We start from the raw sequence: 144,179 nt of genomic DNA, 5'->3' as shown, positions 1-144,179 counted from the left end.
CTCCTTCACTTCTTGGATTGTTCCTCCTGGGGATATTCACTTCTGAGGTATGCACATCTTTATGTCACCTTTATGCCCTATGCTGTGAATAGGGAGCATACATGTGGCGTACAACATCTATAAAATCCTATGGCTTTGGTAGGGTCTATATTAGATCATCGAAACAGCTGAATTTTGAATGATCTAATATCGAACCCAATATCTGGAATGCTGAAAACAGTGAAGCAGCACAAAACTGAATTCTTTCCTAGGGAAAGAATTCGGTTGACCATTGTTGTGGCTTCGCTGTTTTCAGCTATGCGGAGGAAAGTTACGGGTTGGGTTAAGGTAAGTGTGTGATTGTGCGGACATTCAGGTTAGGGCGTGGGTTGGGTGAGTTAGGGTTAGGGCGCGGGTCAGGTAAGTGTGCGATTGTGACGGACGTTAGGGGTGGGTTAAGTGAGTTAGGGTTAGGGCGCAGGTAAGGTGAGTGTACGATAGTGACAGAATTTGGGGTTAGGGGCAGGTTAAGTGAGTCAGGGTTAGGATGCGGATGAGGTGAGTGTGCAATAGTGAGAATTTGGGGTTAGGGGTGGGTTAAGTGAGTTAGGGTTAGGGCGCGGGTGAGGTGAGTGTGCAATAGTGACGGACCTTAGGGTTAGGGTCTGGGTTAAGGTAAGTGGATAGATAGTAGTGTATGTGCAGTGTAGTGTAGGGTTAAATGTAGCTTTTAAGTGTATGCATGTGGATTGCTGCTTTTTCGTGTGCTTGTGGTGTGTGTTTCTCGGAACAGTGAATTTTTTCCCTGGGAAAAAATTCGCTGTTTTCAGGTTTCGATATTGTTAGGGTTCGGGTTTTGCAGTCTGACGTTACGGCATTCGATAATGAGCCGTTTCGATGATCTGATATAAACCCACTTTGGTATACTAGCCGGACATTGGGCTACCATTGGCAGGGGATCCCTTTAGTGAAGAATACTACAACAGTGAAGCGAAGGACATCTACTGTTATAGTAAGATTTTAAACAAGTGTACTTTCTCCTGTCTTCCTCCAATAAATCTGTTAGTGTGAGTAGTTGGCTCATTGCCATGAGCTCTCCTGCAACTGTGGACCCTGGGAGGCTGCCTGAATCATCCCTATTACTATGCACCATTGGTCATACAGTACAGCACCTGTATTATTCACTAATTTCTTTTTTTTACCAAAGTTTGTGCCAGTGTTTATAGCTCACACTAAGCAGAGATGGTTGTCATTAGAATCCACATAAAACTGTAAAGGCTATTGTTAATGAAAGAAGGTGGGGCATGCTAAGTGTATCAGAGGAATCCATAAACAGCAAGCAGTACCTTATTTAAAAAATAAATGATTTATGACAATAAGAGAACACAAATTCAGTGTACAAGATGAGTGCTGAAGGGAGACATGTTGATGACATGTTGAAGTATTATTTCACATAAAAGGAGGTATGTGATCAAATTACTTTTCCTTAAGAGTTATACAGTTACTTCATTTACAAACGTAAGAGACAAACACAACACTCTCACAAAAGACTGGAGAGAGGTAGAGTACTGCTGCATAACTGTGTACCTTACCCTAAAAACTCCCAAAACATTGGGCAGATTAGGTGGGTCATGTGATCCTTATCTGCTGTAATCATGCATGACTCGGTGGAATCTTGCTGATGGGTGTCCTTCCTATGTGCTGCCAGAAGTACTGTTCATAAAGCAAAGTGAAGCAAGAGGTTGTTTATTTGTTTATTCGTTTGTTGACTGAGGTAGAGAACTAGCCTAAGTGGACCATTTACAGGATCAACTTGGGGTCTGCAACAAAAAGTGCAAAATACAAAATTATAAGCGCATGTATTTACGTAGGCATTTATACAGGCAGTTATAAAAAAAGTGTATACACACAGTGTAAGTAAACTGAGGAAATAAATTATTTATCTAGGAAGCCTTGTCGGCAGTTGACGCTGTTAAGTAACCATTTGTGTTGAGCTGAAAGAGAGTAGTTGTAAGGAACATAATGAAGAAGGAAGAAAATGAGGCATGGAGATACTGTAAGGGAGAAAAGGTGATGGGTTTCAGAAAAAGAAGCTGTAGTAGAGGGAGATGAGATTTTAAGGAAATGCTGGTGTCAGTGATGTGTGGAGTTAGGTGATAGGGGCTATTGTGGAAGCATTTGCAAGGTGTCTGAGTAACAAGGTACAGTAAACTCCCTCTTATCCTGTCTCACTTTAAACGGATTGCTTTAACCAACTGTAGCAACAGACAGAGAAGAACAACATTTCCACGTCCTCTGTGCACTTCAGAATGTCTCAGGTTATTGTTTTACTCTTAAAATGTTAAAATATTGAAACAAAAATAAACCTGCAAGTTCATTTTTGTTTCAATATTTTAACATTTTATGAGTAAAACAATAAGCCGAGATGTTCTGAGGTGCCAGGTTGATAAGAGTAACTTATTGTAAAGTTTTTCTGATTAACCGGCCATTAATTTATCCAGCCTAAGGTCCAGTCACAGCGAGACTGGATAAGAGGGAGTCTACTGTAAAGCTTTAGTTCTTTCTGGAAATTGCTGAATGAAGAAATGGATTTTATGTCTTCTGGAATGGATTCTCATATGTTTGATGAGACTAGTAAGAAGGTGCACCCTGTGCTTTTTATGATGGTAAAAGGAGTTAAGTTTGTAGTGGGGACGGACAGGGATTTGAGTTCATTTGATGATAGAAGTCTCTCTGGGATCATAACTGTAAAGTAAGGGTGGCTTTATTAGGTGATGAGACTGAATAAAACAAGACCCTAATAAAATGGCAGTTCTTTGAGGGATTGGGAGTAATTTAGCTTTAGAGAGAGAAATGCAGTGGCGTCATCTTTTGGGAGACAGGCTGCTGAACTGGCAGATGTTGTTAGCACTATTTGTAGAATGGATCGACTTTTTATTGTGGCTGTAAGAATAGGGTTCACGTAAAAATAGTTTTGCCAGAATAAATTCTACATAAATACAGTATTTTCTTTGCATAGGCCTAGAATGCAGGCCTATATCATCATTTTATCTTTCACATTTTACATGAAGTTTCAGTTAAGTGCAGTTTCAATAGAAAGGAATGTTTCAGTGAAGGATACAAATGAGCTCATTGAAATAACCTTTAGGCCAACACACTGATAACGATGAAATGTGCTAAAAGAGTGTACGGAACAACTGGTAAAAAAACTGATCTTGTTTAGATGGTTCAAAGCTTGGGAATGAAGGTTAAAAAGGTATGTAGAACCTGTAGGAAATGTACAGGGCTTTAGCATTATGAGAGATACTTTCTAGGCAGAAGTCAGTCCAGTTTGGATATTCAGGTGAATTAGTACAGAAGTCAGTTTAAAACCAGCAGTTCAAATATACAGAAATGAGTTGAGATATTCAGAAGACTGATTACAGAAGTCAGGTCAAATGTCCATCAGTTCAAATATTGAGATACTATAGAAAACAGTGCAGTTTGTCTTAATTCTGCTACTACAGAGGAATGAAACAATTCAAAGTTACAAAGGACAATATAATTAATTCTTCAGAACTACAGAAGTCTGAGTAATCTTTAGCTATCGTTCGGTTCAGTTCATCAGCACCATTATTTGAGACAGTTAAGTTTTGTTCAATCTTGTTGGATTACTACATCTGCTTGCACTGTATGCTGCTACTACATAACAAACCACCTTTGTCAAAGCTTTAAATGAGTAAATACTTGTATTCTGAAAGGCACAAGAAGATTTGATACATAAGAGAAAATGAGATATTTGACATTTGTCGAGCACAACATTGGGTAATTAAAAGATAAAGAAATTTATTTCAGTTCTTACAGTGACAGTTGAGGTGAGATGGAATCTGTACTTCAGCTGGGGAAGAAGGACCCCTTTCTAGATTGATGCTGTCTCAGCAGGTCTGAAGAAATGGGATATTTTCCTTGCCCAGAACAGACATTTGTTATCTCTGACTTTACATATTATGCCGGAAACCAAGGGCCAGGTCTAACCACATGCCTAGATATCTATAGTGAGACACTGTTTTAGGTGTCATGTTTAGCCCATGTTGAGGTGAGATTTTGGAGCACTTTTGTAGTGTAAACCACACAAAATAAGAAACTGAAATAACTAAAATTAGTAAAAACCGACAAAGCAGCTACAGCACGGACTGTTTAATGTTAGCGCTTTCGGTTAAGGATATTCCTCCACCTTCTTCAGACATATACAATACCAAACACACAGCACTACTTTTTATACATGACAAGCAACTAATTAAAAACAATTAAAATAATTAAGTTAAACACTTAATTACTACAACGCAATAATTTAAAGGACTAGTACCTTTAACCAAGTACATGATTGTTTTGAAAATATAATAGTACAATTAACTAAACTATATTCTCTACATGAATTTCTTATTAATAAAAAATCTATAATAGTGAAATGTTTATATTATTAAAATATTTGCATTAAAGTTAATGAAAACAGGACAATAACATCAAACTACTGTCAACTGTCATAAGACCTCCTGTTCTTCAAGCCACAGTTGCCATGGGACCCCCTGAGGTGTGTTTTTACCTGCTGTACAACAGAAAACTGAAAAGAGTGCTCAGGATATTCACAATTATGCTTGGCAAGTGCATTGATCATGTCCCTTCTCCCTATAGCATATAAGTGTTCATAGACTCTTTTTCTTTAATGGCAAATTAGAACACTTGCCCATTTACCCCCAGGGTTGAATGAGTATGCATCTATTAAATGCATTCTCAAATTAAAAGCACTGAAGAGATGAGGTTGTTATTATACTTTCTCACTACTGTGACAACATCTTTATGGTTTATGCATTAATTGAGAGTTAGACAAACTCATGTAACAAACATTTGGTTTCTTCCAATAGTGATAATGTTATTAACAAAAAGTAGTTATTACTATTGTTGTTATTATTATTTTTCATTATTGGTTTATTTTTACTTCCATTTTTATAGAGATTACATGTAGATGCATTTATAAAGTTGTTTGGTCTATTCATACAGGATGTAGTGCTATTTAATGGCACAGAACGTTTATATAATAACATATTTACAAGTACGCTGGAGGGTTGACAGTAGTTGGATCATGTACTTGGTTAAAGGTACTAGTCCTTTAAATTATTGCGTTGTAGTAATTAAGTGTTTAACTTAATTAATTATTTTAATTGTTTTTAATTAGTTGCTTGTCATGTATAAAAAGTAGTGCTGTGTGTTTGGTATTGTATATGTCTGAAGAAGGTGGAGGAATATCCTTAACCGAAAGCGCTAACATTAAACAGTCCGTGCTGTAGCTGCTTTGTCCATTTTTACTAATTTTAGTTATTTCACTTTTGTAGTGTCAAAGAGCACATCTTTTTCTTGCTTGTTTGTTTTTTTTGTTGATTTTGTTTGTTACAGTTCAGAGTTAGGTTACATGAGTCTTTCAAGTTTTTTAGAGTTCATTTGCAGCTTAATGGTGAGTGCTGAGAGGGCAGACCTGTAAACAGCCATGTTGTGTGTATAATATTATGGGGAGGATAAGATGGATCCTTTAGGCATACCCCGGGTAATGTCTATTTTGGGAGAAAAACAGGAGACAATCTGCACCATAAAGGATCTATTGTGAAGAAGTCTTTAAACTATAATGCTGTTTGGGGGCTCATTTTGACTGTAGGCAAGGAGTGCAGGAGTAGAATGTGATCAACTTAGGGTGCTGCATGCAATCCAGAATCCATGTTATTGAGGTGTGACCATCCTATATGTTTTAGGTGACTGTAAATTAAGTTTTCAACAATTTTACCAAAGGTGGGAAGGACTGAGATGGTTCTGAAGTAATTTGGGGTTGTCTCTGTCTATTTTATATTGTGAGGACATTACACTTTTCGAAATGCATAGGTTGTACAGATGCTTTAGTGTGATCCAGGTATGAAATCCTTCTCCGCCTGGGCTACATAATCCGAGAGCTCCTCCATGCCTCTTTTCATGTAGTCCAGGGAAGTATGTCGCAGGTCATTCACACCCAGATGTACAATGACAAGTCATATTTGTACCTGTTGCTGAGAGACCTGAGTGCGTGCATTACATGGTGGATCCTGGCAGCTGACTGCTACTTTCACCTTATCCAACCTAGTGAGTGGGGCATCAGTGTGCCTCACTGTTGAGTCACCTATGACTAGTATGTTGGGCATGCTATTTTGCCTTAGGAGCTTTGGTTGAGTGGCACACTGTTTAGGAGAGTTATGTGTCTCATGATTAGTTGTGTTGTGGTGGTCAAGTGCATTTCTGCCTGGGAGATCTCTCCTGCTTGGGTAGATTTTTATTGAGAGCCTCCTCGAAGGTAAGTGTGTGGTTTGTGTTTTTATGTGAATGCAGTGCTGGTGTGTGTTCTGGAGGGCTATGTGTTCCATGTGGTGTAAGTGTTGACCTTCTCCTCTTGACCAGCTATCCGGTCTTGGCTGGAGAGTACGTGGCTTCCAATTTGGATATATAAGTGTATCTCTCGCAAGTCTGATTGTTGGAAGGTAAGAGGATAAGGTTGTCAGTGTACATGAGGCAGTTGCTACATTGCCTCAGGATGCTCAAGTTCACCAGGTTAATAGGAGAAAGCACAGGGAACTAACCTTTAGACATGCTTGGAGGGGTGGGCATTGATAATAAGTACTGGATCTGTTTCCTTGTGGAACGTTTAGTGCTGGTAACACTTTTGTGTGCTACAATAATTGCTACAAGAAGTCTGGTAAAGTGCTAAACTAATAAGCTAGTATAAGTGCAGGAGAGGAGAGAACTAGTAGATCTAAGGGAAAAATTGAAGAGCAGACTCTGGCACCACTCCGAAGCTTACAAACAGTCCTGGCTACAGCGAGTCTGTATCTGGACTAGACAAGTTACAGGAAAGGCGGGAAACAAATGCAAACGCGGGCTTTTAAACCGGAAAGTTGAGAGAGATGGAAAAACTGCCCAAACGGCCAATAAATACAATTTCTGGGACAGAAACCACTCCTTATGTGGTAGATAGGCTACCTAGTGCTTACCACTCCCACTGATAAGCTAGAAGGCTTCCCTCCAAAACAGAAAGGCTTGGGGCTCAGGAAGCTTACAAACAGTCTTGGACACAGCAAATCTGTATCTGGACTAGACTAGTTACAGGAAAGGGGGGAAAACAAGTGCAAACGCAGCTTTTAAGCCAGAAAGTTGAAAGAGATGGAAGAAACTGCCCAAAAGGCCAGAAACCCACAATATCTGGGCCAGAAACCACTCCTTTTGTTTTAGATAGGCTACCTAGTGCTTACCACTCCCACTGATAAGGAAAAAGGCTTCCCTCCAACACAGAAAGGCTTGGGGGGGCTCAGAAGCTTACAAACAGTCCTGGATACAGCAAATCTGTATCTGGACTAGACTAGTTACAGGAAAGGAGGGAAACAAGTGCAAATGTGGGCTTTTAAATCAGAAAGTTGAGAGATATGGAAAAACTGCCCAAACGGCCAATAAATACAATTTCTGGGCCAGAAACCACTCATTATGTGATAGGCTACCTAGTGCTTACCACTCCCACTGATAAGCTAGAAGGCTTCCCTCCAATACAGAAAGGCTTGGGAGGCTCATGAACTGTACAATTTTAGATCATCCACAAAAAACAGATGAGATATCCTTTGAATTTATGATTTCCTTGGAGTTAGGCAGAATCTGTGACTTAAGCTGTTGAGTAAACAGCTTAACAGATTGAAAGCAAGACAAAACAATAATGTGACACAGAATCCCCATGAAATATTCCACTCTTGATTTTCACTCCCTGAGTAGTAGCATGTCTATTTTCACCTGCAAAATGGTTTGGAATTTTGTCACAGTATCTGCAGTAAAATTTACCAATGTGTGATGGATCTTGAACATTTGTAAGATTTATTTAATCCAGGGGTAAAGAATACAGTTGGATGATTATCCATGCTATACGGAGATTTCTGTTCTTTTTACAGGTTTCCACTATGGTTTTAACAAAAGGTTATTTTTTGTTTCATATAAATCTCTTTTATTCCTCTTCTGTTCTATGGCCATGACTGAATTGTTATCTAGATGACTGTATACTCTATATCAATTCCTGTATATAATTTATATGTTGTTGGAAGACAGGTTATTGGCCGATAGCTATTAGAGTGATTTGCAGGGTCTTTTTAAGTATGAGTACGTTTTCTCCATTGTTAGCCAGTCCTGTATCATTTCAGGGTGTATGTATAAGTACTTTTTATTCAAAGTTAAATCATGGTGCAAAGATGGCAATACCTTTAACCAAAAGTGAGACTGACTAGAACGGAAGAGACTTTCTTTAGGAAAGGAAAGGTTGTGTAACACAGCAGTGTGTACATGCACAGTCCATTATGGGATCTCACTGATTTCTACACATTCTCCTGGTAAGCGATTTCCACTTAAACAGCAGAGCTTTGCTGTGGCAATAAATTAATAAACCAGCACTTCTAATTGGAATGAAAGCAACATGTCTATCACTTGTGTGAGGCAAAATTCCCCATTTTTATCATGTACAGGCCGAACACAGTTCCCACTTCGTGCAGTGAGACAGACTAGGGAGGAAGACACCTTCTTTGGGGAAGGAAGGGTCAGCCCCAAAGTACTCTGTATTTAGCTATTTTCTTCGTCTTCTTTTGGCTTTTCCCGGTTAGGGGTCACCACAGAGGATCATCTGTCCGCTCATGATTGGCAGTGGAGTTTTACGGTGTCAAGTAGCCAGCCCGGCACCCAATCTTCCACAGATGGCACACACTCACACCTAGGGCCAATTTAGAGTGTCCAATCCACCTACTGCATGTCTTTGGGATGTGGGAGGAAACCGGAGCACCCGGAGGAAACCCACGCGACCATAGGGAGGACATGCAGACTCTGCACAGAAGGCACCCCAGCCAAGAATCGAACCAGAGAACCTCTTGTTGTGAGGTGACAATGCTAACCACTGCACCACCGTGGCCACCCTTACTCTGTATTTAGCTATAAACTTTTTATTTACAGTAATGAGCTTTATATTTGCTAAATAACTACCATGCCTTGCTTTGCTGTCATCTGCTGTGTTTCGTTTTCTTTACAGTCGCTTGGAAGAAGTGAATCAACAGTTGTGAATCAGATGGCAGCGGTTTGCATCTGCAACATACACACAAACTTCCCAGTAATAAATGTCAGCATTTTAGGGAGCCTTGTCAGTACAGGAGGTGCTAGAAGAACAAGGAAAGCAAACAAGAGAGATACTGAATAACAAAGAAGAACAAAGCAGTGGTAGGGAAGGATAGTGAAGAGTTGAAAGTATCTAAAGTAAGTAGGTGAGACTACAGTGGAAAGGACTAAATAAAGGGTAGGGAAGGATGGAGGGCAGTGAGTAGGACATGGATAAAGGCAAAATCAGAGAGATGCAGCAGGAGCAACAGTTAGTTATGGCAGGGACATTTTGTAATGTACACTTTACAAAATTCAGTTACTACTTATAATGCAGCTTTTATAATGTAGGACTAATATGAATGCAGTACTACTTAAACAAAGATTGTCAGCTTTAACATGCCTAGCAACTAACAGCAAAACATACGAAAATTCATAAAAGATAACACTTTAAACAAATACACACACTAAGTAATCATAAAACTGTACATGACAAATGTTAAGCTCATAAATATGGCAGGAAAAACAGAAGTGTTTCGCGTACTGTAATGCAGAGTAAGTTGGTGCTATCATGTAGCCTGGAAAAAGAGCATGACATAAAGAGGGGGCATGGGGGTATAAAGAGCTTGGTCAAGAGGAGTGGGGGGTATAATATGGGAAAAGAGAATTTTGTGTGTGTCTCAGATTGTAAAGTAAAGAATATTGCCCGAAGGTGAAGTGGACCACACTACCCTTAAGTAAACTGATTAGATCAAAGGGGATGAAACTTGGCTTAATGAGAATCCCTTACTAGTGGGAGCCAACGAGTGTATGCAGGAACACTACACACAGGGAGCTCACTGAAGTCTGCATGGCACAAACTCATGTTAAGCAATTTCCATCCAGACAGCGGAGCTTTGCTGACAGCAATGAATTAATACAACAACACTTCTAATTGGAATGAAACCTGTGTGCCTGTCACTTGTGGAAAGTGAATTTCCCCATTTTTATCATGTACAGACTCAACATGGTTCTCGATTGATGCAGGGAGATAAACCAAAGGGAAGAGATCATCTTGGGGAAAGGGAGATTCAGCACTCGTTCCCTGCACTGCTAAAAATGCTTTATTTGTATAAGTAACAAGTGTTGGTATATAACTAGAATGCCTTGCTTTGCTGCCAGCTGCTGGTCAAGTATCTTTCTCTCTATAACTGCTGGGAAAATCGTCTCAACAGTTATGAGAGCAGCGTGATTCAGCTGGCAGCAGTTTAAGTTAGTGCTGGCATGAGGCTTGGGAGAGCATACAACTAAGTTAAAGTCCTGATGTCATTTGGTCCATGCCTTGGACAAATACTGGTCTAAATCTCTCTGTTGATAGCAGTGCTAGACATAATGATCTCAAATCTGTGAACAACAGGCCACAACCAACGGTATACTACCCATACTGCAGTCATTTGTCATCATGAGTATACTATGCATGTATCCACATGTTGTGTTCTACCTCCATTGTCATGGCACTATTTATTACCCCTTAGTGCAACACTTACCCATTGTGTCTCTTCAGGGGTTCAGTTTGTAACACGACTGGAAATATGACTATCTGTCATGGTTACCTTTGTTGGCAGTTTGAATATGTACTTAATATGGCACAAACATTAATCTTGTTTTAACATGGGCTGTGAAATCCCACTGCATTTAGACCAAGGCGCATTGTATCAGTAGCTGTGTGTCATGTACTGAGGAGAGCATGACCCTGCGTAGAAAAAATGATTGCAAGTGCCTATGCAACTGTTATGTCTGAACTGATGATCTGAATGCATGCTGTCATTGTGCAACTCAGGATGAGGGTACAGAATGCACTGAGACCAAAGCAGTCTGTGGTTACAAACTAAGCTAGCAGAGGATTGTTGTTGATGCCATAAGTGGAAAATCCTGAGTCTACCAACTACATTTGTCAAACGTGTAAGCCAGGTACCACTACATTTCAATAATCGTGCCTCTGCCAAGAACATAGAAAGGGATCACACAGGCTATTGTGTACTGAAACAGTAAAGGAGGCATATACAACTCTGCATCCAGCCATATGCACAATACACGTAGTGCATAGTATACAATTCTGCTAAGCAGAGTTAATGGCACTGAGGATGAATACTGGATAAAATGCAAAACAGATCAGTGACGTCTTCATACATTGGCATTGCTGTTGTCTAGAGCCCCTTGTCTGATTCTATTCTCTTCTGACAACTTAATTGTTTTATTTATTTACTGTTTTTTTTTTCCCTGGGTAACTGGTCCAATCTATTGACTCTTTTCAGCCACGACTTGAGCTCAAAAGGCAGAAAATACATCACTGTTTTTCAATCAACAATTTTATATACAAAATGAGTACATAGCAAACTTCACAATATATAAGACTGAATACAGATAGGGTAACAAAATATCCAGTCAGAGTACATTGAAAGCAAATCAAAATATAAGCTAAGATGTGCATAAAATATAGTGTAAATCATACATACAATTCATAAACTCCTATATACATATGAATCATTTGCGTATAAGATGCCACATTAAGAGGCCGAGAAAAGGTTATTAAATGTATTCCTTTATTCATGATATGGGATGGTCATTGATGGAACCTGTGTCTAACAGAACTCTTTTCAAACTATCTGGAAATGTACTGAGCTAAGTGAATTTTTTAGTTCTTCAGAATTGTGTACTCTAAATTGTGTCATCTGACTATCTGAAGGATTACTTGCATAATAATAGACCCTGTTAGTTAACAGCCTGCATATCATTGCTGGAACCTGTGTCTAACAGAACTCTTTTCAAACTGTCTGGAAATATACAGAGCTAAGTGTATTTTTCGGTTCTTCAGAATTGTGTACTGTAAATTGTTGCTGGACTAATTTTATTCACAGTTGTGCACTGTTATTTGTGATTCACTGAATAGTTTTTCAGATCTCTGCTGAAAGTGTTTTGTCCCACCCAGCCTCCCTATCTCTGGTTTGTTGTTTAAATGCGGTGGCTTTTGCAGTTGCCCGCCCCACTGTAGATTTGATCTGGGACACTCCCCCCAGTCCCATCTCTTTACCACATTGTACCTAATACACTCCTTCTGCACTTGTTTTTAGTAATTTTTAATTTAATTGCATTTTTTTAAACTGTGTTTGGTCTAATATTGCTACATACTCAAGTGTGCTAGCTTGGACTGCATTTGAATTGTTTTTACTGCTGTTTTAGCTACTTGTCTGTAAAAAAAAAATGTAAGCTTGTTTCCTGCCTTTCCTGTAACTAGTGTAGTCCAGTTACAGATTTGTTGTATCCAGGACTGTATGTAAGCTTCTGAGCACCCCAAGCCTTTCTGTGTTGAAGGGAAGCCTTCTAACTTGTTAGTGGGAGTGGTAAGTACTAGGTAACCTGTCTTACCACATAAGGAGTGGTTCTGGCCCAGAATTTGTAGTTACTGGCCGTCTGGGCAATCTTTTCCATCTCTCTCAACTTTCTGATTTGAAAGCCTGCATTTGCACTTGTTTCTTTCCTGTAACTAGTCTAGTGCAGATACAGATTCTTAGTTTTAGCACTTGAATTTGCTTATTCATGCTCAGCACTTGTTCAGAACTTGTTGAAAGCACTAAATAAGCTACTAATTGCTGGAACACTAAGCCTTCCTCATTACCTAGAGGAAACAGTTTTTGCACTTACTTTTCTCACTTGCTTAGAGAAAAACAGCTCTTGTACTCACATTCCTCACTTATCTAGAGGAAAATAGTTTTTTATTCAGGCATGTCCAAGGGTCAGCTCCCAGTGTTCTCTCCTGTATATCTGATGAATCTGAGCATCTTGGGGCAATGTAGAAATTGCCTCATGTACACAGACAACCCTCTCCTCCTGCCACCCAACACTACAACCTGTGAGAGATACACTTATCTAACCAAACTGGAGGTAAAGCTCTCTCCAACCAAGACCGAACTTGACATTCAAGAGGAGAACGTAAACACTTGCACCACACCACACTTATCACATAGTCTCACTAAATCTACACCGTCAAAATCCACACATAGAAACACAAAAACATTCGTGGAGGCTCTCAAAAATCTGCCCAAGCAACAGAGACCTCCAAAGCAGAAACTCAAGCAACTTCCACCCCCCAACACAACCCAAATGACACATAGCCCACAGACTCAGTGTGCCACTCAACCACAGCCAATAAGGCAAAACAATGTAATGTATCCAACACACTAGTCATAGGTGACTCTATAGTCAGACACACTGATGTCCCACTCACCAGGCTAAACAAGGAGAAGGTTACTGTCAGCTGCCTGTTGGGTGCCAGGATCCGCCACATAACCCACGCACTCAGGTCACTCCACAACAAGTACAAATATGACTCTGTCATTGTCCATGTTGGTGTGAATGACCTGAGATGTACCTCCCTGGACTACATGAAAAGAGACATGGAAGAGCTCTCCGATCTTGTAGCCCAGGCAGGTATTCCCTAGCCCTGAGTAGCATTCTGCCATTACCCAGAATGATACCGCAGTACAAGGACAAAATGATTGACTTCAACAACTGGCTGAGCTTCTGGTGTCATTCTAGTGGGATCCAGTTTCTGTCTGCTTGGGATGACATGGTCAACAGGCCATGATGCTTTGCCAGAGATGGCCTGCACCTGTCGTCCCTGGGATTCCGGATACTGGCTAAGGCTCTTGCCACCCCTATAGCGCATTTTTTAGGCATGGTTCAAATAACAAATTCACCACCGTAACAGGAGCAGATCAGCAAAAACTGTGGGTAATGCTACTCAATGCTAGAAGTCTAAATCTCAAAATGCACTCACTCGAGGCACTCTTTAAAATGGAGAACATTGATATTTGTGCAGTGACTGAGACCTGGTTCAAGGCTCCAGAGAGCACCCCTGCACTACCAGGCTATAACTCATACCACACTTTTCGGCCATGTAACCTGGACCGGAATACCAAAGGCGGAGGTGTGTCCATATTCATTAAGGATATCCACACCTCCAGGCTAGTTGCTCAGCATAATGCATCTGAGGTTATCCAAGTGCGCAACTAACTCTGGGTAAAACTGCAATCCTAATTGTAGCTTGCTACAGATGCCACACCATGCCCCAAGATTCCCACTCCTCTTTTCTTGTACTGGAAAATATTAGGGTTCAATGAAGCACTCTAATAATGGGTGATTTCAACTACGCCACCATTAACTGGGAAAATCGTGTACCAACTCCTTCACACAATGCTTTCTGGAATTCCTAAACTTCAATGCCCTGGATCAACTTATTCACACCCCCACCAGGGGCAACAATATCCTAGACGTAGTCATTAACAACATGAGTGACCGGTGTTCCACACCTGAAGACAACTCCTTGTTGGCCTGATCCGACCATAAGCTAATCACTCTTGATGTCCACATCACGTCCCCACCCCCCATTAAGGAAACCACAGTAAAGAATTTCTCCAAAGCCAATTTCATGCTTCTTAAGACAAAAGTGGTGAACTTCATGACACCCATGCAGATGGACAATACAGTTACGACTGCTGAATCCTACACAAATGCACTCTATAAGCACTTACACGAGTGCATGGATTGTGCTATCCCAAACAGAACCAAGACGCTATCCTCCAAAAAAAGGAAGCCAATCTGGTAGTCCCCTGCCATAAACAAACTGTACAACAGAAGGAAGCAATTGTTACAAAAGAGAGTAAAATCCCATGAATGGAGGAGCTCCCTGGTCAGTCTCAGTAAGAAGCTGAGATCCCTTTTAAGATCCTCCAAAGCTAGCTACAAAAACAAAATCACCACTGATTCTAAGGAAAACCACAAAGCATTCTATAGCTATGTCAAGAATATCAATGGCAACACCCAGATCTGCTCTGAGTTACAGCACAACGGCACTAAAATTACAGAACCAACTGCTATTGCCAACATCCTGGCAGATAGGTTCAGTGCTAACTTTACCCCCTCACCCCCTAAAGGGCTCATATTTGTACAGGAAGAATGCAGAGTCCCTGTAATCACAACTATGCAGGTAAAAGCTGCACTCTCTAAAGCCAAAAACACAGTATCCATGGGAACGGACAACATCCCAGGCTACATTTTACACGAACTTCAGAATTAACTGGCTCCCCACCTAAGCACCATGTTTAATCATAGCCTCACATCAGACTTTGTGCCCACTGAATGGCATACAGCAACAGTTATCTCACTCCACAAAGGGGGAGCCACCACTGATCCCGGGAACTATCACCCTATTAGCCTGATGAGCCTGGTCTGCAAGGCCATGGAACGTATCATCATGGAACTCATAAACAAAGACAGTGGTAACCTCCAAACTCTGGATCCCACCCAGTTCGGGTTTGTGAAAGGCAGATCATGCCTCCTGAACTTGATCGACTTCTTTGAGGCAGTCACCAAAGCCGTAGATGAGGGTAAGGTGGTTCATACAGCCTATCCTGACCTCGCCAAGGCTTTCGACACCATCCTCCATTCTGAAATTATAGCTAAACTCGCTAAACTAGGTATAAATCCCTATGTCACAAGATGGGATGCCCACTGGCTCACTGACAGAACCCACACTGTAAAAGTTGCACACTCCAAATCTGACCTCAAACCAGTGACAAGTGGAGTACCACAGCGTTCAGTCCTGGGACCTCTCCTGTTTGGTACCTACTTCTCTGAAGTACAGGCTAACGAAGTTCGCAGATGACTACAAACTAGGAACCATAGTAGAGTCCCCAAATGATGTGGAAATCCTACAAAAGGGCCTTGCTGAGACAGATGCCTGGTGTCAGAGCCATGGTCTCAAGCTCAATGCCAAAAAGTGCGCTGTCATCCCCTTTGGTAAAAACTCTGCACCCATGAACTACTACATAGACAGCAGTCTGCTTAACACCGAATGTGTGATAAGAGACTTTGGGACCCAGGCGGACAGTAGTCTGTCCTTTGATAGTCACATTGCCACAGTAATCAGGAAGTCCTTCTACATGGCACACCTCATCATAAAAGGGTTCTCATCCAGGGAAAAAAGAGGTCATTGTTCCCCTCTACTCGACACTCATTAGACCCATTAAAGAGTACAATGCCCCTTTTGGAATGTATCTCACAAGACATCTGCAGCAGCTGGAAAGGCCACAGAAGTACTTCACAAAGAAGATTACTGGCCTCAAACAGATGCCCTACACTGACCTTCTCAAAAAACTCCAGCTTTACTCCATAGCATATCGCTTACTCAGAGGTGATCTCTGCCTAACATAAAGCTATGTCAAACCCAGAGCTGTTGGACATGCTACACCTAAAGAAATCCCAATCCGTCCGAGCTACATGGTCTAGGGAACTAAACCTTGTCACCACAACAAACAGGACATGCTGGAGGGATAGATTCCTGTCCCAGAGACTTCCCATACTCTAGAACAGGCTACCCATTTATGTCAAGCAAAGTTCTTCATTAGCACTCTTCAAGAAAAATCTTGATGAGTGCATGGGTCATAGGAAATACACCCCATTGATCACTTCTGTGTTGCTGCTCGACAGTGGCACAGGAAAATAACTTTCTTGGGTGGTGTAAGCCAGAGAACCTTGTTGGCTAGGCTTACGTAGGCCCTTGGGCCTGTAGCCTACTATCTAACTATGAACCTATATGGTAAGTTACCTAACCATTGTCATGGCATCAGTTGTAGTTAGATTAAGTAAAGAAATGCTGTTTAAATGCATCTTTGAATCTATTAGTGTTTTTTAGATTTTTGATGTCTTCAGGCAGATGGCTCCAGGTAGCAAGACTCAGTCTACAGAAGGCTCTCACTTACTGCACTTTTAAATTGAGAATGTACTAGAGTGAAACTGTTGTCCTGTGTACTTATGTACATAAGGGTGGTCATATAAGGTTAGTTTCAATCTTAAAAGGGGGCAGCGGCCCTGATTTAGTATCGTGTAAATTAGAAGAAAAGTGGCAGTATGAGGCACTGAAAGCCATTTGGAATCTTTTAGCAAATTCCAAATGTATATCAGTGTATCTGCTAGTAGAATGAATCTGCAGATTTTATTCTCAGTAGTCTGTATTATGTGAGAATTGTGGGCTGAATGCATAATGAGAAAAAAAAGGCCATATTCAAGTTTGGGTATTAAAATATTTTTAGCAATGGCCCTCCAAGCAGCAAGTGAAAAAAGGTGATTGATCTTATAGTCTTAATTGACAATGGATTTTTTTAGTAACAAAATCTGTGTGTGGTCAGAGCCAGATCCAGCACTTGGTGACCTAGGCAGTTGCCTAGGACCTGCTGGCTGGGAGGGGGCCCCACTTGCTGGAAAGAGCACCCACTTGCTGGGAGGGGGCCCACTGGCCAGGGAGACTGGCATAACATTTATTTTTTTAATAAAAAAAAAATATGTCTTCTTTAAGGGCATTCGTCTTTAAGAATGCCATCTGTGTCACAGATGTACATCCATGAATGTGTGCTTCAACACACGCACACCAGCTATTACTTGCTTATTCTTTTCTTTTCTGTGTTCACATGCATAATTTAAATAGACAACATTCCTGCTGCTTCTGCCCATGGAATGATGACTATATCAGTAAGGTACTTACAACAAAAGGTTGTATGAGTATGTGTGTGAGAAATGCCAGGTTAGTTAATTTACCAGGCTTGAAACCTATACCTTGGTTAGAAGAGACAAGAGCCTGAATCCTCTACACCACACCAACTACCTCGGTGCATTTTCAAGGAATAGCGAGCTTCAAGGAAGAGAAGTTTATTGCTGTTCATGCTAAGACTGTTTTCAATCTGCAACTGTTTTGTTTAACAGATGGTTGTCACTGTGGTATAGAATTTGAAAGCATTGTTAGTAGCACAACAGGTAACATATTTGCTTTCGATGCAGAAAGCCGTGGGTTCTACTCCCACACTATGTAGATGTACTGCTGATACAGTGTTGTACTTTAAGGAGCTGTGGAGCTGCTGCAGTCCTCCTTTGGATGACATGCCTAATAACTATGAACCTGTTGTCAGTTTGCCATCCATTCCCTATTACAGTATTACCAGCTTAACATTTTTTTCATAGGCAGTTTGTTCTTCATGAGCAACAGGCACTGAATTTGTACATGAAACACAAGTTGTTAGCTAACAGCAACCACTTTATTAGTTACAGATCTCTTTAATGTGGAATTATTCAGATGACTTTTACTTCTGCAGAGATTGTGCATATTGACTGGTATTGATGGAGTGTACAGAAGTTTGAGTGGCCTTTTATGGTTGAAATGTTCTGAAATGGGCAGTATTGTCATTATTGGCTCATGCATTTTATTTAATTGCTTACTGGAAAAATGTTCAAAACTACAAATTTAAAACACACTCCAACAAGTGGTGCTGTATTATACATGGAATATAATTTAATACTTTCAGGAAGGTGAATCAAAGAACACATACATGTATGCATGGTCCTAAGCGTGTGCAAGAGGCCTGTGGATTGAAAACAGCCCAAAGGTAAATTTAATCTGCCACTGGCCAGATGCATTTTCTTTGAATGTGATTTTCAATGCCATTTCGATGAATGTGAGTTTCAAGGGCAGAGAAGTTTACTGTTACTGCTAAGTCTGTTTTCATTGTGAGACTGTATTATTTTGTTTAGCAAATGTCTGTTAGTGTTTGTGCTATAAAATTTGAAATAAAAGTTTTAAATTAAATCCAACTATCTGTACTCATTGCAGAAGTAAAGAAGAAAATAGTATAAATATAATATAATAATAATATAAATATAATATAGGATAAATAGTATGCACACTTGACAGGTTTGAACAGTGTTTATGGACGCTGGGTTGGCTGCTGTGGGAGTGGTGGAATGAGGCAGGGGGGCTGGGCAGCTGCTGGGGGGCAGACCCATTACCCTGCCTAGGGCCGCATTTGACCATAATACTGCTCTGTGTGATAAAGGAAAGGGTAGGGTCTAGCACTAGATCTAGGTACCTCGTTTCTGTGATACTAGGTATGCTGTTCACATTAAGAATGGTTAAGAGATTAGGAGGAATAGTGTGTAATTTCTTTGCTGAGACAAAGACCACAATATTAATTTGTTAGTAGTGGACCAGGTGCACAACTGAGTGAAACTGTCCTGTAATTTGGTTGGTAGGTCAGAGTGGTTAGTACTGGGATGCAGGAGCAGCATATCATCTGCATACATTAGTAATTTAAGATTTTGCAATGCGTGGGAAAATCATTAACAAAGAGACAGAAGAGAAGACAAGATAGCACAGACCCTTATGATACACCTGTATTAAGTTTGACAGCACTAGATGAGGAGTCATTACTATGGACTTTGAAGATTCTGTCTTTTAGATAGCTGCAAAACCAGCAGATAGTGTTATCTCCAGAGCTGAATCTTTTGGGTTTGTGAAGAATAAGGGTAAAGTTGACCATGTCAAAAGTCTTCTTCACATCAGCTAAGAGACCTGCAGTAATAAGTCCCTCATTCAGGTTGCAATAAATAGTATCAGTGGCCATTACCAGTGCAGTAAAAGTAATGAAAGCATTGTAAAAGTCATGCTGTGCATCCCTTAACAGGCCATAGCTGTTAATGTGCGTAAGTAGTTGCTTGTATACACATTTTTCAAATATTTTGGTAATAGGACACATGGTAGAAATAGGTCTATAATCCGTCAACCCATTAGGAGAAGTGACTTTAGGCAGATGGATTATAACTGAATGTTGGTAAAGCAGTGCCTTATGTGAGAGAGAGGATAAAGATATGAGTAAGTGATTTAGCAATTTTTTCAGCTGCAAATCTTAGCAAGGTAGGATGAAGATTCCTGGATTTAGATCCTGAACTGTTGAGTTTGAGAAGTAGGAACTTGGTTTGTTTTACTGAAATTTCACGGAAGTGAAAGGTTGATGCATAAGAGGCTACAGGGTATAGATCAGGGGATGAAAGTTCTTGTTCTTTGTTCATAGGTAGGTACTAGGCTATCTGCCCGAGGGCATTTATAAACCTAGCCAGAGTGTGTCGGCTTTCACCGTCACACCGATTAATTAACTTATCCTCTGTCAAGCAGAGCCAATGAAGTGATCCCAGGGGGTGTATTTTCTGTTACCTATCCACTTGTCAAGGTTTCTCTTGAAGAGTGTTAGTGAGGGGCTCTGCCTAATGTAGTTTGTTATTTTGTTCCAAAGCATGGGGAGTCTCTGTGACAGGAACCTATCCCTCCAGCATGTTCTATTTATTGTTGTGGCGAGGTTTAGCTCACTAGAGCACGTGGCGCGCAGTGACTTGGATTTCTTTAGGTGGAGCATGTCCATCAATTCTGAGTTGGACATGGCTTTGTAAGTCAGGCAGATATCACCTCTGAGTAAGCGATATGCCACCGAATACAGCCAGAGTTTTTTTCAGTTGGGCTGCATAGGACATATGTTTGAGGCCAGTAATCCTCTTGGTGAGGTACTTTTGCTGTCTTTCCAGCTATTGGAAGTGTCTTGTGAGGTACATCCCAAATGGGGCATTGTACTCTGTGATAGGTCTAATGAGTGATGAGTAGAGGGGCACTATAACATCTTTATTTCTAGATGCGAACCCTTTATTAATTAGATGGGCCACATAGAAGGATTTCCTAACTACTTTGGCAATATGATAGTCAAAGGAGAGATTACTATGTACCTGGGACCCCAGATCTCTTATTACCTCTTCTGTATTAAGGGGGCTGCCACCTATGTGGTAATTCGTGGGTGTTTTGTTTTTCCCAAATGGGATGACTATGCATTTTTTGGCATTTAGCTTGAGGCCATGACTTTGACACCAGGTGTCCGTCTCAGTAAGGCCCTTTTGGAGGATGTCCATGTCAGCTGGAGAATCAATTATGGCTCCCAGTTTGCAGTCATTGGCGAACTTGGTTAGCCATAGTCCTCCTGTGTTTGCCTGTACTTCTGAGAAGTATATGCTGAACAGTAGGGGTCCCAGGACCGTGCCTTGCAGGACATCACTTGTGACTGGTTTAGAGTCAGACCTGGAGCCCGCTATTCTTACCGTGTGAGTTCTGTCTGTAAGCCAGTTGGCAACCCATCTTATGACGTAGGGGTTTGTGCTCAGGCTGGTGAGTTTTTCTGTAGTACCCGAGTGGGGAATGGTGTTGAAAGCCTTGGTGAGGTCAAGGTAGGCTGTGTGAACCACCTTTCCCTCGTCTATGGCCTTGGTGACTGTCTCAAAGAAGTCAACCATGTTTAGTAGGCATGATCTGCCCTTAACAAAGCCGAACTGTGTTGGGTCAAGTGTTTGGAGGTTCCCAATGTCTTTGTTAATGAGTTCCATGATGATGCACTCCACAGCCTTGCAGATCAGGCTAGTCAGGCTTATGGGGCGATAGTTACCAGGGTCAGTTGTGGCCCCTCCTTTGTGAAGAGGAATAAGCCTTGCTGTGCGCCATTCTATGGGCACGTAGCCTGTGGAGAGGCTGAGGCTGAACAGTGTGTTTAGGTGGGGGGTTAGTTCATTCTGTAGTTCATGCAAGACGCAGCCTGGGACACCTTCTGGTCCCATTGATGCTATGTTTTTGGCTTTTGAAAGGGCTGTTTTCACCTGTGCGTCTGTGATTTTTGGAACACTACACTTTTCCTGTATTTTTGTTGTCCCTTTTGGAGGGAGAGGGGGGTGAAGTTTGAACTGAATCTATCTGCCAGGATGTTGGCAATATCAGTAGGTTCAGTATATTTTGTGCTATTTTGCACTAGTTCAGTGCATATGTGCGAATTGCCGCTTAGATTCTTAACATAGCTAAAGAAGGCTTTGTGATTATCTTTTGAATCCTTGGCTATTTTTCTTTTGAAGTTATCCCTGGATGATTTCATGACGGACCTTAGTTTCTTACTGATACTGATCAGGGATATCTTTCCTTCTTGGGATTTGATTTTTTTCTGAACTAGTTTCCTCCTATTGTATAGCCTGTTTATGGCAGGGGTCCACCAAACTGGTTTCCTTCTCTTAGAGGAGTGAGTCTTGGTTTTGCTAGGGATGGTGCGATCCATGCATCCTTATAGGTGCTCATACAGTGCATTTGTAAAGGTTTCTGCATCTTGGGCAGCATTATCCTTTAGCATGGGGCTGTGAAACTTACCATCTCTGTCTTAAGTAAGGTGAAGTTTGCTTTAGAAAAGTTTTTTACTGTGGTTTCCTTAGATGGGGGTGGTGGTGGGGTGTGGACATCCAGAGTGATTAGTTTATGGTCTGATCTAACCAGTGATGGGTTGACCTCCGGTTTGGAACACCTGTCGCCCATGTTGGTGATGACCAGGTCCAATATGTATTCACCTCTGATAGGGGAGTTTACCAGCTGATCCAGGGCATTTGAGTTGATGAATTCCAGGAAGCACTGGGCCTGGGAATTTGTACTCGAGTAGTTTTCCCAGTGAATGGTAGGGTAATTGAAATTGCCCGATATCATGGTGTTCGGTAGGTCCTTCATGTTTTCCAGTGTCTCCAGAAAGGTGGAATGGTGGTCCTGGGTCATGGAGGGTGATCTGTAGCAGGCCACAATTTGCATTGCAGATTTGCCCGATGTTAGTTGCACATGGATGATCTCAGAGGTATCATGCTGCGCCACTAACCTGGAGGTGTAGGTATCCTTGATGAATATGGATACACTCCCCCTCCTTTTGTGTTTCGTTCCGTGTTCTGTGGCCAAAACGTGTGGTATGAGTTGTAGCCCGGTAGTGCTGGGCTGCTCTCTGGAGCCTTGAACCAGGTTTCAGTTACTGCACAGATGTCGACGTTCTCCATAGTGAGGAGTGCTTCGAGCGTGTGCATTTTGAGATTTAAACTCCTGGCACTGAGTAGCATATCCCTTAGTTTTATGTTAATTGTGCTGTTTATGGAGGAGGGTTTGACTTTTGAGCCTTGCCTAAAAAAGGCACTATGGGGGCAGCAAGAGCACTGACCAGTATTCAAAAGCCTAGGGTGACAGGTGCAAGCCGTCTCTTGTGAAGCAACGCGGCTTGTCGAGCATGTCGTCCCAGGCTGACAGACACTGGTTCCCCTTTGAATGACACCAGTAGCTTAGCCAATTGTTGAAATTGATCATTTTTTCTTTATACTGAGGTATCATTCTTGGTGGAAGCAGGATGCTACTCAGGGTCAGGGTCATACCAGCCTGGGTTACATGATCAGAGAGCTCTTCCATGTCTCTTTTCATGTAGTCCAGGGAGGTACGTGTCAGGTCATTCACACCAACATGAACAATGACAGAGTCATATTTGTACTTGTTCTGGAGTGACCCGAGTGCTTGTGTTATGTGGTGGATTCTGGCTCCTGACAGGCAGCTAACAGTAACCTTCTGCTTGTCCAGCCTAGTGAGTGGGACGTCAGTGTGCCTGACTATAGAGTCACCTATTATAGGTTCATAGGTTCATACTAGGCTATCTGCCCTGGGGCATTTATAAGCCTAGCCCGATTGTGTTTGGCTTACCCCACCCCTTGATTTGAGTATACTGTGCCCTTTTCAAAGTTTAGTTTACTGTGCCTCTGTCTAATAGTGACACGGAAGTAATCCCCAGGACAAACCTATGATCCCCCATCCACTCATCAAGATTCTTCTTGAAGAGAGTCAGTGAGGTGCTCTGCCTAACATGAATTGGAATTCTATTCCAGAGCGAAGGGAGCCTCTGGGTTATGAATCTGTCCCTCCAGCATGTTCTATTTATTTCTGTGCTGAGGTTCAAGTTCCTCGAGCATGTGGCTCTAAGGGATTTAGATTTACTGAGGTGGAGCATGTCCATTAATTCTGGTTTGGACATAGCTTTATATGTCAGGCATAGATCGCCTCGAAGTAGGCGGTATGCAACTGAGTAGAGCTGGAGTTTTTTTAACCGAGAAGCATATGGCATCTGTTTGTGTCCCTTGATCCTCCTGGTGAGGTACTTTTGGGGTCTTTCTAATTGCTGCAGGTGTCGGGTAAGGTACATCCCAAAGGGGGCATTGTATTCTATGATGGGCCTGATGAGGGATGAATAAAGGGGCACGATTACCTCTCTTGATCTAGATGTGAATCCTTTCATGAAGAGGTGGGCTATGTAGAAGGTCTTTCTAACCACTTTGGCAATGTGGTTGTCAAAGGAGAGATTGCTATCAACTTGGGTCCCCAGATCCCTAATTACTTTCTCTGTACTTAATGGGTTACCACCTATGTGGTAATTTGTGGGCACATTGTTTTTGCCAAAGGGTATGACAATACACTTTTTGGCATTTAGCTTTAGACCATGGCTCTGGCACCAGTTATCCATCTCTGCGAGACCTTTTTGAAGGATGTTTGTGTCAGCTGGAGAGTTGATTATGGCGCCCAGTTTGCAGTCATCTGTGAACTTGGTGAGCCATAGTCCTCCCACATTGTCCTGTACCTCAGAAAAGTAAATACCGAACAAGAGAGGTCCCAGGACAGAACCTTGTGGGACACCACTTGTGACCGGTTTCGAGTCTGACATGGCTCCAGCAACTCTGACTCTGTGGGTTCTGTCTTTGAGCCAGTTTACTACCCATCTTGTGACATAGGGGTTTATATTTAGGCTGGATAGCTTATCTATGATGCCCGAGTGGGGTATTGTGTCAAATGCCTTTGCGAGGTCCAGATAGGCTGTGTGGACTACCTTCCCTTCATCTATGGCCTTGGTGACTGTTTCGAAGAAGTCGACCAGGTTCAAAAGGCAGGATCTGCCCTTGAAGCCAAATTGGATAGGATCTAGTGTCTGTAGGTCCCCAATGTCTTTGTTTATGAGTTCCATGATGATCCTCTCCATAGCCTTGCAGACTAGGCTAGTCAGGCTTATGGGGCGATAGTTTCCAAGGTCAGCAGAGGCGCCACCTTTGTGGAGTGGGACCATTGTTGCTATACGCCATTCTTTGGGCACATATCCTGTAGTGAGCCTGAGATTGTACAGCAGTTTTACTTGAGGGATTAGTTCTTCTTGGAGTTCATGTAGGACACAACCCGGGATGCCATCTGGTCCCATGGAAGCAGTGTTTTTTGCTTTGGAGAGGGCGGCCTTCACCTGAGCATCACAGATGTTTGGAAGGCTGCACTCTGCCGGGATAGATACTTGCTCTTTTGGGGGGGAGGGGGGGGAGAAGTTTGCACTGAACCTGTCTGCCGGGATATTGGCGATGTCTGTGGGTTCAGTGTATTTTTTGTTGTTTAGTATCAACTCAGAACAAGTCTGGGAGTTGCATCCCAGGTTCCTAACATAACTGAAAAAAGCCTTATGATTGTCTTTAGTGTCCTGTGCAATTTTTCTCTCGAAGCTGGCCTTGGAGGATTTTATGAGGGATCGTAATTTTTTTGCTAGTACTGATCAGAGATGCCTTCCCTTTTAGGGATTTTGCTCTGTCATGTAGTAGCTTCTTCCTTCTGTTGTACAGTTTATTTATGGCTGGGGTCCACCAGAATGGACGCCTGCCTTTGGATGATTGGGTCTTGATTTTGTTTGGGATAGCATGATCCATGCATTCCTGGAGATGTCCGTAGAATGCGTTTATATAGGATTCTGCTGTTTGGGCCATAGTTTCCACTGGCTCTGGGGCCTTGAAGGATTCCACTTCGGTTTTGAGAAGTGTGAAGTTCGCTTTTGAGAAGTTTTTCACTGTAGTTTTCTGGGCTGGGGGTGGGGTCGGGATGTGGATATCCAGTGAAATTAATTTATGGTCTGATCTTACCAATGAGGAATATACTTCTGGTATGGAGCATAGAGTCCCCATGTTGGTAATGATCAGGTCTAGTATGTTTTCCCCTCTTGTGGGGTGGTGACTAGTTGTTCCATAGCATTTGAGTTTATAAATTCCAGGAACCTTTGGGCTAAGGTGCTGGGGCTTGAGTAATGCTCCCAGTCTATGTTTGGGTAGTTGAAGTCGCCCAATATAATGGTGTTCGGAGAGATCTTCATGTTCTCCAATGTTTTCAGGAAAGCCGAGTGGGATTCCTGACTTTGAGAGGGTGGTCTGTAGGATGCTATAAACTGAAAAGCAGTCTTGCCCACTGTCAGTTGCACATGGATGGTCTCCGATACTTCGTGCAATGCCACTAACCTGGAGGTTTGGATATCCTTGATAAATATGGAAACTCCCCCCCCCCTTTTGTGGTTCGGTCCGGGTTTTGGGGCCGAAAAGCATGATATGAGGTATAACCTGGTAGTGCTGGGGTGCTCTCTGGAGCCTTGAACCAGGTTTCTGTCACTGCACAGATATCAATTTTCTCCATACTGAGGAGAGCTTTGAGTGCATGCATCTTGAGGTTAAGACTTCTGGCATTTAGCAGCATTACCCTTAGTTTCTTGTTCCTTGTGCTGTCTATAGAGGTGGGTTTGACTTTTGAGCCTTGCCTAAAAAAGGCACTATGGGGGTGGCAAGAGCCTTTGCCAATATCCGAAAGCCCAGGGGTGACAGGTGCAAGCCGTCCCTAGCGAAGCAACATGGCTTGTCAAGCATGTCATCCCAGGCTGACAGACATTGGATCCCCTTTGAATGACAACAAAATTTTAGCCAATTGTTAAAATCGATCATTTTGTCTTTATACTGTGGCATCATTCTAGGTGAGGGTAAGATGCTGCTCAAGGTCAGGGTCATACCGGCCTGGGCTACATGATCAGAGAGCTCCTCTATGTCTCTTTTCATGTAGTCGAGGGAGGTACGTCTCAGGTCATTCACGCTAGCATCTACAATGACTGAGTCATATTTGTATTTGCTTTGGAGTGACCTGAGTGCTTGCGTTATGTGGCTGATCCTAGCGCCCGACAGGCAGCTCACTGTGACCTTCTTTTTATTCAGCCTGGTGAGCGGGACGTCAGTGTGTCTGACAATAGAGTCACCTATTACAAGAGTATCAGGTGTGTTATTCAGCCTTAAGGGCTGTGACTGCTTGGCACACTGACTTTGTGTGCTATGTGTTGTACGTGTTTTGTTTTGGGGTAGCGTTTGCTTGGATGTCTGCTTTGGAGGTCTCTGTTGCTTAGGTAGATTTTTATTTAGAGCCTCTGAGTATTTTTTTGTGTTTTTATGTGTTTGGTTCGCTGTTGTGGTGGGACTATGTGATACTGGAATTGTGTTGTGTGAGGTTACCTTCTCCTCCTGACTGGTTACACCAGTTTTGAGATGAGAGAGCTCAGCCTCCAGTTTGGCTATATGGTTGCATCTCTCACATATATTTGAACCTGTTTGGAGGAGGAGAGGGTTGTCCGTGTACATGAGACAGTTGTAACATTGCCTCAAAATTCCCAGATTCACCAGCTGGACTGGAGAGGAAACCATTGACTGACCTTTGGACATGCTAGAGTAATATAGGGAACTGAATTAAAATGGACCAGTAGGGGACAAGGTAATTGTAGAGAGTCTAAGAGTAAGTAGTGCTTATGGTTTATTAGTGCTAACTTGTACAATTACTTATTTGGACCAGTGAGGGGCCTTAGAATGAGAATATGGTGTTTAATTTGAGAGATAGAGCAGTTCTAAGGGAAAAAGTGAAGAGCAGACTTCGTGGAGCCAGGAATAGTTTAAACCCAATTAGGCGGCGCTGCCCGCAAAAACGCGCAAAAGAGGATTTTAAGAGAGGGGGATCAAGGAGTTAGGAATTGACCCAAAATGGCCAATAAAACTACAGTTTCAAGGCAGTAACCACTCCCACAGGGGCAGGCAGACTGCTCAATGTTTATCACTGCCACTGATGAAGAGACTTCCCTTTAGCCCAAGCAAACAATGGCCTCCAAGAAACTTACAAACAGTTCGGAACAGCAAATCTGTAACTGAACTTTTTTAAATCTCAGAAATATGGGAAAAAAGCAAGATTTTTTTTGTTTTTTTGTTTTTTTTTAAGGAAAGCAGAGGTTCACAAGTATCAACAAGTTAGAACAGTGCAGTAAATGACCCCACACTTGAGTGCTAGGCCAGAGACAGATACAATGCAAGTTTTAAGGAAAAAAACGATTTTAAAAATAAGTGCAGGCAGGAAATTCAGTAATCAGCTCTAGGCTGTGTTCTAAATAAAGTTACCAACACAGAAATCAAATTTAACAAGCCAGAAAATGCTCAAAAGTAGGCGGCAATGCAGAAAAACTTAACAAATAATCTGAAGCAAAATACTTAAAATCTCAAAAGTGGCTCCTTTCTTCTCTCAGCGTTTTCTCCTCTTGGTGGGTGCTTCACCAACAGCCAACAAGTCCGAAAAGACGCCAAAACCACGAGGTATGTTATTTCGGCTTAAGGGCTGTGATTGTGCGGCACACTGATTTTGTGTGTTGTCTGGTTTGTGATGGGAGGTGCAGGTTGTTTTGGATGTCTGCTTTGGAGGTCTCTGATGCTTTTGCAGGTTTTTATTTAGAGCCTCCGAGTATGATTTTATGTATTTGTGTATTTTTTGCCAGTGCTGTTTTAGTAGGTCTGTGTGCTGCTGGAGGTGTGGTGCAAGTGTTACCCTTCTCCTCTTGACTGTCTGTTCCAGTCTTGGGTGGAGACAGCTTAGCTTCCAGTTTGGCTATATAATTGCATCTCTCGCATATGTTAGTGTTTTGTGGTAGGAGGAGAGGGTTGTCTGTGTACATGAGGCAGTTGTAACATTGCCTCAGGATACCCAGATTCACTAGCTGGTTTGGAGAGTACACCTGAAATTGCCCTTTGGTCATGCCTGAATAGTAGGGTGAGCAGCTAAGTCACTTGGTTGGTGAGGGGTGAATAAAGAGCCTTGCTCTGCTGGGCAATCGGCGTCAGGGTATATTAGTGCTTGCTGTTAGGTCTGAGCAAGTGTTGGGCTGTGGGATGCTTTTTGAGTGCTTAGGCTGAGAGACTAGTTTCAAGGGAAAAACTGAAGAGGAGACTTAGTGGAGCCGGGAATCATTTAACCATAGCTAACCAGCACTGCCTGGTGTGCAAAATCATGCAAACGTGGTTTTTATAGTAGGGAAATGAAAGAGATAGAAATTTGCCAAAAATGGCCAATAAACTACTAACTTCTGGGCTGAAACCACTCCTCCAGGGACAGACAGGTTGCGCAAAGCTCCCCTCTCTCACAGGTGAACAGAGAAACTTCATTCTATCCAAGTAAGGTATGGGCAACTCAGAAACTAGTATCACAGCCCTGAATTCAGCACTAGCCTGAAAACTGAACTATACTAGCTTAGAAAGGTGGGAAACAATGAATGTTTTTGTTTTTTTTTTTTTTTGTTTTTTTGAAAAGATAAGGCAAAAACAGTAAATACACTTAAAACAGTGGTGGGGAGTAAATTGTTCGAAAGGCTTTAGTTATGTCAGTTATGGTGGATTGTGCAAAGTGAGCATAATCATTAGCAAAGGTGGAGTGATTCAATATCATTGGTTCATTCTTGGTAGCTGAGTAGTTATTTAATGTCCCTGTTAAGCATTTTCTTTCTTTTCAAAACTGACTGGGTCTAGACCAGCTTGCTTACTGTTTATGTCTGAGGCATAGGGCTTTTGAAGTATTTGTTGCAATTCTTTTTCTTTCCTTAAACTCAGTAAAGGTTTGTGTAGCTCTGTATTGTTGGTGTCCCTTTTGAAGTTCTTACAGACTGAATTTATGGCTTTAATTTTGTTTTTAATATCCACTGAACACCTGTTTTTAATATCCACTGAACACCATTGGCAATACTGTGATATAAACCTTCTTTCTGTAATGGCATTCAATATATCCTGAATTGTGGTCAGTTTTTGTTTTGAAAAATTAAAGCTCAGAGTTGGGTTCAGACATGGCATAAAGGGGAGTCCAATCTACAACACTGAGCAGGGTGCTGAGATTTGGTAGCTTATTACAAGAGAAATATCTTCCTTCAATTATTTGAGGAAGTTTTTTAAATGTTCAGAATTACCAAATGGATGTAATGGGTGAATGGTCATTCAGAGTATTGGGACATACTTTAGTGTGAAGGCACATATTTTGTATGTTGGTAATTAAGTCCAGTATGGAGCTAGAAACAGTTCTTATATTGGTTCGAGGAAGGGACTTGTATTATTCCAGCCAGGCTAAATTGCTGCACACACAGAAGTGAGGAGGATGTAAGGGTCTTCAACTGGCAGTATGCAAATTATAAGTGCACTCAGTACATTTGTCTGTGGTGGGTGTAAGTGCATGCGCATTTTATTTATTTATTTACTCTTTTGATTTAGTTACTCCCATGAGGCCAGTATACTCTTTTCAGGGGAGACTGGAGGTGGTATTCACACTAATTAGGAGACATTTGGTCGGGGCACTGGCTAACTTCCCTTACTCTTTTAATGTAGAGGAAGTAGAGCACTGCTAAGTGGTACCAGTGGTCTGCTACTACAGTTCCAGGAATTCCAAGATGGAGGACAGTGCATAACAGACAGAGAGAGAAGTAAGAGAAAATTTACTGAAGTAAGGAGAAACAGACAAAATAATTGTTAAACACTTGGAAATCAGAGGAGTGGAGGCACCAGCGTTGGTAAATTTGATGAAGCAGGCAGAGCCAAAGGAAGGGAGGAAGCATAATGGAATGACATTGGTAGATTATTACAGAAGAAACAAGTTGGAAACCCAAGTAGCAGCAAGTGAAGAAAAAACACAGATGTTCCTGGTTGGTGGAGTAGCCAGCATTAAGAGATTACCTCTGCAATAGTTTTTTTTTTTTTTTTTTTGTTAAGAAAGTAGAACTTATGCAGATGCATCAAAGCAAGAAAAATGGAAGAAAGAACTGAGAGGGGACAAAGATTTCCAGTTTTTCAATAGCTACGGAGAACAAATGCAGCAGCGGTAAGACTAAAAATAAAAACAATGACATTGCGAACAGGTAAGACATTATGGACAATATTATTTTGCCACTGATGTTTGACATTAAAGACAACATCACCATCATTAACACATTTTTTTCTGTTTTCTGCATGGGGTCAGGGTGTCGTATCAACTGTCACCATCTCTCTCTTGACTCAGTGTCACTCACTTACCCTCTTCAGCAGTCATGCCTGACTGTTTCAGGTCTTCCCTCACACAATCCATCCATTTGCTGGATGCCCCTGTTTCTTCTTGCCTTCTTCCTGTCAAAAATCTGGCTCACCAGATTTATTTATTTTATTTATTGACATTTGTTAGCCGGGTGGATCTAGCTGGGCTTGGGGCCCATTTTCAGTGGAGATCCAAGGAGAAAAGCTCCAGTATACAAATACTTTCCAATAAAATCAAAAAAACAGTTGAATAAAAAGTATTTATACAATGATGTTTAAGACATAAGCAAGAAAATAGAGACACAAAGAAAAAAATGCATACATAGCAAAAAGTAAATTAAGTAGCAATAATATTTACAACCACTAGTTTTAGGTCAACCATATTGAATTTTACAGTTTAGAAAGTATCCAGTGAGGAGGTGTACTAACAGTATGGGGACAGACTGAAGCGGCTGTATAAGAGGGGTAAGGGAGGTTAGAGTGGGGCTTGACAAGGGCAGAGTTTAGAGTTTAGTAGATGGAGTTTGAGTTTTTCCTTAAAGTGGGATGGGTGAATGATGGAACAAACTTCTCTTAGTAGTTTGTTCCAAGCTTGGGCAATGGAGTGTTTATATAGTAGTTTGCCTACTGTTGTTTTGGGTTGGTAAATGTGTAATAGTTGTTCATTGGAGGTAGGGAGAGTTCGAGGAGGAGTATAGATAGCGATAAGGGAAGACAGAGCAGGACAGGATGAAGGTTTATAGAGAATGGAGTGTAACATTTGAAGTTGTGATAGAAGTAGAAGGTGAGGGAATTCACGCTAGTGGAGGGAGTTTAGTGCTAGGCAGTGATGAGTATTGTATGAAGAGTTTGTGGTAAATCTAGCTATCTTGTGGTATGTTTGTTGGAATTTATTCAGGGTTGTGGTTTGGATGTTGGCAAGTACTGGGACAGCATATAGAAGGGAGGTGAGAAGAAGAGCTTGAGTGAGGGAGAGTCTAGAATTTGCAGTTAGAAACTTTTTATTACGATACAATAAACCAAGTTTCCGGTGTGTCTTTTTTTATGCATTGGAGAATGTGCGAATTGAATTTGAGTTCACCATCAATGATGACGACAAGGAATTTAGTGTGAGTTTCTGGTTTGATAATGGTGTTATTTGAGGAGGTAATAGTAAAGGTAGTTCTGTCATAATTAAGAGCTCGGGGAAGAAATAGTAAGAGTTTGGTCTTTTTGGGGTTAAGGATGAGTAGATTACTGGACAATCATTGTTCTGTGGATAGAAAGGCTTGTTGGGAAAGTGCGTGAAGTTCAGAGATATTATCAGAGATGACAGTCGAGTCATCCACATATTGGATTTCACAGATTGCTGTCTGCTAGACAGGCAACTGGAGAACCAGGCAAGAGAGGAAGGGGACAGGTTAAGATTTGAAAGTTTAGAAACCAGAAGATGATGGGAGACTGTATCGAAGGCTTTGGAAAGATCGAGGAAAAGACAAGATATGAGTTTATTGTTGTCTAGGGCCTCAGCAATGGTATGAGTAAAGGATAAGAGGGCAGTAGTAGTACTGTGGTCGGGATGGAATCCATGGTGAGTGGAAGTGAGAAGATTTTTCTGAAGGAGGTATTTGAGTAGTTGTGTGTGGATGCATTTTTCAAGAATCTTAGAGAGGGGGGTATAGGATCACTATTGGTCAGTAGCTGGATGGGTATGTGGAATTGCCATCTTTGTGCAGGGGAATAGTGAAAAGGGATTTCCATAGGGTAGGAACTGTGGATTCAAGAATAGATCTATTAATAAGTCAGTATGGTCTTCTGCTTTGCTGTATGTGTTCCTGAACCACCATAATTTATTCTCTTTGACCTTCTCTGTAATTGTATTTACTTGGGCTTCTGCTCTGATGTCTTCAATTTTTGTCTGTCCCACAGAGTGCATCCTACCCACCCATCTCAGCTACTTCATCTCCATCATCTCTAGCTTCTTCAGCTGCTATGCCTTCACTGCCCATGTTTATGTACCATACAGTAATTCTGATTACCACAAAGTTTTGGATGCTTTACTTTTCTGTCTTCTGTCACACGCTAATTTTAACCTCTGTGATAGTTTGCCGATTCTAGCTTTGATCTCCTCATTCAGGCTTCCCCTCTCCTCAACCACCCCTTCCAGATACTTGAAGCTGTTACCTGTTGCACTATTTCCAGGAATAGTTGGCATAATGATTAAGATCTTCACCTCGCACTTACAAGGTACAGGGGGTGATCCTGACCTCCGGCCAGTGCCTATGTGAAGTTTGCATGCTCTTCTGGTGTCTCTGAGTGGTTTCTCTCACCTCACAAAAACATCTTGGATGTTTCCACCTCAAAATTCTTCCAAGAATGGAGCTATGGGCAGAGGCACAGACTGTAGATGGTGCCTATTTGAGAAGAGTTGTGTAGACCAAACACTTTAGGCATTAACTGTGGTGACTAGTATCCTCTTGATTGGACAACTTGGATCACAGACTGCATGTCATATCAGGGCAAGCCACTCAATGGTATAAAAATTGTCTCCAGGTGATTTGGTCGTGTTGACTAAAAATGGGCACACATGGGAGTTTACTGGTAATAAGTAGGCTGAAGACCCAGCCTACTCTGCTCTATGCCATAGACCCATGCAAATGGTTGAAGGAGTTCATGTGCCTCTACTGGCCAGTGTATGCCCACCTTAAAGCCCAGCAGCTCTAAGTCAATAAGCTACTTTTGATACTATTTGACATTGAAGACATGAGAGGATTACTTCATTTAGGAGTTGAACATTTCTTTGAAGTAACATTTGAAAACATTAATTTGCTGGAAAAATTCATGACTGAGACTGAAGAAAGAAATACATTAGCAGTGTGGAAAGAATATTTCAGAGCTTGGGACTGCAACAAAAAACTAAATGTGCAAGTCATGACTTCAGATATGGATGAGCATAAGTTAAAGACATTTTTTCTTTCACTATGTAGTAAAGTACATGAAGTTAAAAAATGTTATAAAAGAAATGTATGGACTTGGGGGGGTGCTGGGAAGTCTGGTTAGCAATGGATGTTAAGGAATAGAAAATTCAACAGATTTCATAAACAATAATTGTGAATAGTAAGAAAGGATTTGTTTGGTACTGGAGACACTGTAAAGCATGTTATTTCTTTGAGGATGAAACTCATTTAGTACAAGACTATAACAAACAAAGGAGTGGCCACTGTGGAGAGTGGGGACATGCAGCAAAAAACTTTAGTCTGCAGAAAATGTACAAAACTTGGGCACTTCTGGTCTAACAATCCCATGTTAGAAAAGGAAAGAACATATGAAGAAGGCTCAGAAAAAAACAGTTGAAAATATTACTACAAAAGATGTTAAAATAGAAGGTAGTATGGGTGAAGGGGATACTAATGAAATGCTAGAGAATAAAGAGGTAATCAGAGAAGAAGTGACACTTCAAATTGAAGTTATACAGGAAGGAAAAGGATATGCACTTTTAGAAAGTGAAGCGGAGGGCGAGAAAAAAACAGAAACAGGAGAAGAAAAAGATAATGAAAAAAATCAACTGGTAGGAGACTTAATAGGAAAAGAAAATAAGACATGGAAGTAAAACATACAAAAAATGAAAAATATGATATAGGAAGTGTAGCATTAAATGTGAATAGCATTAAAATGATATAACAGGTTTGACAGTGGTGGAATGGTGTAAATAAAAAAAAATGATTTTTTTTTTACTTGCTTCATACCGGATGTAACAAAGAAGAAAAGGAAAATATAGGCAGTAAACTGTTTAGTCAGTAGGAAATGAAACATGTTCTAGAAAAGGTATGAATAAATATGAATTCTAGATGAAACAACAGTCGTACCAGGAAAAGTGGTGATATGTGATATCAGAACAAGACAAAAATATATAAACTTCCAAGATGGCTGCACACTGAGTAACAGCTTAATATCATCTCTCCCAGTGTGAGAACAAAAACTCAGAAAAGACAGCCAGTGAACTAATTTTTTCGGTAAATTTCAGTAACTAGCTAGTAAGTGCACTGCCTGGATGCCAGCAAAAAGAAATTCAGAGAACCTAAAAGAAAATCAACCACAAAAGGTGAAGAAAAACTCTGGGATGAATTCTGCAACTGTTCAGCAAAAAGCAGTGCAATGAAACACTCGTGGACTACATTGACTCAAATAACAAAAGGCTGAATAAAATGGCAGAATATTTAAAAAGATATTCAGATGAGATGATAAAACTGCAAAAATTGGAGGTTGAAATGAAGAAAAGTCTGGCTGAACATGAGACTGCTCAAGAAGAGATGTTTCAAAAAATAACAGAATTAGAGGACAGAGCACACAGGAAAAACCTGAGATTTTCTGCTTTACCAGAGAAACTGGAAGGAACAGACTATTAATTTTATGAAAGAACAAATAAGCAATGGGATTGGTATTCCACAGCAGGAGTTGTTAATTGATGGGGCACATTGTGAGTGCTAGAAAACCTGGTCATGAAAAAGCAACCGACAGTCTTTAATAGTAAAGATGCAATCCTACCAGCAGAAGGTGTTGATTCTGACAAAACTGTGGCAGAATGTCAAAATACTAAAACTGGGAGACAGTTGTGCGTTTGTGGAAAATGATTACTCACTGTACACCAGGCAGAAGAGGAGTACATTTTCTTCAGCAATCAGGAAATGGCGAGAAGCAGACATGGGATTCAAACTGCTATATCCAGCTGTCTTCAGAATATTCTTTCCTGGTGGGACAAAATCATTTTTGATGTAGAATATGCTAAGGAGTAAATACAAAAGTTTCTCTAAACAAAAAGTGAGCTGTGAAACAGATGGGGATTCTGCTTCTTATTCTTCTGGTTATAAAGACCACAGAGAGACTATGCCAGTGAAACCTTTTCCAGTGTTTTAATGGAAAATGCTTGAGAGACAGAAAAAAACACAAGAGCTGACAGGAAGAACCGATAGTACGTTGGAAAGGAAGCACAGATTGGGTTTGGGAGATGGAGATAAACAGGAATAAAACCAGAAACTCAGAAACTGACAAATACATGTGGGATTATAAAGCATTAATTATATTTGTGAAACATGACAGAACAAGAAAACCTGGAAATATTGGACTTTTTTTGACTTTGCCATATGTGTAGGGGGCTCTAAAGCATATGCCCTACTTCATGTCATTAATGTTTGGAGAAACACTTACGAGAGGGGAAGAGGAAGAAAAGAGTTAACTGTAAGTAAAGCAAACCCTTGTTCTTAACAGTAATATTTGTATAGTGTATGATTTCTGCATGCTATAAAGTTTCCCAGTTATTTTTCAAGTGTAATAGGGATATTAAACGAAACAGGTGCCCCTGTTTTTTTCCTTCTTTTCTCTTTCTCCTTGCTCAGTTTTAAGAAATGTAGGCACGGCAATGTAAAAAAAGAAGAAAAGTCTATTCAAAAGAGTATGATACAAGAAAAAATGATGTGCACTTTCTCATTTGTTCATAGGGGAATGAATAGATTAAGGCTCTTACAGGTTCATAGGTTGGTACTAGGCTATCGGCCCTAGGGCCAATACAAGCCTAGTCATAACAATTCCCTGACTATTTCTTCCCACACTATTTACTTCCCTGGACCCCTGTCTAGGAGGGTGGGGTCCAGTATTTGAAGGTTGCCAATGTCTTTGTTTATAAGTTCCATGATAATACGTTCCATGGCCTTGCAGATCAGACTCGTCAGACTAATGGGGCAGTAGTTCCCTGTGGAGTGGGATAACTGTAGCTTTGCGCTACTCAGTGGGCACGAAGCCTGAGGTGATGGTATGATTAAACATGACACTTAGGTGAGGTGCTTTATGTAGTAACAAGCTTTTAAGAGAAAGCAAATAAATAAAATAGAACATTAAATATAATAAAGCTCCTCTAGCAAATAAATAAATATTCATAGAGGCAACTCTTATCTGGTTCTCATGTCTCCATGGAGACAATCTGATAAAGAGCAATAAAAACAGAATACTTCTTTATTGTAATGACTTTCTTTCAATGGCCATGAGATAATGTTTTCTGAAAGCATTCAAGTGTTTTTTTTTTCATTCTGGGAGAGCAACAAAGATGAGACAAAACCAAAGAGCACTTAGTAGAAGCACAGGCTGTACACATCTTAATATGGATAACATTCCTTTTAGGTTAACCCAAGTCTGACAGTGTTCCTATTAGGAAGGTAAAACTTCAATATTTGAAGCTGTACATAGTTTTGTGTGTTAGTACTAAGCTGGGGTGTATTTTTTCTTTTTTAGTTTGAGGGCTTTCAATAAAACAAAACGTTTTGTAAAATGTGACATAGGCTCAAATGGATATGACAAGAGACAATTGTATAAAAGGTCAACCTGCCAGACATTACTGTGTGCATTTAACACAAAATATGGAACTAGATACTTAACAAAAAATCCATTACAAATTAAAGGTGGGAATAATAACTTTTCAACATAATAAGCCATTTTGATACTACCTTTAAATGTTAATGGTCTCGATATATCCAAAAAAGAAAGAGTAGTGAACTATATTAAAAATGTGAACTATGTTATAAAATGTAGAATGCTAATAGTTGTTACAGGAGACACATTTGGAAAGAAGTGAATTTGATAAAGAAAGGTTTCCAGATGGTTATTCAGCATAATACCCAGGACAAAGGAAAAGAGGACTACTTATATTAATAGCAAGAGAAGCTCCAATAGTGATAGAAGAGGATACAAAAAAGATAATGGTAGATATGAAGTACTAAGGGGCTGCTGGCAAGGAGGGGGGGGGGGGATTACACTGGCATGTATTTATATTCCACCTAAAACTGCTATAATGGAGCTTGAGAAAAATTCTGAGAGAACTAATCAGTTTTTAGTAGGGAATATTACTTACAGGTGGGGAATGGAATTTGATTTGCAGCAGAGAAAATGTGTCTGGGGGGCCCAGAAGTGAAAATAATAACAAAGGAGGGCAGACTTTTAAAGTAGTTCATGAAAACATTTGGCATGGAAGATGTGAATTCAGTAGTACGAGTTTGGAGTGAATTTACATAGTGTTCCCCAAGATACAAAAACCGGGCTAGGCTGGACAGAACTTACATTTCACTGGAACACGTGTATTTAATTGAAAGTTTTGATATGCATCCAGCAACTATCTCAGAACATGTGCCAATAATAACTAAAATTAAAATGAGACAGCAGTGCTTTCTCACCTGTTGAAAAGAGAAATTTAAGGAATGAGTAGTGGAAATTATTTGGGAGTTATTAGAGAATACAGAAATTTCTTCAGACAATATAGCTAGGGAGTAGAATAAAATTAGAGTAGAGTTTAAAAATAGAATTGAAATAAAAGAAAGAGATATGGTTAAGAAGCAGAAAATAAAAGATTACCTTACTAATCTGCATGAGTTTAGAAAGACTGCTAAGTAACTTTTTTTTTATAATAATACCAGAGCACAAAACTTTTAGCACAACAACTCAGGCAACAGAAAGTAAAAAGGGATGTCACCAAGCTTAGAGAGCATATAAAAAGACGTTATGTACTCACCATAACGTTCCATTTTAGTAGTTATACTTCATTTGTCTTCAACCTGTGGGTCTTCAGATCCACATTGGATCCGACATGGCCACATTTTCCAGTTATGGCTCCGAGCTCCATGCTCCTCCCCTTACCCATAATGCCTCGTCTCCCTTCTCCCCTCAGATCGAGTTTGCTGCCTAACATGTATCAGACACCTGACCTAATGACACCTTATCACCAGGATAACCAAAAGGAAACTCCCTTAGCCTGGACAGAACCAAGGATTCCAACAATAACCATCTAATAAGATAATAAAAAAATATATCATCATCTGAATTATAAGGTTAGTGGGGAAGGGGGAGATGGTTGAAGAAAAATGAAGTATAACTACTCAGATGGAATGTTATGGTGAGTGAATAACTTCGTTATCTGAAGTAGTTTACTTCATTTGATCTTCATCCTGTGGGACGGAGTTCCCAGCTACCAAACTCTTGGGTGCCCCTCATGGAAGGATGTTCCAGAGAACTGCAGAGCCAAAGGATGGTCTACTCCTAGAGAAAATGTATAATTTATAATGCAAAATAAAGGTATGATGTGAGGCCCAAGTGGCAGCCAAACAAATATCATCCAAAGATACCCTGGACCAAATGGCAACTGACGTTGTCATAGATCGGGTCGAATGAGCTTTCACTTTCCCTGGCAGAGACAGACTTCTCTCCAAATACGCTCAGCCAATGCATAGTGAGATCCAGCGAGCAATTGTCACTTTCAAAACTGGTTTACCGAAGAAGGGGTTGGCATAAGACACAAAATGTTGATCATATTTGCGGAAGGGTTTAGTCCTGTGTAGGTAAAACCTCAATTGTCTATGCACATCCAATAAATGTAGCCTATATTCCCCTTTGTTCTGGTAGTTAGGAAAAAAGACTGGCAAGTTAATGGTCTGATTAATATTGGCTTCAGAAGCTACCTTAGAGAGGAAAGACGGGCTTGTATGTAGCGACACCCTATCTTTATGAAAGATCATGTAGGGCATTTTGATAGAAAGAGCCTGAAGCTCCGACACCCTTCTGGCAGAAGTGATGGCACCCAAAAGGCAGTTTTCCAAGTCAGAAATTGCAAATTCACTGAAGTCACAGGCTCAAAGGGGGGTGAAACCAATGCTTACAACAGTAAGGTAAAATCCCACTGTGGGATAGGATCTTTTATGGGGGTCTAAGAAGAAAAGCACCTTTAAGAAAGGTCTTACAAAGTTTAGAGGAAGCCAATGAAGACATATTTACCCCCACGTGGAAATTAGAAATGGCTGCCAGCTGGACTTTAACCATAGAGGAACTGGCGCCCTGTTGAAAATTGCTATCCAGAAAATCTAAGACTGCCAAAACAGGAGTGGTAAAGGGGTCCAGGGACCCCTGAGAGGCCCATATCGAGAACTGTTTCCATTTACTACTTTACACTTTTCTGGTAGAAGATTTGTGAGCCACTACTAGAATAGACTTAACAGGGGATGACAAACCGGGAGTCCTAATAATCATTGGAACCGGAGCAGCCAAGCAGTGAGCTTCAAACTGTCCAGATCTGAGTGCGGGATCCCCCAGGGATGCGAGAGAAGATCCGGAACCAGATCCAAAGTCCATGGTGGAACAACTAGATGACACCCGAGTAAGGAAACCAAACCTGTCGAGGCCAGAATGAAACATTGAGGATCACAGTGCTCCCCAGCCTTCAGGCTTTCTGCAGAAACTTCAACATCAGGGGAAGAGGAGGCTATGCATAAAGAAGACCGGGAGGCCAAGCATGAATCAGAGCATCTATGGGGATTCCCATAGATGGGAAAAAAAACTTGCTGCATTTCGCGTTGGAAGGAGATGCAAAGAGATCACAGCAAGGATAACCCCACTCTAGAAAGATCTGTTCAGCTACTCAAGGGTTCAGAGACCACTTGTTAGGCATCAGGATACATCAGCTGAGCCTGTCCGCTAGAATATTAGACCATCCCGGAATGTGCATTGCCACCAGAAAACGGCAGATGGAGATCACCCATTCCCATACTTTCATGGCTTCTCGACACAGGGGATAAGATCTGGTTTCCCCTTGTTTGTTGATATACCAGACCACTGACATATTGTCCGTCAGAATAGCAATCATTCCTAGAGGAAGATGAGCATGAAGGGCCTGCAGCACAAGGAGAACCACTCTCATCTCTAGAACACTGATGTCCAGAAAGGTCTCGGAAGGGGACCACGTACCTTGGACTGTCCTTCCTGAGCAGTACCCCCCCACCCTAATAGGGGGGCATCTCCATGGTCATCGTGGTCTTGTGAAAGGCAGGTTGAAATGGACGTTCCTTGAGGGGATCTGGAGACTGAATCCACCAAAGGGAGTCCCTGCACACTCTCGAGAGTCTCACCAGAAAGGACAAGGGGAGATCTAACAGGGACCACTGAACCACAAGCGTCCACTGCAACACTCTCATATGAAGGCTTGCCATTGGAAGAATATTTATCATGGCCGCCATAGACACCAACGCTCTTAACACTGCCTTGGCTGTTGGTAAATGGGTCTGAAGAATGTGTAAGACGTGTAACCTCAGATTGTGTATCCTAACGTAAGGAACACCCTCATTTGTAATATGTCCAGCCATGCCCCGATGATATCCAAAACCTAAACTGGGAGTGGAGCAGATCTGTTCATGTTGCTTGTGATGCCCAACTTGTTGGCTAGCCAAAGGAAGGAGTCCCTGGCCTGCCAAAGCAGATGCACTGAAGGGGCAGTAAAGAGCCAATCGTCCAAGTATGGAAAGACCTGAATACCTTGAATACCTTGGTGAACACCCGAGGGGCTGTGGTGAGACCAAAGTGAAGGGCTTGAAATTGGTAATGATTGGCTCCCAGCCAGAAGAAAAGGAACCTCTGGGAGCACCTGTCCATCTTGATGTGATAGTACGTGTCCCAGAGATCAATTGAGCACATACAGTCTCTGGTTTGCAGATATGGCAGGATAGATTGATTCATGACCATCTGGATTTTTGTCTTGGTTACAGACAGGTTCAATTTGGACAGATCCAAGACTGGTCTAAGGTCCCCCATCTTTTTCGGCACTAAAAAGAACCTGGAATAAACTCCGGATCTGGACTGGTCTAGGGGCACCAGTTGCATGACTCTTTTTTCCTTAGCAGTGAATCTATTTGTACTGCTGCCTCCTCCTGCTACGTGGGTGGGACATCTGGGAGTGCTTTGTTGGATGGGGGAGGTTCCTGAAATGGAACGGAATATCCTCTGGATATGATGGGCAACCCCCATTGATCTGTTGTTATGGACTCCTACACTAAAGGGTGTAGTGACAAATGACCTCCGACTGCCTCCAGAGAAGAACAGTCGGGCAACTCCTCAGGACTGCTGCCCAGGTTTATCCGAGGAAGGGTTCTCGGGACCCAAAATTCTTAGGACCCCCTCTGCCTCTAGGGTGGGGTCTGTCAAATCCTCCCCTTGCCTCTGGGGGAAGGCGAGTCGTGAGCATTCCGGGAAAACGCCTGAGACTTGCGGAACCACATCTTCTTTGGGCCTCACTGGTTCCTGGAAAAGGATCTTTGAGGCAGAGAGAAGTGGATCTCGACAGCAGAGGGACACCCAAGAGGTAGATGGGCCCATGCCGAATGTCTCTAGAAACACATACTTGTCCAAGGTTGGTTTTGGGGCAGACCACCCCCCCCCCCCTCTGGTGCAGGAGCTCCATGATGTCCCCAAAAGAGACATCCTTAGGGAGTAACCTTGGGGAGCCTTCCCCTTCATCCAAATCCATGTCTTCCATGAGTGACTCTGGTGGAGAGTCCAAGTGCCTCCTTTTACATGTATGTTTGCGAGGGGCCTTCTCAGGGCGACTGTCTGGGGAGGCTTCGCAAACAGGCTGTTCTGAAATATAATAAATAGAGAAGGTAATAAGGGTAAGAATAAATCAGAAGTTGGATTGAATGGTAAAAGCTATGAGTATTATAAGGAAGTTAATGAAAATAAAATAGATTTTTTTTAAATAGTAAATGAATGGATAAAGGATGGTATAATGGAAGAAGGCATACGTAGTAGAGTGATTAAATGCATATTGAAAAAGGATGAAAGAGAAGATAGAAAAACTGTAGGGCTATAACGCTAGGGAATGTAGACTATAAAATATGTATGAAAATGCTATAAAAAGGATGGAGAAAGCATTGTATGAGGTAGTAGGAGAAGGAGTCTATTGTATAAAAGGAACAGAGCTTAAATAAATGTTAATTATAGTGAAAGTAGTATTAGAGGTAATATTGAAAGAAAAAAGTACACTTGATAGTAGATAGTCTTTGATAACTTGACAATATTTTGGGAAGTTTACAAGTTTACAAAGGAATATAGATGGGAAGGATATATATATATATATATATATATATATATGAATATGATATTATATGGCAAGTATGATAAAGTAAAGAAATATGAAACTGATAAATGTGATAAAGTATCACTTATGGTAATATGTGTGATAAGGAAAGAAATGTGAAGATTTGTTATATAACAAGAAAAGGGAACAGGATCATTATTAGCTGAAATAAGAAAATGGTCAAGGAAGTAAGGGTGGGTGATAATGGGAAAATATAAAAGAAATAAAATTTAGTTAAATTCTTTTGTGTTAATAATTTGTAAATAGTTTTAAATATGAAGGCAAAAATAAGAGTATAAATAATTGTTTAAAAGTTTTGTATTGGTATAAATGAAAGAAAAAATGAATAAAGGAACTCCTTACTCTTCTTTCAATCAGGGCTACCACCAATCCAAGCAAATGGGATCTCAGTTTAATGTCTCATCTGAAAGACAACACACTCAGGTGTGCAACATCTCCCTTGTGTCTGCTCTTCCAGCACATGACTGTGTGTGTATGCGTACTGAAGAGTACTAGTTCACTTCCTGAATTTGTGAATCTCAAATTGTGAGAAACACAAATTCACAAAGTGGCACTGCCTTGTTAGTTTCTTCCCTTTTACAGTGTCTTCTCAGAGTATAATTAGACTGTGCAACAAGCTCATCTCAGTCTTTTCTTTATGTAACTTTTCACTAAGTTACTAGAAAGCAGATTTAGTTTGTCTTTTCAAATTTTATTTTTACATTCCACTTGACTGTTGAATGAAAAAAATCAATACAATATTCTGTTTTAATAAACTGAATCTGTATTAATTTTGTAATAATGCTTATTTTTGGAACAGATGTTTAATTGTGACTTTCTTTTAACAGATCATGCCAGCCAAAAACTCATGTAATGTTCCTGAAGACTCACAAAACAGGCAGCAGCACAGTCCAGAACATTATTTTCAGATATGCAGAACGGGAGAACCTCAGTTTAGCACTCCCAAAGAATAGGTTTACTCATCTTCTGAACTATCCCAGAAATTTCTCAGCAGATTTTGTAAAGCAGACAGCCACTGGGCAGAAGTTTGATATTTTAGCCAATCACATGAGGTTCAACTTCCCAGAAGTAAGTGGTATATTGCTACTTATTTCTCCTTTGTGTGGCCTACTGTCATGGTGTGTCGTGGCATGCTGTGCTCAGGTGATAGCTTATTTACTGAGGTATTTTACAAAATGTATCACAGAGAGGAGCGTCTGAGAAAATAGCCATAGCACTGTTTGTGTCTATGTTGGTTTATGCAAAGAACATAACTTACACTTACAAAAGATATTACTAAAATGTCAGCATTTTGTTTTGGAATATTTCATTCTGTAGTCGTTTAGCTTTCTTGTACTATTTGGAGTAATTCATTGATCAAATACTCAAGGTTTAGAGGAAGCTGCAAGAGCACAGCTTAAAAAATACATTAGCAATGGGGCTTAATGCTCACATCATTTTCCAACCATGTATTACCATTCCAGTCTTCTAGATTTTTAGCCATCTGTTTGTATTTATTTGGCTGATTAAGAAGTCACCTGACAGAAGTTCTCCTCATAACACTTGAATTCTTAATTGTTTATATTGTTCCTTCCACTCCATAGTAAGACCTTCCTTGGATCTTTAATCCCAGTCAGGTAGTCTGATTCATTAGTTAGGGTAACACCATGGGTTTTGGGAGAAATTTTAATGTTCTACAGAAGGACCAGAGTAGATTCAGTGCCACAATGCAAAGGAAATGCTATAACTTGTGAAGTTATCCCCCCTGAATGAGCTTGTCTGTAGTATGGTAAAATATTCTGTTAACTGCACTCTAAACAGTGACATACATTTCATCTTACTGGGATACTAATTTTGCAGAAAGAAACAAAAATAAAAACATCAGCATGCAAACCCTCACCATTGGAACTTATCCATGTGCATTTCCAGCAATGCGATCTCTCCTTTTGTTGCACCATTGAGTAGCTTACTATACCTTCCTAATTATTCTTATGGAAATTGCATTGTGGTCTGAAATAGTCTTTCAGCCTGAGTTATATTCCTTTAGCTCACTTAAGCCTTTAACATCATTTTTGTATACTTCCAGTTCACACCCATACCTCCTTATGGCATCCAGAACTTTTTTTGGGTCTGGCTTCTTTAACTAAGTGACTTACCAGCTAATACTTAAGAAATAACCCATTACTAGTTGTGGCTAATGCTGGATCTACCTACAGTTGGTGTGGTTTGATCATAAGGGTAAAGCCCAAGTGATCAAACAAAGGCAATTGTGGGTAAATCCAGCATTACCCACACCCAGGAGTGGGTTATTGCTATTATACTGTAAGATAAGATGTGAAGGTACTTCACCATAGTTACCTGGAAACACTGTATGCCATGAGACTGAGAAACAAAAGTCTTAATTACCCAAGCTCGTGCTTCAGTAGGTGTCAGTGTCTCCCTTATGAACCAAGTCTTGTGCACTGTTTAGCATGAATTCTCCAAACACTGTAGTTCATTTAATAAGGTTTTATTAGATGTTTACAGTATCTGAATACTGTCTTCATTAACAGTTCTGATAAACAGTTCAAGTTGCTGTACATCATTCTGATTGTCCTGAACAACATAAACTGACACAGTCTCTAGATGACCTGTTTTCTGTACTCATGCTTGAGTGTTAGACATCATCTCTGAAGTAACAGGTCAAACAAACTTACTAACCTTAACTGCCCTGCTATCCTGAAGACAGCATATTATATTCTCTTTTTCAGTAATTTTCCTCTGTTGACTATATCCACCCCCTAATCCTTGATCCTTAGACTACGTCTTGTTTTTAGCTTAACTTATCTCTTGATTCTTTCCTTGAGAAAAGAACATAAGTACTCTCTGCAATCTTCCCCTCACAAACTTTTATTTCAACAAGGTCAACATTCAGTGGAAGATTCTTTGTTTCTGCTTTCTAAAATGTATGCATAAATAAAACACCATTTCCTAGCCAGCAAGGTCAACATTCAGTGAAAGATTCTTTGCTTCTCCTTTCTAAAATGTATGCATAAATGAAACATCATTTCTTGGCCTGTTTTAATCTTTATGCCCTAATAACTGTTGTACAATGAAAAATCCTGATCTAACATATACAATGACAATATTTAAGAAAGTGCTTACCTTTCTTAAATAATGTCTTAGTATAATAGCACTGTAGTGTTCTCCATGTTGTTTCCCCATTCTTTTGCATTTCCTGATGTACTGCACATGCAAATAGGACTTGCATTCCCACACTTGCACAGCACATCAGTGGTGATCATCAGAAGCAATGGAAAAAGAAGAATCTCCATTGCTTTTTTTTTCTTAGTATGAGGCAAAAAAACTCCTACCCTTGTACAGCTTACTGGAAACTACTGCTAGCCCCTTCAGCATTTCTAGTTTAGGACCTGACAGAAATGCTAAGCAGCTAAACCTCTTAGAGTGAGCTTTACTTTTCAAACAATCAGACCTGTAAGTCACTAACCTGACTCTGACTGACTGTTTCCTGTCAGAAAGACATCCATGGTTCTTCCCGCTCCGTTCACCCTGCGGGCTCACTAAAATGCAAATAAATCAAAAATTCTACTATTCCCTCCCACAAAAACTTACTCTTATGACAAAAATGCATTTGAAGTCCTTAGTCAAACCAACTCACCTATAGAAGTGGTTCCTTTTGCTAAACTTCTTGGCATTACTATAGACAAACACCTCAAGTTTGATATCCATATTCAACAAAATAAAAAGAAAACCACCAAAAGTTAGGTATGCTGTACAGGAACAATCTCTTTCTCTCCAACTCTACTAGGTATACTCTGGCCACTACTTATCTTCTTCCTTCCTTATTATATGGAGCCCCTCTTCTAACTAACATGACCTCCTCCATCACCTCCAAACTTGAAAACTGCTATAATAAAATCTCTAAATTTGCCACCAAATCCAAAAATTCCACCCATCACTGCCTTACCCTTCAATCTCTGAATTGGCTAGAACTCACAAACTACCTAGACTACCTCCAACTTACCACTGCACACAGACTTGTATTTCACCCAACAAAATGTCCTGCTCTAACAAACATTCTTCTCCCTTACACCCCCAACAGAACTCTCAGATCTGAACACCAAAACTTAATTACTATCCACAAACCTAAACGACCTGTTGGCCAACTTCTCTCTTTTTCACTAGGCAAGAAATGGAATTCTCTTCCCACCACTCTAAGGACAATATCAAACTCAGAAAACTTCAAAACCCAGCTTTTCACATACCTGTCCACTAAATGGAAATGTATCTGCTTTCACCCTACCTAATTCTGTTTAAGTATATGCCCCCAGGAGGTTTTCTCCCAGGTTCCTAAGCTCTCTATAACTCTCATAGTTATTTCATAATGAGTGGATCTAAGCTCTCTGCAACTCCTATAGCTACTCATCTCACGATTCCAACTTTGTAAATAGCATCTTACTTTAAATGAGTGCATGTAAAGTGTTTGTATACTTACTTCAAATGTGTGTATGTAAAGTGTTTCCACACTTTAAAACATAAGAATGTATGCTCAAATGAATCTGTACAGTACAACCCTTAAGATCTATCACAATGAACTTTGTTGCTCATGCTTGACATTGAGTGTACATATTTGTAAACTGTTCTATATATTGTACCTTTTATACCTTTGTATCTTTACTGCATTATGTATTTCGGAGATTTTCTCCCCGGGCCTCCACTGAAAACGGGCACATTTGGGCCCAGTGGACTTCCCCGGTAATCAAACTGGAAATAAATAAATAAATGTAGACATCCTCCAAAAATCTGGACAGTTCAGAGATATGACAGTCTGCCAAGACTGGACAGCAGTACAAAGAAAATCAGGTGCATTTCTGTTTCTTTAGTTTTGCAGAATGCACCAGATCTTTCTTGTATTTGGTCTGCCATTGTAGCATATATTAATTGAAATGTCTGGACCTTCAATGGTACTTCAGCAGCCGGACTTTTTTTCTGTTGGTATATGCTTGATTTACAATGAGTTGACCAATCAGTGTGCACATTTTTTTTTAATACTAATGAAAAGTCAATGTATAATAGGCAGTGTTAGAAAGGGTTAGGTGTTGTTAAAAAAATGACACTAAGATTGTTAGTCTAGGATGTCCTAGAGTGGAGAAATTAATCTTTGTTTACCACTTATTATTCATATTTTCATACTTATGTTCATATTTTCATAACTTAGAGACCTACATTTTATCGAGGTATATGTGTAAAACACCAAGGTGGGAGACAGGACAGTTCACTGAAAATGCTGGTTTATATCTCACTATACTGGAAATATTGCTAGTTGCTTATCTGTAATTATGAATATAAGCAATATTTCCATATGTACTTAATACTTCAAAAAACAAGTGACTTACAATCTGTTGCATGGCATTAGTTGAAACATTAGATGTTACTGAAATAAACTGTCTTTGATATTTGAACTGTAATTTGCACATCTTTACAGACATTCAGAATTATTTATTTTGCTTAAGTACCATTAAATATATGTTTTCATATTTTTGTAAATACTGTATCTCAATAAACATATACGTAGAGGAATTTCTTATTGTCATATAAAAGCTTGTATCTGAATCAAAAAAGTTTTATAGCACTATATGTCTAAGTTGTATAGTTTTCAAGATATGAACATTTGTTTGCGAATATTTAGAAAAAATATAATTTGAGGTTTGTATGCATTATAAAATATTATGCTATTTATTGAAAAGTGGATGACTACACTGACTTTTCATCGGAAAGAGTACTTCTTACTGATAATATTGCTATTTGTACAGTCCTAATATATTTCACTATTCACAAAATATTTACATTTCTTTTTCTTGTGTTCTTTAACTTTATTTTTCAGAAAATGCTCTGGAATGCAAGACGTGTGTAGGCTGCTAGAGGTGTGACATGAGTTTCACACTAAATAGTTCTTTGTTTTATACTTCATGTTGTTGTTCGTCTTTCAGCTTTTCCCAGTTAGGGGTCGCCACAGCGGAACTCCAGTCCTCTAATGATTGGCAGTTGGTTTTTCTGGTGTCGAGTTGCCAGCCCGACGCCCAACCTTCAACAGCAATTGACAACAATGCATGCTCATGTCTTAAAACAGATTTTATGGTATGTATATATATATATATATGTGTCATTAAATTTTCTTTTTCACAGCAGTTTTTTTATATTCACTTTATCATAATGATTTCTTCTTTAATCTTTATAGCTCTTCCTAAACAAACCTTCCATTCTTTAGAACACAGCCAGCTCATATTTCTGCAACAGAGAATGAATGAACGTACACACACTTCTTAGCTACACTTTAGTCCTGCTGTCATTTCAGTTTTAGTCTGTCACGTTACCCAATAAATATATCTAATCAATCTCCCATTTAGTCCAATTATGTCAGTACTGTGACCTTCTTTGCTGTGCTGCAAAGCTAATTTTCTCCATTTTAAGAAAGTGTGAGGCCAAATGGGCTAGGCTTATATAGGCTCCAGGGCTGTTAGCCTAGTACACACCTATGAACCTATGTAATCGGTGTTCTGCTCCTTACTTGCAATATTTGGGCCAGCTCCACAACATATGTGCATGTCTAGCTATGTACTCCTCACAATCCTTTCATTAATATACAAACATACGAGATGACAGAAGACCTGCAATCTGTCAAGTCCTTTCAAAAGTTGCAGCAAGCTCCTATGTAGCTGTCCCTCCCATATCCCTGTCTTTTCTTCAACTTGCCATGTTCCAAGCACCTCTGAATCCCACTCATGACTTATACTGTACCTCTGCTGTAGAAAGTATAGTTCATGGCTCAATCACATTTTCCACAAAGTATTATTTCTCATGTGCAACTGGATCTGTCCTTCTTTCTGTTGACCAATGTTCCTGTCTCCTCCACTTCTGTCCTTTTTCATATACTTGACTGTACTTGTCCCAAACAACATAGTATATCCAAGTTCTATCCCCTTTTTCTCCTGTTTTACTATATACACACACAGCTTTCCAACTTCATACCCCAGCCTATCAATCCCCCTCACCATTTTGATAAAAGCATTGCATGTCTTCCACTAGTTTAAAGCAGCCTTTGCTCTCAACGGCACCAACATTTTTTGATACTTTTCTCAGCGGCAGGTTCAAAGTCATAAAACACAAATTGTAGGCTAGATGGTAGCTACATACTGTCGAATAAGTCAAATACACCCTGCCATAACAAGTTGTACATCTGTGTGCAACAAACTGGAGATCATCTCTGAGATGCTGTTGAAAACTGACTTGGCCTTCTGAATGAAGCTGTGGCTAGTTGACAACTTTAGTCCCCATTTGGCAACACTCGTTCATCTTTGGGTCTCTATTACATAATGTGCTTGGGGTGAGAAGGCAATTTGTTTTAAATCTGAACATTGTCAACACTTTCAAACAGGTCCTGACTGCAGGAGTAAACTGCAGGTTTCTCCTGATCTACTCTCTAACCAGTTGTGTGAGGATATTTCTACAATAGTTTACCAACCAGAATATTTACCAAGTACTTTTACAGAAAATGGACTATGACTTCACCACTCTTTATAGCAATCTTATAGGAAGGGAAAGCACTTGATGGCATTTAAAGCTAGTGCTTTTGTATAACTTCTCACTGATCTTGTGATTTCCTTTTACATAAAGTTTTATTAAGAATCTCAAACAAACTCGACTGAGCTCTATACAGAAATGAGAAAAGACCTGGCGTCTTTTTCTTCCTGTAGAGTTTGGATAATTTTGCATTCCACCACATGGGCCGTAATATGATTCTGTTTAGATTTTAAGGTAATACATGCTTGCATATCACAACAGTTGGTATTCATATATTCATGGCCTTCTTGTGTACTACACAAAGCTGAACAAGTAGCTTTGTGAGTTGCATAATGGGACAGAGATTCTGAGACCCTGTATGCTTCAGCAGATGTTGCAATTGAGAATCATATATTTTTTGGGACTGCACGCAAATTGAACTCTGTAGGAGCTGTGGTCTGTATAAATTTGTTTACTCTCCTTTAGAGACCAGTTCCCCAGTTTAAAAATTTCGTAGGCATTGGTACTACAAAAGTTTAATGAATGTGCAGTGGGGCTACTAGCCCTATTGCACCAAATGCTGTTAATGACAGAAAAGCGAACCAAAGCAGAGCTCTGTATAACAGCACAAATCACAGTGGCTCCATTTGTGTGAGTGTAAATGCAAGTTTATGTCAATATGTGTATTTCTGAAGTTACCTGTGGTTGTTAATCAGATGGAAAGATGCAACACAGTCTACTGGTCCCTGGTGTCTGTGTGTGCACTTGCGTGAGTGCATGCACTGTATATAAAACTATCCCACATGGTTACACAGGTTTGCAGAGTGCCCATCTGAATAGTTAATTAAAATGCTTAACTGACTAAAGAAGTGCTTCAACTACTTTTTGATGCCATGTAGACCATGCACAACTCTGAATCACATTACTGCTGAGTAGACCACCCGCAGCCTATTTCAGCAGTTCAAGTAAACATCTAACTTTGAATATGACTCAAGAAATAAAAATAACACTGTGGAGAATATCATGTAATATGCTACAGGCTTTTCAGTTAACAGCTTTTCAAGGACAATTTCCCAGCTATTGGTCTCTAAATCCTTATTAATATAATAATTTGTTTAATAAAAGTACTATTGAATTTTCTGTATACTTATTCTTGTATTCATGTATAGATTATATCTGACCTTATTTTGGTCAGAGTTCATCAAAGGCTCACACATTTCATTGCTATATCTATAATTCATAAAGATGTTGACCAATATTTTGTTGTCCTGTGTGGAGGAGTTGACAATCTACTTTATATTATGTCATTTTTGAATTCTAGTAAAGAGTTTATAAACTATTTTCCACTACATTTGTAGATGAGTATGGCTTGCTGATAGTGTTTGAGAAGTTCAAATTTCTTAATTAAACCACATATGGTGTTTACATAATAGTCATCATTTTTAAATAAATAATAGGTTTCCTTCACTAGTTAGTTTGGGATGATAAATATTAAATTTCTAGTCTTAAAGAAACAACAATGATTTTATATTTACTTAATTTTTCTGTCTTAGAATTATTTAGGGACTGGGCACAGTGTACAGAAATACCATATCCTATCATTATGATTTTGCAGCTGCGAAAACCAGTGTATGTTTTGAAATACGCACAGCCAACAGGAAAATCTAAAATATGATTTATTGTGTTCTTTGCTACTTTAACACCCATGTAGTGCATGCAATGCTAGTTAAATGGATAGGAGCACGTTAAGGGTACAGACAGCAGGCAGAAACAAATATTTTGTTCTGCCACTGTCATCTGCTAGAAAGTATAGGCAGATTTTACTGCCTAGTATGGGATCTGACCTTAACAGCTTTCATAGGGGGGTGCTTAACATTTGTTAAGATTGGGTCCCACGCCATTCTGATTTGTCTTTTTCCAAATATCAGAGCTAGTAAGTAATCATCTGAACTTATATACTTATATTACATAAGTTATTACAGATCTGAGAAGCCTTCCACGAAACAGCACTTAGAATAAAAATATGCTTTAGATGAAAGCTTACCGACCTAACAAAATCTGTATCTATGTACAGAATATATAACTCTTAAAACTGTGATTTCTTGAGACCTGTGTATTTCCATCTAATTTAAATGTGTGCTTCCAAAGTGTAAGAGGTTATGTCACTTCAGACTACAGTGTTCAAGCTCTGAATATCTAATTTAGCAGGGTGGATGGTCAAGTGAGGAGAGTCCCTTACTGATACTATAAGAATGCACAACAGGAAATGATCTAGAGAGTAAAAGTACAGCCATAGCCATAACAAATTGTGAGCAACTTCCAGAATTTTCCTACTCTAGCCAACTCCTTGCCTGTTAGCATCTTTCCATTTTCAAAAGAAAGAATAATCCTTTCATTCACAGTAAAAGATTGTTCCCAAGTGAGGCAGTAGTGTTTGTGCAGTCTTAAGAATAGCTGCACATAAAGGCAAACTTTTTATTGGCAGTTATAATGAAATGAGAAAAGGTCCACTAGATTAATTTTCCTAGGTCCTGGATGATTTGCTAACATGTTAGTCAGGAGAGGTCTGTTGTAAAATTTATCTGCATCTAGTCTCTGATACCACTTTAGTTATTAACACAGGCATCCCTTGTAACCTACAGGCTCAGTAATCTTTTTGTTCATGTATGTACTTAGGCAAGCACACTTAATTATTAAGGCCAATTTTTTTTCTCTAATGGAGAAATTAGTATTAATACAGATGCTTATACACCTCATAGATTCATTAAATTCTTTGCCAAGGGATGAGTATAATCTGTATTAATAAATGTATTTCACTTGCAGAATGTCCTTTGGGATTTTTTTCTTCTCATCTCCCATCAGATAAAACCCAGTAAGTTACAGTATCCTGGGTACAAAATCTTCCTGATGTCCTACAGAAATTATCAAAGGAAGGGTTCCTAACAGGCAGGACTAAACAGATGGTAGAAGCAGCAGAGAATGTTTTGTACTGTGAAGGTAATATAAATTAATTATTAGGATCATTGCACCACAGAGCAGATCGGGGAAAACAGAGTCTGGATATATTCTGAACTATGTGAGGAGTGAAATGGCACTCTTAGTGATACTCAATCAGCAAAAAGATTGTCTGGATTAGCTGTTATTGGCTACGGTTTGGAACTGAGTGTTAGTAGGTTTAGGACTTCTCAAAACCAGACGTACAATTGTTACTCTTGTATAAGAGGAATTGAGTGGTATGAAGGAGGACTTTCTTAAAGCTCAGAATACCTTGCTTGCCATCCTGAATATAAAATCCCCAAATGGACTAAATCCATTGATGTTACTGATTTGTACCAACATATGACGATTCCAGATTAGGTGTATATATAGGACTGCTATCACATTTTATATTAATTCATTGGTTAAATTCCAGTAATGTAATGATTTGAATAATTTTGTCTAAATCAGAGTAGTTTAATGCTTACTCTTCTACTGCTTATTTCATTCATGTTCTTAGAATACTAGGGATAACATCATTTCCAATACTAGGGATAACATCATTTCCAAAGATAAACTATATCAAGACAATTTTCACCTCGCATTGGTCATCTAATATTTCAGAACTGCTAATGGTCTGAGGTCTAGACGGTAAATGTGCCAACATGTGCCATTCAATATCATCCAACTAGCCAGTAATCTGTTATTTTTAGGTTAAGGAAGATCAGGATTACAATCTCAACTCAGTAGAGGAGATTTGAGAAATCTCCCTCACTAAGATTGCCGACACCTACAGAAGCAAAAAAAAAAGGCAGTACAATTGTAAACCAGTGCTTAGCTTGAAAAGTAAGGAAAAAAGGGAAATGTGGAATGAAGGCCCAGAGGTGTTAACAAATGTTAATACCCACATTTCCGTAATAATTATAACAATTTATATTGTTTAGCTCACTACCAGTTTGATTTAGATCATTAAGTTTCTTTGGATTCCTCTACATTAGGAGAGAGTTGTGATGAGGATGGCCCTGGAATTTCCTTCTAGGTTTGCATGGTCTAGGCTACAGTAAACAGTGGGTTCTTTCAATTAACTGTGAAAGGACTTCTGGGATGTTTAAAACATTCAGAATTCAAATTATTGGGAAGTGATTAATGAGCTGTCTTAATTCCAGTATATAAACACGAACTGAGTTCTTAGTGCAGTGATTTTCATGATTGCTTCCCAATGTTCCTTCTGTTAAACTACAAATATGAATCCTTTTCCTAATGGAATGTTTATCTTTATGCTTTTGTAGATCAGAGGTTTTATTCTACTATACAAATCTCAACTGAAGGTCTGATTCCTAGGGGAGTGAGACTATAACTGATATGGAAGTTTCAATGGCCACAGTTTTTAGGTGGTGATAGCTAAGGTTGCATTCCTCATGCAGTACTGTGGAGGTAGCATGAAGTGGTTTAACCTGCTACGTTACTTTAAAGATGTCTTGCACAAAACATTAATATTATTTGGTAGCGTCTGTATTATGGCCTTGGGCACTAACTCATACTCTGCCATCGTGTTATTCCATTCTCTCTATGTAGATACAAAACTTCTACCTTTACAAACAATAACTTGTTAAATTTCTTGAAACAGTAACTGAACTACGTTTCATATGACTCTGTTAAGAAAACAGCCTTTAATCAGACTGGTAGACTATTTAGGCATTGACTAGATGCCCTCTGCCATGGCCATCCCAATGAACTTTGCTGCTTTTGTCTGACCTCATAAGGTTTTTCTTCTTCCTTTCCAATTTTTCATTCCCTATAGGACATTCTGTTTTAAAGTGCAGTGCCATTATGTCTCCCATCTTCCTGGCTGATCCTATACAACCATCTTCTCCTCATACAGGATATTATTCCTTTCCTTGTGGCCTTCTTGATACAATCACCAGAGATCAGACACTACTGTCATTTACTAATACTCTCCAATGTTGATTCTTCCTGTGGTTCTTACTACACTTTACTGTTCTATAATCCTAAGTCTGCTTCCTTGCTGCCTTTTCCAGTCTTGTTGTAGGAATCCTGCTTCACACTGTGGCATGGAATTAACTGTTAAGTGCTTTCTTCACCACTATTTGTCAGAACTTCTCTTGAGTTGTGAACATTGCACCAAAAATACTTCTTTTCCTTGATAGCATCTCTAGCTTCCGTTCAGGTACAACTTCTAAAAACTTATATAATGTATTTCTTCCTTTTTTCTGCATGATGTAACCAGTGAAAAACTAAGGCCACTCATAACTGCAATACTTTCTTCTCTTAGTACATCATTTTTAACTTTGCTTCAGAATCTGTCATCATCCTCTGTAGCTATACCCAAAGATCTGTATGTCACTGTCAACCAGTTATGGTACCGTTCCCACCATTCAAGCTCGGGCAACATTTCAGTGTTATTTTCATTTTTACATCACTAGTAGTCTTTTCCACTTTTCAGTGAACCCCTTAAAGAATGCACACTGACACTCCTTCACCTCCTTTAATTCTTTGTCTTTTCCACTCAACCTGAATTCAGTCCCCATATATAGTGTAGCCTGTATTTTGTTATATAGAAAATGGCAGTACCCCTTCTATAAGAATAGAATGCAGCAGAGTTTTGTTTCCCATGCTCCTGGCATTGCACAGCAACACATTCTCCTTAGGTTTACTTAATTTTCCCCTTATTACATCCTGTTTTATTAGCCTTTATTTGCACTCTTTGTATACCTATTACATCATCAGTAGTGATGCTTCTCTGTAGTGTAGATGCAAAAAAAAAGAATAAGCACAACTTTTAATATGTATAGGATTAAGTTTCAGTGCATCACAAGGAAAGACCACCAAGTAATGCATATGTTGAACTGCATGGAATAGTTAAGCAATAACCCATGTCTGGGTGTGGGTAATGCTAGATTTACCCGCAGTTGGTGTGGTTTGGTCATGAGGGTGAAGCCCGAGTGGCCAAATACAGACAACCGTGGGTAAATCTAGCATTACCCACATCCAGACATGGGTTATTGCTATTATACCATGACATTATTTAAGAAAAAAAAAACTTACTTTTCTTAAATAATGCCTTTGTATAATACCTGTGTGCTGCCCTTCCATGGCTTTCCACTATCCTGGGGCTTTTTCTGATGTACTGTGCATGCGTATGCTTATGCAGTACATCAGAGCTGTGTTGAAAAAGCAACGGAAAGGAAGATCTCCATTGCTTTTTTAAAGCTGTCTGGCTATGTTAAACGAGTTTAACATATCGAGATATCTTTAAAAAAAGCTACCGGACCTTTTTCCATTAGTATAAGTCTGATTTACAACAGGCACGCTGGTTGGGCTGGCCAGTCAGCGTGCGGGTTTTGGAATACTAATTGTTAGTCATTGTATAATTTAATAGAATACATATCTCGCTTGTATAGTTTGTCACATAAAAAAAAAAAAACAAGGCAGTGTGACATTTGTAATACTTCAGATTGTAATGATTCATTTATTCAATGTTTCTGCAGCAAAACTGTGACAATAAAGTACTTTTTTAGCTTAGTGCAAGTTGTGGCTACGTGTTAGCTATGTGTTTAGTTACATGCTGTCCAGTATATTTGTTGTAATACAAAAAATAGCCCAGTATTGTATTTCCTCTCTTCTGTGTCTTCTGCTGCATAGAACTCAATAAGGGAGAGACAGAGATTTGTTAAACATCACTGATTATATCATTAATAATTATTTCAAGTTATATGGTTAGCAGGCATATAACAATAATGAGCCTATTACATTACTAACTTTGAAAAAGATAAATAAAACAATGAATGCTATTAGTTGTGCTTGGATAGTGTATAACAATCTAATAGTGACTTGTTTTCTTATGAAATGGTCAAACATCATTTATGTCTCAAGAAGCAGGTGTTAGCACTTCAATTTTATGGCTCTTTCTAAAAGTGAATTCCAGAGAACAATATACATTATTTTATCTCAGTCTTCACTGTAAAACTAAATATGATATTCTGAAGTAATGTTTACCTTCAACTAAAATTAACTCAAAAAGCAATGTAAAGAAGGCTCAACAGAGACACCTAATTTGTTTGTTTTTCTTTTGGCTTTTCCCAGTTAGGGGTCACCACAGTGGAACTCCGGTCCGCTAATGATTGGCAGTCGATTTTTATGGTGCCGAGGTGCCAGCCCGATGCCCAACCTTCAACAAAGGCACGCCCATTCACGCATGTCTTTCAAACGCCACTCGACTGCAGGGAGGACATGCAGACTCCACACAGAAGGCGCTCCAGCCGAGAATTAAATGGGAGAACCTCATGCTGTGAGGCGACAATGCTACCGCTGCACCACCGCGGCTTCAACAGAAACACCTAATAAGACTTGTAATACAACAACCAGACAGCAAATTGACACAAATTAATATACTATAATAGCAGTAAATCACTCTAAGAGAGTAACTTACAAAAATGTTTCAAAGCATTACTTTAGTGCGACTTAAATGAACGTGTATTCCAATTAATTCAAGATGGAAAATGGCAGTGATTCTTAAGTCTGCATAAAACTGTTGGTTTTGTAATGCCTACAGACTGAGGTGGCTGGGCAATGTTGGTGTACTCAAGTGAGTACATTTTTTTCTGAGTTTCTCTCAGAAACTTTGATTCAATGCGCACAGAATGCTTAGAGACTGTCTAAACTAGTGTATCTCATGCAGAGATATACAAAATATGCTTACCTGACAGAGTGTACCTCAAAAAAGGAGGGTTAAACTTCATTATTGGAAGATGTATATAGTTTTATGTGCTTGTTTTAAGTTAATTTGGTTATGGGGGTATTCTGGGGCTGTGTTTGTTTTTTTTTGTTTGAGGGTTTTCATTAAAACAAACAGTTTTGTAAAATGTGACATATGTTCAAATGGAGATGACAAGAAACAACTGTATAAAGGACCAACACAGCAAATATTAAGGGGGGCATGTAACACAAAAGCTGAAAACAGGCTTTTAAAAAGTCTGGCATATATACGGTAGGTGGGTATACTAACCTTCTATAAGCTACACTATCCATATTGTTTTGGAAAATGAATGGCCTCACAGGTGCAGACAAAAAGGTAGGAGTACTGAATTTTATTAATAAATGAAGAGTGTAAATAGTAATGCTACAGCAGAAGCATTTGGAAAGACATAAGCATGTGAATTTGATAAAGAAAGGATTTTAGGACGGATATTCAGCAGAATATTAGAGACAAAGGAAAAATAGAGTACTTATAGTAATTGCTAGAGGAGCTCAAGTAGTGATAGAAAAGGGGAGAAAAGATAATGGTAAATTGTGGCAGTAAGAGACTACTGGCAAGGGAGGAGTTTAATGCTGGCATGGGTTTATATTCCACCTAAAACTGCTATTATGGAGCTTTTGAAAATTTTGGGACAAATAATCAGTTTTCAGCAGGGAATATTACTTATAGGTGGAGACTGATTTGCAACACTGGGGACCTAGCAGGGAAAATATAACAAAAGAAGGAATATTCCTGAAGAAATGTATGAAAATATTTAATATAGAAGATGTGAATTCAGTAGCAGTAACTTTGAGAAAATGTACATATTATTCCCAAAGGTACAATAACTGGGTAGACTAGACAGAAATTATATCTCACAGTAACATGTGCATTTAATTGAAAGCTTCAACACACATCCAATAATTATTTCAGATCATACGCCAATAACGAAGATAAAATTACAGGGTAATGAAATGAAAATAAGACACTGGCACTTCCCACCTATTTGTTAAAAAGAGAATAATTTAAGGAATGGGTAGTAGAAATCATGTGAGAGTTCTTAGAAAAGACCGAAATTTCTTCAGGCGTTACAGCTAGTGACTGGGTAAAAATGAAAGTGAAATTTAAAAAGCAGGTAGAAATACATGAAAAAAGATATGGTTGAGAAGAAACAAGTATTACTTAGAGGGGTTGACAAAGGTTAAAGTATTGCTGAATAAGGGGAATCTCAGAACAAAAAGAGGTGCAACTGCAGAGTATTAAAGAGGAAATAAGGAAATACCTGGATAATATGCATGAGTTTAGAAAAACTGCTAATAAGCAACTGTTTTTTGACAACTCCAAAAGCACAAAAACTTTTAGCACAATGAAAAAGTCAACAGAAAGTAGAAGCGGTCATCACCAAACTTAGGGAGCCTATAAACAAGAAAGATAACCAGAGATCCTGCAGAGGTATTAGAAATAGTTCAGAAATTTTATGAAAATTTGTATAACAGACTGTGGAAATCAAGAAGGAGCACAAATGGAAGTATTTATGGAAGACTTAAATATGCCATGGTTAGAGGTAGGTGAGGCTCAAGAACTAACAGTTAAGAGGAGGAGATGAGATAAAAACATCTGCAGGAAAGTCCCAGGAGTACATGGTATTCATATACAAGTTTGGAAGCCAGGAAGGAAAAAAGAGATACAGATATGGAAGGTTTTGTTTAACAGTATTTTAAAAGGAGAGGCAGCACTAACATCCTGGAATAATGCTATGGTACCTGTAGTACCTAAATATGGTAATACCCATCAGATCCAGCTAAATACAGGCCAATTTCAGTTTTAAAGCATGATTATAAAGTAAAGAAAAAGAAACAGGGACTGAACTGTCTAAAATTTATTAAACATGGCACAGACAAAAATAAAAAAAGCAAAGCTTTCAAGTATAAATTACTCTTTCTCAATGCTAAAACTATGTAAGTGCTATTAGCATTCAGTTTATATATAAAAAGCCAGCATCTCAATTGAATCACATGATCTAAGGAATGATTAACTCATTAATCACATATTATAATGCCCAGTAATCCTTTAATTCATAATGAATGTAAGAAACTACTTAATTTGTTGGTGGGTCTTTATGTAGAGAAAACATCTAACAGAGTAAGCTGGGATTTTATGAGTAGGGCAGTGGAAGCACTTGCATTCCCTGATACAATAATAAATTAATTAAAAGGCTACTGAGGGATTGGAGGCAAAAATTAAAATGGAAGGGTTTTCTCTAAGTTGTGTCTGAACAGAGCAATCAGGAAGGGGAGTCGTCTTTCGCCTTTGTTATTTATGTCAGATTTAGATTTAGAATTGGCAAAGAAAATAAAGGACTCATAAATTCAAGGATGTAATTGGTATGGTAACCAAGAAAAGTTGGCTTTTGAAGATAAAACAAAGGCTACAGCTGTAAACTGTGTACCCACACATGGATTGTATCAGCAATACATATATCTATGGGGATCACAATAAAATGAAGTATTTAGGAGCAAGGATTAAAAAGGATTCTGTTTTGGCAGCTAAGGATATGTGGGAAGAGACTAAACAAAAGATAATACAAAAACTGAGAATCTGGAAGTGCTTGTTTTTGGATATGGATATCAAGATAGAAGTAGTCAAATGTTTCTAGTCCATTTAGTTTTACATACAGGTGTTGCATATTTTTATTAACCAGAGGAGAAGTTGTGGACAGCCATTAATAAAGAGTTGCAGGATTTTATCAGACAGGGGAAAGGGCAAGGGTCAAGTGGGATAAGTTGCTCTTTCCAAGAGAACAAAGTGTTTAGGTTTACCTGATTTGAAGGGATATTTTAGAGCTACACAGTTAAGGTGCATAAACATAAAACAAGCAAAAGGTTATAAGTCAAAGTGGAAAGCAATGATTATAAAGCAAGGAGAAGTTCAAAAAATGCAGAGAGAGTAGGAGTTTGGATGCAAATCCTTAAAGAAAATAACATCCATACAGAATATTGTATTCATAAAGTAGCAGAAAGCATTCTATGAACCCAACCAAGTAGGGGGTACAGAAAATAGGCAAGAGGGAGATGGAATTTACTGGAGAAACTTGGCAAAGGAACCAATATATTGGGAGCAAATAACTCCTGCAGGAAAAGTAATAGAGTGGGATGAGGCCAAGAAAACATTTGGATTGCAGGCTGCAGACTGCCTTCCCTACCAGGGCTTGATCTGAGATTACAAAGAAAAATGGAAAGGAAAATTTAAAGTGAAAGACCCGCTCTAGTAGAGTTTTTAGCTGAATCAAGAACAGAAGCTGCTGCTTAAAAAGTAATCCTGCAATTAGTAAGGCACACAAAATGTTGCAGAATAACTATAGGAAGCAATCAGAGGAGGTTAGAAAATATAGGGAAGAGAGATTAGATAAGCAATTCACAAGGAAAAAATGGGAGGATATATGTATGGCTCTCAAATATGCACATTTGCTTGGAGATGTTTCAATAAATATTTTTATACCACAAGCAGACTCCAAAGATTTTTTTTCCTCAGGTAGATTGCAAATGTTGGAGATGTGATAGGGAAGAAAGAGGTAATCGGAAACAAATTTTTGGGATTGTAATGAGTTGACAGACTTTAAAAATTCCCTGCAGACTACTCTATCAGAAATACTGGGTGAGCAAATTGGTGTAACTTAGGAAATGATTTTTTGAGTAGTGATACAGAATCAGAATTGTCTAGACATAGTAAGGCCTTGCTGAGTTTAATTCTAGTGGCTACCAAAACAGTAATTACTAGAAATCAAAGTCTAAACCAACTGTACTAAAATAGGTGAATATAGTAATAGAGGTAAAACAACTGGAAGTAGGATCTTCTGAAAAGGGTAGGAGCAATTTACATACAAAAAAAACCTGGGAACTATGGGATTAATACATGCATAATAATGTTTTGGAGGAGGAGGACTGAGGTTTAAAGGAAGGTAAGAATTGAATGAGCTTGGTAATGTTTTATTGACAATGACTGTATAGATTATAAGTGATGTATGATATTTAAATATGTCAGTATGGTTTGTTTTTATTTACATAAATGTACCTGTGTCATAAATGATAATTTAATAAATATGTTTCTTGTTTAAAAAACAAAAAAAAAAAAACAGGAGGCCAAAATACAGTGCTGGTTATCATTCTAAAGAAAATCACATGGAAAGATAAATAAGGGAGTGTAAGCAACATGAAAATGAGCATGTAGCTGAATCTGGCACAGTCTTAACTAAGGAGGGCAAAATCATCAAAATCTCATATTGCTGAGTTTGCAAAGTTAATTAGAAATGGTGTTACCCCAAGGAAGTTTATATTCGTTTGCCTGGTGTGGAGGTCAAAGTTTCCCATAATACTAGATCAAAAGGCCACAAAAAATTCTGAGAGGTACAATTTCTGCAAAGAACAAATTCAACACAGCAACATTTGATAGATTTTGCCCTCAACATTTAAGGACAAAATCCTGTTAGATTTTTTTTTTTGTGTAGTGCAAGCATGAAAAAAGAAACCTCCTGCACGGCAGCAATTGCAAGGCTCGAGAAACACCAACACTCAGGAACAAGAAATCAGAGCCAGCAAACGGTGACTAAATAAAAAGTTGTATTGAACAAAATCACAGCATATTGTAACAAAAACAAACCGGTTTCGGCTGGCAAAGCTTTGCCAGCCGAAACCGGTTTGTTTTTGTTACAATATGCTGTGATTTTGTTCAATACAACTTTTTATTTAGTCACCGTTTGCTGGCTCTGATTTCTTGTTTCGTAGTGCAAGCATGCCAAAGCCCTGGAAAATTTTATTTGCAAGAATATCCAAGAGGTGTTTTAAAAAATGGTAGTGGGGGTAACTGTGAAATATTTTAATATACTTTTGTTGGTTCCTTCATTATAAAAGTTTAGAAATTCTTCAAATGCATACAATTCTTTTAACCAATTATACACCTTCCAGTTACATCACTTGCAACCATTCATCTAGTTAAAATGCTGACAAATACCATCATAAAATGACTTTCAGTTACAATGGCAATAGGATAACATCTGGCTTTTACCTTGACCCTCACCATCAGTGAGTTTATTGGAATTTAAGCCACTCTAAATAACTGGATTGTGATCAATGAACCATTTTCAACTCAATTTACCATATGATGAAGAGTAACAGGAAAACAAAGCTTAATACAAAAGAAAAAATGCACATGTGACCATTGAACTAGAAAAATGAACAGCTGCTAGACACAGTACAAAGCTAATATGGTGGTTTCAGATATTTTAAGCATGGCAAAAATACAACAAAAGCTAGACAAAGTTTATGCTGAGGTTAAAAAATGAGTGTGTGACAATGTTAAGGTATTGCCAGCTGTACCAGGAAAAAGTAAGGCAGTGCATGTGTGGCATATGCTAGCATGGCTGGCTGACATTTTACAAATAATCTTATGTCATATGACTGTCACATTAATTTGTACAGATGCTTATATTAAAAATGTATTTGTAAAAGTTGCTGATGTTAAAAATGCTGCAACAGAATCCTAACAGAGTTCTAAATGTGAACTGTACCAGATTCAGGTGAGTAGAAGTGATGTAATTCTATAATCAGCTGAAGGACAGAACTCTGGCAGCAGCAGTTTGTTTTTCTTTGGAATCTGATATAAAAAGAACTGTGTCAGTTATCACAGTTCAGTAATAGTTATTAGTTGTACAGTCCATAACTCAACCTGGAAACATCAAAAATCTGGAAAAGGCCCATGAAAAATAGGTACAAATCTGTACACTGATTAGCATAAAATTACATACATAATATGTAACCCCACCCACTCCAATAGAATTGTGGGATACCAGCTTTCAAACGCAAACTGAAGAACAGGCAACCAAAAATATGGCACCAGAGTCCCCCTACAGCCATTCCAATGTCCCATGACCTGGCTCTATCACCTCATTTACCATAAACACCAATGTGCATACTGCTTTGTCTACAATGATTATTTGGATTTTATATTTACATTTTGTAGCACAATGCACAAACACTAATAGACATCTGTTAAACAAAGCAATACTGTCTCACAGTGAAAATAGACTTGCCATATACCATGAGTCCTTCAAAAGCTCTCTCTTACAGAGGTAAAAGAAAGGTTTGTAGGGACAGAAAGTAGCCTGATAAGAATGGAATCTTGACTGAAAAAAGAAAAGCCATCATCAAGGAAGATTTGAGATGACAACCGAGAAAACCCAGAGAATGTGTAGCAATAAAGTTGGACTAGTTGAAAGTCAGACTGAGTCCTAGATTTTGAGACAGACTGATATGCAGTCAATTTCCAGTCTTGAATTTAATGAAGAGATGTAGCTTGGATCAGAAAACTGACTAATGGCAAATGCAGACACCTTGCAGTATGCAGAATGATGCAACAAGAGCTATACAACTTTGTTAACACTCTCGAAGCAGTGGAAAGCCCAAATCACAAAGCAGTACGCAGAAAGGACAGGATCATAACAATTTACTGTGAAGGGGATGGATTGGAATGTATAAATAAATATTCTTGAGATCTACAGAACTTTGTCAGAAAGAAATTAAGTTAAATGAAAGGACCAGGCAACATCATGTCATGCTACAGAATCACTTCAATAGACAGTGCTTAATAAAACAGAAAACATGAGCACAGTTGACCATACCTCTGAACGTCTACCTTCAAGGATTCCAGACAAACCCAAAAATATTGGGGAGGCAAAGACCTAAAATCAAGGACAGTTTTTAAATATTACTCTAATTGTCTCAACAAGTTATTAGAACAGGCAGTTTCAAAACAAGTATGAAACTCTAATACCAGGCATTACTGACCATAATTCTCAGTGGTTAACCAAAAAGCTTATGACAGAAAAAGCAAAAATAATAAGATTTTGCAAACTCAGAGACAGTTGAGGGGTATGCAGCCAACCCAGTCTCAAGCCAATCAGATTTTTAACTGAATAGTACAGTTTATACCTTACAGAAGAAGTTTCAAGACATTTTGATGTTTATTTTAAAATACTTCTCAAAACTACAGGTTCAGGTCAGCACAGAAAATAATTCTGGTAAAAAAAATAAGAAATACATTTTCAAAGGTGCATTTCTGTAAAACCAAATTTGATGATGGCTTCTTTGCTGAGCTACCGTCTTACACATTCTTATGATTAACTGCAGCTAATTTGTTAAGGAAGTTACAGTCAGTTTCTTTGGCACCATTTATAGACTTTTCTTAGAAGTTAATGCATGTCTTTCATGTGGTTTACAACTGAAACTCACTTATGTACTTGCACAGACTATAAGAGTGAATCACTTGCAGGAGGTAAATTGTTTTAATCATGTTTCAGATTTACAAGATAACTTGCTTTACTTTTGCTTCTTAGAAATATAAGACAAGAAAGATTAAGATACACACTGTTTTGCACACAGTGTTCTCTTTGCATTTGTGTGTGGTAAGAAAATATCCCTTTCACAAGCGCGCGTGCACACACACACACACACACACACACACACACACACACACACACACACACACACACAAACACACGAGTCCAAAGATTTCCCCAATGATAAATCCACTTCACTTGGTTCCCCAAAACCCGATATGAAATGAGTGTTGCATGCTGTAAATCCAAAATGCTGCATTCCCTGATGAAATGAGTGCTGCACGCTGTAAATCCAAAATGCTGCATTCCCTGATGAAATGAGTGCTGCATGCTATAAATCAAAAATGCTGCATTCCCTGGCCCAAAACCCAATGAAATGAGTAAGTCCTGCATTCCCCGGCCTGCTGTACATCCAAAACGAGTGCTGATAAACCACATTTGCTCTTGATAAATGCCACCACTGCTGTAAATCCAAATAAGTGCTGTGCTGCTGTTTCCTGCTCGCATTTGCAGCCGGAAATGATGATGTGAGCTCAATTCCGACTGGCTGATAGCCCTGATGGAGCAGACGTCATTGCGCACGTGATGACGTCAGCTCCGACAGCATGATATTTGAAATACTCAAGAAACCAAAAGAAAAAAATCAGAAATGAAGGGGTACCCCTTGGGAATCTTGGCACCCCTTCATTTGGACCCCAAAACTTGGTAAAAAATGAGTAATTCGGTATGGTTGAGAGGTATGGTACAGTCCAGTGTGTGGAGTATCTCATCTTGCCTTGTGGATGTGAGGATCTCAGCAATACATCTTGCCTTGTGATATTAAGTGAGTTAACTAGGGACAGATTATCTTTAGTTTAGTTATAAAAGTACTGTGAGATTAGTTTAGTATTATTTATCTGCATGTGACATTCTATCCAACTGTGTTATTTTATATTTCCTGTGACTGAAAACTCTGATGTTTATTGTAACTAAATATTAAGTATTATCCTGTTTTCTATTTTTATCATCAATTAAATATTTTGTACCTTTCATTGCAGCTGGTCTTTTAGTGAATACTTTTAATATCTGGTGAGCAACCTGTGCTTATTTCAGTGTCACTGTGGCCACTCCAAAAAGCCTTACTGCTTCAGTCACACTCTACCATTCATATCAGTATTCATTTGACACAGTATAATTGGTTACCCCTTGTAAGAGCTTTAGAGTATTTGGCTAACATGTAATCTGGAGAGGGGGACACAGCTGGTGAATCTGTGTCATCCTTTCCCAGGTGTGTGTGTGTGTGTGTGTGTGTGTGTGTGTGTGTGTGTGTGTGTGAGTGAAAAATCAGATATTCAAGTATGTGTGCCAGATACTTGGAAGTGGGACACAGTGCTCCAAGGTGGGTCTTGTTTGGGATCTGGAGAAACAAAGTCCAGTCCCAGTGGAGCATGTTCCTTGTGTGCCCTTGGGAGAAAGTGTGTTGTATGCAGAGTCCTGCATTTGAAATACTGTGTAAATCCATTATTCCTGTTTTTCACAACCACCTCTCACGCGTGTCTGTGGTGAGGATTAAGGCTCCTTGATCGTCGACCCGGACTAAATAGAGGCACGTTATCACAGTGTGTTTCTGGGTAGATTACATGAAAAAAAGACCAGAGGCTAGAAGATATGGAGGCAGCACTATCTGATCACTCAGTCCATGTGGACAGGCTGTTGAAAAAGAGGGTGAGTATACATTGCAAATGGTAGAATTAGAAGCAACTCAAGAACTTAAGGAAAACCTCATTTGAGATTGAGGATCGTCATAAAAGAGAAAACTTGCACTTTGCAATTAATCTGAAGAGATTGGAAGGGAAAGACTGCCTGACAGTCATGACACAGCAACTCCACAAATGGACATCTATCCCCACTGACTAGATTAAACTAGACAGACCTCTCAGAGTTCTCATGCTAGTGGAGTCAACTACCTCTTGTCCATGACCTATACTCATTAAAATGTAAACTTTTATCTAAGGAAAAATTGTTGTCAACCTGATGGAGGAAAGAAACTGTCCTTAAAATTGGCATCATGAGGATATATGCCAATCAGGACTACCTTCTTGTCACAAGATTAAGAAGAAACACATTTCTGGCCCATATTAAGTTTTGCCAATAATTGTTAGACTCAAGTTGCTCTATTCAGTGAAGATTTTCCTTCCTTCTGGAGTGAAAACCTTTATAGGTTCATAGATGAGTACCAGACTAACTGCCCCTGTGTGCCATTTTAAGCCCAGCCATTTCTCCCAAAGGTGAGAACCAAGCCCTGTACCTTGTGACTGTATGGTAAACACCTTAACCATTATGTCAACCCCACCCCCTTTAAATAAAGGACTCTAACTAATTTTATTAAGTGCCGTGGGATTCTTTACATGTACCTGAGTTACCACCAACTGTAGAAGATGGGACCTTTCTTTAATATCTCATCCAGTCATCCAAAGGATGACACACTAAGGAGTGTAGCCACTCCTCCCACCTTTAGATCCTCAGAAGAAGCAATGGCTGAAATTCATTGACTTAGAGAATTACAGTAGAAGTGGAGCACAATAAGTGAAGGGGCCCAAGTGCAGGAGAATGTAAATCATACAGCTAAATTGCCTAAGGAAAGCTGTCTGGTGAAGCCATTCCCCTTGTTTAGGAAAAAATGTCAAACAAGCCAACACAAAGAAGAACTCTGAAAAGTTAAGAGAGGTTATTTTAGCCTCCTTATTAGCTTGACATTTGTTTGTAGTGGTGGAAGAGGAAAATAACATTATTGGGACCATATGCAAACCACAAAAGAAGATGGGACTCTTGAATTAGGATATATTTTTCTTTAATCTTGTACTGTTAAACCATTTGGTTTTCCCTTAAGTTACTTAATGTAATGTAGACTTTACAGCTGTGTAGTTTGGAGGGAATGCAGACAACTGTTTTTGTAACCTCACCATAAACTGAATTAATATTAGAAGAGACTATGACATATTCAATGATTGTTGTTGTTGCAACAAAACATTTTGGTACAGTAACTTTGATGTGCAACGGTGATGATATTACATTTCTTGCATACCCAACAGATTTCCTTTTTTTTTGGTTTTCCACCATCTTTTGAGATGGAGGAGAAGGCATGCAGTAAGGGAGTGGAGCTGACAGTGGTGTGGATGAAATCTCAGCCAGGGCATAGGTGGTTTACAGTCTACTGTACCTTGGTTATGCTAAGAAATGATTGCACACATTCAAAAAGCTGTCATCACAAGAAACTTGATTTAGTAGCAGCCAAAGGATCATTCACTCAGCAACCCAATTGAATATAAAATGAAGTACGTATTCTAAGAGTAAGAGTAAGCTAAGTTAAGGTTAACTTTATGGAGCAAATCTTAATTGTCTTGTGAGATGTTATTTTTTTGCTAGAAATTGTATTTTTTTCAATCTTCTTTTGAAGCTACACATGATCAGTTAGCCTGTAGGGTGATCACATTAAGAAATTAGAATTCATGGAGGAAGGGATCAGGGAGACAGACAAAACAGCTTCTTACTAAGCACCAAAAGGAGCAACTGCTCTTTATAATGCAGGGGAAGCTAAACTTTTAACACAAATGTTTGTAAATAGTGTTGTTATACCTTTAAGTTGTTACACTGTGTTGTTTATTCTGTTTGGCAGAGTTTTTTTGGTAGGAGTGTTGTGTTTTAGTTCTTGGTTACCAATCCATTGAATATCAAGAGCCAGTTAGTAGTGTAATCAATCAAAATGAGAGAAGTGAGATCCTTGCTCTGAACTTTAATCATTATAACAGGATTAATAGCAGTTCAATTAAGGAAATGCCATGTATATAACTATTTGGATGTCAACTTGAAACTTTAATCATCTCAGGGCTGAAAGAGTGGTGTAATTGCATTACTGTCAAGGGGCACGGTAATTAACACTGAAGAATTAAAAGTAAACCGACAAGTCAGATACATTCTACTTAGAGGCGATTTAAAGAGCCAACAGATTACACTGGGTGTTCTTCGGCTACCCCATAAAATGCCCTTGAACTAGATAAAGGGGATCCTAGTCAGGAGTTATTGTTGCACGTGACAGGAATATGGTAAAAATAAGGCAGGTGCAATTGGGGGACCAAGAAAGGAGAAAATACCTAAAGAAGGAAGAGTATTGTACCTCAGAGTTTTAGAAAGTTTGGTTTAAAAATTGTAGGGTAAAATATACTTGGGGATAAGAAATTTACTTTTATCTTGGGCCCATTTGAAGCAAAAGCCAGGCTTGATAGAATATATATGTCAGAAGAAGATATATATTTATTAAGAAGCATGCATACAGATGCAGTAATACTCTATAACCATGCCTTCATTAAAACTGGACTGAAGGAGACTGCCTGTTTTGTTGTACTCAAACACTGGAGGCCAAACTTAAGTTGGTTACAACAAAAAGATGAGCTGCAGTATTTAAAAAAAAAATTGTAATAGGAAGGGCTGTGGAAGGTCAATCCAGAAAGACAGATACAATAGAGTAATGTAATATAAAGGATTACCTTAAAAATGGAAACTCAACAAAATGAAAGTGAATATTGCATCTCTGTGCAGAACAGATAAATGGATAAATTGAATTTACTAAGAGAACTTCAAGTTAAGGAAAGATACATTGGATAATGGAGAGTGACATGAACTAGAAGATACGGAACAGTCAAGGAAGGAGCATTCCCAAAATAGGACAGAGAGGCAGATGACAGTACTGAAAATAATGTATTTTGAAAATGCTCCGAGATTACAGAGATACTCAGCAGCAGAGAGGAGGCAACAAAAGGTCCACATAAATCAGACAGTTCTCTGGGACCTGATAGTAAGTTGAATAGTTAAGGGTCCTTTTGAAGTACAAAAGGTATTTAGAAGTTATTATACTGCACTGTATAGGGAACAAAAGATGAGGAAAGGCTGGATATGGGAGGTGGAAACATTTGTTTCAGGATTTAATTTACCTAGCTTACCACCAACAGAGGCCCAACAATTAACAAATAGGATCTCATTCCAAGAAATAGAAGCACAAATAATGACGCAAGTTAATGGGAAAACTCCAGGCTGGAATGACCTGCCAATTGAACTCTAAAAGGAACTCAGTGATGAGGTTATACCAGTATGGCTAAGTCTATTTAATAATATTTTAGAATCCAAGCAAGTGCCAAAGTCATGGCAAACAGTGGTGATATAAGTAATTTGTAAAGAAGGTAAAGACCCTAGTTAGCCAGGCTCATACAGGCCTATTTCAGTATTAAACCACGACTATAAGGTATTTGTATCCATACTAGCAGACAGACTGGCCCAGTTCCTCCCTAGCTTGATTCATTCAAATCAATGTAGCTTCCTAAAAGGAAGGCAACTGTTTGATAATATTATAAGAATGTGCTTAATACAGCAGCAAACACAGGTAAGGCAAGCCCAATTACTTCTGTTCTCTTTAGATGCAGGAAAAGCATTTGACAGTAGCACTTTGGATGTTGGTTTCCTGCAATTTACAACAAAGGGTACAATTGGTCAAGATGTTTGTGGTCCCTCGGATACTGTATCTAGATCAAACTTTTGACAGGAGACACCGGGTTAAAATACTGGGAATTGCAGAGAAGGGAAATAATGAATTACATATGGAGAAACAAACTTCCCTGAGTGGGATGCTAGAAACTCCTCTTACCTGTAGAGGACAGGGACCTAGCAGTCCCAGAGCTCCATGAATACTAAGAAGCCTACTCAATTGAAAATTACATCCTATTTATAAAATCTGAAATATGAAGTAACCTGGAAATGGATGATGCTTTGTCACAGGAGGAAAATGGATATTACCAGAAAAAATAGTATTTGCTCACATAGGATAAAAAATTACACAGAGTTACAGCTGATATTCCGGTCCATAAGCCATTTAAACATAAATATGGATATTATTAAACATTGATGGTAAGGATCAAGAATGTTGTATTTTGGTAACAATTAAGGAATACTGAGGGAAGTATAGGACTGTGTCAGAAATTCTATATAACAAGACGTGAAGTTATGACATACATAGAACGGTTAAACATATTGGGGAAATATGATGATGAAATAAGAAGAAATATTGAAAAAACAAAACTGAATTATTAGAGATAAGAAGCGCAGACACAAATAACAAAAGCTTAACAAGTAAGCTATACAAAGCATTGTTGAAAGATAGATGGGGAAAGTCTTCCAGAAGAAGAATAATTGGATTATAGCAACAGATAGAAAGAGAGGGAAGGGAAGGAAAGTTGTCTGGCCCCCAGATATGCTACAAAGTCTAGGAAGTTTAGAGTATTCTGGTGTCACTATAAATATTTTTATGCCCTTGAAAAGTTTAGTAAAATATTCCCAGGAGCCACTTATGAACACTGGAGGCACAAGGAGAAGGTTACAGGATACTGGACCCATATTTTGTGGTCACGCCCAAAGTTGAGTACACTTTAAATGGGTTTTCAAAGATTATTGTAACAGATTATTTGCAGGAATTTACTTGACAATATTTCAACTGAGTTGGGTGGAAGAGAAATGGAGAAAACCTTATATTAGAGCCCTAGCACAACTTGGATAATTGTTAGTTGAAAAAGCCATCACTAGGTTTATACTAGGGTAACAACCACCAAGTCTTTACAACCCTAGCAGAAATTACCAGCTATAATGAAAGTGAAAACCGGATAGAAGAGAATAAAGAGATACAGCTACAGATAATAAAAAATTAAAATGCCTCAACAGGATGTAGAATTATCGGGAGATGATTAGAAAAAGCAAAGTTAGGGGAGCATTGTTCAATAAGGAAAAGTAACTTTTCTTTATTTGAAAATTTTACCATGTCTAAGCTTGCTGCGTACTGAGAGAACAAAGCTAAGGATCATAGAAACGGGTGATAAAACTACACTAACATATGATCATTGTAATTATTCCATGCTCTGGTTGGTCCGTTGTATAATGTTATGGACTTTGTTACACTAACTTAAAATCTGTAGCCCAACCACCTAAAGAACATGGATTGTCGGTTTAACTGGTCATTAATTGTAATTATTAAAGCAAATGCTTTTATTGAATGAAACAATCATCATCGTATAAAAACAATTATAAAGCATATAAATATTAAGTAAAACAACCTTAATATAACAGTGCTCTATTTTTAAAAAGTTTAATTTACTGGATTCATTTAAAGCTGAACTACAAACTGCACTGATATAATACACATTGTTCCAACAGAGTATTGGTATCTCACAATCTAATATCTATATTAATACGTTCTAATATAAAAAAGCAAATCCCTTGATTTAATGTTGGATTAAACACCTCACTTCATGGCAATTACAACTTACATTTTTTACATAACAATATCAAGACTCAATACTCTTATACATTTACATAATACGCGTACACCTTTTTTACCTCTGTTGTCTCTCTATCTCCACTACTAACTTACCCTCTCCTCCCTTCCTCTACACATATCCCCCTGAGGTTACACTCATACCTTTTCCACATCTTTTCCTACTATCTCATCTATCTCACTCTACCCTTCTCTACTTGTACTATCCTATTCCTTCACCAATATAATATGTTACCATATTTCATGACCTCTAGAAAATTAATAACCATTATGATAATCATCTATTATGTAAATACTGCTGCATTTTCCTGCTATCAGGCTTTCCATGTAATTTATGCGTGAACACTTGGACTTTATCTCTGTTGAGTTTATATTCTGACAAACTAATGTGTAGTTTTTCAAATTTTATGCATGAATGTTACTTTATTATGTGTGTTAAGTTCTCATTCTGACAAATTAATGTGTTGTTTTCATATTTGTGCTTGAATGTTATGTCTTTAATTTTTCACTCTGCTAACCATATGTATCTTGAACTTTTCTTCCCGGGCCTCCTCTGAAAATGGGTATCTCATAACTCAGTCAGACTTTCCCAAATGCCAAATAAATAAATTATATTAGATAAAAAAACTATGTAAATACTGTTTGCTTACTTAGGACAAGCAATACTCTCAACACTTTTTCTCAGAAAATAGTCCTTAATGGACTTAGAGTCTCCAGATTTCTAAATGTGGCAAAACACAACAATGATCATATAAAGATTTGTGAAATTCTGATAGTGGAATATGAGCTTATAACTATATTAATCAGGCATAATGAGCACAGCTTGATGCATTACAAAAACATATTAACTGACCTCAGCAGCATTTTTAAAGACAAAACCTTTCCACCCTTTTGGACATTACATACAAGTCTCATAAATGTAAAACAAACAAAAAAGACTATACAGAGACATTTTAGATTATTGTGAAGGGACAGCATATCAACTCCCTGAAAAGAATAAATTTGTAAAAGTTACTTGTCCATCGTCAGCCAATAGTGGTAGACAAGCAAATGAGGGAGGTGGGGCTGAGTGAAACAGTAGTTCTGTTGTTTAAGGAGCCATTGGAGAACATCAGAGACTGAGATGCTCCAACCGCATTGCAAAGAGAACCCACAGAGTTTCTCAAACAGGTCCAATCACAGGTAAGACCAATTGTATCCACATCAGAACTTACCTATTCACCACCAATATGTGCCTGTTCAGACATACAGCAGTGTCATGAGGCAATGCAAGCTGCAATAGGCTCAACAGTAGAGAACTGAAAAAGAACTAAACAAAAATCTGCAGAGGACTTTCAGCCATGACAGCGGTCACAGATGAAACTAAATTTAAATATTTCTAATCAAAATTTGTTACCTGTAACACATTGCACTTAAGTTACCTGGCACTTGCTCACTAAAGCAATTATAAGTCAGCACTAAAAATTAAAAGCACTACACCCTCACTCCCCACTGGCCCTTGTTTTCAATTAAGGAATTCCCAATATTATTCTAGCATGTCCAAAGGTCAGTTGTCAATCTCCTCTCCGGTCCAGCTGGTGAATCTGGGAATCTTGAGGCAATGTTACAACTGCCTCATGTACACAGACAACCCTCTCCTCCTCCCAACAAATTCCAACACATGTAAGAGATGCAACCATATAGCCAAACTGGAGGCTAAGCTCTCTCAACTCAGTACTGGCATAACCAGTCAGGAGGAGAAGGAAACCACACTCACTACAATTCCAGTCTCACATAGACCTACCACGACAGCAAACCAAACACATAATCACACAAAAACATACTCGGAGGCTCTAAATAAAGATCTGCCTAAGCAGCAGAGACCTCCAAGGCAGACACCCAAGCAACCGCTACCCCAAAACAAAACACGTGCAACACATATCTCACAAACCCAGTGTGTCGAACAGTCACAGCCCTTAAGACTAAACAACACACCTGATACACTTGCAATAGGTGACTCTATCATCAGGCACACTGACGTCCCACTCACCAGGCTGAACAAGGAGAGGGTCACGGTGAGCAGCATGTCGGGTGCTAGGATCTGCCACATAACACAAGCACTCAGGTCACTCCAAGGCAAGTACAAATATGACTCAGTCATTGTCCATGCTGGTGTGAATGACCTGAGACGTACCTCCCTGGACTACATGAAAAGAGACATAAAGGAGCTCTCTGAGCATGTAGCCCAGGCTGGTATGACCCTGACCTTGAGTAGCATCTTACCCTCACCAAGAATGATGCCACAATATGAAGACAAGATGATCAATTTCAACAATTGGCTTAAGTACTGGTGTCATTCAAAGGGGATCCAATGCCTGTCAGCTTGGGATGATATGCTCAACAAGCCACGATGCTTCGCTAGGGACGGCTTGCACCTGTCACCCCTGGGCTTTTGGATATTGGCAAAGGCTCTTGCTACCCCCATAGTGCCTTTTTAGGCAAGGCTCAAAAGACAAACTCACCTCCATAGGTATCACAAGGGATAAGAAACTAAGAGTAATGCTACTCAACGCCAGAAGTCTAAACCTCAAGATGCACGCACTCGAAACTCTCCTTAGCATGGAGAACATCGATATCTGTGCAGTAACAGAAACCTGGTTCAGGGCTCCCGAGAGCACCCCAGCACTACCAGGTTATACCTCATACCATGCTTTTCGGCCCCAAAACTTGGACCAAACCACAAAAGGAGGGGGAGTATCAATATTCATCAAAGATGCCCACACCTCCAGGTTGGTGGCAAAGCACGAAGCATCAGAGATTATCCATGTGCAACTAACAGTGGGTAAAACTGCCTTCCAGTTTATAGCCTGCTACAGACCACCCTCCCAAACCCAGGAACCCCACTCGGCCTTCCTGAGAACACTGGAAAATATGAAGGCCTCTCCAAACACCATTATATTGGGCGACTTCAACTACCCAAACATAGACTGGGAGCATTACTCTAGCTCCAACACCCTAGCCCAAAGGTTCCTAGAATTTATAAACTCAAATGCTATGGAACAACTTGTTACCACTCCCACAAGAGGGAAAACATACTGGACCTGATCATCACCAACATGGGGACTCTATGCTCCAGACCAGAAGTGTATCCCTCACTGGTAAGATCAGACCATAAACTAATCTCACTGGATATTCACATCCTGACCCCACCCCCTGCCCAGAAAACCACAGTGAAAAACTTCTCTAAAGCAAATTTCACACTCCTGAAAACCGAGGTGGAATCCTTCAAAGCCCCAGGGCCTGTGGAAAATATGGCCCAGACCGCAGAATCCTTTATAAACGCATTCTATGAACACCTTCAGGAATGCATGGATCATGCGATCCCAAATAAAACCAAGACCCAATCCTCCAAAGGCAGACGTCCTGTCTGGTGGACCCCAGCCATAAACAAACTATACAATAGAAGGAGGAAGCTACTAAATGATAGAGCAAAATCCCAAAAAGGGAAGGCATCACTGATCAGTATTAGCAAAAATCTACGGGCACTCATAAAATTGTCTAAGGCCAGCTTCGAGCGAAAAATTGCACAGGACACTAAGGATAATCACAAGGCTTTCTTTAGTTATGTTAGAAACCTGGGTGGTAATTCCCAGATATGCTCAGAATTAGTCCAAAATGACAAAAAATACACTGAACCCACAGACATTGCCAACATCCTAGCTGACAGGTTCAGCGCAAACTTCTCCCCCCCTCCTCACCAAAAGGGCAAATATCTATCCCAGCAGAGTGCTGCCCCATTGACATCTCAGATGCTCAGGTAAGAGCCGCCCTCTCCAAAGCAAAAAACACAGCATCAATGGGGCCAGACGGTGTTCCAGGCTGCGTCCTACATGAACTCCAAGAAGAGCTAAACCCAAACATAAAACTACTGTTCAATCTCAGCCTTACTACAGGATATGTGCCCAAAGAGTGGCGTACAGCAACAGTGGTCCCTCTCCATAAAGGTGGTGCCTCAACGGATCCTGGAAACTATCGCCCCATAAGCCTGACTAGCTTGGTCTGCAAAGCTATGGAAAGGATCATCATGGACCTCATAAATAAAGATATTGGGGACCTACAGACACTGGATCCTACCCAGTTCGGCTTTGTTAAGGGCAGATCCTGCCTCTTAAACCTGGTTGATTTCTTGAAACAGTCACCAAGGCGATTGACGAGGGGAAGGTGGTCCACACAGCCTACCTGGACCTCGCAAAAGCCTTCAATACAATACCCCACTCGGGCATTATAGATAAGCTCACCAGCTTAAATATAAACCCCTATGTCACTAGATGGATTGCAAACTGGCTCAAGGACAGAACCCACATGGTTAGAATTGCTGGAGCCATGTCAGACTCCAAACCAGTTACAAGTGGTGTCCCACAAGGCTCAGTCCTGGGACCTCTCTTGTTCAGTATATATTCTCGGAGGTACAGGCCAACACAGAAGGACTGTGGCTGACCAAGTTCACAGAGGACTGCAAACTGGGTGCCATAATCGACTCTCCAGCCGACACAAGCATCCTCCAAAAGGGCCTCATAGAAACAGACAACTGGTGCCAGAGCCATGGCCTCAAGCTAAATGCCAAAAAGTGTATAGTCATCCCCTTTGGCAAAAACAAAGTGCCCACAAATTACCACATAGGTGGTAATCCATTAAGTACAGAAGAAGTAATTAGGGACCTGGGGACCCAAGTTGATAGCAATCTCTCATTTGACAACCACGTAGCCAAAGTGGTTAGAAAAACATTTTATATAGCCCACCTAATCATGAAGAGATTCACATCTAGATCAGGGGAGGTCATCGTGCCTCTTTACTCATCCCTCATCAGGCCCATAATCGAGTACAATGCCCCTTTTGGGATGTACCTTACCAGACACCTGCAGCAACTGGAAAGACCCCAAAAGTACCTCACCAAGAGGATCAAAGGACTCAAACAGATGCCATATGCTGCCCGGTTAAAGAAACTCCAGCTCTACTCAGTGGCATACCGCCTGTTCAGAGGCGATCTGTGCCTGACGTATAAAGCCATGTCCAACTCGGAATTAGTGGACATGCTGCACCTCAGAAAATCCAAATCCCATCGAGCTACGCGCTCGAGAGACTTGAACCTCAGCACTGAAATAAATAGGACATGCTGGAGGGACAGATTGATAACCCAGAGGCTCCCTTCACTCTGGAATAAAATCCCAGTCCAGGTTAGGCAGAGTCCCTCATTGACTCTCTTCAAGAGGAATCTTGATGAGTGGATGGGAGATCGTAGGTTTACCCCGGATATCACTTCTGTGTCACTGTTAGACAGAGGCACAGTATACTAACCTTGAAAAAGGGCATAGCAAAATAAATTTAAAATAGGTGGCAAAAGCCAAACACATTCTGGCTAGGCTTATAAATGCCCTAGGGCAGATAGCCTAGTATGAACCTATGAACCTAAAACAGGAAGAAATAGTAAGTTCACATATCTTTGTATCTGTTGAAATGAAAGTTTTACATACAGGTTTATTATTTGGACCCACAAACAGAGAATACATGACTATAACTATTACTGGTTTAAAATTATATATGAGAAAGCTTAACTTACAATGTTTGTTGAGTAACAGTATTTCTAGTGGAGTAAGTAGCCATTCATATGGACATATTTTTAGAATAAGTACCTTTAATCAACTTCTTCTTCTTCTACCCTTTTCAGCTTTTGAAAGACCTTGTGAATATGTGCCACCTATGAAACATGCCCATATGGTAAGGCCAGGAGAAAGGAGGGAGGGATGGTTGAAAACAAATGAAGTAGAACTACTCAGATGGAATGTTATGGTGAGTACATAACGTCTTTATCAGAAGTAGTTTACTTCATTTGATCTTCAACCTGTGGGACAGAGTCCCCAGCTACTTAACACCTGGGTGGCCCCCATGGAAGGATATTCCGGAGCACTGCGGAACCAAAGGATGATCTCCTTCAAGAAGTCAAATCGAATTTATAGTGAGAAATAAAAGTATGAGATGAGGACCAAGTAGCCACAGAACAAATGTTGTTTAAGGATACTCTATTCCAAAAGGCTGCAGAAGTAGCCATGGACTTTGTCGCATGAGCTCTAATCTGACCCATAGGAGACAAACATTTATCCTTGTAGATCTGAAGAATGCATAGAGAAATCCACCTAGCAATGGTCAGCTTGGAAATAGGTTTACCCAAAATTGGTTTAGAAAAGGACACAAACAACTAGTCAGATTTACGAAAAGATTTGGTCCTGTGCAAATAGAAACATAGCTGTCTATGAACATCCAACAAATGCAACTTGTATTCAGCTTTGTTTGTGAAATTTGGAAAGAAAACAGGTAAATTGATAGTCTGATATTGACCTTGGATGCCACTTTTGGAAGAAAGGAGGGATTGGTGCGAAGAGAAACCCTGTCCTTGTGGAAAACCATGTATGGAACCTTGACAGACAATGCCTGAAGTTCTGAGACCCTCCTAGCCAACCTGATAGCCACTAGGAAGGCTGTCTTCCAAGACAGAAACTACAATTCTACAATATATATATATATATATATATATATATATATATATATATATATATATATATACATTTATATTTGATGTAGAATCTACAGTAGCTGCAGTTTCAAAGGGAGGGGCAACCAGCACTTGTAGTACCATAGTAAGGTCCAACGGGAGATAGGATCTTTGACCGGAGGATGTAAGAGGAAGGTACCTTTGATAAAGGTTTTACACAATCTGGAAGAGGCCAAAGAAACCGAGTTCTCACCAATGTGAAAATGAGAAATGGCGGCTAGTTGAACCTTCACTGTAGAGCTAGCCCCCTGTTGAAAAATGTTTGCCAAAAAAAATCAAGGATAGCTGGAATGGGAGCCGTGAAAGGATCTAAATTCCTTTAAAAAGCCCAAAAGGAAATAAGCTTCCATTTGCTGCGATAAATCTTCCTGGTGGATGACTTATGAGCTGCCACCAGAATAGTCCTAACCAATGAAGACAACCCGGGAGTCCTAGCAATTAAGGGAACTGGCACAGCTAAGCTGTGAGCTTCAGGATGTCCAGATTCAGATAAGGGTTCCTCGAAGGGTGAGAGATGAGATCCAGAAGGGGATCCAAGATCCGAGGAGGAGCTAGGGGATGAGACCAGAGGAGGGGAAACCATACCTGGCTAGGCCAAAATGGAGCAATGAGGATCACTTTGCTCCCCGGTCGACGAGCCTTCTGGAGGAACTTTGAAATAAGGGGTACAGGAGGGTAAGCATAAGGAAGACCGGGAGGACAAGCATGGACTAGAGCATCTCTGAGGGATTCCCCCGGCAGGAGGTTCACAGCAAAGAACTTGTTGGACTTCAAGTTGGAAAGAGATGTGAAGAGATCACAGCAAGGCCGATCCCACTCTAGAAAGATCTGCTGTGCTACTGAAGGATTCAGAGACCACTCATAAGGCATCAGGATACTCCAGTTTAGTTTGTCCGCCAGAATGTTGGGCCGTCCCAGAATGTGCATTGCTACCAGAAAACGACCAGTGGAGATTGCCCATTCCCAAACTCTCATGGCCTCATGACAAAGGGGGTAAGATCTGGTCCCTCCCTGTTTGTTGATATTCCAGACCACCGACATGTCTGACTGAATCGCAGTGGTTCCCAGAGGTAGAAAGGCATGAAGGGCCTGCAATGCTAAAAGGGCCACCCTCATCTCAGAACGTTTATATTCAAATTGGTATTGATCGGGGACCAAATGCCTTAGACTGTCCTTCCCAAGCAATGCCCTCCACCCACCCTAGCTGGGAGGCATCCGTGGTCATTGTGGCTTGGGCAGGGGCTGTGACAAAAGGTCATCCTTCCAAGATTTCCAAAGAATGCATCCACCACAAAAGGGACAACCTGCAGACTTTGCTTATGTATATCGGGTATGACAACGGTAGATCCAACACAGACCATTGCACCACTAGAGTCCACTGAAGTACTCGCATGTGTAAGCGAGCACACAGTAGAAGTGTGATCATTGCTGTCATAGAGCCTAGTGCCCTTAAAACCGACTCTGCTGAGGGGAGATGAGATTGATAAATGAAAGCGATATGCATCCGTAAGCTTCGAATTCTCCCCGAGGTCAGGAAGACTTTTGCCTGTAACGTGTCTATCCATGCACCTATGTATTCTATAACCTGGACAGGGTTCAGAAGATATTTGGCTGTGTTTACTGTGATTCCTAGATGGTTTGCAAGGCGTAGGAAATAGTCTCTGGTCTGGCAAAGTAGACGCTTGGTGGGAGCAGTAAGGAGCCAATCGTCCAGGTAAGGGTAGACCTGAATTCCCCTGAAGCCTCAGGTGAGCCACTACTACTGCCATCACTTTGGTGAACACCCTGGGGGTTGTGGTGAGACCAAAGGGGGGGGGCTTGAAACTGATAATGATTGGCCCCTAGCCGGAAGTGGAGAAACCTCCTGGAGCTTCTGTGCAACTTTAAGTGATATTAAGCGTCCTAGAGGTCAAACGAGCACATCCAGTCACTCTCTTGCAGGTACGGCAAGATGGACTGTAAGGTAACCATCTGGAACTTCTCTTTGGCAACTGACAGGTTCAGAGTAGACAGGTCCAGAATAGGCCTTAAGTCCCTCGTCTTTTTTGGCACCAAAAAGAACCTGGAGTAGATGCCAGATCTGGACTGATCTAGGGGGACGGGTCCAATGGCTCATTTCTTTAGCAGCTTGGAAACCTCTAGTGCTGCTGCCTCCCTTTGCATGGGTGGTACATCTGGGAGGTGTTTGGAAGGGGTAGGAAGAACCACAAACAGGATTGAATAGCCTCTGGAAATTATCTGAAGCATCCAATGGTCTGATGACATGCACTCCCATGCCGTCAGGTGAAATGACAGGTGACCCCCAACTGCCTCCAGAGCAGAGCAGTCGGACAACCCCTCAGGTCTGCTGCATGGGGCTGTCCAAGAACGGTTCTTGAGACCCAACATTCCTCAGACCCCTTCTGCCTCTGGGCCGGTGTCTGTCCTGTCCCCCTCTCCCTCTAGGGGAAGAAGAGCCCTGAGTGTCCCAGGGATAATAAGACTTCTGGAACCACATCTTCTTTTGCCCTTGCTGATTCCGGGAAAAGGATTTTTCAGGGTTCAAGAAAGGGATTCCAGCGGCAGACAGTGTCTTACTATCTTTCTCACTCTGGACCAAGGTGTCACGGATGGTCTTTCCAAACAGGGAAGAACCGTCATAAGGGGCATTCGCAAAAGACACCTTGAAGGGTTCCATGAACTGACACAACCTGAGCCAGGCATGACACCTCATGGAAACGCCGGACCCAGCCACCCTAGCCGCTCCTTCGGTAGCCTGTGAGAGGAGTCACATGGATGTATTAGAAATTGCTGTCAAGGTAGCCAACCTCACGGAGAACATACGCCTGTCCTCCTGTGACATGGACTGTAGGGCCAACTTAGCCAATTCCTTAATCAGGTCGCACTATACTAGATTAATGTGGGCTAGATAGTTCAGCGCCCTTAGAGAAAACATTGCTGATGCATACAGCCACTTCCCTAGATGATCCATCGTCCTAGACTCATGGTCAGGAGGATGGACCGAGGAACTCTCCTGGGCTAGTTCCCTCTTGCTGGTGGCTGCTACCACCACAGCATCTACCGGGGACCCTTTATTCCAAGCAGGTCTGTCTGCAAGGGAGCTTAAGATTTTATCCATGCCCTTTGGGATTGGTTCCACAGTGTCTGGTTCCTTCCAAGCCCACAAAGTGACCAAGTCCACTAATGGATCTGCGAGGGGGGGACACCCAGGAAGTAGATGGAACTGTGCCAAAAGCCTCCAGGAACACCAATTCATCAGAGGAAGGTTTTGGGGCAGACCAACCTCCCCGCTGGTGCAATATTTCCATGATGTCTCTGAAGGAGACATCCTTGGGAGGTGATCTGGGGGAACCTTCCCCATTATCCAAATCAGTGTCCTCAGTTAGGGACTCTGGAGAGGAGTCCAAGTGCCTCCTCTTCCACGTATGCTTGCGAGGAACCTCTCTGGTGGGGCTCTCCAGAGCGGGCTCGCAGACCACCTGTTGTTCCTCAAGGGAAACCACCTGGGGCTCCCTGAGCATGGACTGTACCTGTGCTAAAATGACGGGAGTCACACCAAAAGCAGTGGGAGTCGGGGTGGAGTCTGAAGATATAGTCAGGGGCTTCGACCCATTGGAGAGGACCCTTTCCACAACGTCAAACACCAAAGGAGAGCGACCTTCCTGGGGCAGTAGTAAGGGAGCCTCTCTTCCCAGATCCGACACGGGGATCGGAGCCGGGCCCAAAGTGGATGGAGTGCCGAGGAGGTGGCCATGACCCGACAAGGTCAGTGCCAATTGGAAAAACTCCACACCTTCAGATCCAACACCCAGACTACGTCTCTGAGAGCCACTCTGATCTGAGCTAATCAGATCTGACACGCTCCGGGCAGCTGCCGACATCGAGGAAACAGGTACCATCGGCGCCGACCCCTGACTAGGGAACCTCTCGGATCCATGTACTCTGAAACCGGGGGTCGGATCAGAGAAGGAGATATAGGTGTAAAGAAGGGAAGCCAGCTCCCCCCTCCAGAGGAAGAGGGGGCCGGCAAGACTCCCATCTGAATTTGTGTGCAAATAAGTCTCCGCATCATTTTATCCATGTCAGCTTCTGATAGACTGCAGGTAGACTGTGACAAAGCTACAGACTCCGACCTGGGGGGTTGGAGAACCAAAGCCCTAGAAGATGGCCTGGGCTCATCCGGTTCCAGTGAAAACCTAGGAGATCAGAGCCGAGGGGTGTCAGGTCAGTGCCTATTCTGAAGTTTAGGGGGAGGCCCGGCCAGAACTGAACAGTCCAGGGACCTCTTCCTCTTGTCAACCTTGTGCTCTCTCTCCATCTCTCTGCCTTCCTAGTGGTAGGAGGATGATTCCCAGCCTGGGAGGGGAAGCGGGGGCAGGAGCCAAAGGAGATGCAGTCACAGACGTGATCGAAGCAGAACTGGAGGCAGCCGCCTCCGAAGGGAGAAGGCCCTTCATCATAAGTTCAGCCCTATGGTCTTTAACGGCTCGCGGGTTGAAACCAGCGCAAATACTGCAGTCAGTGGAGAGATGGGCAGCACCCAAAGAACACACAGAGTGTGGCCGTCGGCATGCAACAGTTTGCGGCCACACTCTGTGCATCTTTTAAAAACTTGTTTTGGCTGATCAGCCATAATCACAGCCAAAGAAATTACAAAAGATCCTCACTACCCACCACACACTCAGAAGCACAAGCACACAGAAAGTTGATGGGGGGGGGGGGATTCTAAACTACAGAATACCTACCTAGAACTAGAAAAAACTATTTGCACTCGACGCACCAGCAAGGGGGAGGAAGGGAGAAGACCTACTCTTCCAACAGACACACTGAAACTATCAAAAAAGGAATCAGAAACTTCAAAAACTCTACTCACGACCTAGAGCTCAGGGATCACGATTCATTGTGAAGCCGCGGCACATGAGATCTGGGGGTTGGAAGGTAGTTGTGGTATATTATGGGTAGAGGAGGAGCTTGGAGCAGATACTTGTGAAGTTGTCGGCTTGGATCCGGTACCCACAGGTTGAAGATCAAATGAAGTAAACTACTTCAGATCAGATACTTTATTATGGAAGTTTCTACTTACAAACAAAAAATGACTGATCTTTTAAATTCTATTAACTATTATCAGAAGGTTAGCAAATTGGAAATTAGTTTATCAGCAAGTAGATTTGCCTTCATTATATTTGCCTCACAATAGTTGTACAGATGTGACTACTTATGATATATTGAATGCTCTGCATCCAAGGGTATCTGTCTTGTTTGGTATTCTAAAATTAGATAAATGTCCCAACGGCTCACCCTTTCATCCAACACTTATCTGCATGTTGGTCGAAGAAAGAAGGAATTATGTTGTATTTAGACAGTGTTTTAAGCAGAGTCACAAAGAGTGTGACTTCAAATATCAATGAGTCATGGGATCTTTTAAATTAAGTAAGACTTTAACATTGTACTTTCAGAAGTCATTACAGCTGATATAACATTTCTATACACAGTTATACATCAATAAGAAGGATTGGAGACAAGTTTTTTTTTGTGTAGTAACACTGTTTACCAATACTGAATTCACAACATTTTGTTATGTTTTAGAATTAGTTTTACATACGAAATGTTTTAAAATGAAATGTGAATAGTATCACAATTCATTGGAGAAGCAATAAGGGACAAGGTTGCCCCTACAACTGTCAATTTCATCATAAACTACTGGTGAAAAGAATGGCTTATTTTCTTTGCCCCTGTTTTGTTTTGTTTATTAGTGTTGTTTTAGGGGCACTTTATTGATGATTTAATAGTTATTTATTTTTAGAAGAGGAAGATCAACTGACATTTTTTTAGTAAAACAAGAAACATTTCAGTTATAATATTGATAAAAGAGTTGTACAGTTTTTTGAACATAGAATTGTATTTTCATCCTGATAATCCTGTTCTTTGCTCCAATGTGTCAAGTAAACCTATTGTGAGTAATAATCATATACATACAAAAGTAATAATTATATACATACAAAAGTATTCTGAAAAAGAATGTGATTTTTCATGTTTGATTTCTAATGATAAATCTGATTTTTTTTTTTTATAAAATGTGCAGAAGGAGGGTTGAGGGCAAGGCACAGAAATTGGACCTGAATGGCTGAGGTGTTGGGGGGGGGGGGGTGCATTTTTTTTGAACAATAGAAGATCTTGGGGTGGAATCACGGATCTGACTGTAGGGCATTTTTTTTAACAATGGAAGATCTTGGGGTGGAATTACGGATCTGACTGTAATAAACAAATCGGTACAGTAAAGCATTGTTTAAATTTATTTATTATAGTAAAGTGTATTCTAACTGTAGTAAGCTAATTACGGTGAAGCGCTTTTGCTCTCCACTTGAAGAGCTGAGGGGGTAGGGAATTAGTATATGGTACCGGCACAGGATGCTGGTTGCGCCAGTGTCATATCTGCCTGATAATATCACAAGATGCCTCCTTAAAGCATGGAACATAACCTATTGGGTCTATTAGAAGCACTACTCAGTTACAGACTCCTAACAGGTTTTATGCCAAGCAAAGGCAGGACTGCAACTGTTATCCATCTGCCCAAAGACAGGCCATCCATGAAACTACTGACCATAAGCCTGACTTGTCTCATGTAAGGCATGGAAAAAATAGAGAGAGACATGATAAATAATGGCATAGGAAATATTTAGACATTGGATCCAACTCAGTTTGCCTTTGAGAAGAGCAAATCATACCTACTCAACCTGGTGGAGTTCTAGGAGGAGGCCACCAAAGCAACGGATGAGGGTAAAACAGTGCATACTGCCTACCTCAATGTGGCCAAAGCATTCAACACAATACCCCACCCACACATTATAGACAAACTCACAAAATCAGGTATAAACCACTACATCACCCGCTGGATAGCCAGCTGGCATACAAATAGAACACAATAAGTCATGACATGTGAGTCTATCTCCACAAAAAGACCAGTTACTAGCAGCGTCCCCTAGGGCTTAATTCTGGGGTCACTCCTTTTTCTACTTCTCTGTAGTCAAGGCCCACATCAAAGGCCTCTGGCTGACTAAGTTCACAGATGATGGCAAACAGGCACAGTCATAGAATCCCCCAAAGACACAAACATTCTCCAGGGAGGTCCAACACAGACTAACAACTGTTGCCAGAATCACCATCAAAAACTCTGCCAAAAATGCATGAAAGTATCTTTCAGAAAGAAGGCCATCCCTGGAAATTACTGCACTGATAATACATCCATAAGAGTTGACCCAGTGGCCAGACATTTGGGAGTGCATGTAGACACTGACTTGGCCTTTGACCATCATGTGTCTGCTGAAGTAAGGAAATCATTCTATGTCATGCAACTTCTAAACAAGGGTATGGCATCTAGGCCCAAAGATGTCATTATTCTGTTGTATTTGGCCCTCATTAGACCAGTCATTGTGTACAATGGACCTTTGGTATGTACCTGACCAGGCATATGTAACAACTGGTGTGTTCACAGAACAAAAAGAATACGTGATGTAGACAACATGCCCTGCATAGGCTTCCCCTAAGCCTTACCCTTATAATTAGTCTCCTACAGACTGCTGAGAGGTGATCTATTCCTGGCCTTCAGAGGTTCCTCTGATCCAGACCTTGTGAATCTACAAAACAAATTGCATCAGACACACCTGATATAGGGACCTAAACCTCATCTACAACATCCCCTATTTGGAATGGGCTTCTCATCTATGTAAAGCAGAGTTTCTCCCTGCAGCTATTGAAGCGCAAGTTGGACCAGTAGATAGGTATTTGTAAATTTACTCCCGTCAGCCACCTGTGTCCCTATTAGAAAGAGGAAGCTTGTAAATGCTAGACCACTTATTCCCAAGTTATAACCCTATAAAATGAGGGGCATCAAAACCTTCCAGATAAACTTTGGATACAAGGCTATGCTTAAAAATGCCCTTTAAGGTCATCAGCCTAGTAATCAGCTAGGAACATACTAGTATATTTGTATTCCAGTTAATGCAGTATCTGTTATTCATTTCCTTATTCCTCACCACTGGATCCTTGGATCCGATATCAGATCTGAAAGACAGATGCTACCAATCTCAAGCTCCTCCCACTCCCACAATTCCCTGCATCTCCCCCAACTCCTCAGATCTCATTTACTGCCTTCCTGGCTAGATGTGATTGTGCTGATCTTGAGCTACTTCTCCAGATAAGTGTTATTTTTCCATGTCTATTTGCTACTTTTTGTCCTTCTTTTCTAAGTCTGTTGTAATCCTTTTCTATTCCTCCCCTCTCATTTTTCAGACTTCGTTGGCATTAGGGCTGTGTTTTTTCTGCCTTCCCTCACTTTTCCCTTCCATGCAGCCTTTGGCCTATGTCCCTTCCTCCTCACTAACTCCTTCCTTTTCTTTACAAAAAAAAAAAATGTCCCATTATTTTTTAGTTGTTAAATACTGTTTCTCAGTAGTTACAGTTGTTGTGGTGTGGTTTTTGCTGTTCCATTGTGTCTGTTTGTGCTGTGGTGTGCCCATTGGTGGGCAATCCCACCAGTGTTAAAAGGTGTCTCTCTTGTGGGCACAAAATCACACATTCAAACTCTCATGATAAAGGCGTATACTGCTTGGGTGCTGCTCATTTTGAGCAAGAATGAGAAATGTGGGTGGCCTTTAACCCCTGCACTTTAGCAGATCACCACAATAAGTTAATTTTGAAAGGGCTTTTGCCCTCATCTAGCCAAGATTCAATGAAGCCTGGAGTCTCAAAGGAATCAAAGAGAAGGGCCCCTCCAGCCTCCTCTGGGGCTTCTACTCCAGTTCCTGAGAAAAAGAAAAAAATTGATAGATCCATTACCATCAGATCCGAGGAAGGTCAGGTCTCCTTTGGACTAGAGGAGTACCTTGGAGCTGGCGTTATTTACTCCTGATGGTACGCCTTCTCAGAAACTACCTATTTTGGATTCGATAACCATGGCTCCTAGGGTTTCTTCAGATTCATCCAAGGTTGTTTTCATTTGGAATTCGACTTCTCTGAACAGGTCTTCTTTGAGTCCAAAGGCTTTGGATCCAAGGTCTCTGAGCCATACGCATCCCCTGTGAGGTCTACCCACTCTTCAGTATCTTCTAGTTCCTCTAGGATCTGCTGCTCCAATATGGACAGGATGATGTAGAGCTTACTCAAGGCTTAGATCAAGATGGGCTATTAAGCTCTCTGTCCCATCTTGGATCTGCAAGAGCTCCATCTCCATTTGTTGCAATTCCTCATCTGATCCGACAGTCCACTTTAGAACCTCAGGATCCAGATGCCCCAAGAGAGAGGTTATCAGAGCCAAGGACAGTGCTTTCCTCAACTCCGGCAGTGTCCCAGACTGGCTCAAATACTCACAAATCAGAGTGGGTCCCAGACCCAAGCTGTTGGTGCCAGCTCTGGGGTGTGGATTTGGCTGTGACCTGATCGGTTCCGTCTCTATTGACAGTTTGGGTCTGGTGTTGTCTGGAGGCCGTGAATCCAGAGTGGTGTCTTCCTTTTCTTTTCCTGCTTTGGCTTTGAGGAGACGGGGGGGTATGGATTTCTGGGTTTGTTGGCTTTCCAGGTGGCAGAGGGGCCATTCTCTAAACCCAGAAATGGCTCTCCTGTCCCCCTTGAACTTTTGCAGTACTTATCCAGTCCAAGCCTTGGTCCCATTCATCCTGCACACAGTCAGTCCATCCAGGATGTCCTCCAACCCCCCACTGTGTCAGGGCCCCTTCCTCTTCTGAGTCCTCCCCTGACTTTCTCATGTAGGAAGTGCTTCAATAGAGGATGTGTAAGAGGAAGCACCTAGACTCCCTTTTGGAGTCTTTGACAGAGGACAGCGATGTTGATGAGGGAGAAGGGTCCCCTTGATCTCCTTCGGAGATATCCTAGAGATCCGGAAGCAGAAGGGTGGATGGTCTGCCCAACCCCCTTCTTCTGAGGAATCAATGTTTCTGGAGACATTCGGGATGGGCCCATCTACATCCTAGATGTCCCCACTGGTGGATGAGCTTATTGATTTAGCCTCCCAATGGACATGGAATGAACATGATGTGATGGAGCCTATCCCGAACCATGCTGACAATTTCATGAGCCACCTGTTGGATCATCCCCACTGGAGTAAAGGTATTCAGGTTGAGGACATCATAGTGTCAGTGACCACAAAGAAGGAGCTGGCAGAGCAAAGCTCCTCTGTCCATCCTCTGAACAAGGAGTCCCAGGTCTTGGACAGACATTGGAAGCACATATGCTTCTCAACTTCGTCACTGAGTGTGCTGAACTATTTGGTACATCAATGAGGTTGATTTCCAGTGGTGCAGAAGGTACCTCTCGATCAGACAGATCAGGCATAGCCCTAAGGAGACATGCCTGGTTGAGGCTTTGCTGGTTTGCAGAACCCTTTAAGGTGCATTTTACCAATGCCCCCCTTTGAGTATTCATTGTTTGCACCATCGGTAAAGGATACACTTACCCGCAGTTAGCAAGAGGGCAAGACTCTGTCTGCTGTAGGGATCAAGTTTTCTCCCCCTCAGAGGCCTTTTTCAAGGAACTAGCACAGGGATACACTGGTTCAAAAAGTCTCAGGGCTCTTTCCCAAATTCTCATGATAAATCCTCATCCAGAGGCAGAGGGCGAGGGTTCAATGGAAGATGCTGCCCAAGGGGAAGAGGAGGTCCACAGAATCAGGGCTTCAGAGAACCCTTTCTCTGACAGGCCCTATCAGCACCCCTGAAGTGTTTCCCGACTGTTGTACTCCGGAGGCAGTCAGGGACAGATTGTCATTGCACCCTAGATGCCTGGACAAAGCTAACAAACAGTATCTGGGTGCTAAACATAATTTTCAGAGGTTATTACATTCCCTTTTCCCTCCCGACATTCCATCCAGTCAAAGAGAGTACATCATGAACAAAGTTCAAAAACTTCTAGAAAAAAAAAAAAAAAAAAAAAGGAGTCATCCAAACAGTCCCAACTGAGCAACAAGGATGCAGAACTTATTAATGCTTCTTTTTGGTGCCAAAAACAACAGGGGACCTGTGGCCTATATTGAATCTGAGCAGTCTAAATCTGTTTGTCAAAAAGTCAAAGTTTTGCTGGTCACAGTTCAGTCCATTCTGCCTATACTAGGCAAGGATGATTGGATGTGCTCAGTAGACCTCCAGGATGCATACAATCACATAAAGATCGACAGACGCTCCAGGAGACACCTGTGCTTCCAGCTGGGAGTCAATTATTATCAATTCAGAGCACTGCCCATTGGACTCACCATGGCTCCCAGGGTGTTTACCAAATGCATGTCAGTAGTGGCAGCTCACCTGAGACTGCAGGGACTCCAGGTGTCACCATACTTTGATGACGGTACCATCAAGCCATCAACTGGAACTGGCGATGCAGCACCTCTTGCATATCTTCCATCGGCTGGGGATCGCAATATATTTGGCAAAAGCTAATCTTGGAGTGGGTGTCATCTCTGAGATAAAGTTCATCTACTAGATATGCCCTCTCCCCCAGCAAGACATATTCTAAGAGTTCTAGCTTCCATGTCGGCTGCCATACTTCTAGTACTGTTATCAAGTTTCTATATGCGAGTACTTCAATGGACACTAGCAGTCCAATGGTCCATCCTGTATCATCCCGTAACTGTTCCCATCAAACACACTCCAATCTGCAGACAGCATCTTCAATGGTGGATGGTATCGGATGATCTCCACCTAGGCAGTTCCTTTTCCCTTCCAGCCCCATCAGCCAAAGTGACCGCAGACACTTCCTTACTGGGGGGGGGGGGGGGGGCATTTTGAAGGAAGACTGATCCAAGGCATGTGGTCCATCTTAGAGACCAAACTGCACATCAATGTTCTGGAGATGAGAGCAGTCCTTCTGACACTGCAAGCCTTTCAAGACGGTCTACCTCTGGGAATGACAGCAATTCATGCAGACAGCATGTCAGTAGTCTGGTATGTCAACAAGCAGGGGGAAACTCACTCTTACCCATTATGCAGACAGGCCATGAGTGTCTGGGAATGGGCGATCTCCTTGAACCACTTTGACTGCAAAGCCCATTCCTGGGGAGAGCAACGTTCTTGTAGATAGACCATTCTGAGTCCACATGAGTGGTCCCTGAATTAGTCAGTAGTGTACCAGATATTTTGTTCAGGGGGCCAACCTTGCTGTGACCTTTCTACATCCCTCTGAACACCAAATGCAGCAAGTACTTCACTCTGATCCCCCCAACTGGGAAGTCACTCAGGGATACCCTAATACATGACTGGCCTCTGGGTCTCCTGTACACCTATCCCACTGATACCAAAGGTTCCACAGAAAGCCAGCAGGTTCAAGAGCACACTAATCCTCATAGCCCCCTTCTGGCCTCATCAGGTATGGTTCTACTTCCTGCAGTCTCATGCCAAGTATCCACTATGGATACTGGATCCCAGACAGGATCTGATCTCTCTCCCATCAAACCAACAGTCTCCCAATCTAAGATCATGGAGACCAACCACTTGTTTTCTCCACTTCCAAGGATTCTAAAAAAGTCCAGGCTAGCCTCTTCCACCCAAGGCATCATTCTTACTTCTCAAAAATGTGCTACCAAAGAGGTTACAATAGCAAATGGAAAAGATTCTCTGTGTAGGCATGGAATCAGAACACTGACCTTTTCTCAACTCCTATTTCAGCCATCCTACTTTTCCTACGTTCTCTATTTCAAGAGGGAGCCAGTTTTTCCATGATTAAATTAGGTTGGCAGCAATTGCTCATTTTCACATCACAGATGATTCACATTCATTAGCTTCCAATTCAACATCTAGGTTATGCAAGGCCTTCATGAAAGGAATATTTCTTCTTAGGCTGCCTATTAAAGATCCTTTTTCTCCTTGGGATCCGAATCTGATTCTACAAGGTCTTACTCAGAGATGTTTTGAACCGGCTAATTCCTGTGACAAATGTTTTTAACCTGGAAAACCATTTTTCTTGTGGCCATTATTTCAACCAAGAGGGTATCAGAACTGCAGGCCTTGTCATCTAAACCACCATCCATTTACTTTTTTGAGGATAGAGTATCTCTGAAGACAAATCCTTCTTTTATGCCTAAAGTGGCCACTGAGATGAATAAAAAATAGTCCATTCATCTTCCAGTTTTCTTTCCTAACTACTCCAAAAAGGGTGAATTTACGCTTCACCCCCTTGATGTTTATACACAATTGCATTTCTACCTGCACAGGACAAGGGAATTTAGGAAGTCTGAGCAACTCTTCATATCTTTTTTTACCCAATCGGTTGGGCCAAGCAATGTCAAAAGTAACTTTAGCTAAATGGATCACCAATTGTATCTCCATCATTTACTCTGTAGAATAATGTGTTTGCACCTTTAAGAAGCATTTCCAAGGACAGCACATGCATATAAATAGCAAGCATGTGTTAGCTTCAGTGCCATTTTGAGAGTACAGCCACAGGGTGAACATGTATGAGTGTGACAGCTAGTTTGTTTATAAGTTTACCTAAGTTAAAGTTATTAAGCCTCAATCCCGATGTGTTTGTACATAATAAAGCTGCTTTAACAGAACGCACAGATGTTTGTCTGTTTTATCCTGGCCAGATGAGTGACATGGTGTCAGATGTGGGATTCCAGAGACTGCTTTTCAGAGCTACGAGGTGCAGAATTAACAATGAAGGTAAACTAAGTGAACTGAGTGCAAATAAGGGCCAGAAACAAATTAAGGGTAATGAAAACTTGCACAAATGACTAAAAAGATAAAATGGAGAATTACAAGGGCACAGAATGCATTATTAAGCAAACAAGAGGTACGAAAAGTTTATTAATTAAATGAAATGTTTGGAATTTAGATATTTGATAAAATGATTATCAGAAAAGCGCATAAGGTGTTTGGAATTACCTCGGAATTGCAAAATGAGCATGTTTAGAGTAAAACGAGCACAAGAAAAGTATAATGGGCATGAAAAAAGATAAAACAAATATAATAAAGTCAAAAAGGGCACATTAAGCATAAATAAAGCAAGGTGACTGCATGTTTTTTGGCAAATTACTATGTTTTGCTACTAAACCAGCACAGCTCCTGATGCCAAACAGCAGGACTAAATGCCTCCCAAACACACGTATGCTTGTTCTGGAAGTCAAAGGCAAAAACAACAAGCTGCTACTAAGCCAACACAGTTCTTAATTCCAAGCAGCAGAACTAAACACCTCCAATAAGCACAGTCAGAGAGGTGAAACTCATCAAAGATAAACTCAGCCAATAGCCAAACTCACTGAAGCAGGTCTTTTTAAATTCCAAAGGGATAAGCAAACAAGATGCCAATAAACGAACGACTTCAATTTTATTAAGCAGCACGATACTGCTTTTCGTCGGCGCCCTGCACCAACTTCAGACTTTGAAAAATAACAACTCACGCTTAAGTGCTGCTACATTTAAAGCCATTGCAAGCAAAGTCTATTACAAAACACACCCTCCAATTACCTTAAAGGAACAGGCACAAGTAGCTTCAATCTAACTAAAATGTTCCTATCCCATAAACACGCAATATAAAAAGTTGTATGTGATATAAAATATGCAACTGTAAAACTAATACTGTTCCTTACATAGCACTTAAATAATGCAATCGAAAGTTAATATTATAAAAGCACACTTACTTTGAACCAAATATGCATAATGAGACTGACACATTAAAATAAATAAAGCATGCCATAATATTTCAAATATTGATAAAAAGACATTCCATCTACCAAACATGGTTTAAAATATATATCAAGATCGCTCAGCCAGTCCTATGCCCAACTCACTCCCGATGTTATACCCCCCATGCATCATCTTTCCAAACTCCTCAGCTTAAGGACACAGCTGATATATAACATACTATTGAGGCCGGGGTGATGGTAGGCTTCAAGTCTCAACTGCAACATAAGCTCCTTCATTTCTAATTTCAATTGCCACCAACAGTGTGTGTTTGGTAACAGTATTTTTGGTTATAAGCTGCAGGCTTAATAATGAAGTTTCTTGGTAAAGAATTATCGCTGGTATGAAAACCAAATTCTGTGTGCTCCTGTAGTTAATATTCATTTACCTTTTACATTTTGAGAATGTTATATGTTTAAAAAGTATACTGTAGAATTTCAAGGACTGATAATTACTCTTGTATTGCCAAAAAATATAAATATTCTTTCTTGTGACTGTTTTCACACCATACTATGTTCAGTAATTGAAGGTGTCCTTACTCTAAATCTTCCACTCTGGCCTACAAAGTAAAGTGTCAACTTATTCAGAAAGATTTCACAGAACAGCATTTTATTTGAACATAGTGACTTCAATCCTTAATCATTTGCTAGAAGACCACACAATTTTATGACGAACAGACCAAAAACATGGGGTGAAAATTTGGACAACTGAGAGTTATGTTCACAGACTATTTCCTTCTGACTAATGTTTGCATAATTTCTTGTAGAAGAAGCTAATTAGTATGCATTTGGTAAAATTAGATGCCCAGCTTTTAGTTCCACTATGAAAACATTTTACAGTTTCTCTTCACTCCTGCTCATTTATTGACAGCATCCATAATGAAGCATAGGAATGTTTCCATTGTGTTACCAAGCTATTTTCAGCCAGATCAGAATGGCTTCACATGGTTTTCAATAGGCAGTTTTGCTTTTGCTTAGCTACTTATTCCTTCAAAATTCCATACCACTCAGCCTAATAATTTTATTACTTTTCTCCTTAGTTATACACCCTCTGTGCCACATATTCTTCCACTAACCACACAAATTGCAGCTCTGTATTGGAAACTGTACACTCCTTCTTGGCATCTAAAAATCTGAAGACCACAGGATACAAAAAACAAACTGTGTGCACATTAAAACAACAAACCTGTGATACTGTATTTCATCTGTGAATTACAAGTATCTCTAGTTGAAGGGAAAGGAGACTCACACTTTGGAATAAGCCTTTGATTTCATTCATTTCTATGCTTGTTGTTGCAGAATAAACCATTACAGGTTAATTAACTATCTTTAACAAATATATTTTTCTGTGTTCTGAAAGATAGCAGTACAATGGACCTGGATAATTACAGACCCATAAGTCTGAGGCCTCATCTGTAAGGCTATGGAAAAGATCATTGTGAAACTAATATATAGAGATATAGGTGTCAGACAGACTCTTGGCCCATCCCAGTTTGGATTTATCAAGGGAAGGCCCCACCCACTTAACCTGGCTGGCTTCTTTGAAGAAGTCATTCAGGCAATTGATGAGGGCAAATCAAGAATGCACTTGGGCAATGGATGAGGGCAAATCAGTGCACACTGCCTATTTGGATCTTGCAAAGGCATTTCACAGCATCCCACACCTGGACATTGTAGATAAATGCTAAGCCCTACATAACTTATTTGATAGCAAACTGGCTCAAAAATAGAACACCGGAAGTAGGGGTGGACAGTTTTATCTCTTCCAAAAGACCTTACTAGAGCAAAGTGCCCCAAGGTTCAATCCTTGGACCACCACTCTTTGGCATTTACATCTTAGATCTCAAAGCTAATGTAAAAGGATTGTGACTGACAAAGTCTGCAGATGACTGCACACTTGGTGCCATCATAAACTCCCCTGAGGAACCCAGGATCCTAGAAGACGGCCTGTCCCAAACAAATAGCTGGTGCCAAAACCACAGACTGAAACTAAATGCCAAGACACATATAATCACATGCTTTGGTAAGCATGACTCTCTTTGTAACAGTCACATTGACAATGCCCCCCTGAAAATTGATCCTCTTAGAGATCTGGTTACCTTGTTAGAGATTCAAGTACTTGTGCTGACAATGAACTGTCCTTTGATCTTTATGCATCCACTATTTCAAGGATGTTATTTTCCATCGCACATCTTACATCTAAGGGTAGAGCATTCAAATCCAGGGATGTAACAGTTCCTCTGTTCTCTGCACTCATTATGCTGATCATTGGGCATAATGCCCTTTTGGTATATATCTGTCCAAACACTTGTCACAGCTGGAATGGCCAAAATCAAGGGCCTAAGTCATAAAAACTACACAGACTATCTCAAAGCCGAGTCTCTGTTCTTGGTATCGTATAGGTGCCACAACATATCCTGGTATGTCCTGTTACGTCAGACCTATTGCACATTCAGAAGTCTAATGGTATCAGAAACACACACTCAAGGGACTTCTATCTGTTTTCAGTATTAATAGAACATGCTGGAGGGAAAGGTGTGTATCACAGAGAATACCACTTCTATGAAACTGTCCTCCCCTCCTAATAAAAGAGAGTACTACTTTTGCTCTATTCAAATGAATCTTAGATGAATGGATGGGTAATCACAAATTCACCCCTAGTTTAGCACCAATGGCTCTCATGGATAGGAAAAAACATGTAATTACCCCAACACACAGTTGTCTGGCTTGTGTTTGGACAGTCATATTGTAAACTATAAGGCCTATTAATTACTACAGGAATGCAGGGCTAGACTTTTAAGGATCTTCACACATCAATAGCCCAATAAGTACCTAACCAATTGCTGATATAGCACCTGCATGATATGTTGCCAATAACTAGCTGACATTAACTGTATAAGTTCAGCAAATTAAAGATGTGCTCCTAACTTTGTGAATTAAGTCTATAATAATCTTTCAAAATGAGCATGCTGGAGCTCCACCTCAATATCTATCCAATGTTATTTTACCAATCCATTCTAAAATATGATTTCACAGTCACAAAAATCACATTGTTTTTCAAGATATAAATGCAGGATAACAAGATACTTCATATGGAGGGGTTTGCATGCATGGCATACTGAACATTTGGCAAAAAAATATTCAGGCTCTGTGATGTTACAAGCAAAATGTTATCAAAATAATCCTAAACTCATAGATTTGACTTAGTAATGTTATATTACTCACTTTAGAGACCCATGCTATGACACTGCATGTTTCCAACAGAAAATGTGAATTACCGCTTAGAACATAAATTCATAAGGAAAGTGACATAATCCTTTTGGTAGGTGGCCATGGATGGTATGCTGAAGACTTGGTTCCAACAACTGAAAATTACAAACAGTAGGCAAAAAAAAGTTTACCAGAGTAAATGTAGGTTGATAATTGTGGTAACTCATTAGAAATGTGCTTTCAGAACCCATAAGTCATATGTTCATAGGTAGGTACTGGGCTATTGGCCCTAGGGCCTATATAAGCCTAGCCAAATGGTACCCTGGCTTTTGCCACCCAAGAAAATTATTTTCCTGTGCCCCTGTCAAGCAGAGCCACAGAAGTGATCCCTGGGGTGAATTTCCTATCTCCCATCCAATCATCAAGATTTTCTTGAAGAGTGCTAATGAGGAGCTTGCTTTGATATAGATAGGTAGTTTGTTCTAGAGTATGGGAAGTCTCTGGGACAGGAATCTATCCCTCCAGCATGTTCTGTTTATTGTGGTGACAAGGTTTAGGTCTCTAGTGCATGTAGGTCGGAGGGATTGGGATTTCTTTACATGGAGCATGTCCAACAGCTCTGGGTTTGACATAGCTTTGAATGTTAGGCAGAGCTCGCCTCTGAGTAGGCGATATGCGACAGAGTAAAGCTGGAGTTTTTTGAGACGGCCTGCATAGGATATCTGTTTGAGGCTGGTAATCCTCTTTATGAGGTATTTCTGCGGCCTTTCCATTTGTTGTAGATGTCTTGCGAGGTACATACCAAAAGGGCGTTGTACTCTATAATGGGTCTAATGAATGATGAGTAGAGGGGAACAATGACCTCTTTTTTCCTGGATGAGAAACATTTTGTGATGAGGTGTGCCATGTAGAAGGATTTCCTGACTACTGTGGTGATGTGATTATCAAAGGAAATACTGTCCACCTGTGTCCCAAGGTCTCTTATCACACTTTCGGTGTTAAGTAGACTACCGCCTATGTGGTAGTTCATGGGTACAACATTTTTACCAAAAGGGATGACAATGCACTTTTTGGCCTTTTAAGAATTATTGCACTGTCATTGCTTATACTCATCAGAAACATTGGTCTATAATAGGAAGTAATTTCTGAAGACAGAAATGTGGGTAACAGTAGTACAGTTTATGTTCTGAAGTGCCTTAATTGGCCCTGCCTAACATGCTCAAAAGGGTTTATTGATGTGGTATATGGTACTGCTAAACAGAATGCAAACAGTGTTTTGGCTGGGCAGTGCATGTTGTATGCCAGCATACCTTCTCATTGTTTGTAATAAAGGTATGTAGTAGTAGTGATGAAGAGGGAGAGTTACTAAATGATTTAAATGGTTAAGAGAAAGTCTCTGTTTATACCGCCATTTTTAAATGCAAACATACAAATTTATGCATCCACTCTAAATTTTGTGGTGGAATATTTGTTAATGATAAACAAAATATACAATACAATTTGAAGAACAATGGTTGGCTTTTAAATCATTATGTGGGAATAGAAGGTTAGTAGTGAAACAACCAGGTAAGGGGAATCAAATTGTTATATTAAATTATGTGCATTATATGGAAATGTGTTTAACTCATTTGAATAATGAAGTTTATAGGAAATGTGATATTGAGCAATATTATAAAGCTAAGGAAGAATATGAAGCTCTGCTTTTGAAAGGGCAGCGTTTAGGATATTTTACTAGTGAAGATTAAACAAAGAAGCTGAATATAGAAAATACATGTATAGCACTGTTTTACTGCCTGCCTAAAACACATAAAGGAATAGATAACTTAAGTGGAAGACCTATAGTCTCAGCTGAAAAATATTTTCTAAAAATGTATGTGTTTTATAACATGAATATCTAAAGACCTATGTGTTTCCTTTACCATTATACATCAAGGATAGCCAGGATTTTTTATGTAAAATAAGAAATGTTTTGGGATGAAAAAATGTACTGGCTAAGCCTTGATGTGAAAGGTTTATATACTAATATCAAACACAGGGATGGTATAAATGTACTTTTTAGTTATTTAGGTGACTCACCATTAGCACATTTTATGATTGAATTGGTAGCTTTTTGTTTACAAAATAATTACTTTTTATTTAATGGTGAGGTATACCATCAGTTACAAGGGACGGCAATGGGGACAGCTTTTGCCCCCATGTATGCCAGCATTGTAATGGCAAAATTTGAAACTTATATATATATATATATATATATATATATATATATATACACACACACACACACACTCATGAGTTTTATAAATCACAGGTGGTGCTATATTTCAGGTTTATTGATGACCTCATCTTTCTATGTAATGGTAATGAGGGAGAGGCCCATTTGTTTGTAAATGATTTACCAAGGAATGATTTTGTTTTAAATTTGATGGTATCCAAATAGAGAAACCGGTTACATTTTTAGATACAGACATCAATTGTTTGGAGATTACAGTTCATAGGAAATTTGACCAGAATCATTTGTTTTTATATGGCACCAGTTGTCATTCAAAACACCTAATTTCAGTTTTGCCATACAATGAAATCCTTAGAATAAATAGGCTATGTAGTCTAGCTAGTGCATTTGAAAAATAACTATTATTGGTACAGAACATGTTTAAAGAGAGGAGATATGATATAACAATGGTGAAAGAAGCTAGAAAAAAGGTATTGGAAGAGAGGTACCATAAAGTGGGTAAAGTAAGAGAGAGAGTCTCAGGGGACTTGTTAGAAAATAAAAAAAGAAGAATGGAACGTATAAAGGAAAGAGATGAAAAACAGAATAAGAGGGAAGTATACTACTTTCAGTATTTTGACAGAGAGTACAGTTAAAAAGGTTAAAAAATACTGGGGAATAGTAACAGGTGATAAGAATTTGAAACAGTTATTGAAGAATCATGTTAAGGTTTCATATAAGAGAGGTAGGAATTTAGCGGATATGATAGTACATAACCGCTTTACGGTACCAGACACCATGTTGATATATCTTATAGGAACTAAAGCAGGCACAACAGCTTATAATAATTGCCCAATTTGTAGATATATAGTACAAATATTTCCAAAAATAAATAATATAAGATTTACACCTAGGAATGTATATACATATAAAACAGAAGGGTTAGTTTATGCCCTAAAATGTAGTTGTAACCTTTACTATATAGAAGAGATTGGTAGAGCATTCAAAATACGCATGCAGGAACATATTAGGGATATAATAAATCAGAAGGTGGATAGCCCTTTGGGACAGCACTTTATGTCCAAACATAATGCCAAACCAGATGGATTGATGGGTTGTATTTTGGAGAAAGTTGAGATGTTTTTAGGGGAAAATGTGAAAGTGAAAGATAAACTGTTGAAAAAAGAAATTTTTTTTTGTTTAAATATAATACTTTGGAACCCAATGGGTTAAAGTATATATATGATATGATATATAAAATATATGATATAATTGATTATTTAATGTGTTAATTGCTTAATTTTTTAAGTATGTAAGATGGATGGAAGCTGTATGTTTTTGTACTCGTAGAAGGCTTGTAGCCAAAGCGCTAAGTCTTGTTCTTAATAAAAGTGGTGCATTGCCTGAGTCCGTGACTATATAATGTTTTTTTCTTTTTTTAATTTTGAATTTTTGTGGCTTAGTGTTTTTGCTGGGCACTGCATGCAGTATGCCAGCATACCTTCTCATTGTTTGTAATAAAGGTATGTAGTAATAGTGATGAGGAATGTAGAAAACAAGGCCACTCCATACACTCCTCTGGACTGTGTAGTTTGACCCCCCCCCCCCAACTCACACCACACTACCACATTTCTTTGTAAATAAGACCTAACCAGAGAATAAGGCCTAGCGTGGTTTTCCAGGGTGGTCATAATATAAGCCCTATCCCAAAAATAAGCCCCAGTTAAGATCGTCAACAACACATGACTGACATGTTGAATTATAAAATATTATTATCGACACCTGTTGACTGAGATTATCGTACTTTGCTTGCCATTTTCAAACCATTCGGACACCCAACTTCGTCTCTTTGCATAAAGTCGTAAGATTCTTTCCCTGGGTATCTTCTACGATTCTTACTGTAACCCTAATCATCACTCACACTTCACGGTTACGATCCTTGGCCCATAAACACTGGCAGGTGTGCTTTGATCGGTCAAAGTACAGACAATGCGTGCACTTGATAACGAATGGCTGTAGTTGTGTCTTCTCTTCTTAACCAGCGCCATTTTGTGTTGCCACTCCGGTCTCATAAGCCTTCAATTAACCCCTCCCTTCAGACAAGATGAGTGCAAAAGAAAGAGCTATTCCATCAAGTACAAGAAAGGAATTGTGGAGGACTCCAGGGGAAAGAATCTGACAGCTTTCTGCAAAGAGAAGTTAGATCTCCGAATGGTCCGAAAATGGCATGCAGCGTACAATAACCTCAGTCAACAGGCTGACGAGGGAAATGCTAATAAGTGCAAGTGTGGATCAGATCGGCAACCATTATTTCCTGAGCTGGAATACATCATCCGTGAATGGATTGCTAACAAGAGAGCAAAGGCTTTGGTTGTGCAGAGGGCTGATATTCAAGCATTTGCCCTTGCAATGGCACCACAATTAGAAATATCCAAGAATTCAAAGCATCACAACACTGGCTGGATGGCTTCCTTCAGTGATATGAACTGTCTCTAAGAAGATCAACAACACTGTTCAAGCTGGAAGATACTGACATTATTAAATTTGCACATGCGTTCATGTCCTTTGTTGATGGCATCGACTTTTCTAAATAACAATTCTCCAATATGATTGCTATGGATGAAACTGCAGTGTTTATGGGCCAAGGATCTCAAACAACAATTGATCAGAGGGGTGCCTCGTCAATCTACATTCCCTCCACTGGTTACGAGAGTGCACGTGTTACCTGTATTTTGGCAATTCGTCTAGATGGAAAGAAAACCCCACCTCTGATCATTAGTAAGGGCAAGAAAGATAAGATTGAACGTGTTTCAGGCATTTACATTCTTGAAACTGAAAAAGCCTGCTGCACACAAGCAGTTCTAAGGAAGTGGGTCGACGTAATGCTGCCACTTGTTTTGCGAGGTGGCGAAAGAGGTTTGCTAGTCTGGGATTCAGCCAGCACTCACCGCGCTAAAGAAATGAAGAAATTCCTTGCACGGAGAGGAACAGATCAAATAATGATTCCCGCAGGAATGACTGCCTATCTCCAGACTCTTGATATTGCAATAAACAAGCCATTCAAGGACCACTTGTGCATGGAACTCAATGACTACATTGAAAATAGAATGGAGAGAAATCAGCATGGAAACTTTGTGAGGCCTAGCCTGCAAGAGATTGTGACTTGGGTGAAAAATTCATTGGATAAAATCACTGACAGCTGTGTTGCCAATGCACTATGAGCAGGTTACTTGGACAAGCAGTGCTCATTTAAGGAGAGCTCTATTGCTAGTCATGACAGATTGGGGCCAATGTTCTACAGGAAAGTCGCAAGAAATTCAGGCCAAAATTCAGGGTTGGAGACTTATGACAATGTTCCAGAAGAAGATGACATGACAGTATTTGAATAACTGTAAAGGCCAAGGTGTAGAAGTTGAAATGTTTGTTGCACTGTTTATGTAGAATTCTCACACAACTGTTAACGTGTCTTAGAACTGTTGTCAGTAACAGAAAAGTACCAAATAAATGTTGATTTGTGTTCTAAAATAAATGTTGATTTTTGTACATGAATAAATGAATAAATGTAGATTGTTGTACGGTGGGTGTAAATAAGGCATCCCCTGATAATAAGCCCTAATGTGCATTTTGGCAGGGGAAAGAGTATAAGACCCGGTCTTATTTTCGGGGAAATACGGTAGTACACTCACAGATACTGTGTCAGTGCCTTCAGCAGACAGACATACAATACTTACAGGATGCACACAGTATACTTGACAGAGTTAACCCTTCCATAAAGAACACCCCAGCATATACTGCAACAGACATGAGGCTATTATCAGCAAATAAAACACCTCCCAAAACTTATGTATTAACATCGAGTGGAACACAGTCCTCAGCCTACATTTGGACCTATGTAAGTTGCACGGTATGCAAGACAACAGTTATATTCCCTCTTCATTTCATACATGTCAATAAACCGGGTCTACTTCACTTCACCTAAAACTCATTTGACTGACAATTGACATAAATTTAATTTGATCTAAAACTCATTTGACTGACATGTAACAGACTTATGGGTTTTCCTTCACCTGTGACTTATTTGTGATAAAAAGAATTACTGTAACTTATAGTGCTGACTGTTAGAATTCCGATAGTCATGTAGAAATTAGTAGTGTAGTGTTTCTAAATGTGTGTTTTTCTATTTACATTTTTATGGGAAGTATCTAAAGTACTTCGGCGAATGTTTTGTGCTTTCCCAGCAGTAGTGTCAGTGTGTAGAGTACTGTAAGGCAAGTTAAAGGTATATGCCCTTTTCCCCACTGTAGTGCGATCCTGAAGTTAGTATATATAATTAGGGGTGGGGGGCACAGACCCCACATTGGGGGGGCATGTAGCCCCTCCCCCCACTTTGGTTGTGCATTGTCCCGTTTCTGTTAAGAGGGTTAGTAAGTAGTTTTTAAGTTCTGGAAAGAGTTAGTTATTGGTGTTCTATGTGTGCTTCTCTATGATTTAAGATTTAGTATGTTGAAATTCAGCATTGTAAGCTGTCGGTGAAATGGGAGTCAGTCAAATGAGCTGTCAAGTCACATGAAATTTATGGGAAAAAAAAATTTAATTTCTTCATCAAGGATGCACTCTGCATCTATGGTGTGTGTGGTATGTGTGTGTCTTTAGTACAGCGCATGCACTGTGTATTTATGATCTGTGCATACATCGTATACTCGTGGGATTTGATTTCTCAAACTCATATTTTAAGGCTGTCATTTGATTTACACACACTGGAACTTTCTTTTAGGGCTGCCATGAACCAGAGAACTTGTTGCTTTGCTACCATCCTTTTAGAATGCATGGAGTGCTAGAGCTGCCGTGAATCTGAGACTTTGCTGCTTTGGCAGCTGCCATCCTTTCTAGTATGGAATGTAGCTGTCTTTTTTAGAATGGAGTGTTGTCATGAACCAGGAGATAAGCATTTCTTCATCAGGTACTGTGTGTGTGCATGCAATGCTCTAGTTAGGGATGGCAAATTGATTAATTAGTTTGCTCAGACTCAAACCTTGTACCTTGGCTATAGGAGACTAGAGCTTTAATCCTCTACATCAGCTACCAAAATGTTCACTTAGTCATGAGAATTGATTGAATGTTCTGAAATGGGTAATTTCTTTAAAACTATAGGGGTACATTTTCAATGAATGTGAGTTTCAGTGCATTTTCAAAGAATGTGAGCTTCAAGGAAAGAAGTTTATTTTTGCTCATGCTAAGTCTGTTTTCAATGTGCAACTGTTTTGTTCAGCAAGTGGCTGTCAGTGTTTGTGCTATAGAATTTAAAAACGATGTTAGTAGTACAACAGGCAGCATTCTTGCCTTTGGTGCAGAAGGCTGAATGTTCTACTCACACCCTGCAGCTGAATTGCTGATACTATAGTGTACTTTAAGAGGTGGGAAGGTGGGGTGCTGCACTCCTGAGTGTTTTATCTTTTGGATGAGATGTTAAACCAAGGCCCCATCTCTCTGCATTAATGGTAGGGGCTGTGAATTATTTTACATCCCACTTGAGCTATAGAAAAGGGTAGGGGGAAGTTCCCCAATGACCTGGCCAAATTTCACCTAGTAGTATAAATATCAAAAAGGGTCTTCCCTGAAAAGACCCTACTAAGCTTAAGGAACTAACCTGATCAACAAAGGATATTTAAATTAAAAGTTTTAAATTAAATCCGTATCTCTGCCTTCATTTCTAAAGTAAAGAAGAAAACAGTATACATGCTGACAGTTTTGAGCAGTGTGTATGGTAACTGTGGGGAGAGACAAGTAATGGGACAACCAAATGGCTGTGGTGGGCGGCCCTGGTCCATTCCCTAGGGCCACATTTTACCATGATCCGGCTCTGCCCCTGTTTGCTGTCCCCAGCACTGTATGCACTATTGTTGTAATTTATACCCTTTAGCTTACCCTCCCCCCACAGCATCAAATTCTCATGTAGTTCTTCAAACACCACATAAATAAAGCATTAGTGGAATAGCAAAAGTTAAAATAACACCAGTTCCCACTTATTTGCCTCTCTTTCAAGCTCATCTTGCTTTTTAGTAATTATAGTCTGTCTTATGAATAGGAAATCTGCAGTTTTCGTTTCTGCAATCATTTATATTGATGAGGCTACAGTGGCTGTGGGAGGTTTTATCTGTCAATTTTCTGAATTTAATCTCAGCTGAATGCTCCGGAATTGCACTTTTATTTCATCACACAATCTACCTGTGCCTCACTAAGAAGCTCAGTCATCTTTGTGCACTCGCTTGAGTACCTTTAAAGCATAGTGCGCATGTGTAGTCAGGTGAATGAGAGATCCTGAAGAGCAAACCTAGCAATACATGTAGGCACTGTGATGTTGGTGCACTCTTTCCATATTAATACTCACACCCTAGCACCATCATGCCATGTATTTTCAGACTGTAGAGTGCTGACACTAAGGCTGTTTGTGCTAACTAGCTGCTTGAAGATGTATATTATGCTGTGGCAACATTAATGTGTATAACCCCAAGATGGCTATCATATTTCTCTGGATTTTGACCTACTGAATGGCCATGGCTTCCAAATGCAATGGTGGTTGTAGGGCTCCCAGTTGGTGCGCATAGGAAAGTAATTGATGTAGGGGCCACACTAATAGCATCTGCTTGGGTTCTGTTATAAAGGTCACCAATATAAAGTGAATGCCTGGCACAGTCTTGCCAGGCCAGTGGGTGCTGCTACTGGCATAAGTAGCTATGGTGAGCAGTGTGGGCACCAGTTCAGTGACCTGAGAAGGTGTCATGCTGACCTTCTGAGCAGGGTAGATCACTTTCCTGTTACTTCCCTTAAAGTTAAATGGATCCTTGCTGAACATTTAATTGATGCATGGTATGTTTGTTGCGCTTGCTTTTCAGCTCAAGAAGAAATATCAGAGAATACACTCCTATTATGGAGGAGAAGAATAATTTCTTCAGGAGCAGAGGTGAGTCTGACTACTACCATGCTATTAATTAGTTATCAGAGCAGCATGGAAGTCTCCTTTTTTGTATCATGTATATGTACAGTCTGACAAAACCTGTAGGTATATGACATGTTGCATACTCATATGCACAATCTATAGGCACAGGGAATACCCACCTTCCATATCTGATGGGTGATGCTCATTTCTGTCTCCCTAGGCAGCTTGTTGCCACATTTATGTACTGTGGACAGCACCATAGGCCTGGTGGATGTCAGCTGGGGGGGGTCCCATTTCAGCATCTTAACCATGCATTACTCCAGCATATGCCTATGTCAGTAAAACATTCATCAGGCACAGCACTGGCATTTGTGCTATACTCATGATCTGTCCCATGATGCATGGCAAACAATTTATTGTCTGCCTTTGTTACATCACTGTGGTATCATAGGCATGCTGGATAACATATATGTTAACACTGTCTCGCTTAATATGACAGGTCTTTCACCTTGTTGCATACAGTATGCTTGAAGGGTCACTCCTGCATACACACATACCATACCCAGTTTATCAGTGTCAGTGGTGCAAAAAGGAAGCAAACTTGCCTTTGGTGTAGAAGGCTGTAGGTTCTATTCCCACACCAGGTAACTAAATTGTTGAAATTGGCAAAAAGTAGCTTATGGTGGTGCTGTACTCCTGACTGCACCATCCTTCAGATAAGACATTAAAACCAAGGCCCCACCTGACTGTGTTGGTGATGAATCAGGTGGATATTAAAGATCCCATACCACCTATAGAAAAGAGTAGGGGTCCTTTATTTATATACAAAACTAACTCTTACTCACAAAATATTTACATATTTACAAATATATAGATATACAAATCTGTTTACAAAATCATACTAAATTTTCATCCTTATTAGACCCCCATTCCTTTTTCTGTAACCATCATATGATCTTTACTTAAAATTGTTGCTAAAATCCATTTACCATTAAACATAACCTCATTTATTCTTTTATTCCATATAACAACAATCTATTCTTTTAACAGTCTTTACTTCTATTCTTATAATATCCATATTTAATCATAACGACCACAAAGACACTGAACTGAAGAGAAGAACCACCTTTTTGGTGGTTATTCATTTTGTTTTTATAGGTACATAGGTTCTAGGTAGGTACTAGGCTATCTGCCCGAGAGCATTTATAAGCCTAACCAGTGTGTGTCAGCTTTTGCCGCCTCATTGATTAATTAACTGAGCCTCTGTCAAGAAGAACCAATGAAGTGATCCCAGGGGTGTATTTTTTGTTACCCATCCACTCGTCAAGGTTTCTCTTGCAGAGTGTTAGTGAGGGGTTCTGCCTAATATAGTTAGGAATTTTGTTCCAAAGCATGGGGAGTCTCTGTGACAGGAATCTATCCCTCCAGCATGTACTATTTATTGTTGTGGCGAGGTTTAGCTCACTAGAGCGAGTGGCTCGCAGTGACTTGGATTTCTTTAGGTGGAGCATGTCCATCAATTCTGAGTTGAACATGGCTTTGTAAGTCAGGCAGAGATCACCTCTGAGTAAGCGATATGCGACTGAGTACAGCTGGAGTTTTTCCAGTCGGGCTGCATAGGACATATGTTTGAGGCCAGTAATCCTCTTGGTGAGGTACTTTTGTGGTCTTTCCAGCTGTTGGAAGTGTCTTGTAAGGTACATCCCAAATGGGGCATTGTACTCTACGATGGTTCTGATGAGTAGACGGACACTGTAACTTCTTTATTTGTAGATGTGAACCCTTTAGTAATTAGATGGGCTACATAGAAGGATTTCCTAACTACTTTGGCAATATGATTGTAAAAGGAGAGATTACTATCTACCTGGGTCCCCAGATCTCTTATTACCTCTTCTGAATTAAGGGGGCTGCCACCTATGTGGTAATTCATGGATGTTTCGTTTTTCCCAAACGGGATGACTATGCATTTTTTGACATTTAACTTGAGACCATGACTTTGACACCAGGTGTCCGTCTCAGTAAGGTGCTTTTGGAGAATGTCCGTGTCAGCCGGAGAGTCAATTATGGCTCCCAGTTTGCAGTCATCGACGAACTTGGTTAGCCGTAGTCCTCCTGTGTTTGCCTGTACTTCTGAGAAGTATATGCCGAACAGCAGGGGTCCCAGGACCGAGCCTTGTGGGACACCACTTGTGACTGGTTTAGAGTTGGACCTGGAGCCCGCTATTCTTACTGTGTGAGTTCTGTCTGTAAGCCAGTTGGCAACCCATCTCGTGACGTAGGGGTTTATGTTCAGGCTGGTGAGTTTTTCTATAATTCCCAAGTGGGGAATGGTGTCAAAAGCCTTGCTGTGGTCAAGGTAGGCTGTGTGAACTACCTTCCCCTCATCTATGGCCTTGGTGACTGTCTCGAAAAAGTCAACCAGGTTTAGTAGGCATGATCTGCCCTTAAAGTCGAATTGGGTTGGGTCAAGTGTTTGGAGGTTCCCAATGTCTTTGTTAATGAGTTCCATGATGATGCGCTCCATAGCCTTGCAGACCAGGCTAGTCAGGCTTAGGGGTTGGGAGGGTGGTCTAATGGTTAAGGTGGTTGCCTTACAAACACAAGGTGCAGGGTTAGAGTCTCACAAGGGATAACTAGCTAGGCTTAAAATGGCTTGCAATGGCAGTTAGCTTAGTACTAATCTATGAAGCTATGAACCTATGGGGCGATAGTTACCAGGGTCAGTTGTGGCCTCTCCTTTGTGAAGCAGAATAACCGTTGCTGTGCACCATTCTATGGGCACATAAGCCTGTGGAAAGGCTGAGGTTGAACAGTGTGTTTAGGTGGGTGGTTTAGTTCGTTCTGTAGTTCGTGCAAGACGCAGCCTGGACACCATCTGGCCCCATTGTCGCTGCACTTTTGGCTTTTGAAAGGGCTGGTTTCACCTGTGCGTCTGTGATTTCTGGGACACAACACTTTTTCAGTATTGTTATGGGCCCTTTTGGGGGTGAGAGGGGGATGACGTTTGCTCTGAATCTATCTGCCAGGATGTTGGCAATATCAGTGGGTTCAGTATATTTTGTGCTATTTTGCACTAGCTCAGGGCATATCTGCGAGTTGCCACTTAGATTCTTGACATAGCTAAAGAAGGTTTTGTGGTTATCTTTCGAATACTTGGCTATTTTTCTTTCGAAGTTAGCCTTGGAGGATTTTATGAAGGACCTTAGTTTCTTACTGATATTGATCAGGGATGTCTTTCATTCTTGGGATTTGCTTTTTTTCTGAACTAGTTTCCTCCTTCTGTTGTATAACCTGTTTATGGCAGGGGTCCACCAGACTGGTTTCCTTCTCTTAGGAGAGTGAGTCTTGGTTTTGCTAGGGATGGCATGATCCATGCATCCTTGCAGGTGCTGATAGAGTGCATTTGTAAAGGTTCCTTATTCTTGGCCACTGTTATCCTTTAGCATGGGGGCTGTGAAACTTACCACCTCTGTCTTAAGTAAGGTGAAGTTTGCTATAGAAAAGTTTTTCACTGTGGTTTCCTTGGTTGGAGGTGGTGGTGTGGTGTAGACATCCAGAGTGATTAGTTTATGGTGTGCTTTAACCAGTGACGGGTTGACCTCCGGTGTGGAACACCTGTTGCCCATGTTGGTGATGACCAGGTCCAATATGTTTTCACTTCTGGTAGGGGAGTTTACCAGCTGATCCAGGGCATTTGAGTTGATAAATTCCAGGAAGCTCAGGACCTGGGAGTTTGTACTTGAGTAGTTTTCCCAGTTAACGGTAGGGTAATTGAAATCGCCCAATATCAGGGTGTTCGGTAGGACCTTCATGTTTTCCATTGTCTCCAGAAAGGCGGAGTGGTGGTCCTGAGTCATGGAGGATGATCTGTAGCAGGCCACAATTTGCATTGCAGATTTGCCTGATGTTAGTTGCACATGGATGATCTCGGAGCTATCATGCTGTGCCACTAACCTGGAGGTGTAGGTATCCTTGATGAATATGGATACACCCCCTCCTTTTGTGTTTCGGTCCATGTTCTGTGGCCAAAAAGTGTGGTATGAGTTGTAGCCCTGTAGTACTGGGGTGCTCTGTGGAGCCTTGAACCAGGTTTCAGTTACTGCACAGATGTCGACGTTCTCCATACTGAGGAGTGCTTCGAGCGCGTGCATTTTGAGATTTAAACTCCTGGCGCTGAGTAGCATAACCCTCATTTTTTTATTTGTGCTCTTTATGGAGGTGGGTTTGACTTTTGAGCCTTGCCTAAAAAAGGCACTGGGGGCAGCAAGAGCCTTGGCCAGTATTCGAAAGCCTAGGGGTGACAGGTGCAAGCCGTCTCTTGTGAAGCAACGAGGCTTGTCGAGCATGTCCTCCCAGGCTGACAGACACTGGATCCCCTTTGAATGACACCAGAAGCCTAGCCAATTGTTGAAATTGATCATTTTTTTCTTTATACTGTGGTATCATTCTTGGTGAGGGCAGGATGCTATTCAGGGTCAGGGCCATACCCAGCTGGGCTACATAATCAGAGAGCTCTTCCATGTCTCTTTTCATGTAGTCTAGGGAGGTACGTCTCAGGTCATTCACACCAACATGAACAATGACAGAGTCATATTTGTACTTGTTCTGGAGTGACCTAAGTGCTTGTATTATGTGGCAGATTCTGGCTCCTGACAGGCAGCTAACAGTAACCTACTCCTTGTCCAGCCTAGTGAGTGGGACGTCAGTGTGCCTGACTATAGAGTCGCCTATTACTAGTGTGTTAAGTATGTTATTTTGCCTTAAGGGCTGTGATTGTGCGGCACACTGATTTTGTGTTTTATGTGTTGTCTGCTTTGTGACAGGAGGTGCAGGTTTTTTTGGGGTGCCTGCTTCGGAGGTCTGTGATGCTTTTGCAGGTTTTTATTTAGAGCCTCCGAGTATGATTTTGTATATTTATGTGTATTTTTTGCCAGTGGTGGTTTATTATGTCTGTGTGAGGCTGGAAGTGTGGTGCAAGTGTTAACCTTCTCCTCATAACTGCCTGTTCCAGTCTTGGGTGGAGAGAACTTAGCCTCCAATTTAGCTATATAATTGCATCTCTCGCATATGTTAATGTTTTGTGGTAGGAGGAGAGGGTTGTCTGTGTACATGAGGCAGTTGTAACATTGCCTCAGGATACCAAGGTTCACCAGCTGGACTGGAGAGTATACCTGAAGTTGCCCTTTGGTCATGCCTGAATAATTGGGTGTGCTGCTTAGTTGCTTGGTTGGTGAGAGGTGAATAATGAGCCTTGCCCTGCTGGGCAATCAAGTGTCGGGGTATATTAGTGCTTGCTATTAGGTCTGAGCAAGTGCTGGACTGCAGGATGCTCTTTAAGTGCTTAGGTTGGGAGTTAGACTACTTTCAAGGGAAAAACTGAAGAGGAGACTTGGTGGAGCTGGGATACATTTAGCCCTAGTTTAACTGGCACTGCCCGGATATGCAAAACCGTGGAATGCATTTTTTACAGCAGGGAAATGAAAGAGATAGAAATTAGCCCAAAATGGCCTATAAACTAATAACGTCTGGGCTGGAACCACTCCTCCAGGGACAGATGGCTGCTCAAAGCTCCCTCTCTCACAGGTGAGCAGAGAAACCTCCGTCTATCCAAGTAAGGTATGGGCAACTCAGAAAATTGTAACACAGCCATGAATTCAGTACTAGTCTAAAAACTGGACTATACTAGCTTAGAAAGGTGGGAAACAAGGAAAAAAATGTTTGAAAAGATAAGGCAAAAATACACTTAAAACAGCTTTAAACAACTACAAGCAGTAAAAAAATATACACTCAAAACAGCTTTAGATGACTACAAGCAATTGGAAAAGGCTTTTAAACAAATACCCAATTAACCAGTAAAAAAATCTCAAAACTGAGCTCTGTTCCTGTAGTCTTCAATCAGAGAAGTTCTAACTGCACACTCCTGCCACTGGGGTGCAGGGGAACCTTCTCCAAAAAAGAAGGCCTGGATTAATGCTCAAGTTATACAAACAAAGCTAGATTCAGCAGGCCTGGATCTAGTCTATGCTACAGCAAACAGGGTGCACCAATTTCAGTAAGAAACAGTTCAAATATGCAGGCACTATAAGCCTTTAACCAGAAATTCCTGGCTCAGAAGGGCAGAGTCCAGCCTTTCCTCCCACAAGAGTGCAGACCACGAACCTTCTTAATGTAAATTAACTGGCCTGAAGCCCAAGTACTTAAACCAGAATTATAGGTTCATAGGTTCATAGGTTCATACTAGGCTATCTGCCCAAGGGCATTTATAAGCCTAGCCCATAGTTATGTGGCTTTCGCCACCCCTCTCTCACAGGTGAGCAGAGAAACCTCCGTCTATCCAAGTAAGGTATGGGCAACTCAGACACACTTTTAGAATAACAGACAAGACACTGAGCCTTCAACCAGCAGTTCCCAACTTAGAAGGATGTAAGCTACCTGTCCTGCCACAACAGTGCAGACCACAAACCTTCTTAATGTAAAACAACTAGTCTGAAGCCCAAGTGCTTAAACCAAAAGGTTTAGAATGATAGTTACACCAAGCAGTAATAAATACAATTGAGTACTTTTAAGATGATGCAAAAGCAAAATAAAGTAGGAAGAAACACAAATACAGTAAAAGCAGATGAAAAAAGGGCAATTCTTTTTGAGTGAGCAAATGGGATGGGCCCAGGAGGAGTATCCAAATGCAAATTTACAAGAGGGGTGGGCAGTTTCAAAGCCACCAAGATTAACACCAAAACAAAAGCAGGGAGGGTGGATGGGGAACTAACTGGAAAAACTGAGCCACAACTTCCAGCTAGATAGTATTCAATGCAACACAAATAAATCAATTTAAATGCTGTATTATTTGAAAAAAGTGCAGATAAAGATTTACTTAAATTCACTTATATGTCCAGTTGATTGCATGTAGGTCTTAGCTGGCCAAAGCTCAGAGTTTAAGCAGAAAATAATTCAAAATGTACCACTTATATAAGGCAGAAACCTAATAACAATGAAGTGAGCTACCCCCACTTATCACTGGCTATTCAGGAATTCTAACAAGCATTAACTGAAAAAACAGAGCCACAACTTCCAGCTAGATAGTATTCAATGCAACACAAATAAATCAATTTAAACGCTGTATTATTTGAAAAAAGTGCAGATAAAGATTTACTTAAATTCACTTATACATCCAGTTGATTGCATGTAGGTCTTAGTTGGCCAAAGCTCAGAGTTTGTACTGAGGAGTCTCCGTTTATTTTTGTGTTGATCCATATTTAATCATACCCATGTTTATTTGTTCACTTCTTTTATATTGTCAAAAAATCTTCTTTACATAGTTTTCTCCATAACTTTTTTTTTACTCTTTTACATTTCAGAAACACATTACATAGAATATGTTTACAAGAAACTATCACTTTTCTTCTTGTATGACATATTTCTTTTTACTTGCACTTTATCTATTACCAGTCTTCACACAAAAAAATGGTATTCTACTTTATGACTACATCGTTTGCTTCTTATTTTTATAACTTTAATTTTTTTCATCTGTTAGATTTTCTCATGGTTTTGCATAGTAATATAGTACAGTTTTGTACCTACCATAAATGTAGATGTCCGAGAGGTATGCATCTGCAGTCCTAACATATGGGTTGTCCTGCCTCAGGCAACCCTTCGGTCGGCCGGATTCCAAAGTCTGGGTCTGGCCTCGGCTGATGTCGCACTTCACCCGACGTCATAGCTGCTGTGTATTGGGTATAAAGGCATCAGCCGACGCCATTTTCCTCAGTGTTTCTTGCCCCAGATGCCAGGTGCCCTCTAGGAAGGCTAAATTTGGATAAATGCAAATAATGCCAAACAGTAGAGAGCAAACCATATAAAAATATATATACATATATACATATATACAAACAAATACACCATAACAGATTCCCCCAGCTAGCTAAAAGAGGGGTAAATACCCTAGGAATACCACAGAGGGGAAGGAGGGTGGGTAATCCTGACTGCAGATGCATACTTCTCGGACATCTACATTTATGGTAGGTACAAAACTGTACTATGTCCTTCAAGGATGCATCTGCAGTCCTAACATATGGGTAGAATACCATAGCCAAACTGGGGGAGGAGGTACTAAGATAAAGATGGTGTAGTTAAGATCCCTTGCAAAACAGCAGTTGCAAAACCTGCTCGGGATCTGGAGTATAAAGGAAGATTATAATGCTTGGCAAGTGTATGCACGGAGCTCCAAGTAGCAGCTTCTAAAATGTCTTTGGTAGCCACTCCTCGTAGGAAAGCTGTAGTGGCGGCTGTAGCTCTTGTGGAGTGAGGCCTGATATTTTCTGGAGTTGTCTTTCCATGAAAAGAGTAGCAAAATCGAATGCAATTTCCTATCCATTTTGAGATTGTCTGTTTTGAAATTGCTTTTCCTTGCATTCCTGTTGCATATGCTACCAGAAGCTGGTCAGTTTTTCTGTTGGTCTTAGTTCTGTCCAGATAGTAGCGTAATTGTCTGTGTACATCCAAGGTATGTAGTAGTCTTTCCCCCCTGTTCTGTGGGTTGGGGAAGAATGTAGGTAAATGAATCACTTGGTTCAATGATACCCTGGAGACCACTTTTGGCATAAAAGTAGGGTTAGTTCTCAGAGACACTCTATCCTGATGGAAGATAAGGAAGGGCTGTACTGCCATTAATGCCTGTAACTCAGATACCCTTCTTGCTGAAGTGATTGCAAGCAGGAAAGCAGTTTTCCAAGATAAGAACTGTAAGTCTGCTGTTGCTGCTGGTTCAAAAGGGGGAAGTGTTAACTTTTCCAGCACAAAGTTAAGATCCCATGTAGGCAAAGGTGGTTTCCTTGGAGGCTTTACATTTTTGATTCCTCTCAGGAACTGTCTGAGTAGAGGATGAGAGAAGACTGGTGGATCCATGTTGTATTCTGCTGAAATTGCTGATGCATGAATCTTAATGGAGGAGTAGGACAGGCCATTGTGGAACAGTTCTGCTAAGTATTCCAGAATGTTTGCTATGTTTGCCAGTGATACATTTTCCCCTTTTGATGCACTCCAAATGAGGTATCTTTTCCATTTGGCTGAATAAGTCTTCCTTGTGGAGGGTCTGCGAGCCTCCAGGATAATGTCCTTAACCCTCTGAGATAAATCTGGGTTATTTTGTTTTATGCAATATTCCAAGCAGCTAGCTGTAGTGTTTTCAAGTTTGGATGTAGGATCTTGTAGTTGTTCTGTGTTAGAAGTAACGGACATAGCGGTAGAGGCCATGCGTGTGTCCGAGACATGCTTCTCAGTAGCGGGTACCAATGCTGCCTCGGCCAGTCTGGAGCTATCAGGATTATCCTTGGCTGATACTCTTTGATCTTCAGTAGGACTTTGTACATCAAAGGAAGAGGTGGGAATGCATATGCTGTCAGGTTTTTCCAGCTGAAGGAAAGGGAGTCCACCCTCCAAGCAAGTGGGTGGTATGCTCTTGTGCAGAATTTCTTCAATTGGTGGTTGTGTGGGGAGGCGAACAGGTCTATCTCTGGTAGCCCCCATTTCTTTGTTATGGTTTTGAAGATATGTGGATGCAGCATCCATTCGTGAGCATCCATGGTAGTTCTGCTTAAGGTGTCTGCTAGTGAATTTTCTTTTCCTGGTACAAATCTGGCCTGGAGTTGAATGTTGAGGTTCAGGGCCACATTCCACAGGTCCATTGCCATCCGGCATAGAGGATATGAGTGTGTACCTCCCTGTTTGTTGATGTACCACATGACTGTGGTGTTGTCCGTCCTTATCAGCAGGTGTCCTTGTTGAAGAAATGGTCTGAATGCCTGGATTGCATGTTTCACTGCCAGCATCTCCTTTTGATTTATGTGTAGATTCAGCTGGTCTTGTGAGGCCTTGTATACACTTGTCCACCATGTGCGCCCCCCAGCCTAGGTCTGAGGCGTCCGTGGTGATGGTCTGGCTTGGATGAGGTTTGTGGAAAGGCAATCCTGTGTTCAACTGACAGGCCTGAGCCCACCACAGAAATTCTTGCTTCAGGCATGGAATTATTGGAATTTGGGCTTCTAGACTGTGCTTGTGTTGAGACCATACATTCCTTAGGTACCATTGCAACTTTCTCATATGCAGTCTGGCATGCGGAATCAATATTATGCAGGATGCCATGTAACCCAGGGCTTGCAGGATTTTCCTTGCAGTAAGCTGTGTCTGTGTTGTTAATGCCATGAAATAGACTGGTAGTTGCTTTTGTTTTTCTTCTGTGAGAAAGGCCATCTGAGTTGATGTGTCCAGTTCTGCACCCAAGAATATTATCCTTTGGGATGGTAGCAGTCTTGACTTTTGCATGTTGACTGTGTATCCCAAGGCTTGCAGCAGTTGTATAACCTTTTCCAAATCTTTTGTTAATTTTGTTTTGTTGTCCGCTTGTATTAGGCAGTCGTCCAGGTATGGATAAATTTGAATTCCCTGAAGCCTGCAATGAGCAATTACTGATGCCAGGTATTTCGTGAATACTCTGGGCGCAGTAGATAAGCCAAAGGGCAATGCTGAGAATTGATAATGCTCTGATCCTGCAAGAAATCTGAGGTGTGTTCTGCAATCTAGTTGTATAGGGACGTGCAGGTATGCCTCCTTGAGATCTAGAGTCACCAGCCAAGACTCCTTGCCCAGCATGGGAAGAAGTTGCTGTAGGGTCAGCATTTTGAATTTTGGAACAATGAAGTATGTGTTCAGAGCGGACAGGTCGAGAATAGGCCTCCATTGATTTTCTTTTCTTGGTACAAGGAAAAGTCTGGAGTAAAATCCTTGTCCTTGTTCCATAGGCGGTACCTTTTCTATAGCTCTCATCCTTAGTAGGTTGTTGATTTGCCTTAGAGCGTTTGTTGTCTGGCTTGGTGGTAGGTTTGGCATTCCTCTCTTTTTTGGTAGAGTGTGGAAGTGAAACCTGTAGCCTTTGTCTATTGTTTGTAAAGTCCATTTGTCTCCTGTAATGTAATGCCAGTTTACGGAAAATAAGGCTAGTTTTCCGCCCAAGGGTGCTTCCAGTTGTTCCCTGGTAGGCGGAATAAGAGCCAAGTCATTGTGTCTGTCCTGTGGAAGTGGTGGTGGCTGAATCTGTGGCAGTACTTCTCTGGTAAGGATTGTTCTTTTAACCAAGCATGCCTTCTAATCACTGTTCCAGTCATAGCTGATCTAAAGGAAGCCTCCAGTGCATCATAGCCACATTTTAAGAAATGGTTACTGACCTGCTGAGAGTTATGTACCAAATCCTGAAGGGACTTACGGTCTATAGGTTCAGGAGAGGACAGTTTTTTATTTAGCTGGTCTAACAAAAATTCCTGGTACTGAATCATGTGAAATTGACAGTTTAAGGCCATGGCCGAAACAGTAGCAGAAGTATAAACCTTTTTACCCCATCTCTCTAATGCTCTAGATTCCCTTTCAGATGGGAGAGGGTTTTTGGCAGAGGCAGCTGCTACAGCTTTGGGGCCCTGTGAAATGGTTTCAGGATCTGCAACAGGAGCCTTATACAAATGGTAGTGTGTGTCCGGGACCCTGTAATATCTGTCAGGCTTGGCAGGGGCCGGAGGGAGAGAATCAGGGGCAGTACAGGCATCATTATATGCATCATCAACAACTGTTAGTACTGGAGGAATGGCTAAAGGCCTATGCTGTGGTAAATGTAAAAAAGTCCTAAGCCTTTTCCTTGAATCTGAAAAATCCTGGCCCTGCCATTGGAAATGTTCCCTCATAGCATGTAAGGTTTCCTCAAAGGAAAATTCTTCTGGAGGAGAAGCAGAAGGAATGGAGTCTTCTGCATCAGAATCTTCATAAGGAGAATATGGGCCTTCCTGAGGGTCTGAAATTTCTGAGTCATCCGAGGAATAGTCTGTAGAAACAGGTTCCGGGGGTTCAGTTCTAGGTCTCTTATCTGGAGGAGGTTGAGAGGCCCTGTCTAGGTGAGGTTGGGATCCCCTGATCAAAGAAATGAGATCCTCAGCCAGGCTGAGCATTTGGGAACTAGAGGTAGGCCTGTGAGAGGGAGTTTTAGCAGGTAAGGCCTTAGAAGATTTAGCTGCTTTAGCCCTGGAAAAAGCTTTGATAGACATAGATGCAGGGGGTCTAGCAGCTCCACGTGCAGGGGTAGAAATGTCTAAAGGAATAGTATCTGATAAATCCTGGGTGCCTGCTTCAGCAGGGGTAATTTCAGTAGCAGATTCAGCCATGCTCTGTGAGGCCTCGGCTATCGGAGGTATGCTTTCGGCTGAAGGAAGAACCGAGGGCTCGGTTTCAGCCGAAACCGAGACACTCGTGGTTGGCCTAACCGTGGTTTCAGCCGAAACCGCGGACCGCGAGTGTCGGTCCTTTTCCTTAAGCTTTTTAGCTAATTGTGTAGTCGGAGTCTCCAACGGCATTTTGTATGCAAAAGCGGGACCAAAAAACTCCTCTGCAAACTCCGACCGACGTCTAAGCGTCCGTCGGTTGAAGGAAGCACAGGCTAGACAAGCTGATACGACGTGGTCTGGGCCTAAACAAGGAAGGCAGTAAGAGTGGAAATCCTTATGAGGTATTTGTTTCCCACAAGTTAAACAATTATTTACTTTGTCTGACATCGGCTGAGGCAAGAAAGAGTCCCCAACGGGGTACTTAGCTTTTTTAGAAGTCTTCGGTAGTAGAAATCTCTGGATCTGACCGACCGGCACTTGCGAACAGCTTCTGCTTCGGGCACCACGCGGCAAGAAAGACTGAGGAAAATGGCGTCGGCTGATGCCTTTATACCCAATACACAGCAGCTATGACGTCGGGTGAAGTGCGACATCAGCCGAGGCCAGACCCAGACTTTGGAATCCGGCCAACCGAAGGGCTGCCTGAGGCAGGACAACCCATATGTTAGGACTGCAGATGCATCCTTGAAGGACATCTTAGCATTACATTCTTATACCATACTTTTCTATCTTTTTCTATGTCATCAGTTTTTATTTTCAACAAAAATATTTTTCTTAGTAGCATTTTATTTCTTCATTTATACATTAATTTTTTCTTTTACTCTTTTTTACCATGCCCCAAAATTTATCACACTTATATTTATACAATTTTACTACTAATCTGTCATCTTTTTCATTTATCCACTTGAACACTTTGAACAAATTTAATGAAGCAGTAGTGAAAGCAGATAACATATACATACTAAATCTAGAGCACTTGATAATAGTTTTCAATCTTACTCACAAACACTGGCTAATCTACAATGTATGTATTGTACCTGTGTACTATGTATGTATTCTACCTATGTTCCAAATTTCAGCTGTACACCACAAATCTATTAATTACCTTTATTTTTAAAATTAATATTTGTTGTTTGTTCTCTCCACTGTAACTGTTTATGTGCTGCATACCACTGTAAAAACATGTCTCTTGTAATTTGTGTGTATACTGACCATGTCTAAATAATTAAATGTGTCTGTAATTTTTATTTGTGGAGCTTTTCTCCCTGGACCTCTGCTGAAAAAGGGCCTTTTCGGCTCAGACACCCCTGGTTAACAAATGTAAAATAAATAAATAACACTGGATTAATTAACCCAAAACTACTTCCTCCTTTATTTACATATAAAACTTATCTTTTTACTGGGTTTAATTCATAACACCATATAAATGAAAAACAATACTTGCAATAATTCTTTTTCAAATACTGTTGGCAACATAAATACACTTGCTATGTATGCAATTTTTCCCATCAGTACTGAAATTATCAAATAAGCCTTTTTTCTGAAAATGTATATGTTGTCTAGAAAAGACAAGTTTGTTGTTCTCTTTATTTAAAGCCATAACTATCACCTCTGGACACTTATTTGTGCAAATTACTTCTTATCCATTTTTTTTTGCAATTATTATATTGTCATCTGCATATGTCAACAGAACTGGAATTCTTAACCTTTCAGGTATTATATACCCCCACCTCCTTCATTTTGTAATTTATTTCACACACCAACACATTTGTAACTAATGCAGAGTATACAACTCATTGAACATTCCTGTCTTACGCCACTCTTCATATGCACCTCTTGGTTTAACCAGAAATTTACAAGTGTTTTTACTTTATTATGGTTATATGCTGACATACATAATTTCCTAGCTTTTTCATTTATATTGTACTCTTTCATTATTATCCATAAGATGTTATGTCCAGTTGTGTCAAATGTCTTATTAAGGTCTCCTATCATGATTTTCACTTCTTCTTTTCTATTCATATCATCCACAATGTCTCTTATCATTAATAATTCTTGACAAAACTTCCACTTTATACCATTTTCCATAATAATTTCCATTTTAGTTTCAAATCTCTTGTGTTATTTTCATAGAGCCTATAATCTTTATTATTCAATACTATCAGTCTCCAGTTTTTTAATTGTCATCTATCTTTCCTCTTCCATATGAATTTAAGTATTCCACTACATAATTCTTTATACATAAAACCTTCATTTAACCATTCATTCAAAATCTTTAAAAATATTTTTGCTACTCCCTTGAATTTGTGTACATTTCATATCCTTTTTCATCAGGTCCTGCTACCAAATCTTTATTTACTTGTCCTAATAATTTATCTAGCTCATTTAGAGAAATCTCCTTTTTCAGATCGTTATTCTCTTTAACTTTTTTACTTTCCATATTTTTCACTACCTTCTTTTTTCTTTAAAGATTTCTTGTACATATTGCAGTACACTATTCATAATCTTTTCCTGGGTTCTTTCTATTTCTCCTTTTACATTTTGTTTCTCTCATTATCAGTTTAAGTAACTTGATACTACTACTCTTTTCCTTGTAAAAAATATATTTGCTTATGCAACAGTTCTTGTATTTTTCTTAATTTCTTTCATATAATTATTTCTTTGTCAAAGTACTTTCTATGATGTTCTAAATCTTCTAATGTATTATTATATGCCATTTTATATTGTTCTTTCTCTACTTTTCTCACATCATATTGCCACTGTAAAAAGCATTTTTTTATATTTTTCCTTAAATACCCTCCACCGTTCAGACCAATTTTTTATCAAATGTTCCATAACTATTATTCATTTATCTTTTTTTATCCATTTGCCTGCTTTTATATATGTATCCTTTATCTCTAGCCATATTGAAGGTAATAAGAAAATCCTGTTTCAACTACTTCCCCTTCCTCCTATAACTAAACATTCTGCTACTGTAAAATATTTTAGTTCAGCTCTATATATACCTCCTTTTTTAATTCCATGAAATTTTGTCCCAAAATTTGAAATCTTAATTTCTAACATTTTTCTTATATTGTTTCCTTTCTTTTTATGTCTACCTAAGTCATAAATATGAATATTATAACAGGAGACTTTAATTATAACTACATGGTCTAAAATATGATGAAAAATGCTTTCCCTTTCTTTACAATTAGTATAAGCATATAATGTTATAATTCTATATACTTGTTCTTCCCATTTTAAATCTACAGTGGTTAATCTTCCCGTTTTTGCTAACATTATATTGAATATCTTTACTGTATGTCTACAGAATATAACTATTCTAGAACATGTCATATTTCCAAATTTCCAGATTATCTTTCCTCCCCATAGTTTCTCTGTTTGTAATCTTTCATTTGATAAAAATCTTGTCTTCTAATATGATTACATCTACATCACATGTATTACACCACTCAAAAATTCCTATTCTTCTTACTATATTCTTAACACTATTCATATTTACAGAAAACACTCTAAAATGTTCATTTTCCCTTTCCTTAGGGTCATGGTTTCATAAGTTCATAGGCAATTACTATGCTAGCTTTCTTGACAGGCCATTCTAAGCTTAGCCAATTACCTTCCTAAAGGTAAGAATCAAACAATGTACCTTCTACTTGTCAAACACCTTAGTCATTATACCAGTCCTCAATCATTAGCTGTATATATTAATTTTCTTCAATTTCCCTTTTTCTTTTGTACTTATCTCTCTAAATTTTCTATTTCTGCCTTTTATCATTTTACCAGTTGAATTCTTTTTTTCTTGTACTCCCTTCCAATTATGTCTTCACTCATTTCAGAACCTTCAATGTCCTTTTTAAACATTTTTCGCATCTAATTTTTCTTCTATTTCTATTACTTCTAAAATATCTTCTCTTTGTTCATTTTCTTCTCTTTCTTTACTCTGATTTTCTTTTTTTCAACCCATCCATAAATGTCCAATTCTGTTACATTTTATAGCATTTCAATTCACATTTTTTGCACCATGTTCCATTTCCCCACAAATATGACATTTCCTTTCTCACAGTTACTTATCAAATGTCCTTTTTCACAAAAAATGTTTTGGGTTGTCTCTGGTATTTTGTGATACCCCTACCCCCTCCATATTTATCATACTTGGCATATGTTTAGTTTTTTCCGCATTCTATTTTTAACACACTATTACAATTCCATACCCCAGTCCATAAACCTGTTTAGTCATAAACTTTTTCAATGTCCAGTAGTACTTCACATAAAGTTTTCAAATGTCCTTTGTAATTCACTCTTTCTACCTCTGTTTGAAACTGTACATGAATTTTCTTTTTTGTTTCCCTGTTAAATGCTTTTACCACATAAAGATTCCATGGGTAACAGTATTTCTTTTTTTCATATTCTACAAGAAAATTTTCCATTGGAAAAAACTGTCACAAATATAATGTCACAAAATGTCTCTTTTTTTTTAATAAGAATAAATGTTTTTACCTTATGTGCTTTTACACCCAAAGGAGTAATTAAATTGTCCCATACATCATACCTGTCCATTTCTTTGTCTTCTTTACTTTGAATCCTTACCACGTACTTCTGTTTTTTTTATTTTCTTCTGCCTTCTGTTCTGCTACTCCACTTTTGCCTTCTTTTACTTTCTCTGCATATGTTTTCTTTCCCATCTCACCACTATTCTTCAAGATTTTCTCTGCATCCTCCTTTTGTATTTTCTCCATAATGTCCCCCCAAGAAACACTTCCTTCATTTTCTGACTCACTCTGCATTATCATTTCTTTAAGTAAATCATCCTGCAACCTTCTCGACTGTAATTATACAGCCATCATTTGCTGACTCATCTCCATCAAACAGATCTCTGAAACATTTTGTCTGAATCCCACACACATTCTCTGGTCTCAATATTTGCATCCTCCTTCATTTCTTTCACCACTCTATCATTTCCTTCTCTCTCTCCAGACAGCCTCTGCTCCCGGAATGGAAACAGGAAGTGCTCCTCCAAAATGGGTCCCCCTTGTAACAATGACAAGAAAAGTTTCCAGTGCCCTGACCAAATTTCCACAAGTAGTACAAATACCACATAAGGTCTCCCCTCAAAAGACGCTACTAGCCTAGTGGGACTAGCCCAGTCAAAAAATGAATGAATAAATGGCAACCTCCCCATCCTGCCATTATAGCTTCAAACCACCAACAAATCTTGGCCATAAATACACCACCACTGCATTTAGTTTACTCAGTCAGCAGTATTGGCTCTTGTACAGCAGTACACTTAGCACTGTGTAGTACACAAGTAGGTACCTCTAAGACTGACCCTCCGACACAGAGTAGTAATTTGTTTTTCCCGCTCTCTGTTACTATCCCTTTGTATCTATATTTCTCTTTGTTGTTTTATCTCTCTCCATTTTTTTACCAGTTTTTGGAGCATTTGTCATGCTGCGTGTGAAGGGGCACTGGCCTCTGACCAACTCTTGGTTCCATCCATCTCCTATTGACATACCATCTGCCTCCAACCCTGTTTCACTGTTGGATAGCAAAGGTTGTCATGCAGTTTAGAGGGGGTGACCTGGGGGCAACCCCAGGGGCCTCTAGCAGACACTCATCACAGAGGAGTCTTAACAGTTTTCTGTGGTGACACTTCCATGGGGTAAAAATGTATTATCTATTTGGAGTTGGAACAGGTGATGGGGAGGCTCATGGACTGTCAGCATGAATTATGCATTGGCCATATGGAGTGGGTTCTTGTGTTGCTTATAGAGGCACACTACTACCTGGCACTGCCATAACCACAATCTGAGGTAAGGCCCATTAGGGAGGGCAGTCCAGGTGGTGCATGACTTAATGGTGGTCCCCTTCTTTGTGTCACCTCCCTGCCCTGTTTGTTGTCAAATCCTTCCCTTCACATCTTGTCCTCCCTATTCTACAGGTGTATAAAACCACTGTCAACCCCAATTTGTGTCAGCACATTCCCTAATTGCCTATGCCTGCAATGTATGTCTGTATGACCCTGCTTCCATACCACTACCCTCTTTCTATCCCCTCCCTTTTACACTTTCCCCATGTATTCTTCTTTAAAAATAGGTATATCTCCACCCCCTCATCTCACCTTCCCTGTGTCCTTGCGAATGTCTGCTTGCTGTTCAGGCTTTTCTGACTTTTATATAATCACATTTCCTCCCCTTTTCAATGAATAAAACTGGATATAAAAATTGCTGTTATCCCCTTATTGTGGATTTCAGACAGTCTCATAGCACTGAGATTTAGTGCATGTTCAAGTGCATATTTGAGTGCATGCTACATGCCCAGTACTAATGACTGTGTAGTCCCAAGCCACAACTGCATACAAAACTATTTCCCCAACATCCATGTCATTTCTTCAGATGGATTTCTTAATTAGTTAATGCCTTGACTGTGAGATTTCGGTTTGCTGATTGATAATTATCTTCAAGCTGCATCACATACTTTGGCATCCCTGTGGTAGCTTTTGCACAGTTTCTGATGACATGGTTCTGAATCAGAGTAATGGTTTTAAATTTATGTCTGAGTATGAGGATACATTGGACGAGGCAATCCTCATGACTACAAAGGCAATAATCACAACATGGCTCCAGGAAATCCAAAAATACAAGAAGGGGCTCCTATAGCTGGGGTCAGCTGGTGAAGACCTTCCAGGAATAGCCAGCAAAAAGGGTAAGCCAAAACTGGTTTCTAAGGAGAGGTTTATACTTGCACAATGTTGTTTCAAATGTGTCTTGTCATGTACTGGACAATGCAGAGAAGTTCATCTTAACTCAGGTTTTCTCTTTTGTACTCACTTCTCAGATGCAGTTACCTGACTAATTTTGAGTTTTTGGAATTTACAAAGAAAAATGGCCTTGTGTGAAATTTTCTGTGAACAGAAACTGGGGTTACTGTTTACTCCACCAAATAATAATGCACTGTTTTTAATTTATAATTTACACAATACTGGTGTAAGAGAATTGTTGTGTGAAAGGCACTATATCCTTAAATGCAGTCCAACAAAAATGTGACTGTAAATTGCGTAGGAGATAATATGATTTTTATTTCACAAGCTGATGAGGGTAACTATAGTTCAGAAAGACAAACATTATTTGAAGAATATATAATTGCTTGCCAATTATACAAGAGTCTATCATTTTTATAATAGTAGTACTGTGCATAATAGTACAGGAAAATACATGTTCTGATTTAAGTACTGCTTAGTAAAATACTTTGCTAATTAAGATCTAGTTTGTAGTAATATATGGACTACCTGAGTACACAAAACATGTATATTCTGCCCGCTTCACTCTACAATATTTTGAAAAATATACTTCAGACATACTCTAAGATTAAAACAGGATTAAACCTTTCAGTACAGAATTCTCTATGTATTAACAGATACAAAGTCATTATTACATGAATCTCAGCCTAAGCATATCATTCATTCCTGCATTTATACACAATTCCTTATGCATGATTATTTCTACTGAAAGTCAAAGGAGGCCATCAGACAGGAATGCACATTTTCCATTAATCTTGGCATAAATATGCTTGTTTTACTAACTGCATTACTACTGGAAATAGTGTTTTATGTTTCCTGTCACCTTTATCAACAAAAGTATGGAATTCTTGATTATACGTAAATATATGCCTATATGCTGACATGGAAAATGACTGAATTTCTGAGTAATGATAGGCAGCAGATATCTTTTTACAAATTATTTCACAGACTTCCTTTTTGGCTTGGGAATATGAAATATTTGCAACAATATAAGAACTGCTAATATAGTGTACACAACTTAAAACTAGATATGCAATATTAATATCAAGATATAACATATTTTTACTGGTAAGTCCTTATGCTGCTTAGTCTCATTTCATAGACAGAAAACTTCAACAACTTTATTCCCTTTCCCAAATGTTAATGCAACATTGGAGGTGTTTATATTTAAGAAGATACACTGGTGAATCCCTCTGCATGGAAAGTGGGGTAGTTATTTTTGGTCCTCAAAATTCATGAAAGTATCCCACTGATCCCATTTTATTTTATGAAGAATAAGAGGAATTGTCTCAAGGTTGTTTAAAATGCTTTGGTTGTAACACAATTATATTTTACTGGCAGATATAAATTTTTATCAGTGCATATATTTCAATGAATTAAGTTTTGATCCTTTAGGATTATGACATTATTTGCTGATTATCTGAAACAATGGTATAGGGACTTTTAAGATGTGGGTAAAATGTCTGTGCACTACAGAAATCAATGAAAATGTTAGAAAGGGGTACAGCAACTGTAAAAGTAAGGCCTTAATGAAGTAATGCAGATCTTATGCTTACTATAATATTTTTTTTTATAATTAATTCAAAGGTTAGACTGTATATAATAAATAAACACTGGTATATTCTGATAGCAAAAGCATTTTGAGGGATATACAAATAGAAGACATTAAGGCTAGCAAATCAAGGCAGATTTATTTCAATGTCTAACTCTATGCATTTCAAAATTAAATGAATAAACAAATCATAAGATGATCCACTGTGGTGACTCCTGACTGGGAAAAGCCGAAAGAAGAAGAAGAAGAGTAAACAGTACACATATAACAAGAACAGAAAACTAACAGAAATGCAACTCTGTTTAGGTAAATTACTAGAAGTAATATCAGATGTTAAAAGCTTCTGAAATAGGTGCTGAAGAGTATACCAGTGTTTCCTGAGATAGTAAATTCCACAGGGAAGGTGCAGGCATAGAGAAGAATGATGGCCAGAAAATCCCAGGTATATCTTGGGAACTGTCATTAGCACAGAATCATCTGAGAGGAGCAGACTGTTAGGATTTTAGTGTGGGATATACAGAAAATAAATGCTGTATGTGATTTCAGCAACACAGGTAAATGTGATAACTGTGCACAGTGTCCATACATCTTGGAAATAACAGGCACTAAGGAATGTATTTTCTTATGTGTCTTAGTCATCCTTAACAATGGCTAAAAAAACAAACACTACATTTAGCTATTTAAAATAAAGATGCCTGGTTTTATTTTTAGAAAATTAAATGGTCTCTTTGGGAAGTGTGCATGAATAATAGGATGCAAATAATGGTTTGGCCTAATCACTGTACACAATATGTAAATTATACTTTGCTTTCTGTAACAGAGATAGGTATGAATAATTGTAGAAGGGATTTGGAAAATGCATTTTTATTAATGGGATCTAAATGTCAGTACCACTGTAATACATACAGATTTATAGCCCTAAATAATAAGCTCAGTATCAGACCTTATATTCAAGCTTTTCACCAAATAAGAAATAAATACAAATACACGCACGTGTATGTATAAGGACACAGCTGAATTTGATTTGTTTGAGAATGTGGATCATTACACAGTTAAAACGTAATTCCAAAGGGAAGAAGCACTATACTGCAGTGGTTAGCACTCCTGCCGTACTGTATTATCTTGATTTAATTTTCAGCTGGGGGATTTTTGTTTAGAAATCTTATGTTCAGCAAAGTTTTCTTGGGCATCTCAGGTTGCTTCTCAAAAACACTAAAGATGGCTTGACAGGTAAACTGGGGGTCCTAATCTTCTTGTAGTTGTACAAGTGAGTGTAGCTTTAAGTGTGCATACCCTACATGGACTGATGTCCTAACTGGAGATAGTTCATGCCTTGTATTTGGTGTTGGCCTCCGGTGACCCTGAACTGAATGAAGTAGATATAAAACAGAGGGGTGGATGAACAGAATTTTAAAGGATGAATTACTTTTATGCACAAAAGGTGTGCACATCTATTTGCAAGGCAGTATTTACAATACTTTTATAAGCCAAGTAGGATACAAAGAATATTCTCACAGAATAATGGTGAATGTTGGAGGTGTAGTTATGGTCAAAGGGGAAACGGGAACACATATTTGGAAATGTCAGGATTTGGAGGATGTAAAAAGGTGTTGTCAAAGGTTTATATCATGATTTATCAATCAAGAGTTCCAGTTATTTAAAAAAGTATGCTGTTGAACTGGGATACTTTGAGAACAGTAATAAGGGTTAGAACAGCAATATTAAGATTAATGATTGTCATAAATAACTAAATAAAAAGAAAATTGAAAAGGGAGATAGACCTGAGTTACCTCCACTGGTGACCAGTCTCTCTATGGAGGTAACTTCCCTATGATCATCTGTGTCCTATCTGTGAGCCAGTTGGCAATCCAGCGGGTGACATAGGGGTATAGTCCCAGTTTATTTAGCTTTTATAGGTTCATAAGTGTGTACTAGACTAACGACCACAAGGATCTTTTTAAGCCTAACCATGCATTCCAGATCTTTGACTAGTTCTGATACTGCTGGTAAGTGTAAGCAGGGGCCTGGGAGATGAACCATTTACAGGCTGCCTGTGTCCATTAGAGACATAGTGGTAAACCAGGTATGAATTTCCTGTTCCCATCCAATTGTTCATGTTACACCTGAATTGGGTTAAGGAGGAAATCTGCTTCACATGGATTTTGCAAAGAAGGGGTAGTCTCTGGGATACACATCTCTCTCTCCAGCAGGTCCTATTTATATCACAGGCAAGATTTAAGTCTTTAGAACTGTTAATTCTGGTGCTGTTTGTTTTGCAGATATGCAGGAGGTGCATCAGGGTGGTGTCTGACAATGCTCTGTATGCCAGGCATAGATCTCCTCTCAACAGTCTGCAGGAAACAGAATATAGGGATAGAGCCTTCAGCTGGTCTACATAAGATGTTGCTTACATCCTGTATTTTTTTAGTGAGGAACCTCTATGGACATTCCAATTGCTGGATGTGCCTGGTTACCCACATACCAAAGGGGGCGCTGTACTCAATGATAGGCCTGATGAATGCTGAATACAGTGGAACAATGACCTCCTTGAACCTAGATGCGATACCTTTGTTTATAAGTTGTACAACATAGAATGATGATCTTATTGTTATAGACATGTGATGGTCAAAGGCTAGATTACTGTCTATGAATATCCCCAAGTCCCTGACTACTGGGTCATCTCTTAGGTGTGTGCTGTCAGTAGGATAGTTACCAGGGGTGGATGACTTCCCAAAGGATACTGCTATGCATTTCTTGACATTTTTAGTCTATGGTTCTGACACCAGTTATTTGTCTGTGTCAGCTCTTCCTGGAGAACATTCGTGGGCTAAAACTAAATGCCAAGAATGCAGTATATGTGGGTAATTGCATCAAAAGCTTTGGCTAGGTTGAGGTATGCAGTGTGTACCATTTTTCCTACATTAATTGCTTTGGTGACCTGTTCAAAATAATTCACCGGGTTGAGTAAGCATGACCTACCTTGACGAATCCAAACTGAGATGAGTCCAGTGTTTGGAGGTTCCCTTTGTCCTGACTGATTAGTTCCATGATGTGTCTTTTCCATGGCTTTGCATTTGAGACCTGTCTGAGTTATGGGTCTGTAAATGCATGGGTCCGAGGAAGGTCCTCCACTATCCAGGGACATTACTGTAGTTTTCCATTCACTTAGTACAAAACCTGTGTGGAGGCTGAGACTGAACATTATTGTTAGGGTGTGGCTAAATCATGCTTCATGCTATTTAAGATGCATCCAGAGATATTGTCAGGATGCATTGATGCAGTAATTTTAGCTTTTGGTAGCACTTTTAGGACTTGGCTTTGTGCAACAGCTGGAGGCAAGCCAGTTTCAGGTACATATTGAGGGACAGAGACAGGGGAGGGGGATAAAGTTAGTTAAATTTACTGGCCAGTAGGTTAGCTACAGCTTCATTTTCAGTGTAGGTCACATCGTTTACAATTAGCTCAGTGCATTTTCAGATTTCTTAAAGTGAGCCAGGATATGGAAAATAAAAAAAAAAGTGGATGTTGCTATAAAAATTTCCTTCAAAGTAATTTTTTTTTCATTACTTTATGCTGTGGCAGCCACTTATTCATTGATTGGTGGATTTTTTTTTTTATTTTTTTTTGCACCTCATATGAAATGTTGATGATATATTAATTTTGCTTATCAGCACCAGTAATTAAAAGCAAGTGATTCATGAATTTAAGCTGTTGATTTAATGCTTCTAAAAGCATTTAGTCCAGTGCACATTTACAAGTTGTTTTTGTAAAGCAAAAGATATATGGCTGCTTCATGACCATAATTTGATGTTTCAGTGCTCGTACCCTTAACCAAGTTTCTTTTTTAACCATACAACACATTATCTCTCTTCTTCTTAGCAAAGTTTAGTACTATGTACTGTCTCCTAAAAATGATAACACTAAATGATATGAGAATACATTCTATCTGTATCAAATTTTCATATACATATATTTTTTCCCCTTAGGTGTTGAAGGTGATGCATGATGATACATTTTACTTTTCAATTCTTCGCCATCCAATCCCTACAGTGAAGTCTGTTTTTATGTACTGGAACACAGACACTGAAATATTCAGGAATAGCAAAGACTTAAATGAATTTATGAAGTTCCCTTTGAGTTACTATAAACTAAATTATACTAAGAACTACTATGCCAAAAACTTAATGTGGTTTGACTTTGGGCTCAACCACAATCATGTTGATGACGAAGATTATTTTGAAGCTGCTATATCATGGATTGAGAGCACCTTTAACCTAATACTCATCAGTGAGTACTTTGAGGAGTCCATGATCCTCTTGAAGGAGGCTCTGTGCTGGAGTATGGATGACGTGACTTACTTTGTTCTGAACAAGAGGAGTAAAGCAAGTACTCAGAACCTGACCCAGGAGACAATTAGCAGGATCAAAGAATGGAACTCCTTAGACTGGAAACTCTATCTGCATTTCAATAAAACATTCTGGAGGAAAATCAAAGAAAATATTGGGCTGGAGCAGATGAACAGGAAGGTGCAGTTACTAAAACAAAAGAATAAAGAGTTGAAGAATACTTGCCTGCAAAACTCAAAAGCAACTGACCCTGCAAACGTCATCAGCAACATGTTTTTGCCTTTTCAACCTAATAAAGCAAAGATCCAAGGCTACAACCTCAAGACAGACTTAAACAACATTACAAAACACCAGTGCCAAAGAATGATCCTTACTGAGCGCTGGTATTCAAAACTAATATACAATAAACAGTTTTCCAACTTATCAATACAATACCAAATTGATAACTACAATGAGGACACATCCAAATAAATTTGCAAAACAAGTAAAACACAGAAATTAATGCAAGATGTATGCCATTAACCATCAGGGGCTTGCTACATAAAATAATTTGTAAGAAAAGTAGCAACCAACTGCCTGTAGGTAGATTTCCAGATGAAATCATTTTTTTTTTTTTTTTGAACTGCAGCACATTCCACAACATGGAGTGCAACCACTGATGGCCATTATATGAAGGAGGGTAGAATAAATTAAAACTATACTTACCTCATACACTGCAATAGAGTTCTTTCTACTCTGAGCACACCACAGGCTAGCATCCTATCTACCGTTCCTATCTACTGTATCATATACTTATACCATGTGTAAATAGGTGATTTAAGACTACACTTGTTTTTTTAGCTGTTACCTAGTGCTGGAGTTTTTTGTAAGAGTGATACAGTAGAGTCAATTATCCAAAATGTCAGTTATCTGAACACAGGCTTCCAAAGTTTTCGGATAGGAAAAATCATAAAGTCTGAATATGTAAATGTTACACACATTCGCTTGTGTGTGTTTTTCTGAGCTTGTAGCCCACTAGTGTGTGAAAAATATTCTTTATTGTCCACTGGAATCACTGAGTGGTTGAAAAGTGTATTCCCTGTGTGCAGGAAAAACAAAATATTGGAAGTTTTTAATCTGTTCAACATATGTTTGATTATCTGAACTGCCCTAAGTCCCAATCAGTTCAGATAATTGTCTCTCTACTGTATGCACCATAGCCACTGTGTATACTTCCACAGACAGACTAAACTGGCAGCCTGCACTGCATACAGGACAGAGTGATAGCTGTCATACTACAATTCCTACTACACTGCAGTGCATGCCATCACCTAGTAGCATGCAGTTCTGCATGCTGTGTCCTTTCATGTTACTATGGATTGCTCTGGATCTGCTTGTATGGCCTGTACTCTAAGTTGTTTTAGAGTTAAAATGTCCTCATGCTGTGTGCAACAACTTTCTTGAATCACTCAGTGTATTTATCAGCAATGAAAAACAAAAATAGAGCGATAAAAACTATTAAAGGTTGCTCACACTAAAGTAGTCAATAGAAAAAATGCAAATGTGAGCACAACAACACAGCCAGCCAAGAAACAAATAGGCCAGAGAGTCCAAAAGGTGTTTTTATTCCAAGGATTAGCACTTTCGTGGGGTTACCACTTCATCAGATCCAAAACAAGAATGATAAAATCACAAAACACATTCTATATAAAAGGAGAAAAAAAGAGAATACAACCAATCAACAATTTGCATTAATAAAACAATTAGCAAAGATCACCGCCTCTTAATTAAGGCTGGTCTGAGAGGAATACCAGAGTTTAAGCCTTGAGGCCTGTGTCACTGTAGAGAGAGAATCCATTTAGCTTCAAGCATTTCCACTTCATTATTAACATTACCTCTCCTGTTGCTAAGTACGGCTAGTTGTAAGACCCTAAAATGAACAACATTATGTCCTGTTGAAGCTGCATGACTAGCCAATGCATTCATGAGAACCCTATTATGAATATTACCTAGATGTTCTAAAATACGTTCTCTTAACTGTCGTGTAGTTTTTCCCACATAAAAACACTTACATGCACAGCAGTTGGCTAAATAAACTAAGTTCTTACTTCTGCATGTAGCCATAAATCTAGACGAGAAGACACATCCAGTCACTGGATGAGTAAATTGAACATCTAAGGAAATGGAGGAACAGGCTTTACAGGTACCACAGGGAAAAGTACCCCTACCTAATACTTACTCTAGAGTTGGACATTTAATTTACCAGGAGCAACAGTGGCATTCAATTTGAACTGCCATCTCATTTCCGTTCTTAATAGTTTGTTTGTCCAATCACCCCCCTCTTATATCTTTACTAACTACCTCTAAAATACCAAAAAGAAAGAAGTGGTCTGGGTTTATTTTAATGTGTCTATATAGTGCGTTGTTCTCATCTTTCTTCGAAATACTATATAAATCCTTGTAAATTCTCCTCAGCAACCTCCTTTTGGTCTTACCTATATAGAAATACCCACAAAGTTGGCATGCTGCAAGGTAAACCAAACCATTCATTGTACAGGATCCTGCCCCAAACCTCACTTCAATATTATAGGGGCCTAAATGAACTGTTGGGGTGCCAACTATGTGTTTGCAATATCCACATGCCCCACATTTTGTCGTCCCCTTTGTAGTGGTATTTTTACCCACCCCAGGATGTTCCAGTAGGGTTTTCAAGTTCCTGTTAGTCCTATAGGAAAAGGTAGGTTCGTTTCCTATAACTGCCAGTAGTTCCTGATTACTTTTAAATATGGTCCAGTTGTTTCTAATGATATTTCTATCTCCAAAGGAAGTTTCCCCATGTGCTAGCCCCATGGAGTGTGTATGTTCACTACTTTGCACTTGGACCACCTTATCCTGTGTTGCATCAAGTAGTGGTTTAAACCTTGAACCCCATTCATTTATAACTTGGTCACTAATACCCTTAACAAAATCCAGTGGGTATCCCCTACCCCTAAACATACTAGTCAGAAAGTTTATCTCAGATTTTACCAACCCTAAATTTGAACACATTCTAACTGCTCAAACCATCTGGCCCTTCACTATGTTTCTTTTTACAAAAAGGGGGAGTGACTACTCGTGAATTCTAGGTAGTCATTCGAAAAGGTAGGTGTTCAGTATATGTTAGATTGAAAACAACTTAAACTAAGATCTTTCCAGAGTTGAACATCCAAGTAGTTGATAGAGGAATTGCCACTGTTACATGTAAACTTAAAATACTCACAAATCCCATTGATGAAATCTAAAAAATGGTGTGCATGTCTCCCACCCTCCAAAGAATAAAGAGGTCATCCAAAAACCTAAGGTATAATAGCCAAGAGTCCTTGTAAGGGGTATTCAAGACAAACTTTCCCAACGGTACATTACTAGGTTGGCAAATAATGGGGCGCAACTACTACACATCGCCACCCCATTAACCTGTTGGAAGACCTCCCCACCAAAACAAAAGAAGTTTTTCTTTAAAATCACTTCCATAAGTTCCATAATAAACTTAACAATAGTGTTACTCAATTTGTTTTTTTTCAACCAGAACCTCATGAAAAAATTCAAGTCCCTTATCATGTGGTATTGATGTAAATAAATGCACCACATCTACGGTAGAAAAACTAACCTCCATGTTGTAATATTCCTTCTTAACCCTACCCAAAAAGTCCCAAGAGTCTACCAACAAGTGTTCGATGGGAACTAGAGCCTTTCTAACCGTCCGGTCAATGAACACCCCCAGGGAATATGTAATACTATTTTGACAAGAAATAATGAGCCAGTATGGGGGGGGGTCAAAAATGTTCTTGTGGGTCTTGGGAATCCCGAAGGCTACCGGGATAGTAGGATTTTCATTGTTCAAAAAATTAAAAATTTCTTCATTAATAACCCCTTGAAACAAGGAATCCTTAAGAAGTAGTTTAATTTTCCTATAGGAAATATTAATTTCATTTCTGGAAACACACTGATACTTAATTTCATCCTGTAGCATACAAAAAATCCTATTGTTGTAATCTTCAGTGTTCACTATGACCATCCCCCCACCCTTGTCCAGCTTCATAAATCTTAAACTGGGGTTACTTCTAATCTCTTCCAATAGTTGTTTCTCCATCTTAGTTATATTGAAAAAATTTGGTTTGTGTTGTTGCAAAACTTGGTGTATCTCCTGGGAACAAACCTTCTCAAAGGTACCAATAAGGGGGTGTAGTGGTGGATTGTAACAACTTCTCTTTTTTATTTTTAACTTCCCCCTTTCATCAACTGGATGATCTTTAAACAAGAATTTCAATTTCATCTTTCTAACATGCAATTTTAGTTCTGTTAGTGTAGTCCTCACATCCTCCTTTGTAGAGGGTACAAATGTTATTCCTTTCATCAATAGATGAAATAAATCTTTACTTATTTCAATACCTGCATAGTTAAAAATGTTGAACCCCTTGTATGTGTATAACAGACCCTCATGTGTAATGGTGATTTACTCATTCATTCCTACTTCTAAGATGTTGGAATTGACTAAGTGTGGTGGTAACTGTTCTTCATCCATGGTTGTTGATTCCTGTAACTGTACTTTCTTCCCCCTCCCTGAAATAAAATGAGATGGCAGCTCAAACTGAATGCCGCTGTTGCTCCTGGTATCAATGATCATATTAATATCAGACCGGAGTTAAAGTACAGGGTTTCTAGACTTTAACAGGTCCCCATTACTATTCTAACCACAATTGTTAATTATGTCTAAATTTTTAGTATTTGCACAGTTTGGTATTTTATAGGTAGATATAAGTCTTACACCTACAGTTATAATAGGATTAACGTTTAAACTTTGGAGTGTTATGGTTTTTATGTATATTGTGAACTGGCACTTTAAAAACTGATTGGCTGTGTTTAATGGGGGAAAGTGTATGTATATAAGGACTGTGTTAACCATTTTATACTGTTCTGATGAAGTCTTACGATGAAAGTGCTTGACCGACTTGATTTTACTGAGTTTTAACTGATTATTTGTTATATCAGTGTGCTATTTTTTATGCTTTCATTCAAGGATTAAACATGGAAGTTCTTACTATTTGGTCCCAGGTTTTTAGCTACTTTGAGTGGTTGCCTTGATTGTGTTATTAGGTTGCATTTGCAGTCAAAGTTTATTGAGGTAGATTTTATTTAAATTATAATACTACATGTGTCAGACATAAATATAAGATTAACTTGCTTGTTGAACAAAAATGAAAAGCAAGATTATGTACAGAATTAAGAAAAAAAAAGATGGGTCATTGCATTTTTTCATGCCATGTTAGAAATCAAGATCTGCTGCACATACTCACTGGGTTACATTTAGTTTCAGTTCCCTCCTCTCATACAGCTGAAAGAGAACTGCCCAGATGTACTGAACAAGTTAATGAGACATATTCTACAATTATCTGCACTGCTTTTAAATACTGAGAGTAGCAGTGAAAAATGTACCACATAGGCTACAAAAGGTTACAGTCATATAAACTCTTTTGAAAAATGAGAAATCACATTTTGCTTTTTCTCCTTTAAAGCTAGGTAATACCAATATTATTTTGTTGCTGGAATTTAACATTTCTAAATAATGAAAACAAAATGAGACAAACATGACTTTTTCTACTTGAATTTGTATATCTTTCTGTAAGCTACAACATAAAAACAGTCACCTAGCAGTTATACTTAACTCTAGCTGAAATATGGATGGGGCAGCTGATACTGCTACATGCAATTTGGCAGCTTCAATAATGCCTCACTGATACCCTCATGCATGTATTGTTGCCCCATGTTCCGAATGCCATGTTGTGCAAAACAAATACTGATTATGGAAAAATATTGGGGGTGCTACTATTTTAATCTCATTATTGTGGCACAGTATGTTATTGTCTTAAAGAAAACTCCACAAAAATAACACTGAAATGTCCAGCCCTGGCTGAAATTAGAAATATTGGTACGTTCAAAATTTTACAGGTCACATCTAATAATAATCTTGGCAAAGAATAAAAGTAGTAATTTTATTATTAATGCATAAAATAATACAGGCAGCAACATTTTATAGTGTGAGCTGTATGCATGCTTATGTCCTGTTATGACTGGCACACCCTCAAAAGCACCATTTACAGTCTAAAGCACAAACATTATATATAAAGGGTGTCAGTAAAACACTTGCATTCCTCCCTGTTGTTTTCCAAAAAGTTTCCACAGGAATCCAGCATTCAAATATTAATTGTACTTTTTGGGTCTACTATTTGACCTACAGATTTCATTTATTTATTTTATTTGCTTACTCCATACAGTTAGCCTGACCTGTTCCAGTCACTCCAGTTTTACTATGTTTTTCAATATTAAATAATTCGGCCAACTTGACTTTTACACAAAACTATGTTCTGCATCCTTTCCTCTCTTTCAGTACTTAGTAATTCAGAAATGGGAAATTGTATCACTTAATATCGACAGATTCTAGTCCCTCATCAGCCATGGTGTAATACTGGCCCAAACTAGCATCTCTTGATATCAACAGATTCTAATCCCTCCTCAGCCACCGTGTAATACTAGCCCTCACTGCAAACAAACAAATAAGCATACACACACACACACACACACACACACACACACACACACACACACACACACACACACACACACACATACACACACACTTACTTTCTCTTTCAGGATGTAAGCAGAAGAAAAGATTTTTTTTGTTAGCGCTGCCTAATGGTATGCTTTTCAAAGTCAACGTCCCAAAGTTCCATTTCTCTTTGCAGTGGCATTTTAGTCAAGGGATTGCCTTTCTGTCCTACGTCACATTATGTAGAGCCATTTGAAAATATATCCATTCAAAGGCTGTTGTTATTCTCTCTTTCTCAGTTTATGAATCAGTCACCTTACCTGTAACCCACTAAACCTAAATTATAACCTTTCCTTCAGTATTCAGCCTTTTTCAGTATTACTTAAATTACCAACACAAGATTCCTTTCTCAAAGAAAGCTAGTGAGTTCAACACTGTTTTACTATTTCCTCACAACTTAAACAATTCACTACAAAACTGTATTTATTAATACTTAAATATGTTTCATCTGTGAACATTTATAAAAACACTGGACTAATTTTTTTAATCCTCTCCTCTGTTATGATGTTCAAAAGGGCTAAAAAAGTTTTACTTGCTTAAACAGTTTAAGCAATACATGGTTACAATTGCAAACCTGGCTTCTTGTAGAAAGGTTAGATATGATTGCTCTTATTGAATTATGTCTATAAAAGAACTTTTGCCAAACTGCCTTTATCCTGGAAAACCATTACTGGCACATACAAAACAGATCAGGTATTAGAACAGATTGCGAACCCTTCTTCTTGCTACTAAAAAACAAATAAATAAAAAAACTAAAATAAAATTTACAGTCTTAAATATTTTCAAGTTTAATCCTAATTCAGAAGTCCATTCAAACTGGTTAAAGGTTCACCTATAACTGGACAATCAAACCAGTCTACATGCAGAGGTGGAATATATTCACCCTACTTCCAGCCTACCATTATTAAAACAAACATTACAATAAATGCTTCCTTCAGAACTCAAAACCAATACTATAATTCTTGGTGACTTTAATTTGAATGCTGCTGCTGGCCCAGATTCTCACCTGTTGAGCACTTATCTTAATGTAAAGGATTCATCTCAATTATTACATTATCACACTAGGCCCAAGAAGCATGGAGCTCATGATTACTGACTTGATTTAATCAGTATGTTACCTCCACAGATGCCATAGATTACCGATGCATGCAAACAGTCTAACTGATAACTGTTTTGCTCTATAAAGCAAATAAATTACCACTCCAATATGTCATTTGTCACTTTCCCCAAGAATGTAGAAACTACAGTGGTATCCCACTTAGAGAGATAAACGTGGACAATATTTTCAATGAAAACAATGTTAGTAATGCCTACAGCTATAACTTAACCAGCTAATCACAACTGAAGGCAAACTACTCCAACTCAAGCAGAGATAAGTTGAAGTTGTGGGTAGGAGCAAATGCTATCTACTTTACCACATTTACAGTTTCTCTAGTTATAATTCTAAATGACCAGAAAGTGAAATGAAACAATTTGATAGACTGCAGATTCTTAAGTATGGAGGGAGGTTAATATCTAAATGGTTTATTAAAATTGGATAAGAAAAGTCTACAAGTTAGACACTAAGGTCAGGTTTAAGAGCAGGGAGGGTTCTGTTTATCATCAGTGTGGCTATTATGAGTTATTATTCACATATAAGAAATATATTATAGAGATGCTGTGAGTCCATGGAATAACATGTTTAGAAACAAACTATTTGTTAACTAAAACTGTGAATGAGTGATATGCGTTTTACAGCTATGTAACTAGGCTTTTGCTAAACCTAATAGGGCTTAACATAAAGATGAATTCTCGCTTTTTCTGTTTGTAAGATTTCTTTATCAGGTTTCAGACTCATTATTACACATTCAGTTTTTAGTAACATCATGATTAAGATAAACAATTATGCACTAAATGATTTGTTGAAAAATTAGGTTTAAGGCAATGTAAGACTTGTAGCAATTTCAAAAAAAAATCAAAACAATGACAGACACACTTTCTTATGCACAAGATATAGAGATTTATCTAACACAATAAAGAGCAAATTGGAACATTATTCTGATTGTCGCTGCTTATTTACAGAAACTAGGAAGACAGTTATTTTTATTTAAGTATTTTATTTCTGTATGTATTTATTTCTTGCAAATGACTGGAAAACTGACATCATCTTGTATACATCACATCATAGTAAATAGCAACAAGGAAAATAGTGTAAATACCAAAAAGGATTTAGTGGCATAATCCAATGGTCTGACACATTACACACCATACAGCTCTTCTAGAGAAAACATAGGTGAAGTAGAAACAAGTAGTCAGTTGGACAATGAAAGCACTATGGTGAAAGACCAAGACAGCATGCTACTTGAGAAAAACAAGGGAATTAATAGGAAAAGCAAAAACAGACACAAGAAAAGCAATAGGTACAAGGAGGACACCAGGGAGAATGACACAAAAGACAATCACTATGTCCTACTGTTCAAGAAGATGAAGCTAAATGTTCAATGCTTATAACAGTATGATACATGGCTGAAAAGAAAGCAAAAACAAAACACTTGGAAACAAATCATAAGAAAAAAATCAGCATTTACGGGTAAGGTTGCAGATACATTTAACAGGTCTATATTATATCAGAGAAATGTAAATACATCTAATATTCATCCACCATTTTTCGGTGAAAGTGAAACTCTGTGAATGATTACATCAAAAATTTTCCCACGGTAAGTAAGCAGTGGGCCAAAGTAATGACTGCATAAAAACAGAAAATTTTAAAACCCACCCTGGTGGGTGGCTGTGCCCCCCACAACACCCTTAACTAAATATAACTCTGAGATCGCACTACAGTGGGGAAAAGGCAAATTCCCAAAGATATCTCACTGGTTACTTACCATGGGAAAAATTTCAATGTAATGATCATTTGTGGAGTTTTGCTTTCATAGAAAATGGGTTAATAAAGAGGTATGAGGAGGTATTCAATGTACTTATATTTCACTGATATAATATGGACCCCACTTAAATACTATGAAGAGACAGGGAGCAGATGGAAGGACAAAATAAATGGAGATGAAATGGAACTAAAGCCAACAAAACAAGTAGAAATGGTAAAGATAAGAAAACCTGATTAAAAAAAATTAGGTAACTCGGGAAGTATATAAATATCAAATATAAAGGGGATACAGGATAGCACCAATGATCCTACAAGGTATTTCATGATTAGAAAAAATAGTGTTGTCACAAGAAAAAATGGAAATCAGAGGTACATTCAGAGATTTTAACATCCTTTGAGAACACATTTCTTACAGTAACTGAGCTGAGTTTAAACACAAGCCGTGACGTAAATCTTGAAACTGAAGAGGGCATCATACTAAGTAATTCTCAATAGAGATGCACGCTAGCTATACTGACATCCGGTGCCATACTCTAATCAGTTACCCCCCACAACTTTATGGTGAGGAGCAAAAAAAAGTTCATTCCTTTTAAAGTGTAGCAAGCAACTGCTACAGTTTATACCAAACAAGGAACACTAGAGTACTTCAGTTATGACCACAAATGCATTACCAGCATAGATTTTTACATGCCAGTAATACAATGAAATGCACTAAAGACTAATTAGCATTTCATCAGAATCTCTCTTTTGAGATGAAAGCGCTTAATGTATGAATAAACGTATGAATAAACGTGCTCTGTTTTTCCTACTTCAGTGTATCGGATGTAGTATATTTTATTTTGTTTCAGTCTTCCTAGGATTTAGTTTTATTTTGTACTGATTAGCATTTGCCATTAGCAACCCCTAACACTTTGTGCTCCTTTGCCCCATCCTAACTAAGCCTCTGATTGTTAATTCAGTACTCAGAGATACATACATATATGCATACAAATATTTCAAGCACGGGCATTAATGCCCTACTAGCTTGCCAATATAACAAAACACTTGTTCCCATAATAAGTGTCCAGGCTGTTCTTAAAAATATCTAAACTATTGCTTGCTTTAATGTAACATAGAGATAGTAACATATGCCTTTGTAAGCACAATAATGATAAATGCAAAGAGCTGATCTTCCATGTGTCAAAAGTATGATATAAAAATGTTTAATTAAAATTGGATATTATAAAGAGGAACCACACCACCATTATTATACATGCAGGAAATTATTATGTGGTACAAGGTAACCATTATGATATTTCCAGAGAAACAGTACAAATTATTAAGACTTCACCCATGTTCTCAGGGATTACCTTAGGAAGTTTTGGAATATGCTTATAAGTAATTTATTTATTTATGTTTACCGTGGTTATACAGTGATCTCAAAGAACCATTTGCAGGCACAGCCCGAGTGAATATGATCACATAAGAAATGAAAAAAAACATATTTGTATATACAAGAATATGCAAAACATACATAGGTTTACTATCAAAATGTTGAACATTATTTCAGAAAACGCGGAAAGTCGAACGTTAGTCGACTTTTTCCGTGTTGCAGAATGTTAGGAGATCGAGATTACATATCACCGAATGCAAGTTTGCATTCGCTGATATGAACTCAATGTTATGAGTAGAGTCGCGGTACAGTGCATATTGGGAAATGTATCCCTTAAGTCTTTCGATTTAAGGACTTGGGCTTCATACCAGTTGTTTTACGTTAAGGTTTGTGGTCTGCACTGTTGTGGCAGGACAGGTAGCTTACATCCGTCTAAGCTGGGAATTGCTGATTGAAGGCTCAGTGTCTGCAATTCTAAAAGTGTATTAGATCTGGTTTAAGCACTTCGGCTTCAGGCCAGTTATTCTACATTATGAAGGTTTGTGGTCTGCACTCTTGTGGGAGGAGAGGCTGGATTCTGCCCTTCTGAGCTGAGAATGTGTGGTCACAGGCTTATTGTGCCTGCTTATGTGAACTGTTTCTTTCTGAAATTGGTGCGCCTTGTTGCTGTAGCATAGACCAGATTCAGGCCTGCTGAATCTAGCTTTGTTTGTATAACTTGAGCACTGATCCAGGACATCTTTTTTGGAGAAGGTTCCCCTGCACCCTAGTGGCAGGAGTGTGCAGTTAGAACTTGTATGATTGAAGATTGCTGGAACAGGGCCCAGTTTTGAGCTTTTATCTGGTTAATTGGGTATCTTGTTTAAATCAGTTTGTTCGTTTTCTATTGTTTTATATATATATATATATATATATATATATATAAATTGCACTTTATTCATCTGCTTTTACTGTATTTGTGTTTCTTCCTACTTTATTACTAGGGGCATTGACTACAACTCTGATCTGAGATATATAACAATAAGTATCCTTTCTGTGCATGTAAAGTGTTTTTTTGATTGTAACTGCTTTATTTTCTGAAAAAAAAAAAAAAAAAAAAAATATATATATATATATATATATATATATATATATACACTTTTTTCTTGCCTTTCTAAGCTAGTCATACCTTACTTAGATAGAAGGAAGTTTCTCTGTTCACCTGTGAGAGAGGAGAGCTTTGAGCAGCCTATCTGTCCCTGGGGGAGTGGTATCAGCCCAGAAATTAGTAGTTTATTGGCCACTTTGGGCTAATTTCTATCTCTTTCATTTCCCTGCTATTAAAAACTGCATTTTCCCGGTTTTGTGCATCGGGCAGCGCCGGTTAGCTAGGGTATAACTATTCCCGGCTACACAAAGTCTCCTCTTCAATTTTTCCCTTGGAACTAGACAAACTTTCAACTTAAGCACATTTTCATTTCTCAGCCCGGCACTTGTTCAAAACTTATAGCAAGCACTTATAAACCCTAGTACTAGACCCCCTATACTGTACAGAAGGACAAGGCTCTCTATCCGACCTTACCAGCCAGTCAGTAAAACAGTTCACTGTACCTATCCAGGCATGTCCAAATGGCAGTTTCAGGTGTACTCTCCAGTCCAACTGGTGAAACTAGGCATTTTGAGGCAATGTTACAACTTCCTCATGTACACAGACAACCCTTTTCTCCTACTACCAAACACTAATACATGCGAGAGATGCAATTATACAGCCAAACTGGAGGCTAAGCTCTCTCAACCCAAGACTGGATCAGACAGTCAAGAGGAGAA

General features: G+C 39.6%; 1 protein-coding gene across 1 annotated transcript; it reads left to right on the top strand.

Moving 5' to 3' along the window:
- The first annotated feature begins 34,354 nt into the window (after nt 1–34,354).
- LOC122800514 (galactose-3-O-sulfotransferase 2-like) lies at nt 34,355–131,984 on the top strand. The gene is made up of 3 exons (XM_044069953.1): nt 34,355–34,635; nt 43,813–44,053; nt 131,154–131,984. The coding sequence occupies exons 1-3, from the start codon at nt 34,355–34,357 to the stop codon at nt 131,982–131,984; spliced, it is 1,353 nt and encodes a 450-aa protein (XP_043925888.1).
- Nucleotides 131,985–144,179: the final 12,195 nt, after the last annotated feature.

Source organism: Protopterus annectens, chromosome 4.part0, assembly GCF_019279795.1.
Source record: "Protopterus annectens isolate FY-2018-M chromosome 4.part0, PAN1.0, whole genome shotgun sequence".
Lineage (NCBI taxonomy): Eukaryota > Metazoa > Chordata > Ceratodontiformes > Protopteridae > Protopterus > Protopterus annectens.
The sequence above is the reverse complement of the archived record's forward strand: the minus strand, read 5'-3'. Positions and strand labels throughout refer to the sequence as shown.

What these genes read in the sequence shown, in the direction of transcription:
- LOC122800514 (XM_044069953.1), top strand. Translation starts at nt 34,355, where the DNA reads ATGAAGAAGGCTCAGAAAAAAACAGTTGAAAATATTACTACAAAAGAT. An exon ending in AAAGAAAATAAGACATGGAA is followed by an intron (nt 34,636 to 43,812) that starts GTAAAACATACA and finishes TTCTTTTAACAG; the next exon opens with ATCATGCCAGCCAAAAACTC. An exon ending in TGAGGTTCAACTTCCCAGAA is followed by an intron (nt 44,054 to 131,153) that starts GTAAGTGGTATA and finishes TTTTCCCCTTAG; the next exon opens with GTGTTGAAGGTGATGCATGA.